This window comes from Pteronotus mesoamericanus, unplaced genomic scaffold, assembly GCF_021234165.1.
Source record: "Pteronotus mesoamericanus isolate MK-2021 breed Mesoamerican mustached bat unplaced genomic scaffold, CSHL_Meso_final scaffold_31, whole genome shotgun sequence".
Classification (NCBI taxonomy): domain Eukaryota; kingdom Metazoa; phylum Chordata; class Mammalia; order Chiroptera; family Mormoopidae; genus Pteronotus; species Pteronotus mesoamericanus.
Window position 1 is genome coordinate 19,357,477 of NW_026555312.1, and position 121,896 is coordinate 19,479,372.

General features: G+C 36.2%; 2 protein-coding genes, 1 non-coding gene and 1 pseudogene across 8 annotated transcripts; 2 read left to right on the forward strand and 2 right to left on the reverse strand.

Annotated features, from left to right (window-relative positions):
* Positions 1–9,399: 9,399 nt before the first annotated feature.
* LOC129085668 (S-phase kinase-associated protein 1-like) lies at positions 9,400–9,887 on the forward strand (annotated as a pseudogene).
* A 62,726-nt stretch (positions 9,888–72,613) lies between these two features.
* PRP4K (pre-mRNA processing factor kinase PRP4K) lies at positions 72,614–110,621 on the forward strand. 6 transcript variants are annotated; one of them, XR_008530729.1, is made up of 20 exons: positions 72,615–72,808; positions 79,088–80,287; positions 83,162–83,338; positions 86,777–86,932; positions 88,282–88,363; positions 89,703–89,913; positions 92,705–92,778; positions 94,478–94,568; positions 95,227–95,374; positions 98,830–98,967; positions 99,901–100,054; positions 102,701–102,815; positions 103,407–103,558; positions 104,861–104,947; positions 106,019–106,753; positions 107,259–107,304; positions 107,817–107,904; positions 108,163–108,234; positions 108,675–108,720; positions 110,450–110,621. XR_008530729.1 is itself a non-coding variant. In XM_054591904.1 (15 exons), the coding sequence occupies exons 1-15, from the start codon at positions 72,675–72,677 to the stop codon at positions 106,220–106,222; spliced, it is 3,123 nt and encodes a 1,040-aa protein (XP_054447879.1). In that variant the 5' UTR covers positions 72,615–72,674; the 3' UTR covers positions 106,223–107,673. The 6 variants fall into 6 exon arrangements, 1 of the variants encoding a protein (XP_054447879.1); XR_008530730.1 differs by lacking the exon at positions 108,163–108,234 and having other exon boundaries at positions 106,019–106,296; positions 106,621–106,753; XR_008530731.1 differs by lacking the exon at positions 108,163–108,234 and having other exon boundaries at positions 72,614–72,808; positions 86,777–86,928; positions 88,281–88,363.
* On the reverse strand, positions 82,608–82,713 carry LOC129085821 (U6 spliceosomal RNA). Its single transcript, XR_008530756.1, has one exon. It is a non-coding gene; the product is annotated as a U6 spliceosomal RNA (small nuclear RNA).
* A 4,195-nt stretch (positions 110,622–114,816) lies between the features above and the next one.
* Positions 114,817–121,596, reverse strand: FAM217A (family with sequence similarity 217 member A). Its single transcript, XM_054591995.1, has 6 exons — positions 121,483–121,596; positions 119,811–119,895; positions 119,628–119,641; positions 118,658–118,732; positions 118,494–118,561; positions 114,817–116,032 (listed from the first exon to the last, which is right to left on the reverse strand). The coding sequence occupies exons 1-6, from the start codon at positions 121,594–121,596 to the stop codon at positions 114,817–114,819; spliced, it is 1,572 nt and encodes a 523-aa protein (XP_054447970.1).
* Positions 121,597–121,896: the final 300 nt, after the last annotated feature.

Below are 121,896 nucleotides of genomic sequence, written 5' to 3' on the forward strand. Positions count from 1 at the left end.
ATTTTCAGGTACACATTATAATTTGACATCTGTATATTCTATTTCATGCTCACCACTTGAAATCTGGTTTCATTTTGTTACCATATATTTGTCCCCCTTTACCCACTTTGTCCTCTCCCCACCCCCTTTCCCTTCTGATAACCACCAGTCTGTTCTATCTATGGGTTTGCTTCTGTTTGTTTTGTTAGTTCACCTGTTACTTTTTGTTTTATATTCCACATATAAGTGAAAACATATGGTTTTTATTCTCTTCAATCTGACATATTTAACATAATACTCTTAAGATCCATCCATGTAGTTTCTAGCTACTTCAGTCTCAGGGTTGCAATATACAAGATAATTTTATTTTGTTTTTTGTTTCTATTTGTTTTTAGAAATCAAAAAATAAACAATATTTCATTGAAGGACCTAACAACACATAAGATAAGAAAAATAAATTGACTCAAAAGGATTAGCAAGGACTGGCAAGGACTGAAAATGATCTAATTAAGAGAATGATATGATCATTTTAACAGAAAATGACAAAGACTCTTCAGACATGAAGTTTAAAATAGTAAGAGAGTTTAACAAGGTATAAGATTGTTATATAAAAATCAACTGCACTTTTTTATACCAGAAGAGATTTCAGATATTGACTCAGATATGGGGTCTATAGTGCATGATAAAGGTTGAATCTCAAATTGTGAGGAAAAGATTATTCAGTGAAGGTGTTAGGGCAAATGGTTAGCCATTTCTGAAAAAAAAGACATATAAAATCTGAATTTTACATAAACTGTTTTCAGATATACTGAAGCCTTTTTTTTTCCTTACAGAAGGCCATTTAATCCATTATTTTACCATGATTGCATTACACATACAAAAGTTCCTCATTAGTCTTCTAAGACAGAATTTAATATATTGGCATTTTACTTTTGCCAAGCCGAGAAAAGTTTGATTCAGTCTTTGTAACAGGTCTTTTATGACAAGTTACCAATAGGTAGATTAGTCCTAAGAATTAATGGGATTCAGAAAGTGCAGATTATTCAGTTTCAGTCAATTCAATGAGTACCATTCATCAAAAATCCTTTCTTGTTTGGGTCATTAGCACACAAACTGGAAAGCTGGAAAGAACACGGTAGGAATGTTAGCAGAGAGAATAGGTTCTTATCTTGATAACTGTAATACATTTACTTGAAGACTAGCCATCAGGGAAGAGGTAGGAGTGCAACAGTGTGACCTCTATACTCAGATTCAACCTCCTGGCATCCTTACTCTCTTCCACAACTCTACAGAGTCTTACTTTTTCTGTCCCATTTTCCCAAACTTTCAAAATGCTTCTCTGAAAGTTGAGATTCCATTAGTTGTCACTTTGTTTTAACAACACAGCTGCTATTGTAACTGGACAGCAAGTGGGGTCCTGCTGCCCACCGCCATCCTCCAGGCAAAATTCCAGAGGCAAAGTTTTGTTAATAAAGGAAATGAGTCTTTGTTCCAAAGCTTCACAATTTTGGAGTAACAGCTCTCCACAGGCATTTGTCACTTAAGCCTATCAATTAAGGCTAAGCTCTTTAACATCTGAGTTTTCCTATCATTCCCTCTGTTAGTTTTAATTATTTCTATAGGGTCAGTTTACAAACCAAAACAACATAAGATACAAAACTACACAATTTTGGAAGAATGGCAGGCTTCTGCCTCAGAGCTCTTCCCCTGTAGAACACTCAAGGAATAAACCTGCCACCCTCTGCCAGGCCAGGCAGATCCTAGGCTGTGCCCAGAGTCCCTTCCCATCCAAAATACCATCTGTTGGAAAACACAGGCAGCAGCAGCACGATCATCCAGGCACGGTCAAGGAAGAGCCTGAGAGCTGGAGCCAGCCACCCAAGAGCCCTCCTTTTACTTCAAATCTTGTCCATAATTCTATACACTCTGGAGGCATTCAGTTTTCTCAGCCAATCCCATCCTAGACTATTTACCGTTGCCTCCTCCCTACTATCCCCAGTGATCTGATCAGATCTCTCTGTATCACTCTGTCTGATCCGTTTTCTCTCTTATTTTGTCGAATGCAATTAATCATCTCTTGCCTCTACCCCTGTTGAATGGATGAGGTAAACAAGACCTAGTACTTGAGTTCTAAGGATAGTTGACTCAATATTATAAAGATGTAATTTTATTCCTTATTCAAATGAAAATTTCACAAATATAGCATTTTATATCTCCTTCTACACTCATGTGGATCTTTGTCCATTTACTGACACCGTGGGCATGCATATATGGGATACACTGTGAAAAATGCTTCGATAAGTGATTTAATTGTTGTGCAAACATGATAGTGTGCGCTTACAAAAACCTAGATGGTATAGCCCACTACACACCTAGGCTGCATTGTACAGGCTATTGCTCCTAGTCTATAAGACTGTATATCATGCTACTGTACTAAATACTGTGGGCAATTGTAACACAATAGTATTTCTGTCTCTAAACATAGTAAAACTATAGTAAAAATATGGTATAAAATATTAAAAAATGTACACATGCACAGGGTGCTTTCCATGAATGCAGCTTGCAGGACTGGAGGTTACTCTGGGTGAGTCAGTGAAGGAGTGCTAAGTGAATGTGAAGGCCCAGGACATCACTGTGGATGACGGTAGACTTTATAAACACTGTACACTTAAGCTACACTAAATTTTTAAACAACAAAAGATTAAATCAAGCACAAGAGAAAATGATGCAATCAAGACACACAATAAACACAAGATAGATTAAGCTGCTGCTGGTGTAACATGGCATACTGTTTTACAGCAAACTTTTTTTTACAAGTACAAAGAGTACACTCTAAAGTAATGATAAAGTATAATAAATACATAAACCAGTAACATAGTCATTTGTTATCATTATCAGGTATTATGTACTATATCTAACTGCATGTGTTATACTTCATATGACTGTTCACGCAGGTTTGTTTACACCAGCATCACCATTGATACCCAGTCCATCATTGACCAAAACATCATTATGGGGCACATGACTGTAAAAATCTGGCCTATTTCACTCTCTTCCCAGTGGTGGCCTCTGTCCTGTGTGTGCAGCTGACTTCAGTGTTCTAAATTGAAAAGTACCCTCAGGATGCAAATAAATGATACCTTTTTCTTTGAAACTTAGAGACATCTTTTTTTTCTCTTAGAAGGTGGGTCAGAGTGCATCAAATTAATCTTGACAGTCACCTGACTTAAATTCTAGGCCTCTCTACTGATAATCTGCACTGAATAGATCTTATTAACAACATTGTAATCTATTGAAATATTATCATTATTTTTGATAGAAGAGCCATGGGAGAAAAATTGAGATAATGCTAGCCTGCTGTGGCCTTTGTTCCTTTGAACCAAATTTCTGTAACAGTAGTAATTTCTGTATTTTTAAAGAATTAGTGCTATTTATGCTGATTGCAAGTGTAAGGCACACAACTGGAGTGATAGCAAGTTTGCTTTGTGGAAAGCATCCTCAAAAAAGGGATTCCTGCCTAGAAATGTATAGGCTGTCCTCTAGTTCCTTTAAATCTACACGGAATCTAGGCTATGGGTTCTGGTGTCTGGCTGGGAGGAAGGTGCAGGAGCCTCATTGCCCCAGCGGCTTATTTTGTAACCAACTTGTCCTTGAATTCAACTTTGACTAAGGTTGATGTAGGTCATCATTCTCTTCTGTGACTACTATGCATCACCTGCTCCCCATCTATCAATCTGTCTTACCCAGTTTTTACTCTTGAGACTGTGTGTGACAAACTTTAAACCTGGATGCTTAGCTTTGCTATCCTTCCACAATCTTAAATGCTTTAATCAACTCAGGAGCTCAACTGGCTCCCTTTGTAAGATTTGCCCTTTTTCCTGCTGGCACATAAGGTATTTTCCAAGCACCCCGTATGTAGGATGTCAGCTTAAAACCTAAAGCCTGGCAGACGTAAGAGACCCTAAAATCAGAATTTTCTGTAGACCACAGGACAGCATTTTGTTTTCTGGCTTTTTTTTTTCCATATTGGGCACCACTGATGATGGTTCAGCATTTGTCATTCATTGGTGTCTATTAGGTGCCCATAGGAAGACTTTTAGAAACTTGAAATATAAAACAAGAAATAAACTGTTAAAATATTTTTATAATGTTGGAGTAGGGAAAGTTTTTATAAGCATGGCAGGAAACCCCAGAAGCCATGAGGGAATTTGACTACTTAATACTTTAAAATTAAGGCACAGAAAACAAAATCCTCTACAAAGTTAAAGATAAAGGACAATCTGGAATATGGTATGTCTTACCATAGCTTGTGAGGTGCCTTTAGTTGTCATTGAGGCCTGTTTAAATGCCAGCTCTAAAACTAGCTGTGTTAATTTAGTCAAATTCCTTACTCTCTCTGAACTCCAGTCTTCCTTGTGTGAAAAATGAGAATACCTATATTACACAAGATAGATGTGAGGATTAAATGAAATAATGTGTATAAAGTTAATAGCACAGGGCCTATTCAATAATGCAGGGGAAAAGATCACTATCTGACAAAAGTAGTTACTATAAATTAATAAGAAAAAGCAATGCATGTTTTCAAAAGGACAAAGTATATGAACAGCAAGCTTGAATAAGTCAAAATAACACTAGTTAATAATTATGTGAAAAAATGTATAACCTACTAATACACATACAAAATAAAAGAATAATAAGGTATTATTATACCTTATTATAATAGCATGTAGCATGTAGCAGGCATTCAATAATGCAGGGGAAAAGATCACTATCTGACAAAAGTAGTTACTATAAATTAATAAGAAAAAGCAATGCATGTTTTCAAAAGGACAAAGTATATGAACAGCAAGCTTGAATAAGTCAAAATAACACTAGTTAATAATTATGTGAAAAAATGTATAACCTACTAATACACATACAAAATAAAAGAATAATAAGGTATATGACTTTACTGTATGTAGGAGAGGAACAAGTTTTCCTTGGCTTCTTAGGGGTCCCTGGTTGGGTCTAGAAATTAAACTTTCAAAGACAGATTAACAGAGAAAAGCATATAAATTTACTTAATATAACATAATGTGACATACAAGACTCATAAGGAAATTAAGACCCGAAGAAATGGTTCAACCTGTATGTTTTTATGCTATGTTCAATGAAGAGTAGAAAGTTGTGGAAAGATAGTATAGGGAAAAGGCTACAAGTATAGTAAACTGGGGGAAACCCAGCAAGTCTGTTTCAGACTCTTCTTGGAGTCCCCTTGTCTTCAGAGTTAAGGATGTTCCTTTCAGAGTTAAGGATGTGGGTGTAGGGAGGGCAGCTCTCACAGGAGAGTTGTATGACTGCTTCAGGGGAGAAGGGGAGGGAGGAAGTCAGACCTTCATGCTTCTGCCATCTTCTCAGATTCCTTCAGCTTAAAATATCCAATATGCCAACGTGCCATATCTTGGGGTAGCGTATTCTCAACCCTATCAACATCTATCACACTGGCAAACACACACATTTTAAAAAATGGATAATACCCTGAGCTAGTAAGAATGTAGTAAAAATAAGTCACCATTTTACATTTTATTGGAGTTAAATTGGTGTACTTTTGAGGTAATTTATTGGTGCTTATTAAATTTAAATATTCATACCTGCTTGCCCTCACAGTCTCACTTCTAGGAACTTAACTACTGAATCAAGAAAGCAAAATTTGTATCTATAAGGATAGCAACAAATAAAACCAAAATTACAAATGGAGAATATCTATAAATATTATTATGAAAAGTCAAGATATGCACAAAAACAAGTTGTACAATAATTTGTATAGTATGATCCCCTGATGGCATATATGTAAATGCACTCATTAAAACATCTATCTCTAGAGGTTAATATTATGGAGTTTTTTTCCCTTTCGGTGTTATTTTTATGTTTAAGCCACAAACAATTATAAATTCACAGTAATTATTTATTAGTGATAATTTATCATTGAAACAAGGGGGAGGAGAAGAGATAACCAAAGTATAAGAGGTGGCCTTTCAAAAGGAAAAGAGATAAGATCTAAAACTAAAGCAAAATGAAGGCAGACGCCAGGTTGTAAAAGTCATTTTAAATACTTGAAAATAAACCTTCAGACAAGGTGCCTGCATACCAATAGTTAATATTCAAAGTAAAATTTTCATATGCTCATTGAGAAATGTAGTACAAATTAACCACTACTTTAACTCAAAAATAAAACCTGCACTACTTTTTGATAACTTAGACTTTACATTAATTCTGTGAAGGAGCTTCTTCTTTGGCCCCCTCATCTTACTTGAAATTCTCTCACAAATGTAAATTCAAACATGTCTGTGCAAATGTTTTACAATGCCCTGAAAAGGGCTAGATGTATTCATCATTAGGGTAGGCCTGAATGCCTTAGCAATAGACATACAAGTTGTTCCAAGGAAAAGTGAGTTTTAATGCTCCATGTTGGTAAAAGTACATATATTTATTACAATATATTGACATGACACTTTATATTTAAAAAACTGAACACTATTTTTTAAGCACAAGTCTTTATGAATACATTGATTCTTCACATGTGGGTGTGATTACTGCCCAAAGCTGCTATTTAGTTTTGCCCTGAAACAATCTCTCCCTTTATACACTGTCCTTTTAAATTAATCTTACATGGAGTTCAGACCATTAGTATAATATAGGTCATTCCCCTGTTTAATTTTCCAATCCAAGTCATTTATTCCTATACTTAAAACATGCTTAGTTTTAAAAAATTTTTTCAAGAAAATAACTGCATGGAAATGGAACTTGCCCAAGAGTTTCATATGTAGGTAGATATAAAAGACATCTGTGCAGTAATCCAGGAATCAGATTACTCTACTTGTCAAGGATGGCAGAAGGAATGGGTGTAACCATGGAAATGTCCCTTCTAAAAACACAAATTTTAAACAAAACCCCAAAGCCTAGGAACATCAAGGAAACCAAGAGCTCTAGCCTTCCAACAGAGAATCCAACATTCCCATGACACAGGGTAGCTAAAAAGAAATCCTTTCCAAAGCAGACAGAAAAGCACTACAAAGACATGGCCCTTTGCCTTTACTTCAGGCAAGATGGCTTCTAGACTGTAAAATAAAACACTTGTCAGCAACTACAGAAATAAAATACTTGTCTAAAATTTTCCTAATGACTATTATTCAGCCACTTTCCTTAGATAATTGTGGTGTGGCATTTTAATCCTAAAGCAAAGCTGATATTCCTCATCTACTGGTTGAAATGGGGTAGTCCTTTGGGGGACATGGATCTCTCTCAGTCTAAACTTAATAGAAAACAACTAAAACTTGGGAAAATTCATATAAAGACAATACTCTTTTCCTGAAGATGTTGGAGAATGGATTAACAAAACAAATTAATTAGTTGATTGATTAATATAATTCAACAAATATTTGTCATATGCCTACCATATGATAAACACTGTCAAGCATGTGGCAAACAGCTGCCAACAAAAACGGACAATATCACTAATTTTATAGAACTGGCATCTAATTTAGTAAACAATTACTAAATAAAGTAAAAAGAATAATTACACATAGTCTTAAGTAGTGGGAAGGAAATAAAATAGGGAAATGTGATGAAGATAACTTGTGAGTTAGGGGAGGGAGTTTTTGAGATTGAGAGGTCTTAGAAGATATGACCTTTGAAGTAAGACTTGAAAGGTAGGAAATATGAACCATGCATATGTGTAAAGGAAGAGTGCTTTAGACAGAAGAACAATACATACAATGGTTTTGAGGCAGGAATAATCTCAGAGAATTACAAGAAAATAAATGGGGATGTGCCTGGAGTTACAGACTACAACAGAGAATTTAGAGAGGGCCAGATCGTGAAGGGCCTTACAGGCTATAGTAAGGAGTTTGGGTTTTACTTAATGTATAATGAGAAAACATTGATGGATTTTTGCTCTGATTAATACCCTGAAACATCACTCTACTGCTTTGGGGAGAAAGGAATAAAAGCAAAGAGACCAGACAAGACAGTTTGATGGCTTAGACTAGGGTGACAGAAATAGAAGTGAAGATAAGACAAAATCTTGCGATAGATATTTATTTTATGGTAAAGTCAACAGGCAGGGCACTTGCCTTCCTCTCATTTAAATTAATTGAGGAAAAGAATGTCATTGTAGGTGCAGGAGTGGGCTGACCTCAGCATTTACAAACATTTAAAACTGTGATGGCAACAGACTTTATTTGAAGAAAAATTCTCCTCCTGTGGCCAAAAAGAGACAACATGGAAATTTGCAACAGAAAGTTCATAGCCATTTCATAAATACCTTTAAAAAAGTCAACAGCATATTCTGAAAATTTGGACAAATAAAATTTTGCCAGTTTTTTCTTTTTCTTTTTAATAAACCTTGTAAGAATATTACTTGTTTAAAAGAAATGAATGCCAGTACCTAGTATGCAGACACATGCAGAAGACCAGGTTTTTATAAATTGACCAAATAATGTGAGATGTGAAATTCCAATCAAGACAGAAAATATGAAAGACATATCTGAAAATACATATGGATGTTTTAGAAAAGGTTAAATGAGAAAAGAAAATAAAACAGTATTGGAGGGGGGTGAAGTATAATATACTATTATGGTAAAAGAAAATTTATACTCAAAAGAGAAATGCATTGAATGTCTGAGTTTAAAGTACCATAATAATGAATTCCACCCAAACACCATGGTTTTTGCTCTGTAGAGAAGAAAATCAAATCTAAGTTCAAAAATACTTTGTGTATAAATTGGACTTTTATGTGTCCAAACCACTGTTTCAGTTGTTACATATTATTACCTTAAACTGTGGTGATAATTTCAGAAACTAATTTCTCATTATAACTGATAGATTCCTCAAGAGATCATAAAATTTCAAAGGAACATGTCAGCAGACTTTTAAAAATATATGTAACAGGAAAATAGTTTTAATAAACATGTGAAATATTACCAACAGTATGGTAAGTTATGATACATTTAAGGATGCTATCCCAAACCCCTGGCATGGGCACGGACCACTCAGAAGGCAGGCCAGAGACAGTACCAAGGTAGGACCCAGGAGGCCCCTGAAGGGCCAGGGAATTGCACTCCAGCTGCCGGAGAGTGGAGATATTCAATGGAAATGCCCTTTGAGGGCTCAGGGCAGCACCATTTACCAACCAGTACGGAAGTCTTTTCATACTTTAACAACCAGCATGGCTGTACCAGCAGTGTGGACAGTACTAAGAGAGCATCAGTCCTGAGCATGCCTATACAATGCAATCTCCAGCAGCCACTATCCATATCAATGTTTCATGACATCAAGAGTCATTCCAAAGTAAGTGGCTTTCTTCTCCGCCTTTGTTGTGTTTGCTGGCACTGCCCTCCTCTCATCCGCCTCCGGCCCACTGTCTCCTTGAAACGGAGCACTATGCCTTCACGTAAGTTGCAGAGTTCTGATGGAGAGATTTGAGATTGATGTTGAAATTGACAAACAATCTGTGACTATCAAGACCATGTTAGAAGATTTGGGAAAAGATGATAAGGGTGATGATGACACAGTTCCACTACCAAATGTTAAAGCAGCGATATTTGGAAAAGGCCATTCAGTGGTGCACCCACCACAAGAATGACACTCCTCCCCCTGAGGGTGATGAAAGCAAAGAAAAGCAAACAGATGATATGCCTGTATGAGGACAAGAATTCCTGAAATTTGATCAAGGAACACTTTTGAACTTATCCTGGTTGCCAACTATTTAGACATCAAAGGTTTGCTTGATGTTACATGCAATATTGTTGTCAATATGATCAAGGGGAAAACTACTGAAGAGATCTGCAAGACCTTCAATATCAAAAATGACTTTCCCAAAGACAAGGAAGCCCAGGTCCAAAGAGAACCAGTGGTATGAAGAGAAGTGAAATGTGGTGCCTGACACTGTAACACTGTAAGTATTGTTCCAAATACTAGTTGCACTACCTGCTCATAATTGTTAAGAGACAAACAGTAGACAAATGCCACAGAAAATCAATTTTATTATCAGAATATTGTCCTCATTGCATGTGTAGTTTAGGTACAGATTATAAACCTGTGGCTGAGTTTCTTCTAGTATGATCCAAAAGTTTCTTTTCTCTTTGCTCTGAATAGAAATGAACAGTAGGTTCTCTATAGAAAGTGGCATTTTGGGCTTTCCCTTTTTTTGGTGAAGTGATTTCTGCCTAGTTTAAACAGGCAATCTTCCAAAATTGAACCAGGAGGAAGCAGAAAACCTGAATAGACCAATAACACCTAATAACATTGAAGTAGTAATCAATAAACTCCCAGAAAACAAAAGTCATGGACCAGATGGCTTCACAGGCAAAATTACTAATCATTCAAAAAAGAACTAACACCTACTTTTCTCAAACTATTTCAAAAATTCAAGACGAGGGAAGACTTTCAAGATCTTTCCACAAGGCCAGTATTATCCAAATTCCAAAATCAGTTAAAGATACAGCAAAGAAACTTATAGGTCAATATCCCTGTTGCTAAAATCTTCAACAAAATATTAGCAAACTGGACCCAGCAATACATATACCATGATCAAGTGGGATTTATCCCAGGGATGTAATGTTAGTACAATATTTGCAAATTAGTAACTGTGATAAATTATGTAAACAAAATAAAAGATAAAACTTACATGATCTTATCAATAGATGCAAAGAAGCATTCCATAAAATCCAGCACCCATTTATGACAAAAACTCTCAACAAAGTGGGAATAGAGGGATCATACTTCAACATAATTAAGGCCATATATGAAAAACCTACAGCCAACATTATACTCAATGGGCAAAAATTAAAAGTGTATTCTTTAAGATCAGGAAAAAGACAGGGATATCCACTTTCACCACTCTTATTTAACACAGTACTGGAAGTTCTAGCCACAGCAATCAGTGAAGAAAGAGAAATAAAAGCCATCCAAACTGGAAAGGAGGAAGTAAACCATCATTGTTCCCAAATAACATAATATTGTACACAGAAAGCCTTGAAGACTCCACCAAAAAACTACTAGACCTAATAAATGAATTTGGCAAAGTAGCAGGTTATAAAGTCAATAATCAGAAATCAATGGCATTTTTATACATCAGAAATAAACTATCAGGAAAAGAAACTAAGAAAGCAATCTCATTTGCTATTTCAACAACAAAAAAATAAGGTACCTAGGAATAAATTTAATAGTGCAGGTAAAAGACCTATACTCAGAAAACTATAGGATACTAAAGGAGAAATTGAGGAAGATACAAATAAGTGGATGCATACACCAGGTTCAGGGACTAGAAGAATTAACATCATTAAAATGTTCATACTACCCAAAGCAATCTATAGATCCAATGCAATTCCTATTAAAATACCAATGGCATATTTCACAGATCTAGAACAAATATTACAAAAATTTATATGGAAACAAAGAAGACCCTGAATAGCCTCAGCCATCTTGAGAAAGAAAAACAAAGTTGAAGGTATCACAATACCCAATATCAAACTATACTATATGGCCACTGTAATTAAAAGATCCTGGTACCAGCAGAAGAACAGGCATATAGATCAATGGAACAGATCAGAAAGCTTAGAAATAAACCTATTCCTTTATGGACAATCGATATTTGACAAAGGGGGAAAGAGCATACAGTGAAGCAAAGTCAGTCTCTTCAATAAAATGGTGTTGGGAAAACTGGTCTGGTACATGTGAGAAAAAAAAAAAAGAAACTAGACCACCACCTTACACCATACACAAGAATAAGTTCAAAATGCATAAAAGACTTAAATGTAAGTTTTGAAACCATAAAAATCCGAGAAGAAAACATAAGCAGTAAAATCTCAGATATCTCACATAGCAACAGTTTTGCCAATATATCTCCTAGGGCAAGGAAAACAAAGGAAAAAGTAAAAAATGGAACTACATCAAATTTAAAAAGCTTCTACACAGCTAAAGAAACTATCAGCAAGATAAAAAGGGATCCCACTGTGTGGGAGAACCAGTTCACCAATGATACATCTGATAAGGGTTTAATCTCCAAAATATACAAAGAACTAATTTAATCTAACACAAGAAAGACAATCCAATTTAAAAATGGGCAAAGGACCTGAATAGACACTCTTCAAAGGGGATATACAGATGACCCATAGACATATGAAAAAATTCTCAACATCACTAATCATCAGAGAGATGCAAATTAAAACCACAATGAGATATCACTTAACACCTATCAGATTGGCTATACCATGAATAGGTGAACAAACAAGTGTTGGCAAGGATGTAGAGAAAAGGGAACCCTTGTGCACTGTTGGTGACAATGCAGATTAGTGCAGCCACTATGGTTAACAGTGTGGACATTCCTCAAAAAATTAAAAATGGAACTTCCTTATGACCCCATGATTCTATTTTGAGTATATATTTAGAGAAATATAAAGCACTTATTCAAAAGAATATATGCACCCCTTTGTTCATTGCAGCATTATTTACAATGTTGAGGATATGGAAGCAATCCAAGTGCCCATCAATGGACAAGTGGATAAAAAAAGCTGTGGTACAGCTATACAATTAAGTATTACTCAGCCATAAAATAGAATGAAATCTTACCATTTGCAACCACAGGGGTGGAGCTAGAGGGTATCATGCTAAACAAAATAAGTCAGTCGGAGAAAGACGAATACCATAAGATTTCACTTACATGTGGAATCTAAAGAAAATATAAACAAACAAAACAAACAGATGATTGCTGGAAGGAAATAGTGTTGGGGGATTGGGTGAAAAAGGTAAAGGGATTGAAAAGTATAGATTGGTAGATGAAAGTAGTCATGGGGATGTGAAATACAGTCAATAATATTGTAATAACTATGTATGGTACCAGGTGGGTACTGTAAATATCAACAGAAACACTTTGTAAAGTATATGATGCTCTAACCACTATGCTGTACACCTGAAACTAACACAAAATAATATTGAATGTAAAATTTAAGTCAAAATAAAAATAATAATCTCAAACTAAAATTTTAGATTATTTCTCAAAATATAGTCAGGTCATAAGGGAGGGATGGAAAAAGAAATCTGGCTAAATATCTTACTATATTTGACAAGTGGAGTTAGATACTGATTAATTTTTACTCATTTTTTATTAGTTTTTTTATTTTTTTGCTTAATCTCTTCACCTTTTTCACCCAGTGACACTGATTAGTTTTCAAACATCAATAGAAAGATATATTTCAAATAAGTCAAGTAAAAGAGTAAATATAAAAAAAAACAACAAAAAACCAAAGACATAATCAATGAAGGTTATAGGCAAAAGGAAAAGAAACAAATAATCATGAAAGTTTTGCCCTGGTTGGTGTGGCTCAGTCAGTTGGGTGTCATCCTGCAAACCAAAAAGTCACATGTTCGACTTCAGGTCAGGGCACATGCTTGGGTTGCCAGCCAGGTCCCCAGTTGGTGCATGAGAGAGGCAACTAGTTGATGTTTCTCTCACATATCAGTGTTTCTCTCCCTCTCCTTCTCCCTCCCTTCCCTTCCTTGTAAAAATAAATACATAAATAAAATCTTTTTAAAAAGAAAGAAAGCTTAACAAATGAAAAACATGAAAAAAAATCTCAGAAGAAGGAACATAATTATCACAAGCTCAATGCCTCAAATATGACTTTATTGATTCATTTCCCCTCTACAAAAAAATACAAACTGGAGTGACCAAATTAAGATGTTTTGAGATAGCAAAGTATTTCAATATAGAGTTCACATGCATTCAGTTGGCTTTAGAAATAATATGAATAAATGATAATTGGTCGGTATATAAATATGTTAATTAATTTAAAAATTAATATGCAACTACCTCTGTAATGACCTATATTTTCCTTTATCAGGCCCTAACAGGATTTTCTTTAAGGAAACAGTACATTCAAAACTGATAGGCTATCAGGTTAGTTTTTTCTCCTAGCTCCATCTTTTAATCATTCGTAGCCTCTCCAGGGTATGAAAATTATGTTTATTAAAACCATGTAGATAGTCTTCAATATTCTCCCCTCCCCCAATCTTTGGTAAGTGAAGAAACTGAGGGTCAGAACAGAGCTCCCATCATAACATTCAATCACCAGGCTATTACTGGTAGCAGTGTCCATGTGAGATAATCTGCGCAGTACAAAAATCATACTAAGCCATATAAAAGAAAACCTAGAAACTAAGTAAAACTATAACCATGTCCTCTATTTTCCCTTATTCTTGCAAGATTTCTATTAAGTTTGCAATGGGAGCCAAACTCTGGTGTAAGGCTACAGGCATAAAAACAAAATCATGCTGGTCTTTTGCTGCCCTCTTATGGAAAATGTACATTAATACACAAAAATTCCAAGCCAATCACTGCAGTCTCACTTTGCTGCAACCTAACTATTACAGGTGTTTCCAGCTTTAAGTGATTAATGAGTTTCTAGAACAATGCAGCCAGTACTCAAAAGGTACTTGATGAATGCTCACAGAATTAAATGGAAAGTTTTAACCACTGAATCTCTGATATGTACTAGGAGCTTGATTTTTTAAGAATCATATGATAAATGATTCTTTAATTAAATAACTAAGTACCTTCCAATTTAATCTTTGTGGTATACAGATCGGTAAATATCATGCTTATTTAAAGTTATAAAACTGCATCATGTAGCAAATTTGTTCATAAGTAAAACTATAAAAATTATAAAATAAATAAAAGTCATAAACTAAAACTTCCAATTGAATCACTTGTTTCAAGCAACTTTGCTTCTTTTAAAAGCCCAAATCTAACAAATAGTTGAAGTGCATGGTTCATGTGTCTTCTCATTTTCTGCTCTTTGTTTAATCTTTATTGGTTGTGACCAGAAGCTATATCAAGAGAAAGTGTCTTCAACTCTGCAATAGACAAGACTGATCAATACTCAACAAAATGTGTAAATAACAGCATTGCTTGAAGTTTTAATGTAGGTAAATAATTATCTTCCTAGCTATTTCCTCAAACTTATAAGACTATTAATGATTATACTAAATATCTAAGCCCATAATCTTATGACTTCAAAACAGTGAGGGACTTTTGTAGCTCAGTGGTAAAACTAGTAATTGTTTCATTAATTCATGGATGAGTGGTCTTCCAAAGTCATGGATGATCTTATACAAGGGAAACTCTCCAGGATTTCTACCAGGATGAAGTGTTTGAATCCTTCAAATTAGACCTCAACTGGTCCTCTTCACCAGGACTGGGAAAAGGCTATTTATATCACTGAACTCTGTGATGTATGTCATTTCTACATGTTGGGTAGCTGCCACAAATATAAAAAAAAAACACCACACAAACAAACACGTAAAATAGTTGCTAGTGTACTCACCAAAAATATTTTCTGATCTCTCCAGTAACTATCACTACAACCCACTGCAAGTTCTTCAAGGCCTTTGTTATTCATATCTGCCTTCCTATTCTCAATGGTATAGTACTAGATCAGGCTTATATTCTTATATTCATTTATCAAGTAATGTGTTTCTTAAGCACTATATGCAAGCATTGTCTTAGGAGCTATATACAGAATGATAAACAAAAAAGACATGGTCTGATCTCATGTAACTTACAGTCTAAAAAGAGAAAACAGACACCAAACATATAAATAAATATACTTACCAATAGTTTGATAAGATTTGATAAGGGAAAGTAACAGGATGTTTTAAGAAAGAGTGGTAAGAAAGGTAGGTCCTAATTTATATTTGGACCAGAGGGAAGGCTGTCATTCAAAGTGTTCTCTCTGGAACTGACATTTATGTCAATACCTGAAGAATAACTTACAGTAATCAAGGCAGAAGAAATAGCAAAAACACTGAGCATTAAGATAAGAAAAAGCATGGCATATTTCAGGATTAACATAAGGCCAGTGTGGCTGAAAAATGAGACTGGGAAATGGAAACTAAATTATCAGGGTTTTACAGGCGATGTTAAGAAGTCTGATTTCATTCATTTGAAGTACTACAGTGGCATTAAATGGTGTTAAGCAGGAAAGTGATGTGATGTAATTCATGCTTAACTACAGCTTTTGGGTAGAGAAATCTTTGAGCACAGCAAAGGCAAAATTAGAGAAATCATAATGAAATCATAAAGGAGGCAACTGCAGAAGTTCCAACAAGATCAACAAGAGGCTTGGATTAAGGCGGTGACATGGGAATTAGAAAACAGGTAAATTTATAAACTTTGAAGGTAAAATTAACAAATACTGATGATGGATTAGATGTAGACTGATTCGAGCAACTAATGAATGGAGGTATCTCATACATTGAGATAATGAAGAAGGAGTCGATTTAGTCAAGTGTGGTGGGGGAGATGGGGAATTCAGTTTTAGGCATATTTCCTTTAAGAGTTCTGTGAGATATACAACTAAATATGTCAAATAGTCGTTACATAAATAAATAATGCAAATGGATGAGATCACTTAAAGAAATCATGGAGTAAGAAAAGAGACACAAGATTAAGCACCTCACATCTGTTAGAATGGCTTGGGTGAGGATTTTAAAAAGTGGGAAGGAAAAGAATGGCTATTATCAAAAAGACAAAACAAACAAACAAACAAACCCACGGGTGTCAGAAAGGATGTGTAGAGAGGATGCAAAGAAAAGGGAACACTTGTACACTGTTGGTGGGATTGTAAGCTGGTACAGCCACTGTGGAAAACAGTATGGAAGTTCCTTAAAAAGTTCAGAGAACTACCATATGATCCAGCAATTCCTCTTCTGAGTATTTATCTAAATAATGTGAAAACATTATTCAAACACTATTCACATATATCTGCAAAAAGATATATGCACCTCTATATTCACTGCAGCATTATGGTCAATATACAGAAACCACTAAGTGTTCATTGACATGTTGGCATGAAAACAGATAAAGATGTGGTATGCATATACAATAACATACTACTCAGCCATAACAAAGATAAAATAGTGCCATTTGCAACAACAAGGATAGATTATAGGGTATTATGCTAAGTGAAGAAAAAGGACGAAGAAACCGTATGATTTCACTCATTTGTGGAATATAAAACAAAAAAGTAACAGAGGAACTAACAAAACAAAACTCATGAAGACAACAGAAAGATGGTTATCAGAGGGGCAGGGGGTGAGGAGAGGACGAGTTAGGTAAATGCAGTGAAATATAGGGTAACAGAAGGAAGCCTGACTTTTGGTGGTTAGCACACAATAGAGTACACAGGTATTTAAATGATTATGTTGCACATCTAAACTTATATAATGTTATTAACAAATCTTACCTCAATAAATTTTTTTTAAAAAGACTAAGTAAGCCATAAGGGGAGTTAAGGAAGAGAGCCCCAAAGACCCAGATGGAAGGAAAGTCAGCAGAGTATTATGCCATGTAAATTCATATTTAGTAACTGGAGCTGCTAAATGAACATACGAATAGCAAGTTAGTCCATTTAACCAAATGCTTATAGAGAACCTATAGAAAAATTAAATGCACAAAACCAGCATGTGTTAAAAGTTTGTCTTCTAGCATTATTATAAGCTCATCATAAAATGAATTGTTTTCAGTGTGAACATAGCCTTCTTCCTGTCTTTTGAACACATCAAATGTATTCCCATCTCAGGGTTTGAAACACTCTTCCCCCTAATCATTCACCCTTCATATTATGCAAGTTTCAGTTCAAACGTCACTTCTTCAAAGAAGTTTTCGATGGCCATTCTCTGAGGCAGCTTCCCTTACCCCATCACTCTGCTTTATTTTTTCAAGTAGAATGTAAGCTACTTGAGAGCAAGGATCTTAATACACCTTGAGCTCGCCACCATTTTCCCAATGCCCAAAACAGTGATTAAAACAGAGTAGGGACTTCATTAAAGTGAGGAATAAATAAAAGAAATATAAAATAATTTTCCAATAAGTATTAGAAATCATTGATCTTTGTGCTTCCAAAAATATAATACTAAAGATAGACCTTCATTAGATAAAAATATGTACTCTAGAATTTCAAATTGGTTATTGCAGTCTTAGCTTTCTTCTAGTTATGAGGACTCCACTGAGCTTTCATACAGCACTCCTCCTACTTGCTTCCCTGAGGTCACACTTGGCAATAACACTTCCTCTCCTTATAGGTAAAAATAGCATTTCCAAAGGCCTAACCCTAGCCTACTTATGACACCTAAACATGAAACTAAGTCACTGATTCTTTATTTTGCCAAGGACACTTGGACTCTTTCCAATCCTTGCTATGCCAAGGGCCAACCAAAGGCTAATTTTCATCAAAGAGATTTTAAATAGATGATTTACAAATTGAGGTATCACTTAGGGATAAACAAATTGTTTCTCAGAGAAAATTCTACTAGATGTGAAATTTACAACTATGTGAATATTGTTAGCAACTGTGTGTGTGTACATATATATATAGTTCCAATTTTTAAAAATTGGTATACATTTATTCAGAAAACATTTCCTAAATGCATACTCCATCCTAGATAGTCAACTGTGTACTTTCAGAATGCAGAAATGCACAGTGGGAAATAAAGTTATTTTCTTTAAAAAAATGCAAGTAATATTAACACAAAATGGGCATATTACTGATATTTTAAGTTAATTAATAAACATTTTTAAATTTCTAAAATTTAGTATCTATTACAACAAATACCAATAGCTATAACCCACATAAATAAAAGCTTTTCAAAATTTGTTAAGACTATAAAGGGTTCCTCAGCCCAAAATGTTTGCAAACCATTGTCATAAGTTCAAACACAGACTAAAAACAAGAAAAAAGATCAGGAGGATAGTTTTGTGAGTATAAATGCCTGATTTAGTAGGATGACTAATAAGAGAAAGACTCAAATCTGAGATAATATGGATAAGAACATCAGCAGCCCTAAACCCTAAGGACAATGGTGCTTTCCCAACCATATACTAAAAATAAAACAATACTAAGCCATAGGAAAAAGTGTAAGGTGGCTGAACAAATTCTGAGATTTCCTCTTTTTTTTCAGATTTATTGAGATATGATTGACAAATACAAATGTTATATATTTAGGTTGTACAACATGACTTTTTAAAGGTATACAACATGATGAGTTAATGTATGAATACACTGTGAAATGATTACCACAATGAAGTTAATTAACACATTCAACACCTTACATAGTTATGGTGGTGAAAACAATTAAGATACATTGCCTTAGCAAATTTCAAATATACAATACAGTAGTATTAACTATAAACACCATATTATTCATTAGATTCCCCAGAAGTTATTCATCTTATAACTGAAAGTTTGTACCTTCGACCAGTATCTCTCCATTTTCCCCTCCCCTCATCCCCTGGGAACCACCGCTCTTTTCTGGTTCTATGAATATTACTTTTTAAAATTTCACATATAAGTAGACCATATAATATTTGCCTTTCTGCGTCTGACTTATTTCACTAAGCATAATGTCCTCCAGGTTCATCCAGATTGTCACAGATGGCAAGATTTTCTTCCTTTCATGGCTAAATAACATCCCACACTACAAACACACACACATGCATGTGCACTCACCCCCCCCCCTATTTTTTAAATCCATTCTTCTGTTGATGGTGAAAAGCCAGAAGTTTTACCTCTGAGACAGGGAACAAAACAGAGGTGCTCACTCTCACTACCTCTATTCAACATAGTACTAGAAGTCCTAGCTGAAGCAGTAAGGCAAGAAGAATAAATAAAGAGTATCCAAATTGGAAAAAAGAAGTAAAATTGTCTCTGTCTACAGACAACATGACCTTACACATAGAAAACCCTAGAGACTCCATAAAATAAACTGTTAGATCTAGCCCTGACCAGTGTGGCTCAGTTGGTTGGAGCATCTTCCCATAACCAAAAGTTTGCAGGTTTAATTTCTGATCAGGGCATATGCCTAGGTTGCAAGATTGGTGCTGGGTCTGGGTGCAGGTGCATGTGACCCCTGGTCTGGATGCATATAATCCCAGGTCTAGGCACATATGGGAGGCATCGATTGATGCTTCTCTATTGCACTGATGTTCCTCTCTCTCCTTCCCTTTCTCTCTCTTAAAAAAAAAGAGTTCTTGGGTTAGGATAAAATTTAAAAAAACAAACTGTTAGAACTAATAAATAAATTCAGTAAAATTTCAGAAAACAAAACTAATATACAAACAACAGTTGCATTTCTATATACTAACAACACACAATCCAAAAAAGTTTCATAATTTAAGAAACAATCTTACTTACAATATAATAAAAAAAATAAGATACATAGAAATAAATTTAACTTAGGAGAAGAATTACTTCTATACTGAAATCTAAAAAACTTTGATGAAAGAAATTAGACAAACAAATGGAAAAATACTATGTGTTCATGGTTTGAAAGAATTAATATTTCTAAATGTTCATACTATTAAGTGATATAGAGACTCAATGTGATAGACTATAGACTCAAGCAAAGTTCTAATGGCACTTTTCACAGAAAGAAAAAAAATCCTAATATTTTCATGGAACCACAAAAGACCCTGAATAGTCAAAGAAATCATAAGAAAGAGGAACAACACTGGAAGAGTCATATTTCCTGATTCAAAATATATCACAAAGATATAGTAATCAAAACAGTATGGTCCTGGCATAAAAACAGATGCACAAACATGAGGGTGTAGGCAGATATGGCTTGCCTCTTTTCAAAACCACATCAAAATTATAACCAAAATATAGAACAACCATCACTCAGAGCCATCAGAAATCAAGTTGAATGGAAGTCTGACAATTACAGAATTAAAGAAACCACATCCATCCAGACTGGTAGGAGGGGCACAGATGTAGAACAGGCTCTTCCCTCACCAATGTGCATGGTGGGTAAAAATACAGGAAGGACACCTGTGGAGTGAGGAGTCTCAGCCCCACAGCAAGCCTGCCAGCCAAGGGTTCTAGTGCCAGGAAGATAAGTCCCCACAACTTCTGGCTGCAAAAACTAGTAGCAAATGAGTCAGTGTAAGAAACTTCAGGAGCCCCAATCAGTTCCTCTTAAAAAAAACCCACACAGACACTCCTTCTAGACTCACTCTCCATGAGCTCCAGTGCCAGGATAGCAGCTTGAATGGCACCAGTGCCATAAAAGGTGATTGAAGTGTGTAGCATCAAGGTGACCAGAGGCCTTTGTCCCTTTTATAAACCCTCCCCCGACACAGCCAGCAACCTGAGCCATATATGAGGCTCCATCAACCTGGTTAACACTGTCTGATCTGCCTTGGAAATCCCCAGAGACTCTGCTCCACCCAATTTATGGGCCCACCCAAGCTGCTTTTCCATATGAATGGCTGGTCTTGGTTCATGCTTCATAACTTCCTAAATCCACTCAAACAGGCAAGAGATGGCCTCAGTGAGCCCCAGGTCTGGACACTAGCAGCAAGCTAGCCTGGATTTACAGCTTGGCCTCACCTGGGAATCTCCACGCCCAACACAAGTAGCAGCAATCGCAGACTGCTTTATAGCTCAGGAAGGGTAGCCTGGCAAAAAACACAGGTGGGGGCTGAACTTGGCCTGCACCACCTGGGAAATCCTAGGGCCAACTCACCCAGTTGACAGCTGTAGACCACATCAGAGCACCACCATCCTGCCCCTGCACAGCTGACCCTCGATGGAGGGCAGAGGTTACTGGTATATGGTCACGGCCAATCCTAGCAGCTGACTGGCCAGGCTAAATTGCCCCACATTGATCTGCCAACAGCAACCAAGGCTCAAATACAAAAGAAAGGTGTACTCAGACTACACAAAGAGTACACCTCAAGTACCCAGCATGGGGAATAGGAGAGGCTGTGCCACTGGACCCTACAGGACACCTACTATATTAGACCACACCACCAAGACACAGTGTCAAAGCAGCCCTACCTAATATATAGAAACAAGCACAGGAAGGCTGCCAAAATGAGGAGACAAAGAAACATGGCCAAATGAAAGAACAAATCAAAACTCCAGAAAAAGGGCTAAACAAAATGGAGATAAGCAATCTATCAGATGCAGAGTTCAAAACACTGGTTATAAGGATGCTCAGGGAACTTAGAGAGGACCTCAGCAGCATATAAAAAGACCCAGTCAGAAATGAAGGACACACTAATTGAAATAAAGAAAAATTTACAGGGTAACAACAGTAGAGTGGATGAAGCAAAGAACCATATCAATGATTTGGAACATAAGGAAGCAAAAAACAACTCATTAGAACAAAAAGAAGAAAATGAATCCAAAAAATTGAGAATAGTATGAGCAGCCCCTGGGACAACTTCAAGAGGTCCAACCTCTTCAAGAGATTCACATCAAATGGGTGCCAGAAGGAGAAAAGAAAGAGCAACAAATTGGAAATCTATTTGAAAAAATAATGAAAGAAAACTTCCCTAACTTGGTGAAGGAAACAGACATGGAAGTCTAGGAAGCACAGAGAGTCCCAAACAAGATGGATGCAAAGAGACCCACTCCAAAACACATCATAATTAAAATGCCAAAGGTTAAAGATAAAGAGAGAATCTTAAAAGCAGCAAGAGAAAAGCAGTTATTTACCTACAAAGGAGTTTCCATAACACTGAGAGGTGATGTCTTAAAAGAAACTGCAGGCTAGAATGGATCGGCAAGACGTATTAAAAGTCATGAGAAGCAGGTGCCAAGATTGCTCTACCCAGCAAAGATATCATTTATTATCAAAGGGCAGATAAAGAGCTTCCCAGAGAAGAAAAACCTAAAGGAGTTCATCATCACCAAACCATTATTATGTGAAATGTTAAAGGGGCTAACTTAAGGAAAAGGAGATCACAACTATGAACAATAAAATGGCAAAAAGAATACATACCTATTAACAATTGAATCTAGAAAACAAACTAAGCAACCAAGAAGGATAGAGATAAGAGTTATGGATACAGAGAGCATTTTGATGGTTACCAGATGGTAGGGGAATGTGGGAGAATGAGTGAAGAAATGAGAAGGTTAATAAGTACAAATTGGTAGTTACGGAATAGCCATGGGGATATAAAATATAGTATAGGAAATGGAGTAGCCAAAGAACTTGTATGCATAACTGATGGACATGAACAATGGTGGGGGACTGCCTAGGGGAGTAGGGGGTGCTTCATGGAGGTGGACAAAAGGGGAAAAATCAGGACACTGTAATAGCATAATCAATAAAATATTTAAAAATGCAGAAAAAATAAAGTAATTGTTGATTTAAGATAACATATGCACAGACCAATGAAACAGAATAGATATCCCCAAAAGAAACCATGCATAACACTCAGCTAATGGCTGACAAGGGTGCCAAGAATACACAACAGGGAAAGCATAGTCTCTCCTGTTATCTCAATGATCTTTTTGAAATATCAAATGACAAAATGTGTTCACCCTGTAAAATGGTGCCCTTGCTTTAATGATACCCTTAGTGTGTGTTTCTTCTATAATACTGGGAAAATAAACTCCTTGCTACTCTAAGAGGGGTCTATGGATCAATAGCACCAGCATCTCATGGGAGTGTTTTATAACTGCAGAAACTCAGACTTCAGCCAGACTTACTAAATCAGAGTCTACATTTTAACAACAATCTCCAGATGATGTTTACATACAGTAAAATTTAAGAAGCACTAGGCTAATTAACATAAATACTAAGGAATTAGTTATTGATAAATATTAGATTTGTAGAAAGACAAAGATGATAAAGTTAAGAAACGACATGTCTTTGATATAGAACTCAGTTATCTAGTATAGGTAGTAGGAGTTTTTTTGGGGGGGGTAATACACATAAGGAAATAAAACAAAGATTAAATATTGGTATATTTTTAGGATTTATACAAATTTTTAGAATCCATTATTACGGTATTAACTATGTTAAAAATTAATTAGAGGGTTTCAGTATCCTGATATATGGAATAACCGCAATTAGATTTACGTTCCTGCCTAAGAAACTAAAAACTGAACAAAATACAAAACCAACCATTTTTAGATGTTTGACAAGAAGCAAACTTCCAGTCAAGATAGAGGTGTAGGTAGATATGCTTCGTCTCCTTGGGCAACCACTGAAAGTAATTACAAATAAATCTCAAAACAAATACCCAGAACTGTCAGAAAATGGAACTGTATGGAAGTCTGACAGCCAAAGATTAAAAGAAGACATATTCTTCCAGAGAGGTAGGAGGGGCAGAGATGCAGAGATGCAGTGTGGCACAAGAGGTGATGACAGTGGTGGAAAGTGCATGCGTGGTCCCACATTCATGCTTGGTGGATAAGAATCAGGATACCCGGGGAGTGAGCAATCCCAACCCCAGGCCAGACCACACAGTCCAGGGTTTGAGCACCAGGCAGATAAATCCCCATAACTTCTGGCTATAAAAAAACAGTGGGGGTTGAGGCATCAGAAGAAAATGCCCGATTTTCAGGAAGCTTTGCTTAAAGGGCTCACACCGTCTTAAAACATACTCAAACCCAACCACTCTGGGATTCAATACCAGTGCAACAGCTAGAAGGGCACCATTCACATATGGGGAGTGAGTGAAGTGAGTAGAAATGGAGCAAGTGCCAGGCAAACCCCCAGAAGCCATGCAGCAGCACAGTTCCCTCTTCAAACCCTCCCCTGACACATAGCCATAAAGTGGTGAAGTGAGTTGCTCCACTCTGGCAATTACCTAAGGCTTCATCCCACACAATTTATAAGTGCCTTTTACAGGGAGTCAAAGCAGCTCCACCACAGAAACAAACACAGGGAGGTTGGCAAATTGAGGATACAAAGAAATTACAGCCCAAATGAAAGAATAAAACAAAACCCCAGAAAAAGAACTAAACAAAATGGAGATAGCCAACTAATCAGATGCAGTGTTCAGAACACTGGTGGTCAGGATGCTCAAAGAACTGAGTAAAAGCAGTAACATAAAGAAAGAAAGGAAGGTTACACTAAGTGAAATAAAGAAAAGTCTACAGGGAATCAATAGTGAGGGCAAGGAAGCCTGGATTCAAATCAATGATTTGGAATATAAGGAAGAAATAAACATTCAGCCAGAACAAGAAGAAACAAAAATTCAAAAAATTAGAATAGTATAAGAAGACTCTGGGACATCTCCAAACATGCCAAAACCTGCATCATAGGGATGCTAGAAGAAAAGGAAGAGCAAGAAATTGAAAACTGATTTGAAAAAAATAATGAAAGAAAACTTCCCTAATTTGGTGAAGGAAATAGACATGTAAGTCCAGGAACCACAGAGTCCCAAACAAGTTGGACCCAGAAAGGACCATACCAAGACACATCATAATTAAAATACCAAAGGTAAAAGATGAAGAGAGAATTTTAAAAGAAGCAAGAGAAAAACAGAGAGTTACCTACAAAGGAGTACCCTTAAGACTATCAGCTGATTTCTCAAAAGAAATTTTGCAGGCAAAAAGGAACTGGCAAAAACTATTCAAAGTGATGAAAAGCAAGGACCTACAACCTAGATTCCTCTATCCAGCAAAGCTATCATTTAAAATGGAAGAACAGATAAAGTGCTTCCCAGACAAGGTAAAGCTAAAGGAGTCCATCACCAAGTCATTATTACATGAACTGTTAAAGGGACTTATTTAAGAAAAAGAAGAAGATCAAAACTATAAATATTAAGAAGGCAATACATCCACAATGATCAACAACTGAATCTAAAAAAAAAATGAAGCCCCCCAAACAAGCAAACAACCAGAACAGGAACAGAATCATAGATGTGGAGTTCATTTGGAGGGTTATCAGCTGGGATGGGGAATGGGAAGAATGAGGGAAAAGATGCAGGGATTAAAAAATATAATTGGTAGGTACAAAATAGACAGGGGGATGTTAAAAACAATACAGGAAATGGAAAAGCCAAAGAACTTACTTGCAGGATCCATGGATATGAACTAAGGGGGGAATTGCTGGATGGAAGGGTGTACTGGAGGCGAATTGTAGGGGAAAAATTGGGACAGCTGTAATAACCCAATTAGTAAAAAATACTTTAAAAAAAATAAATAGCACGGAACTATGGCCCCTAAGAGAAGAGAATCAAATGAAGAGAGCCCTGACTGCCATAACTTTTGGCCTGAAGGCACATTACAGACTGCAGAAGAGGGAAGGGGATGTCACATACATTACGGTGGTACTGCTAAGTAAAGTTATCATAAGTTGGTGCTCTGGGAGGCTACAGTAGTTGGAAGTTGCAAGGCAGGGTCCTTGAAAGGAAGAATAAATGAAAGTAAAATAAAACCTTTCACTGTTCTTATTCTAAACTGATCTACCAAATAACTGTTTGTTCAAAGAAATAATGGTAACAATGTAGAGGTGATTATAACATAAGGATAATAAGTGATAGAAATGGGTGACAAAACAAGAGAGAGGAACTGGGAATACTCTGTTTTAAGGTACATGCACTACTTGTGAAGTCTTATACTGTTATTGACAGTGGACTTAGATCAGTTGTAAAATGTATATTGCAAACTAAAAAAAATCATTACAAAAACATTTTGAAGATGATTGACACATAAGAGGAAAGAAACACACCAAATCATATAAAATACTCAACTAAAAGCAGAGAAAGCAGGGCAGAATCAAGATGGCAGAGGAGAGGGGTGACTGACCTCCTCCCAAGACCAACCTGGAATTACAACTAAATTGTGGAGAAATCACCTGGAACAAACAACTGAATAATAGTGAGAGAGGAGCCTTATAACCTTAGAGACAGAAGAATTGGTTTTAGCACAACCTAACTGGTAAGGAGTGTGGTAGAAATCAAAAAGGCAGGCATGACACCCAAGGGCAGCAGCACCAGAAGGATGTTGCAAGAGCTAGTTGGATCCCCCTGAGAAGAGTAGGGTCTAAACCATAAGTGGGGATCTTCAGCCTACAGCACCAGGGCCCAAAAAGTACACAGATAACAACCAAATGTGAAAAGTGGCAGAGAGAGGTGGCTGGAGATGCAAAGAGCTGTTTAAAGGCCAATGCATAAATTTTTATTTGCAGCCACTTACCTTGGTCTCCAGCAAAGGCAGGGGCAGAGTGGGCTAGAGACACCTGAGGAGTACCTGGGGAAGGAGGCTTTGGGAAGAGAACTGAGAGGATAGCCAGCAGGATCTCAGTGGTGACTCTTTCCCCATGTGGCAGCAGCCAGCTTGATCAGGCAGAGACCACTCCCACTGAGTGACAGCAGCCTCAGAGGACTCAATAGCCCCACCCCGAGGAGGGCCATGTCCCAGCCCTGTGGTGTTTAAGCTGCCTGCTGAGTACAAAGTGGCAGACAGATAGTAGATCCCTGGCTAAAGTGGGCACAGAGTGGTCTAGAGACACTTGAGGAGAGACTGGAGAAAGAGGCTTTGGGGAGAGAATGGAGAGAGTGGCTGGAGGGATCCCAGTGCTGGCACCTCCCCGATATGGCTGCAGCCATCTGGTTCAGGCAAAGACCATGCCCCTGAGTGGCAGCAGCATGAGAGGGCCCAATAACCCCCCCACCAGGAGGGAATCTGCCCTTCCCTGAGCTGTCTAAGCTGGTTTGCTAAGTGACAAGATTAACAGCTGAAGGAGACAGCCACAGGCAGTAGATTACTGGAAGTCTCGAATAGGCTGCCTAAGGTCAGACAGGGACAACATGTGACATCATCAGAGGCAGATCCAGACAGAAAAAACAGCAGTCTCTTACCATAGAAGTTCACACCAAAAAGTCAGGCAATCAAGACAGATCAATTTAAGAAGCAGAAGCAAAAAACAGTCTCACAAATAGTAGGATGAAAAAGAAATACCTCACACTGGAAAGGAAAGGAGGAATCCCCAGAAAGACAACTAAACTAAATGAAATAGAGGCAAATAATCTATCAGATATCAAGTTCAAAACAACAGTTCTAAGGAAGCTCAATGAGCTCAGTGAGCTCAGAGAAACTTACAAAGAAATACAGAGAAACTTCGAGGAACTTACTACAAACTATATCAGCATGAAAAAGGACATAGAAACTATCAATAAAACACAAGAGGAAATGAAGAATACAATTTCTGAATTGAAGAACACAGTAGAAGGAATCCAAAGCAGGCTAGATGAAGCAGAGGATCGAATCAGCAAGCTGGAGGATAAGGTAGAAAAAAGCTTCCAGAAAGAGCAAGAAAAGGAAAAAAGACTCAGAAAGAATGGAGAGGCGTTTAGGGAAATGCAGGACAATCTGAAATGCAATAACATCTGTATAATAGGGATACCAGAAGGAGAAGAGGAACAAGGACTAGAGAACCTGTGTGAAAAAGTAATGAAGGAAAGCTTCCCTAATTGGAAGAGAGAAAAAGTCATACAAGTCCAGGAAGCACAGAGGGTTCCATTCAAGAGGAACACAATGAGGTCCACTCCAAGACACATCATCATTAAAATGGCAAATATCAAAGACAGAGAATCCTAAAGCAAGCAAGGGAGAAAGAGGTAGTAACATACAAGGGAGCCCCAATAAGGCTAGCAGCTGACTTCTCAACAGAATACTGCAAGCCAGAAGGGACTGGCAAGACATATTCCAAGTCATGAAAAGCAAAGGCCTGCAACCAAGACTGCTCTACCCAGCAAGGCTCTCAATTAAAATGGAAGGCAAAATAAGGAGTTTCCCAGACAAAGGAAGGGTAAAAGAATACACATCCACCAAACCAGCATTGCAAAATATGCTAAAGGGACTGCTTTAAAAAGATGAAGAAAAGGAGTCTGTGAATACCCAGTTCCTTTCACAGTCACCAATACTTGATATTACCAGTATTTTTAATACTTATTAATCTGATTGTGATGATGATGTGGTATTTTGTTACTTTATTATTTGTTGATACTAAACCTGTTTTTGTATATTTCTTACCTATTTCTATTACTTTTAGAAAGTTTTAAATGACTTTTTGGTATTCTTTATCCATTTTGTGATTAAATGTTTATAGAATATTTCCCCCCAACCCCCCAAAATTAAACCATTAACCTTTTTATAGATGTGATGCAAACACTTTCCTATTCTATTACTTGTCCTTTAACTTTTTTATATGTAAATTACTGTATACTCTTAAATGTTTAATACAGTCATATTGTCAATATTTTACTTTATAGCTTCTGGGTTTGAATATGTTACTTCAGGGTAAGAAAAATATTAGTTTGTATTTTCTCCTAAAACTCCTTAGATTACATATTGATTTTTTTAAATTAATTTATTTACTTTTTAAATACATTCGTCTCTGCCTTCCCCCCCCTCTTTCCCTTGCCCCCTCCCACCTTCCCTCCCTCAGCTCTTCCCCTTTGGTTTTGTCCATGAGTCCTTGCTATATGTTCCTTGACTTTCCCCTTCCCTTCCCTTTCCCTGCCCCCCCTTCCCTCTTGTCTCTGTTGATTTCTTTTCCTTTCAGTGTTGCTGGTCATATTTGCCTTGCTTCTTTGCATTGTTGGTTAGGTTCCGCTTATAGGTGAGATCATATGGTATTTGTCTTTCGCCCCCTGGCTTATTTCGCTTAGCATGATGCTCTCCAGTTCCATCCATGCTGTTGCGAAGTTTAGTACTTCTTTTTTCTTTCTGCTGCGTAGTATTCCATTGTGTATATGTACCATAATTTTTTGATCCAATCATCTACTGATGGGCATTTAGGTTGCTTCCAAGACTTGGCTATTGTAAATTGTGCTGCTATGAACATTGGGGTGCATAGGTTCTTTTATATTGGCGTTTTGGTGTTCTCAGGGTATAGTCCCAGCAGGGGAATCGCTGGATCAAAAGGCAGTTCCATTTTCAGCTTTCTGAGGAAATTCCACACTGCTTTCCATAGTGGCTGCACCAGTCTGCATTCCCACCAACAGTGGACTAGAGTTCCCTTTTCTCCACAGCCTCGCCAGCACCTGTTGTTTGTGGATCTGTTTATGATGGCCATTCTGACCGGTGTGAGGTGGTACCTCATGGTGGTTTTGATCTGCATTTCTCTAATGGCTAGTGATGCAGAGCATCCTTTCAAATGCCTCTGGGCCCTCTGTATCTCCTCCTTAGAAAAGCGTCTGCCCAGGTCCTTTGCCCATTTTTTGATTGGATCGTTTGTCTTCTTGGAGTAAAGTCGAGTGAGTTCTTTGTATATCTTGGAGATCAAACCTCTATCTGATGTATCATTAGCAAATATATTTTCCCAAATGGTTGGCTCCCTTTTCATTTTGCTGATGTTTTCTTTAGCCGTGCAGAAGCTTCTTATTTTGATGAGGTCCCACTTGTTTATTCTTTCCTTTATGTCCCTTGCTTTAGGAGACATATCAGTGAAAAAATTGCTGCGTGGGATATCTGAGAGTTTCCTGCCAATGTTCTCCTCTAGGACTTTGATGGTGTTGCGACTTATATTTAAGTCTTTTATCCATCTTGAGTTTATTTTTGTGTATGGTGTCAGCTGATGATCCAATTTCAATTTTTTGCATGTAGCCATCCAGCTCTCCCAACACCATTTGTTGAAGAGGCTGTTATTGCTCCATTTTATGCTTCTGCCCCCTTTGTCAAATATTAGATGTCCATAGAGACCTGGGCTTATTTCTGGGCTTTCTATTCTGTTCCACTGGTCTATGGGTCTGTTCTTGTGCCAGTACCAGATTGTTTTGAGTATAGTGGCTTTGTAGTAGAGTTTGATGTCCGGTATTGTGATCCCTCCTACTTTGTGTTTCTTTCTCAAAATTGCTGCAGCTATTCGAGGTCGTTTATGGTTCCATATAAATTTTTGAAATGTCTGTTCTATTTCTGTGAAATACGTCATTGGTATCTTAATAGGGATTGCGTTGAATCTATAGATTGCTTTTGGTAGTATGGACATTTTAAGGATATTAATTCTTCCAATCCATGTGCACGGTATATGCTTCCATTTATTTGTGTCTTCCTTAATTTCTTTTTTCAATGTTGTATAGTTTTCTGCATATAGGTCTTTTGTGTCTTTGGTTAAATTTATCCCTAGGTACTTTATCTTTTTTCGTGCTATATCGAATGGTATATTTTTCCTGATTTCTTCTTCTTCTATTGCATTGCTGGTGTACAAAAACGCCTTTGATTTCTGAATGTTGACTTTGTATCCTGCTGTTTTGCCAAATTCACTTATTAGGTTGAGGAGTTTTTTGGTAGAGTCTACAGGGTTCTCTATGTACACTATCATGTCATCTGCAAACAATGATAGTTTTACTTCCTCCTTTCCTATTTGGATGCCTTTTATCTCTTTCTCTTGTCTGACCGCTGTGGCTAGGACTTCCAATACGATGTTGAAAAGAAGCGGTGAGAGCGGACATCCTTGTCGTGTTCCCGATACATATTGATTTTTAACACACCTGAATATTTTTTGTATAATATATAAAAAAGGGTTCTATATTTGTTTTCTTTCAAGTAATAGTGGTCCATGCACCTTATTTGTTGAATAAGGCTTATTTTCCCCATTGACCTGAAATATCAATTAAATCATATATTACATTGTTACATTGAAATATCAATTTAATAATATATTACATTGTTACACAGATATATAAGTTTGTTTCTAGAATGCTCATTTTATTTCATTGATCTACTTGGTTAGTTCTGTGCTGGTGTCATGTTGCTTTAATTGCTGAGACTTTATAATGGATTTAAATTTTTTAATATTTTATAATGGATTTTGACATTAAAAAATAAAATCAATTTGCATAAAAAAAAGAGAGAGAGAAATAAGGGACTCCTGCCTTTTGTGACAACATAGATGGAACTGGAGAATATTATGCTAAGTGAAAGAAGCCAATCGTTGAAAGACAAATACCATATGATCCCATCTATGAGTAGAATCTATTCAACAAAATAAACTAACAAACAAAATAAACCACAGACATGGAAACATGGAGCAGACTGAAAGTGACTAGAGGGGATGGGGAAGAAGGACAGTGATGGAAATAAGGAGAAGGGACTAGACAAAGAACATGTGTGAATGACCCACGGACATGAACAACAGAGTGAGTATTGACTGTGGGAGAGGGGGGTGGGGCAGGATGGGTGGAGGAGAATAAGGGGGGAAAAACTGAGACAACTGTAATAGAATAAACATGATTTAAAAATTAAAAAATTTTAAAAAATGTATATGGGTTAAATGCTCCAATCAAAAGATATAAGGTAGCTGAATAGATAAGAAAACATGACCTGAATATTTACTGCCTACAAGAGGCCCAACTCAGAATAAAAGATCTACACAGGCTGAAAGTGAAGGGATGGAAAAAAAATTCCAACCAAACAAACATGAGAAAAAAGCTGGTGTAGCAGTACCTATATCAGACAAAACAGATTTCAAAACAAAAGCCAATAAAAGAGATAAAGAAGGACACTTGATAATACTTAAGGGAATAATCCATCAAGAAGATATAACCCTTGTAAAAATATATGGATACAGTACAGGAGCACACAAACATACAGGGTTCAGCAGAAGTAATGCCTGCTTAGGTGTGGTTGGTAGGGTAATAATATGGGTGTAATAATTTATAATTGTAATTTGAACATGTCACCTAAAATGTCATAGTGTGAGAATGTGATAATTATTTTACAAAGTTACATGATTATAATTTTGTAATAATAGATTTTGCAATAAAAAGTGGGCATTATTTGTTCCAGACTCTATATAAGGAAAATCTTGGAGGACTTCAAGAAAGATATCAACAATAACACACTCATAGTAGGGGAATTTAACACCCAATTATGAACAATGCATAGATCTTCCAAGAAAAGAATCAACAAGGATATTATGGCATTGAACAACACTCTAGATAAAATGGACTTAAATTATATATATATATATATAGAACCTTTCATTCCAAAGAAGCAATATAAAAATTCTTTTTCAAATGCACATGGAACAATTTTAAAGCTAGACCACTTGGAGGGCACAAAACACGCCTCAACAAATTAAAGAGAATTCAAATCATATTAAACATCTTCATGGATCACAATGGCTTGAAATTAGAAACCAACATCAAGGAAAAAACTCAAAAACAGTCAAAATCCTGGAGTCTGAATAACATGCTATTAAATAATGAATGGGTTAACAATGAGATCATGGAAGAACTCAAAAATTTCTGAAAACAAATGAAAATAAACACACAACAGCCCAAAACCTATGGGACACAGTGAAGGTAGTCCTGAGAGGGAAGTTCATAGCAATACAAGCCTACCTAAAAAAGATAAAAATTTAAAATAAACAACCTAACCCTACAACTACAAGAACTAGAAGAATAACAATAAACCAAGCCCAGAGAGAGAAGAAGGAAGGAAATAATCAAGATCAGACCAGTATTAAATGACACAGAGACTAAAAGAACAATTCAAAGGATCAATAAATCCAGGAGCTGATTCATTGAAAAGACAAACAAAATCAACAAGCCTTTGACCAGACTCATCAAGAGAAAAAGAGGACCCTAATAAATAAAATAGAATGAAAGAGAAGAAATTTCAACCAATACCACAGAAATACAAAGGATTGTAAGAAATTACTATGAACAAGTATATGCCAAGAAATATGAGAACTTGGACAAAATGGACAAATTTCTACAAACATATAATCTTCCCAAACTGAGTTAAGAAGAAGAAGACAGCCTGAATAGACTAATAACAACTAGTGAAATTGAAGCAGTAATCAAAAAACTCCTGGCACACAAAAGCCCGGGGCTAGATTGTTTCACAGGAAAGTTTTACCAAACATTTAAGGAAGAGCTAACCCCAATTCTTCTCAAACTATTCCAAAAAATCCAAGAAAAGGGAAGGCTCCCAAACATTTTTTTTTATGAGGCCAGTATTATCCTAATTCCAAAACCAGATATAGACCCAGCAGAGAAAGAAAACTACAGGCCAGTATGGCTTATGAACATAAATATCAAAATCCTCAGTAAAATATTGGCAAACCAGATCCAGCAACACATTAAAAGGATCATACACCCTGATCAAGTGGGATTCATCACAAGGATACAAGGATGGTATAACATCTACAAATCAATAAATGTAATACACCACATAAATAAAAAGAAAGACAAAATCACATGATCATACAAATAATTGCTGAAAAAGCATTTGGTAATATACAACACCCACTTATGATAACAACACTCAGCAAAGTGGCAATAGAGGGAGCATAGCTCAACAAAATAAAGGTCATATACGAAAAACCTACAGCCAACATTAAACTCAATGGGCAAAAACTAAAAGCTTTCCCCCTAACACAAGGAACAAGGCAAGGGTGTCCACTTTCACTACTTTTATTCAACATAGTTTTGGAAGTTCTAGTTACAGCAATCAGACAGGAGAAAGACATAAAAGTCATCCAAATTGGAAATGAAGAAGTAAAACTAACTGTTATTATTTCCAGATGACATGATAGTGTACATAGAAAACCCTATAATCTTCACCAAAAAACTACTTGACCTAATAAGTGAACTTAACAAAATAGTGGGATATCAAGTCAATATTCAGAAATTGAAGGCATTTTTGTACACCAACAATGAAACATCAGAAACAGAAACTAGGAAATAAATACTATTTACTATAGCAACAAGAAAAATAAAGTACCTAAGAATAAACTTAACCAAGGAGGTAAAAGACCTGTACTTGGAAAATTACAGAACACTGAAGAAAGAAATTTAGGATGATACAAATAAATGGAAGCATATACTGTGTTCATGGGTTGGAAGAATTAACATCATTAAAATGTCCATACTACCCAAAACAATTTATAGATTCAATGCAAATCCTATTAAAATACCAATGGCATATTTCACAGATATAGAACAAATATTTCAAAAATTTATAAGGAAACAAAAATGAACCTGAATAGCCTCAGCAATTTTGAAAATGAAGAACAACATAGAAAGGATCACAATACCTAATATCAAACTATATTACAAGGCCACTGTAATGAAAACAGTCTGGTACTGGCACAAGAACAAGATAGATAGGTCAGTGAAACAGAATAGAGAGCCCAGAAAGAAACCCATGTTTCTATGGTCAATTTAATATTTGACAAAGGGGGCAGGAGCATAAAATGGAGTAAAAATAGTCTCTTCAATAAATGGTGTTGGGTGATCTGGACAGGTACATGCAAAAAATTGAAACTAGATCATCAACTTACACCCTATACCAGAATAAACTCAAGATGGATAAGAGACTTAAATATAAGTCGTGATACCATAAAAGTCCTAGAGGAAAACATAGGCAATAAAATTGCAGATGTCGCACAGAGCAGTATTTTCTCCAACAGATCTCCTAGGGCAGGAGAAATAAAGGAAACAATAAACAAACGGGACTACATCAAATTAAAAAGCTTCTGCACAGCTAAAGACATTATCAGCAAAATGAAAAGGGAACCAATCATATAGGAAAACAATGTGCCAATGATACGTCAGGCAACGGTTTGATCTCCAAAATATATAAAGAACTCATATGACTCAACACCAGGAAGATAATCAATCCAATTAAAAAATGGGCAAAAGACCTGAACAGATACTTCTCCAAGGAGAACATACAGAGGGCCCACAGACATATAATAGGATGCTCAACATCACTTGCCATCAGAGAGATGCAAGTTAAAACCACAATGAGATACCACTTTATACCGGTCAGAATGGCAATCATTAAGAAATCAACAAACAAGTGTGGCAAGGGTGTGGAGAAAGGAAACTCTAGTGTATTGTTGGTGGGAATGCAGACTGGTGCAGCCAATGTGGAAAACAGTATGGAGTTTCCTCAAAAAAACTAAAAATGGAAATACCTTTTGACTCAGCGATTCTGCTGCTGGAAATGTACCCTAAGAACATGAAAACATCAATTCAAAAGAACTTATGCACCCCTATGTTCACAGTAGTGCTATTTACAACAATCAAGTGCTGGAAACAGTCTAAGAGCCCATCAGTAAGTGAGTGGATCAAAAATGTGGTACATTTACACAGTGGAATACTACACAGCAGAGATAAGGAACTCCTACCTTTTGTGACAACTTGGATGGAACTGGAGAGTATTATGCTAAGTGAAATACGCCAGGCAGTGAAAGACAAATACCATATGATCTCACCTGTAAGAGGAACCTAATAAACAAAACACACAAACGAGGAAAATAGAACCAGAGGCATGGAAACAAGGAACAGACTGACAGTGACCAGAGGGGAGGGGGAAGGGGGATAAGGGAGGTAAGAAGGGGAAGAGTCTAGTCAAGGAACTTGTATAAAGGACCCATGGACAAAGTCAAAGTGGGAAAGGATTTAGGGAGGGAGGTGGGCGAGGGAGGCAGGGGAAAGTGATGGCAGGAAGGTGGAGACAAATGTATTTGAACTGTATTTATTTATATATATATAAATATATTTATATATATTTATAAATATATTTATAAATAAATAAATATATATATATATATATAAATAAAAGATCACCACGCTGATCATCTCCAAGAAGGAGCGCATGCTGCAGAAGGGCTCGGGCTTCCACCCGAACCTGCTGCTCATCGTGGCCATGGGCGGCATCTGCGCCCTCTTCTGCCTGCCCTGGCTGGCCACCGCCACCATGCGCTCTGTCACCCACGCCAACGTGCTCACCGTCATGAGCAAGGCTGTGGCGCCCGGCGACAAGCCCAAAATCCAGGAGGTCAAAGAGCAGCGGGTGATGGGGCTGCTGGTCGCCCTGCTTGTGGGCCTCTCCATCGTCATCAGGGACCTGCTCCGGCGGATACCCCTGGCCGTGCTCTTCGGGATTTTCCTGTACATGGGAGTCACCTCCCTTAATGGGATCCAGTTCTACGAGCGGCTGCACCTGCTGCTCATGCCACCCAAACACCACCCGGACATCAACTATGTCAAGAAGGTCCGGACCCTCCGTCTGCACCTGTTCACGGCCCTGCAGCTGCTTCTGCCTGGCCCTGCTCTGGGCCGTCATGTCCACAGCCGCCTCCCTGGCCTTCCCCTTCATCCTCGTCCTCACCGTGCTGCTGCCCATGGTGGTGCTCACCCGCATCTTCACCGAGCAAGAGAGATGAAATGCCTGGATGCCAATGAGGCGGAGCCAGTGTTCGAGGAGCAGGAGGGTGTGGACGAGTACAATGAGATGCCCATGCCTGTGTAGCTGCTGCCGGACGGACAGCCGAGGGACGGATGGACAGAGGGAAGGGGCTGGGGCTGCCCTCCCATCCCCTTCCCTCCTCATTTTTATTTAAGTGAATCATTTAATGCCCCCTTGCCCCTACCCCCGCAGTAAAGTGCTTTGGCCCCCACCCCACCCCCAAAAAAATATAAATAAATATTTTAAATAAAATATAAAAATATTAGATATGTATTTACCTAAAAACTATTATATATTATCAACCACCTTTTTTAAAATCAGATATTATCTGAAATCACAGGGCTAAAGGTAACAAACTTCCCAATAATGGAAAGTTTTAATTACTGTCTAAATTCCCAAGAATTTCCCAAGAATTTAGACAGCAATTAGCTAAACATTTAAAATAACAGAAGGAGGATCATTAAGAGGATTAGTAACAAAATTACATCACAAAAAAGATAAAAAGATCATACAGTTTTTTTCTCCATAAATTACCAGCTCAAGGACAGTAAAAATTAATTAAAGAGGTGGACAATTACATTCCCTCTTTCATGTTTCCTGAAAATATAATTATATTTTTATAATTAAGAGATATACATAATAGCCTAACAGTGAAAAATGAACAAAATTATATCTCTGCTTAGTATGCTACTAAGTTTTTAAACTAAATAAGTAGAAATTCAGGTTTCCTTGGAAAAGCATTTCCTAGGACCCAAAGTTGCTCTAACTAGCACAGAAAAATTGGAAGTTATTCAAAATTCTGCATTATCCTTAAAACCCTTTTAATTACCATGGAATATTGGAGGCCACTGCAGAGCATCAGAAAGGAAAGAGTATTATGGGCAATATGTCTTAAAACTACCTGTCTTCAAACCTATCTCTGCCACTTACTAGCTATGCCAACTTGGGAAAATTACCTAACCTCTTTGTTCTGCAGATTTTTCATCTGTATAATGAAGACAATATCACCCACTGGACAGACTTATTATGAAGATTGAAAGAAGGTAGTGTGTGTAAAGCATGAATTACAGTGTCTAATGCATAGTAAGCTTAAGTGGAGTTATCATCATCATTACATTATTATTATTCTACTGGAAAGTGCAAGAGAAAAACAGATTTTTCAAAATATGTACAAAGCAGGTTAAGAAGGTATATTAGAGTTTGATTCCAATTTTGATGTTTGACTCCTGGCAGATTTCATGACCCCTCCACCCCCATTCTCTCATTATTCCTTGCCTCACACGTGAGCACACTAATAGGAAAGTCCAAATGCTCCCTAGTTTTGGTGCAAGTTCAAACCACTTAAGCAAAGCCAGGATATAGGAACTCTACCCCCTAACCACCAGAAAAACCCAAGTTAGTCTCCTCTGCCTGCCGCCTTAAGTCATTTGCAGACCAGCTTAGGAGCCAGTCTTGCTCTTCCCAGAAAGCCTCATTATGTGTGTAAATGTTCCAGACCCACTTGGTATATTTGTGATGTGATTTGTCTCAACATGGAACTGAATTCTGGGTGGAGTCCGTCTGCCTTCTTCACAAAGACTTCCAAAGAGAGAGGAATTAATCCAAACAAAAAATTAATTTTATAGAAAGGGTTGAAGAATGTTATAAGAAAGCCAAAAAGTCAAATGAAAGATTCTATAAGAGACACATATTATATGGTGTTAAATGTGTTTTAGTACCTGAAAAGCAATAAAGTAAAGAACAATTAAGAGGGTCTGACTTTCTGCATTTTCACATGTCTCGAGATACCAAATTATTCACAAAATATACTAATTGAAAAGCAGGAAAGTTTGTGGTTGGGGATGGGGGGTCCTGTACTCCTATTTCTAAATCCAAGTTCTATTTTAAAAATAATAATATGGCAGGCCAGAAGAGATTGGCACAAAATATTCAAAGTGATGGCAAGCAAGGACCTACAACCAAGATTACTCTACCCAGTAAGGCTATCATTTAGAATTGAAGGAGAGATAAAGAGCTTCCCAGACCAGAAAAAGCTAAAAAAAGTGAACCACCACTAAACTACAATTACAATAAATATTAAAGGGACTTTTTAAAAAGATTTTATTTATTTGTTTTTAGACAGAGGGGAAGGAAGAGAGAGAGGGAGGGAGGGAGAGAAACATCAATGTGTGGTTGCCTCTTGTGCACCCTCCACTGGGGACCTGGTCCAAAACCCAGACATGTGCCTTGACTGGAAATCAAACTGGAGACCTTTTGATTCGCAGGCTGGCACTCAATCCACTGAGTCATACCAGCCAGGGCAGGACTTATTTAAGAAGGAAAAAAAAACTAAATATATAAATAATAAAATGGCAATCATTAATTACCTATCCATAATTACATTAAATGGAAATGGATTAAATGATCCAATCAAAAGACAGAGTGTGGCTGAATGGATAAGAAAACAAGACTAATATATATGGTGCCTTCAAGAAACCCACTTTAGATCAAAAGACACAAACAGACTGAAAGTAAAGGGATGGAAAAAGATATTTCATGCAAATGGAAACAAAAAAGAAGCTGAGGTAGTAATACTTAGATCAGACAAAATAGACACTAAAACAAAGGCTATAATAAGGGACAAAAAAGGACCCAGCAATTGCACTTCTGGGTATTTATCCAAGGAGATCCAAAACACCAGTTCAAAAGATATATGCACCCCTATACTCACTGCAGCATTAATTGCAAAGGCCAAGATATGGAAGCAACCTAAGTATCCATTGATAAACAAATGAATAAATAAGATCTGGTACATGTATACAGTACACTATTATTCAGCCATTTAAAAAAAAAAAAAAAAAGGAAATCTGGCCATTTGCAACAACATAAATGGACCTAGAGGGTATTGTGCTAAGTGAAATAAGCCAGAGAGAGAAAGACAAATGTTGGGAAACGTCCTGCCTCGTTTCAGGAACTGTAACCACGCCAACAAGCAAGAGGGCCCCAAGGCTGGAAATAATCAAGGAAGCCTTAGGAAAACAGGCTTCTGAGAAGACATAACCTGGCTCCCCATGACAGGGGCATAGCCCCTGCCCCTCTGCTTTGCCCTGTGATAGTCGGTGATCCATGACGGGTAAGTTATCTCATGCAGAGATTACAACCTAAGACAGATATCAGCCAGTATGGGCAGCAGACAAGAAATTGGGGGACATGGAGAAAGGGCAAAAGGGCCCACACCCCTCAGTTCGGCTTGGACATGGCCAGAGTCCTGATTCTATCTGAAAGAAGTCTCCTTGTCTTTTGGTGGCTCCCTCCCCCAGCCTGGCTCAGGCTCAAAACAATACCAGAGACAGTCCTAAACCAGGTCTGGTGGTTCCCACGGAAATCAGGCCTAAAAGTAAATTTTTTAAAGTGTGCTTTTGTTCTTCCCTCAGAAGCTCTAGCCAGCTCATGCTGGGAAGGAAATTTACACTATTCACAAACCTTAATCCTATACCCTTAGGCACTCTTTTATGTTTACTACGCTCTCCTGTTTAGTTTTCTCTCTTGTTTACTAGTCTCCTCTCATGTAAATCGGTGTGTTCCTGCCATTTGTTTCCTTCAAAACGTCATCTGTTCTCTGTGAACATTAACATACTGATGCAATGAGATAACCTATGCATTCCCGTTACCCTGTCCCACGGACAACCTTTTCAATAAAAGCCTTTGGAAAAAGGGGCTGGGGGGTTTCTCCACTAAGAGGGAAGTGTCCCTGTCTCCACTCCTGGAAAACAGAGCATTTGCAACAACTTGTGTTTATTCCCCCATCCATGACAACCCCGGGACAGGCTCTGCAGGATTCAGAGCTCTGCTCCCATCTCAGGTGGCCCCGGATGGTAACCCTCAGATCCTGGAGCACCGTGCTCCCCACAATGCGCTCCGTCCCCCCATGCTACAGACAAATACCATATGATTTCACATATATGTGAAATCTAAAAAATAAAATAATCAAAACAGAAACTCACAGATACAAAGAACATTTTCATGGTTGAGATGGGAGGGGGGTTGAAAAAATAGTTATAAAAGGGAAAGGAATTAAGATGGAAAATTGATAGTTATGAAAACCGCCATAGTGTCATAAAATATAGCATGGAAATGGAATATAGTCAGTAATAGTGTAATAACTATATATGGCATCAGATTGGTACTAGACTTATTGGAGGATCACTTTGTAAGCCATATAAATGCCTAATCACTGTGAGGTACACCTGCAACTAATATAATACTGTATGTAAACTGTAATTGAAAAATTAAAAATTATTTTAGTCCAGGCTGGGTGGCTTGGTTGGGAATGTCATTCCATGCACTAAAGGGTTGTAGGTTTTATTCCTGGTCAGGGCACATACCTAGGTAGTGGGTTAGATCTCTGGTCAGGAAGAGTATGAGAAGCAACCAATCCATGTTTCTCTCAGACATCAATGTTGTTTTTTTTTCCTCTCTCCCCTTCTCTTCTTTTTCCCCTCCCTTCCTCTTTCTCTAAAACCAATAAACATATCCTTAGGTAGCAGTCTTTAAAAAAAAAATAAAAATATGCTCACCTATTGTGTAAAAAAATATTTTAAAAGAAGGAAAAAATAAAATAGTAATATGGAATGTTTTTAATTAAAAAAATTTTTAAACAGCTATTTAAATTTAATCCCAGTTTTGCCCTCCTTTACCATTTTACCTAAATTTTAAATGATTAAAAAAACCTATATAAGTGTCATATTAAATCAAAAAATATTTTTAAGATAAAATCCAGAAAAAAAAGGACTGGAAATACAAGGTCCAGCACAAGTAGTGCCCCTTTTTTATTACAAAATCTTTTATTACAAAATCATAAGCATGTAATTCTGTAACATAACAATGTCACAATCAAGCATACCATATGACATTTTAGGTGAACTGTTCAAATTAAAACTAAGTTATTGCACCTATATAATTACCCTACCAACCACACTCAAGCAGGTGTTACTTCTGCTGGACCCTGCATATCAAAATGTTAATAGCGACTCTTTCTTGATGTCAGGATTATATATAACTTATTTTTCATTTTATAGTGTTCCATGTTTCTTAGATTATCTGCTAATAACCAGTCACCTCCATATTGATGTAGTTTTGTTGCTGTTGCTATTTTTTTCTTCACATTCAGTGTTCAAATATGAACAGAAATTGTGAGCATGACATTGAGACTCTTGGGAATTTCAGGCAAATTTTTATCTGTCTAAAAAACCCACAAGAACATATATATTTACATGGCCTAGAGTATTCAAAATGATTACAAAGGCCATTCAGAAATAGTCTTTTTTAATTCTATGAATTATTACAGATATAATTCAAACCTGTATTTACAGATCAATGTACACTGACATTATGTCAGTGTATCATACTATCCTGTATGGATGAAAAAAAGCACAAGAGCAAAGTACAGTTTATAAAAAGGTGCAATACTGAAAGATGGAAATATTGTCTCATATAAAAAATCATCCTTGTATATTCATATTGTCACAGGACACAGACAGGGCCCTCCCACAAAGGGGATTTGTAATGGGGTCCAGAAATTGGGATGTCCAAGAAAAATATAAAATATTCTTACCTCCTCCACAGACCGGCTGCCACGGGGGATGGGAGACAGGGAGTAGGGCCATTGAGAGTAATTTTACATGTCAATAACAGGCCAAGGCCATTCAGCGTCATTTTGCATGTCAATAACAGGAGGATAGCTTCATAGTTCATATGCAAAGATGGACATTTTCCATACCAACAAGGCTAACCAGGAAGGTTTCCAAAACTTTAACCCGGGGGGAACTGGGAAGCAGCTCCCCCGACAGGGCCAGCAGGAGTCGGAGACAGGGTTGCAGGAGAGGATTCGAGCAGGGGTTTAAAACCCAGGCGCGGCAGCCATGCTAGAGGCTTTTTGACCGTGCAGCTTAGGAAGCAGGATGTAACTGGGAAGGGGAGACAGGGCCTGAGAGAGAGAGGAAGAGAGAGAGAAGCTGACTCTGGGGAACAATGTGAAGACCATGAAGGAAGGAAAGGGGAAAAAGGACTCTTGCAAGTGGGCCATAAGAAGGTACCCCATGGTTTGAATTAAGAACTGGAGATCGCGGCAACACAGCTGATGGTGCTGGAACTGCGAGAGAGGCCTGCCTAGCCCGGCTCCGGACTTCTGCTCTTTTGCTTCTGAACAGTACCCCTGACGGGCTTGACTGGCCTAAATGGGCAAAGACGGGAAGATAGGGCTGTGTGTGTTGGGGGGGTGTTCTAGAGGGATTTTGAGATTTTAACAGTGACGTTTAGCCATTATTAAAAACTTGTATAACTTTTGAATAAATAGTTCCTTTCCTTTTCACCAAACTCTCCCATTGAGAGCCATAATTTTTAAGGGCAGTAAGCAAAGGACTTAGAACCAAGAGACCCCAGGGAAAGGGAGGCGTTGTTCCGGTAATAGCATCTGGAGCTCCCCCTACAACGGGTCCATTATTCAGTAACAATATGGACCTCATATTTCTATTTTGGTTAGCCTCCTCTCTTTTGCAAGTGTTTTTTGTTTGTTTGTTTTTTCTACTCTTGCTCTCATCTCTTTTACTTTATTAACCCCTGGTAACTAATATTTGTACATACCCCTATAAATTACAAAGTACTTTTCATGTGTGATTGTATAATTAAGGACTCACATTATCCAAATAAGACTAGTAATGCAATAGTGTTGCCTAAGGTGTTTCAGTTAGTCTATAGATGATTCCTTGGAGCAATAGTATCAAACCTGACATCTCTAAGTTTTATTCCTGAAAAAATGAATGAATATATGTATTTAAAAATCAAGAGGCACCTGTACAGTGTATACCATTTCAGAGTTCACAGCCATTCTTATACTTTGGGACATTTAATCCAAAGCAATACCAATTTTCCTAAAAAGTACTACCTAGGACTTAAAACTTAGAGTGGTTTTAAGGAAAGCAAAGGAAATGTGTAGGTGACTTCCTTATAGCAGGGCACACCAAAGTTGCTCTCAAGAAAGAACATCCCTCCTTTCAGATAAAAAGGGTCAGGTAGCCATAATCTCATTCAAGAGACAAAAACAAACAAACCAAAAATACTTCCAATGTAGAAATGATATATAAATAATCCAATTCTGTAACAGATCTCTCTGCCTCTTACATTCTCTTGATAATATGTATAAGAAGTCATAGTTTAGTAAGCACCAAAGTAGGCACTATCCAGCATTATTTACTCCAAACAGTTCATGGACATGACAGAGGCCCTAAATAGGCACAAAATAACTTGAGGAAACAATGATTGAAACTAACAACAGAGTTCCCCAATGCATAAACATGGCACATGTCTTGCAAGTTTTGATTTTATCCTTTCTTTGGTCTTGAGGACATTTGTTATACATAGCTATCCAGCATTTATTTACTACTTTGGATTCACTGCTATTAGGTTATAATTTTTTAATTATGCCTAATTCCCTCCCCTATTAATTTTTAAAAGCAAACATCTATAAAATTAAATTTTATAACTTCAACAAGAAAACATTACACAGTACATTCGGGCAAAATAATTTAACAAAAATGAAAGTAAAGCATCTAAACTAGGTTAGCTAAAGAGAAGTGATAGGTAATACTGTAGTGGTAGCATATGTAATTGTCAGGAAAGGCAGCCTCATGCCAATAAGTCCTTCCATCCCACTCAGGCATGTAAGAATGGGTCTTGAGCCTGGAATGCCTCCTTCCCAAGGTAAAGAGCCCATGTGCTCTGTGTGAAGCTTATCATTATGTGTGGGAAAATATTTCTGTTTCAGGCTCAATATGTGCTCCTTTGGTCTGCTTAAGTGGGTGGCTCAGTGGCTCTCAGAAACATCCTCAGCATTCAGTATTTCAGACTCTATAGGGGGTCCTGCTGCAACGTAAGATAGGTGTGTGAAGGTCATTTGTCTTGCATCAGCTGCCCATTGAGCCTGGGGATGGGGGTGTTGGTGGCCCCATTGGCCACAGGGGACCATCATGAGTAAAAGCATTGTTCCATCCAATGCTTGACTATGTTATTTTTTTCTTGGTGACACTAATACCAGGATGCAGTGGCCAGAAGTATTTGAACTTTTACTCATGTTGGCTGGCATAGTGATGAGCTTTTCTCTCCTTCATGTGGTTAAACTCTTCCTCAATATTGCTAACAGGTGCATGTTTTTCCACTTAACAATAATGGCAAATGTAATCCTTATTTTGTCTATTTTACCTCATTATAGCAAACTGCCTGAAATTATGCAAACTCTAAGAGGCTAATCATAACCAGTGCACCAAAAATAAAAAAAATACCCAAAATATAATTTGTTGGATTTAAGATGAGTGAATAGGAAGAGCAACAATAACAAAAGAAATGCTCTAAACTTACCAGTATGTTCTAAGTCTTAATATGCAGAGATGTAAATAAGTTAATCTAACATAATAAGAAGTCTCCTGAGATTTTTTACATGTTCAGCTTCACAGAAAGCCAAACATTTTGGACAATAATAAAACACTATGATGACTGATTTCTTTCCTTAATGACTGGTCCTGTTCCCTGCCCCCAATCATTTTGTATCAAGAAAACTTTTCCTGTTATCAAGCAGTGATGATTACCTTCACTAGCATGGGAAATGTTAACTGTCTATTCTTTTAAGTTCTACAAGTCATATCTCAATTACAATAGAAACTTATTTATACAAAATATCTTTTTGGATATTTACAATGTATTTAAGTACAACTTGGTCTAAAATATCAGTCTACATAAAAGGCCTCTTTCATCACATCTTAAGAAGTGAGCTCTGCTATCATTTCTTCCTGTTTTTCTGCTTTTTATCAGTTCTCTATTTTGAAACTGCTTTGGGCACCTAATTCTACCAAGGTTCTGAGATTGTACACTAAAAATTTAACAACAGCTAAAAGTGCCCAGACTGGATCTATTTATCTTTCCTGCCTGATTTTAGCCCAGAGGACATTAGCCAAAAGAGAGGCTTTAGCAGGAATTGTCCAGCTTCTTCTAACAGTGTACTTGTTTCACGCATGTGAGGAACATGAATACTGTCACTATGGCACCTGTGGTTAGGATGTGCACACAGAATTTGGGTTTGGGAATATTCTATATATTGATAACAGAAAAGGCATCTTTTCTAGATTTTCTTTGTTTTCTGGCTAATCTGCATTCTAAAATTGTTGAAGTTTTCGTCAGAGTTAGTATTTATTTCTGGTCCAAAACTGTTAATGGCACTTATCCTTTAAAATGTGGTTCTTTGTGTTGCTGGTAAACTGGCAAAGCTCGTATCATAAATCTCTAAAGAAAGTATTGCTACCAAGCTTCCAATTTGCACTTCAAAGTCTTCCCCCAGGAAAGGAAAAGGACTGGACATTATGCTTTCCTTTGCTAAATGTCAGGATCACATAAAACTTACTGGGACTTACATTTAAGTTTATTAATATAATAATGCAGACCTAAAAATAAGGAAAAAACAGAAAATAACATATAAAAAGGCATTTTTAAGGGCTGAGGTTAAGTCCTTTTCTCCTTCCAGGTTTATTGAGATATAATTAACAACCAAAAGGGCTGATGCTAACTCTTCACTAAAAGGGATAAAAGCTTTTAAATAATCTATTGTGGATGTGGAAAAGTAATGTTACCGAAATGATATCTAGTTATCTGTGACTCCACTCACTAACACAGTTACTTCCTCCATATACTTACACCATATAGAGGTATACCTCACAAATCTGCTAGCTGAGGTTTTTTTTTAATAGACTTTATTTTTTAGAGCAGCTTAAGGTTTACAGAAAAGCTGAGCAGAAAGTACAGTTTTACCATATATTCCCTCCCACTCCACCCTGTTTCCCCTGTTATTAACATCCTACATCAGTCTGGTACATTTGTTTCAAAACCAATATTGATACATTATTATTAACTAATATTTTACATTAGGGTTCGCTCTTGGTGTTATATATTCAATAACTTTGAACAAATGTATAATGACATATCCATCATTCTAGCATCATACACACTAGTTTCACTGCCCTAAAAATCCCCTGTGTTCTGCCTGTTTATTCCTCCTTCCCCTGAACCCTAGCAACCACTGATTTTTTTACTATCTCCACATTTCGCCTTTTACAGAATATCATATAATTGAAATCATAAAGTATGCAGCCTTTTCAGCCTCCTTTCACTTAGCAATGTGCATTAAGATTCCTCCATGTCTTTTCATGGCTTCAAGTTCATTTCTTTCTATTACTGAATAGTATTCCATTGTATGGATGTACTGCACTTTGTTTATCCATTCACCTATGAAAGAATATAGCTGATTGAAGAGCACAGCAAGCTGAGGTTTACTTCACACACTGCTGCATTTTTAACTACAATTTAAAAAATTTCAATACAAAGTGCTTAAACTTCTTTGTAGAATAATTTTACCTGAAAAATTAAACTGTCTTTCCCTTAACTTCATAAAGCTTCTAAAAGTCAATGAGAAATGTTGTTACATTAAAATACTACTTCAACTGGTGATATAAAGACTTACAGTAAATATTAAAAATTCTGGAGTGTATCTGGTAGAGTACTTTGGAACAAAATGTAAAGTAGGGATATTCTTGAAAGAGGAATTACTGAGTCAAATGGCATTTACATTTATAAGGATCTTGAGGCACATTACTAAATTCATTCCTACCACCAGTGTATATGTAAAACCATTTTACTAAATTCTTACCAGCCCTGAATACAGGAATTACTATATAAATACCTGGACTTTGAGATAACAAAAATGTATAGTTACTTGATTTTAAAGGATCACTGGTTAGGGGGTGGAGGAGAAGCGTTGGTATTTACCTAGCTGATCCTTCATTTTAGTTGAGGACACTGAGATTAAATAACTCAAAGTCACATGCTATTATTTAGCTGCAGAACAGTTAAAGAAATTGTTAAATGTCTCCTAACTCTTGATGTAGATTTAATAGTTTTTCTCTAATAGCACACAAATAATGGTGCTTACTGCCAATCACCTTAAAATAAGCACAACTTTTAAAACTTTGTCTACACTCTTCTCCAACTACCTTCATTCAATCTCAGTAGTTAAAATGGCATGCACATACCATGTCTCCAAATTTTCTACCTCCAACCCTGTTTTCACTCCTAAATTCCAGGACTGTCTATCCAACGTCCCACTTGACATATGTAATTAGACATTTAACAGGCATTGCAGCGTGAGGAGTTCCACAAATACAGTCCCTAACAAAACTGGTAAAAAAAAAAAAAAAGTATTTAAGAAACAATCATTTATAGTTTCTGGAAATTATCCTAAGGACATGCAGCAAATAAACAATTCAAGAAAATTTGAATATTTGGTAAAGTCAGTGTGAGCCTGTGGTATTTGAATCAAGACTTGCTGCCTCCTTCCTACCCTCCCAACTCAGAGACAGAAACTCCACCCAAATTGGTGTACTCCCAAATTTCTCCCCTTGCTTCCAGTCAGAGGACCACCTTCCAGGGAAGTCTGCACTTCTATTTTTGCCATCAGCTCCCTGTTGCTCAGGCTAATTTCCAGGAGAATGAAGCCAAGAGATGGTATTCATCTGTAGTGGGGTTTACCATCTGGGCATGGCCAGCAAAAGAGAGAGGCAAAGAAAACCTTGCCAAAGCCTCTGTCATCACAGAATGACTGCAGAAGTACATTCCAAGGCTGCACTCCCTGAGGGACAATATCAGAAGATTTACGTTGCAGAGGGTGAAAGTCGGGGGTGGCATGGGAATAGATTCCACTAAAATAATTGAGACACTAAACAAACAAGCAAATAACAAGACTGGGGGAGGACGAGAACCAGTACCCAGAGTTGCTAAAACAAACTATTAAAATGTCCAGCTTGCAAAAATTATTTGAGCTTTCAGTTAAGATGGCAGAGTAGGTAATTTCAGTGTTCACCTCCTCCCATGACTACGTCAAAATTACAACTAAATTGAAGAACAATCAACCTACAGAACCATCTGAAAACTAGCTAAACAGAAGTCCTCTAACTGAGGAATAAAGGAGAAGCCATGTCAAGACTGATAGGATGGGCACAGACTTAAAATGGGCTGGTCCCACACTCACATGTCGCAGTTGAGTATTGGAAGAGATATACAGCGGCAGAGGTTTCCCCTGAAAAGTGAGAGGTCCTAGCCCCATACCAGGCTCCTCAGCCAGGAGTACCAGTACTGGAAAGAGGAGAGCCCACAGCATCTGGCTCTGAAAGTCAGCAGGGATTCCACATTCCAGGTGAGAAGGAGGGCTGCTGAAAGAGCAGCCATCCTCTTAAAGGGGCCACGCACAGACCTATTAACTCAAAGCCACTAATCTTAAAATGTCCAGGGAAAGGAGAGCAGATGAAAACGTGGCAAAGACATACAGGGACAAACAAAATTGTGTGCCTTCAGGGTGAGGGCAGCAGGGCCAGCCATCACTGACCCTGTGTGGAGCCCTTCTTCCAGTCCCCAGCAGGGAGACACAGCCTTTCCTTTGTTCAGCCCTCCCTCAGCATGGCTTGTAGGCATAGTTGTGCCCTGTGCCAAATCTGAATTAACCTGGTGAACACCACTTGCCCCACCTGGATGACTCCCAGAGACCCAGCCCCACCCAAATTGCATACCACCCAAGGTTCTTTCACTGGCAGGCAGACAGCCTTGGCCCCTGCTACATTTTTTTTTTTTTTTTTTTTTTTAATTCTTAAAGGTCCACGGATACCCTGGCCAGGTAGCTCATCATCTCAATGGCAAGGTTGCAGGTTTGATCCCTAGTCAGGGCACATACAAAAATCAATGAGTGCATAAATAAACTGGAACAACAAATAAATGTACTTTTCTCTCTCTTTCTCCTTCCCTTCCTCTCTCTCTCTCGTGTGTGTGTGTGTGTGTGTGTGTGTGTGTGTGTGTATTTTTTTTTTTTAAAAAAGAAACACAGGCTCCAGGCTGGCAGTAGCTGGTCTTGGAGTGTGCCCTGTGCCTCTGAGTGGCCACAGGCTGAGGACTGGCACCAAATCTGCATCAATTCAGTGACCACCACCTGTCCTACCCTGGTGACTACCTGAGACCCTGCCCTATCCAATTTGCACACCCACAGAGGAGGCTCTTTCAGGGACCAGAGGTCAGCCTTGTCCCACAGTGCAGTCTTTCCTAAAACCTCTCAAAAGTCCTGAGGCCAAAAGTCCCAGCCTCAGTTCAAGGTGACTGTCCCACAGGCCTCCAGGCCAAGCACAAGCAGGTACCAACAGTGGATTGCTTTGTAGCTCGTATCAGGTGATCACAGGCTGGTAACAGGCAGGACCTGAAATTAGCCTCCACCAGAGCCCCAACCTGGAGGCCCAGAACTACAAGGAACTAACCATATGAGAGCTACAAGGAACTGAGTGGGAACTATATCAGCATGAAAATGGACATAGAAACTATAAATAAGAACCAGGTGAAAATAATAATACACTAGAAGGAATTAAAAACAGGTTAGATGAAGCAGAGGACCAAATTAGTGAGTTGGGAGACAAGGTAGAAAAAAACCCACTCAGAACAACAAAAAAAGTCTCAAAAAGAATGAGGATAGGTTAAGGGAGCTTCAGGACAACATGAAACATAACAACACTCATATCATAGGGATACTAAAAGGAGAAGAAAAAGAGAAAGGGATAGAAAATCTGTTTGAAAAAAGGATGGAAAACTTCCCTAACTTGATAAGAGAAAAAGCCATGCAAGGAAGCACAGTGTCCCAATCAGGATGAACCCAAAAAGCCCCAGTCCAAGACACATCACAATTAAAATGGCAAAACTTAAAGACAAAGAGAGAATCTTAAAGGCAGCAAAGGAGAAACAGCTGGTAACATACAAGGGAGCTCTGACAAGGCTAGCAGCTGATTTCCCAACAGAAACACTACCAGGCAGAAGGAACTGGCATGAAATATTCAAAATAGTGAAAATCAAGGACCTACAATCAAGACTATTCTATCTAGCACAGCCCTCATTTAAAATGGAAAGATATATTGGAGAAAATATTGCTACATGGAATATCTGAAATTTTACTGCCTATATTTCCCTCTAGGACTTCTATAGTTTCACAGCTTATCTTTCAGTCTTTTATCAATTTTGAGTTTGTTCTGGTATAAGTTGGTGTAATAGTTTCATTGTTTTTGCATGTACCATTCTAGATCTCTCAGAATCATTTGTTGAAGAGGCTATTTTTTACTCCATTTTATGCTCCTATGTTTGGGCGCAATTAATGTTGAATATTAATTGACCATAGAGACACGGGTTTATTTCTGGGCTCTCCATTCTGTTCCATTGATCAACGTGTTTGTTCTTATGCTACTACCAGACTATTTTGATTACAGTGGCCTTGTAGTACAGTTTGATATCAGGTATTGTGATATCTCCTACTGTTATTCAGCTTTCTTAAGACTGGTGGGACTATTTGGAGTCATTTTGGCGCCATATAAATTTTTGAAGTATTTGTTCTAAATCTGAAATATGTCTTTGGTATTTTAATATGGATTGCATTGAATCTATAAATTGCTTTGGGTAGCATGGACATTTTAATGGTGTTAATTCTTCCAACCCATGAACATGGTATATGCTTCCATTTGTCTGTATCTTCCTTAATTTCTGTCTTCAGTGTTTTGTAGTTTTTTGAGTATAGGTCTTTTACCTCCTTGGTTAAGTTTATTCCTAGGTATTTTATTTTTCTTGTTGCAATGGTAAACAGAATTTTTTTTCTAGTTTCTGTTTCTGATATATTGTTGATATACAAAAATGCCTTTGATTTCTGAATATTGACTTTGTATCCCACTATTTGGCCAGATTCACTTATTAGGTTGAGTAGTTTTTTTGGTGAAGCCTACAGGGTTTTCTATGTACACTATCGTCTCATCTGCAATAATGACAGTGTTACTTCCTCCTTTCCAATTTGGATGCCTTTTATTTCTTTTTCTTGTCTATGAACAAAACAAATAAATGAGCAAAATAGAACCAGAGGCATGGGAACTAGAAACAAACTGACAGACCAGGGGACGTGAGGAAGGGAGATAAGGAAGGAAGGAATGGGAAGGGTCTAGTTAAAGAACAAGTATAAGTGATCCATGAACATGGACAACAGGGTGGGGATTTACTTTGGGAGCAATGGGTGTGTGGGGCAGGGGAGAGCAATGGGGGGAAACTGGGACAAATGTAATAGAACAACAATTAAAAAAATAAAGAAATAAAGTGGAAGGAGAATTGGATTTCCAGACCAAAAAAAAAAAAAAAAAAAAGGCTAAAAGAGTACAGTTCCACCAAATCAGCATTGTAAGAGATGATAAATGGACTGTTTTAAGAAGAAGAAATAGAGAGAGACTGAGAGAAACACAGGCACAAAGGGAAAAAATGGCAACGTATAAATACCTATCAATATTAACCTTAAATATAAATGGATTAAATGCTCAAATCAAAAGATGTAGGGTAGCTGAATGGATAAGAAAATAGGATCCACATATACGCTGTCTACAAGAGACCCACCTCTGAACAAAAAATCTGCAAGGCTTGAAACTGAAGGGATGGGAAAAAATATTCCAAGCAAGTGGACATGGAAAAAAAGCTGGAGTAGCAATACTTATATCTGACAAAATAGATGTCAAAAAAAAAAAAAGCCATAACAAGAGACAAAGGAGGTCACTACATAAAACTTAAGGGAGCAATCCAACAAGAGGATATAGCCGTGGTACACATGTATGCGCCCAAACATAGGGGCACCTAAATATATAAGAAAAAATTTGAAGGACTTTAACAAAGAGATCTACAGAACTACAGTCATTGCAGGGACTAGCACTGCAGTCATTGCGTTAACACCCCACTGTCAACAATGGAAAGATCTTCCAAGCAAAGAATCAACAAGAATATTGTGGCACTGAACAACACTCTACATCAAATGGTCTTAATTGATATTTACAGGACATTTCACCCCAAAGAAGCAAAAATGCATTATTTTCAAATGCACATGGAATGTTTTCAAAGACAGACCACATGATAGGATACAAAACAAGCCTCAACACATTAAGGAAAATTCAAATCATATCAAGCATCTTCTCAGATCACAATGACAAAACTAGAAATCAACCTCACGGAAAATACTCAAAAATCCAAACATCCAAATTCATGGAGACTGAATAACATGCTATTATATAATGAATGGGTTAACAATGAGATCAAGGAAGAATTCACAAAGTTCTGGAAACAAAAGAAAATGAACACACAACAGCACAAAACCTATGTGACACAGTGAAGGCTGACCTGAGAGAAGTTCATTGCACTACAGACCTATCTAATGAAGGTAGAACATAATCAAATAAACCACCTAACCTTACATCTGAAGGAACTAGAAAAACAACAATAAAGAAAGCCCAGAGCAGGAAGAAGGAAGGAAATAATCAAGATCAGAACAGAATTATATGACATAGAGACTAAAAAAAAAACAATCCAAGAGATTAATGAAACCAGCAGTTGGTTCTTTGAAAAGATAAACAAAACTGACAAACCTTTAACCAGACTCATCAAGAGAAAAAGAGAGGACTTCCAGACAAGATGGGGGGGTAGGTAGATATACTTTGCCTCCTCACACAACCAAAATAAGGACAACAAACTTAAAAATAAAAAATAACCAGAACTGCCAGAAAATCGAACTGTATGGAAGTCCAACAACCAAGCAGTTAAAGAAGAAACATTCACTCAGACCAGTAGAAGGGGTGGAGACAGGCAGCCGGAGAGGAGAGGACGTGTAGCAAGGCAGCAGCTGATAGATGGGGCCGTCCCACATTTGCATGTGGATAATCCATGAGGAACAGCTGGGGAGTGAGACAGCCCACACAATTGAGGGTTCCAGTGCAGGAAAAGAAAGCCTCAAAACCTCTGGAGGTAAAAACCTGTGGGGGTTGTGGCAGCAGGAGAAACTCCCAGCCTCACAGGAGAGTGCTATGGAGAGACCCATGGGGTCTTAGAAGGTACACAAACTCACCTACCCATGAATCAGCACTAGAAGGCTCCAATTTGCTTGTGGGTAGCAGGGGAAGTGACTGAAAGCTGGCTGAGAGCAGAGCAAGCGGCATTGTTCCCTCTCGGACCCCTCTCCCACACTCAGCATCACAACTCAGTGAATTGGGCTGCCCCACCCTGGTAAATACTTAAGGCTCTGCCCCTTACAATATAACAGGTGCTCTGAGAAAATGAAATACAGCCCAAGTGAAAGAACAGATCAAAGCTCCAAAAATAGAACTAAGCAATGAACAGATAGCCAACCTATCAGATGTACAGTTCAAAACACTGGTAATCTGGAGGCTCACTGAATTGGTTGAGTATGGTTGCAAAATGAAGGAAAAAGTGCAAAGTGAAATAAAGAAAAATATACAGGGAACCAAGAGTAAAGGGAAGGAAACCCAGGACTCAAATCAACAATTGGGAGCAGAAGGAAGAGATAAACATTCAACCAGAACAGAATGAAGAAACAAGAATTCAAAAAATGAGGAGAGGCTTAGGAACCTCTCGGACAACTTTAAACATTCCAACATCTGAATCATAGGGGTTGCCAGAAGGAGAAAAGGAAGAGCAAGAAATTGAAAACTTATTTGAAAAAATAATGAAGGAGAACTTCCCCAATCTGGCCAAGGAAATAGACTTCCAGGAGATTCAGGAAGCTCAGACAGTCCCAAAGAAGTTGGATCCAAGGAAGCACACACCAAGGCACATCATAATTACATTACCCGAGATTAAAGATTAAAGGAGAGAATCTTAAAAGCAGCATAAGAAAAGGAGACAGTTACCTACAAAAGACTTCCCATAAGACTTACCAGCTGATTTCTCCAAAGAAACCTTGCAGGCAAGAAGGGGCTGGCAAGAAGTATTTAAAGTCATGAAAGACAAGGACCTGCATCCAAGATTACTCTATTCAGCAAAGCTATTATTTAGAATGGAAGGGAGATAAAGTGCTTCCCAGATAAGGTCAAGTTAAAGGAGTTTGTCATCACCAAGCCCTTATTATATGAAATGTTAATGGGACTTATCTAAGAAGATCAAAAATGATGAACAGTAAAATGACAACAAACTCACAACTATCAACAACTGAACTTAAAAAGAAACCAAAAACAAAAACAAACTAAGCAAACAACTAGAACAGGAACAGAATCATAGAAATGAAGATCAGAGGGGAGAGAGAGGGGGAAGAATGGGGAAGAGGTACAGGGAATAAGCAGCATAAATAGTAGGTACAAAATAGGCAGGGGGAGGTTAAGAATAGTATAGGAAATGTAGAAACTAAAGAACTTAGATGTATAACCCATGAACATGAACAAAGGGGATGGGGAATGCTGGGGGAGGTGCACTGCCAGGGGGAGGGAAATAAAGAGAAAAAAATGGGACAACTATAATAGCATAATCAATAAAATATATTAAAAAATTTTTTTAAAAAGGAAATAAAAGGGAGTACCCCAAAAAATAAATAAATAAAATCTTAAACAAAAGAAATACACCAATGTTTCTATGGTCAACTAATATTTCACAAAGGGGTACAAGCATACAATACAGTAAAAACAGTGTTTTCAATAAATGATATTGGGAGAACTGAACTGGTATCTGCAAAAAAATAAAACTAGACCACCAACTTACACCATACACGACAATAAACTCAAAATGGATCAAAGCCTTAAATATAAGTCACGATGCCATAAAAGCCCTTGCAGAAAACATAGGCAGTAATATTTCAGATATCCCATGTGGCAAGAGTTGATACATCACCTCGAGCAAGGGAAATAAAGGAAAAATAAACAAATGGGACTATATCAATATGGAATTTCCTCAAAAATTAAAAATAGAACTCCCTTTTGGTCCAGTGATTCCACTGCTGGGAATGGACCTAAGAATTCCAAAACACTAAGTCAAAAAACTTATGCATCCCTATGTTCATAGCAGTGCCATTGACAATAGCCAAGAGATGGAAAGAGCCTAAGTGTCTATCAGTAGATGACTGATCTACAAAAGACTTCCCATAAGACAGGAATCTCATCAGTAGATGAGATTAAAAAACTATGGTACATTTACACAGTGGACTACTACACAACAGAAAAAAAGAAGGATTTCCTATATTTTGTGACAGCATGGATGGAACTGGAGAGAATTATGCTAAATGAAATAAGCCAGACGGTGAAAGACAAATACCATATGATCTCACTTATAACTGGAATCGAATGAACAAAATAAACTAGTGAGCAAAATAGAACCAGAGACATGGAAACGTGGAAGAGACTGACAGCTGTAAGACAGTAGGAGGAACAGGGAAATGGTGGAAGAGGAAGGGATTAGTCAAAGAATATGTATGAATGACCCATGGACATGGACAGCAGTGTGGTGACTGACTGAGGGAAGTGAGGGGTGGGCTGAGTGAAGGGATTCAAAGGGGAAAAAATTGGGACAACTGTAATAGAGTAAAGAATTTTTAAAAAACAATAGTTACATCATAGGAATACCAGGAAAAAAAAAAGAAAAGAGCAGAGAACTCAGAATCTGTTTAAAGAAATATTGTCTGAAAATTTTCCTAACCTGGCAAAGAAAACAGACATACAAATCAAGAAAGCGCAGAGAGTCCCAAACAAGATAGAACCAAAGAGGCCCACACCAAGACACATCATAACAAAAATGCCAAAGAATAAAGGCAAAGGCAGAAGCTTTTCTTTTTTAGTTTTTTTTTTAATTTTTGATTTTAGAGAGAGGGAAAGGAAGGAAGAAAGAGAGGGAGAGAAACATTAATGTGAGAAAGAAACATCAATTGGCTGCCTTCCCTAGGCATCCTGGCTGGGGACTGAACCTGCAACCCAGGCATGTGCCCTGACAGGGAATCAAACAAGCAACCTTTCAGTTTGTGGGACAAAGCCCAACCAACTGAGCCACAGCAGCTGGGGCCAAAGAGAGAATCTTAAAAGCAGCTAGAGAAAGGCGTTTAGTTACCTACAAGGAAGCTCCCATAAGACTGTCAACTGATTTCTCAACAGAATCTGCCTGCCAAAAGAGACGGGCATGAAATACTTAAAGTGTTGAAAAGGAAAGACTTACAACCAAGACTACTCTACTCAGCAAGGTTATTTTTTAAAGTTTAAGGAGAGACAAAGAGCCAAAGTAGTTCATCACCACCAAACAAGTACTACAAAAAAATATTAAATGGACTTATTTAAGAAGAAAATAAAAACATAAAAAATAAAAAGGCAATAACTATGAACCTATCATTAATCTCTTTAAATGTAAATGGATTATGTGATCCAATCAAAAGACAGGGTAATGAATGGGTAAGAAAACAATCTTATACATATTCTTTCTATAAGAGACCCACTTCTCATTAAAAGACACACAGAGACTGAAAGTAAACGGATGGGAAGGGATATTACATACAAATGGAAATGAAAAAAGAAAGCTGAAGTAGCAATACTTATATCAGACAAAAGACTTTAAAATAAAGACTATAAGAGACAAAAAAGACATTTTATAAGGACAAAGGGATCAATCCAACCAGAAAATATAACCCATGTAATTATTTATGCACCCCATAAAGGAACACCTAAATATATAAAGCAAAGATTGACAGGCATAAAGGTAGAGATCAATAGTAATACAGTCATAGTAGGGGACTTTAAAAACTTTGACACCAATGAATAAATATGCCAGATACAAGTCCGACAAGAAAACAATGGCATTAAATAACACATTAGGCCATTTCACCCTAAAGCAGAAAACTACACACATTCTTTTCAAGGGCACATGAAATATTCTGAAATAGACCAAATCTTAAGCCAACAAAACAGGTCTCATTAATATTTAAAAATTAAAATCACACCAAGTGTCTTTTCTGACCACAATGGTATGAAACTTGAAATCAATTGCAGGAAGAAAACTGAAAAGCACACAAACACATGGAGACTAAATGACATGTTAGATAACAATGAGATCAAGGAATAAATCAAAAGATACTTTGAGATAAAGAAAAGTGAAAACATGTGACTGAAAATCATTGGGGCACAGCAAAAGCCATCCTAAGAGGGAAATTCATAGCAATACAGGCTTCCCTCATAAAACAAGAAAAATCTCAAATAAACAAATTCCTAACAAAATAGAAAAAGAAGAAGAAACAAAGCCCAGAGTATAAAAAAGGAAATAAAAATCCTAGTGAAAATAAATGAAACAGAGTCTTAAATGCATATATATAAAAGATCAATGAAACCAAGAGCTGGTTCCTTGAAAAGATAAACAAAATTGGCAATCCTTTAACTGGGCTCATCAAGAAAAAGACAGACACCACTAAAATTAGAAATGAAAGAGAGGTGACAACTGACACCAGAGAAATACAAAGGAGTATTAAATATACTATGAACAACTATATGCCAACAAATTGAAATATGTGGTAGAAAAAGGTAAATTCCAAAAAATATGCAATCTTCAAAGACTGAATAAAGAAGAAACAGAAAATCTGAACAGACCAATGACTACTGATAAAATCAAATCAGTATTTAAATAGCTTTCAACAAATCAAAGTCTGGAACCACACAATTTTGCAGATGAATTTTACCAAATATTCAAAGAAGAATGAACACCTATCCTTCTCAAACTATTCCAAAAATTTCAAGTGGAGGAAAAGCCCCCACAATTATTTTATTTGGCCAGTATTACTGTTTCCAAAACTAAACAAAACATTGCAAAAAAGAAAATTATAGGCCAATATCCCCGGTGAACATAGAAGCCAAAATCTTCAACAAAATATTCACAAACTGAATTCAGCAGCACATTAAAAAGATCATAAATGATGAGGAAGTGGAATTTATTCCTGGGATACAAGGTTGGTTTAATATCCATACATCAATTAATGTGATACACCACATATCCAAAATGCAGGATGAAACACATATCATCACATCAGTAGACGCAAACAGAAAGCATTTAATAAAATCAAACATCAATTTATGATTTAAAAAACTCTAAGAAAACTGGGAACAGTGGGGACATACTCAACATAATAAAGTCATATATGACAAACCCACAGCTAACATAATACTCAACAGGAAAAAGCTAAAAGCATCTTCCTTAAAAATCAAGAACAAGAGAAGGATGTCCACTTTTACCAGTTTTATTCAACACAGAATTGGAAGCCCTAGCTACAGTATATCATATAAGAAAAATAAATAAAAGGCATGCAAATTGGATAAAATAAAAGAAGTGAAGCTGTCATTGTTTGCAGATTATGTAATACTACATCCAGAGAATCCTAAAGATTCCACTAAGAAACTATTAAAACTGATAAACAAATTCATTAAATTAGCAGAATACAAAATTAATATTCAGAAATTCATTTCATTTTAATACACTGATAACAACCTACCAGAAAAAGAAATGAACAAAACAATCCCATTTACAATTGCATCAAAAAAAGAAAAAAAAACACCTCAAAATGAATTTAACTATAGGGGACTAAAAACTTGTACTTGGAAAAGTATAAGACATTGAAAAAAGGAACTGAGGAAGATGTAAGTAAGTGGAAATATGTACTGTCCTCATGGATAAGAAGAATTAACATCATTAAAATGTCCATACTACTCAAAGCAACCTATAGCTTCAGTGCAATCCCCATCAAAATACCAATGACATTTTTCACAGAACTGTAACAAATAATCCTAAAATTTATATGGGGAACCACAAAAGTCCCCAAATAGACAACGCAATCTTGAGAAAGAAGAACAAAGTTGGAGGTATCATGCTACCTGATGCCAAACTATACTACAAGGCTATTATGGTCAAACAGCATGGTACTGGCTTTAAAGACAGATACATAGATCAATGGAACAGAATAAAGAGCCCTAAAATAAACCCACACCTATATGGCCAATTAATCTATGACATGGAAGCAAAGATATATAATGCTGTAAAGGTAGTCTCTTCAATACATGGTGTTGGAAAACTTGGACAGACACATGCAAAAAAGTGAAACTAAGACTGCACTCTCACACCATATACAAGAACAAACTTGAAATGATTTGAAAACTTACATATAAGGTTCAAAACCATAAAATTCCTAGAAGAAATCATAGGCAGCAAACTCTTTGACATTGCTATTAGTAAAATCTTTTTTTGGATATATCTCCTTGGGCAAAAGAAACAAAAGAAAAAAAATAAACAAATGGGATTGCATCAAACTAAAAAGGTTTTGCACAGCAAAGGAAACCAGAAACAAAATGAAAAGTCAGCCTACTAAATGGGAGAAGATATTCACCAATGAAAGATCTGATAAGGGGCTAATATATAAAATTTACAAAAAACTCATACATCTCAACACCCCAAAAAACAAACAAAAAAATGGGCAGAGGACCTAGATAAACATTTCTCCAAAGAGGACATATAGATGGCCAATGAGCATGTGATAAGATGCTCAACTTCATTAATCACCAGAGAAATGCAAATTAAAAGCACAATGAGAAATTACGTCACATCTGTCAGAATGGCTGTTATCAATAATCCAACAAATTACCAGTGTTGACAAACATCTGATGAAAAGGGAACCTCATGACTGGTGGTGAGATTGCAAACTGGTGCAGCCGCTTTGGAAAACAGTATGGAGATTCCTCAAAGAATTAAAAATATAACTACCTTATGAATCAGCAATTCCGCTTCTGGGTATATATCTGAAGAAACCTAAAACACTAATTCAAACAGATATACTCATCCCTATGACCACTGCAGCATTATTTACAAAAGCCAAGATATGGAAGCAACCTAAGTGTCTGCCAATAGAGGACGGCTTAAAGAAGACATGGTGCAGAAGAATCAAGATGGCAGAGGAAAGAGTGAAGTCACACTGACCTCCTCCCAGGACCAACCTGGAATTACAACTAAATTGTGGAGAAATCACCTGGAACAAACTACTGAACAAGAGCGAGAGAGGAGCCTCCTAACCTCAGAGACAGAAGAATCGGCTTTAGCGCAACATAACTGATAAGGAGTGCAGTACAGACTCCAGAAGGCGGGCGGGGCACCCACAGCTGGCAGCACCAGAAGGATATTGAAATGGCCAGTTGGATCCCCCTGAGAAGAGTGGGATCTAAGCCAAAAGTGGGGATCTCTGCCCATAGCACGAGAGCCCATAAAGTACACAGGAAACAGCCAGCTGCGAAAAGCGGCAGCGTTGCTCTTTGTCAGAGACAGGCGGCAGGAGACACAAAGAACTGTTTAAGGGGCCAATGCATACATTTTTATTTGTAGGCTCTTACCCTGGTCTCTGGCAAAGGCGGGGGGAGAGTGGGCTAGAGATGCCTGAGGAGAGACTGTGGAAGGCGGCTTTAGGGAGAGAACTGAGAGAGTAGCCGGTGGAATCCCACTGCTGACTCATCCCCCATGCGGCAGCAGCCATCTTGCTCAGGCAGAGGACACTCCCCCTGAGCAGCACCAGCGTCAAACGACCCCATAGCCCCGCCCCCAGGTGGGATTCCACCCTACCTTGTGCTGTCTAAGCTGCCTGCTGAGTGCAGAGTGGCAGCCACAGACAGTATATCCTTGGCTAAAGGGGGCACAGAGAAGTCTGGAGACACTTAAGGAGAGACTGGGGACAGAGGCTTTGGGGAGAGAATGGACAGAATAGCTGTCAGGATCCCAGTGCAGACTCCTCCCCATAAGGCAGCAGCGTGAGAGGACCCAATAACCCTACCCCTAGGAGGGAATCCGCCCTGCTCTGAGCTGTCTAAAGCTGCCTGCTGAGCAGAGTGACTAGATTAACAGCTGAAGGAGACAGCCACAAACAGTAATTTCGAAGTCTCGAAGAGACTGCCTAAGGTCATACAGGGATGACATCTGACATCATCAGAGGCAGATCCAAGAAGTAAAAACAGCAGTCTTCAAACATAGAAGTTCACATCACAAAGTCAGGAAATCAAGACAGATCAACCTAAGAAGCAGAAGCAAAAACAAGAGTCTCACAAGTAATGGGAAGACAAATACGCCCCAATCGAAGGGAAAGCAGGAATCTCCACAAAGACAACTAAAAGAAATAGAGGCAAGTAAACTATAGGATATAGAGTTCCAAACAACAGTTCTAAGGAAGCTCAGTGAGCTCAGAGACAATTACCAAAATTACAGGGAAACTTTGAGGAACTTACTACAAACTGTATCAGCATGAAAAAGGACATAGAAACTATCAATAAGGAACAAGAGGAAATGAAGAATTCAACTTCTGAATTGAAGAACACAGTAGAAGGAATCAAAAGCAGGCTAGATAAAGCAGAGGAATGAATCAGTGAGCTGGAGGACAAGGTAGGAAAAAGCTCCCAGAAAGAGCAAGAAAATGAAAAAAGACTCAAAAAGAATGAAGAGGCATTTAGGGAAATACAGGACAACCTGAAACGTAATGATATCCACATAATAGGGATATCAGAAGGAGAGGAGGATGAGGAAGGGATAGAGAACCTGTTTGAAAAAGTCATGATGGAAAACTTCCCTCATTGGAGGAGAGAAAAAGTCACCCAAGTCCAGGAAGCACCTAGGGTCCCCTTCAAGAGGAACCCAGAGGCCCACTCCAAGACATATCATCATTAAGGCAAATATCAAAGACAGAGAATCCTAAGGCAAGCAAGGGAGAAAGAGGTAGTAACATATAGGGAGCCCCAATACAGCTAGGAGCTGACTTCTCAACAGAAACCCTGCAAGCCAGAAGGGACTGGCAAGAAATATTCTAAGTAATGAAAAGCAAAGGTCTACAACCAAGACTGCTCTACTCAGCAAGGCTCTCATTAAAATGGAAGGTGAAATAAGGAGTTTCCCAGACAAAGGAAGGGTAAAACAATACACCTCCACCAAACCAGTACTGCAAAATATGCTAAAGGGACTGCTTTAAGATGAAGAAAAAGTTTCTATGAATACTTAGTTCCTTTCACAGTTGCCAATACTTGATATTACCAATATTTTTAATACTCATTAATCTGATTGTGACAATGATGTTATTTTAATTGTTCCTTTACTATTTGTTGAAACTAAACCTGTTTTCTATATTTTTTGCCTATTTCTGTTATTTTTAAAAAAGCTTTAAGTGAGTTTTTGGTATTCTTTATCCATTTATTGATTAAAGGTTTGTAGAACTTTTTTTCCTAAGAAAACAAAAACTATTAATGTTTTAGATGTGTTGCAAATACTCTCCTATTCTATTACTTGTCCTTTAACTTTTTTATATGTATATTACTATATAGTTAAATGTTTAATATAGTCATATTGTCAATATTTATAGCATTTGGGTTTGAATATTTTACTTCAGGTCATGGAAAATATTAGTTCTATTTTCCTCTAAAATTCCTTAGATTCTACATATTGATTTTTAACTCATCTGAATATTTCTTGTATAATGTGTGAAACAGGGCTTTATATTTGTTTTATTTCAAGTAATAGTGGTCCATGCACCTTATTTGCTGAATAAACCTTATTTTACCCATTGATTTGAAATATCAACTTAATCAAATATTATATTGTTAGATATATGTTTGTCTCTAGAATGCTCATTATATTTCATTGATCTACTTGATTATTTCTGTGCTGGTGTCATGTTGGTTTAATTGCTGAGACTTTATAATGTTTTTAATTTTTTTAAATATTTTATAATTAACTTTGACACTTGAAAAAAATAAAATCAATCTGCATTTAAGAAAGAGAGGGAGAGAGATGGAATTCCTTATTATTTGCTACAGCATGAAAATATTAAGCTAAGTGACATAAGCCAGTTGATGAAAGACAAATACCATATGATCTCACCTATAAGTGGACTCTATTCAACAAAATCAACTAATGAAGAAAATAAACCACAGGCACGGAAACATGGAGCAGACTGAAAGTGACCAGAAGGGATGGGGAAAGAGGACAATGTTGGAAAGAAGGGGCAGGGACTAGACAAAGAACATGTATGAATGACCCATGGACATGGACAACAGAGTGGGAATTGACTGTGGGAGTGGCGGGGGGCGGGGGTTGGATGGGTGGAGGGGAGTAAAGAGGGAGAAATGGAGACAACTGCAATAAAACAAATATGATTTATAAATTAAAAAAATAAAAATGAAAATAAAAAGAAGACATGGCACATGCATATACAATGTATAACTACTAGGCCATTAGAAGAATAAAATGTTACCATTTGTGGCAACATGGATAGACCTAGATGATATAACGGCTAAGTAAGCCAGTCAGAGAAAGACAAATAACATAAGATTTCACTTATATTTAGAATCTAAAAAAAATAAATGATCAAACAAAATAGAAACAAACTCATAGAGCAAACAAACTGATGGATCCCAGAGTAGAAGAAGGTTGGAGGTTGGGTGATAAAGGGGAAGGGATTCCCTTGCCAGATGGCTCAGTTGTTTGGAGTATCATCCTGTACACCAAAAGGCTGCAGGGTTCAATTCCCAGTCAGGGCACACACGTAGGCTATGGGTTCAATCCCCACTCATGGTGTGTACAGGAGGCAACCGATCAATGTTTCTCTCTCACATTGGTGTTTCTTTCTCCCTCTTCTCTTTCTCACTCTCTCTTCCTCCCTCTCTAAAATCATTAAATATATCCTCAGGTGAGGATTAAAAAAAAGTGACAGGATTAAGAAGTATACATTGGAAGTTACAAAATAAGATATGGGGCTGTAAAGTTCAGCTTAGGGAATATAGTCAATAATATTGCAAATACTATGTGTGTTGCCTGCTGGGTATTAGACTGATCAGGGGATCACTTAGTAACTTATATAAATGCCTAACCACTATGCTGTACACCTGAAACTAATATAATATTGAAAGTCAACTATAATGGAAGAAAGTAAAACTTTAAATTTAAAAAGAAATTTAAATAAATAAAATGTCCAGCTTCCAATGAAAGATTTCAAGACATTGAAAGAAACAGTCAAGTGTGACCCCATACACTGTAATGAAAGCAAGCAACAGAAACTGTCAGTGAGAGTAACTAGATATTGGATTTAATAAAACTTTCAAAGTACTCTTTGTAAATATGTTCAAAGAATTAAAGGAACCATAGTTAAAGTAAATGAAGGTACAAAGACAATGTCACAGCAAATAGTATGTCAATAATGAAAAACATTATTTTTAAAAAACAAATGGAAATTCTGGAGTTGAAAAGAAAACAACAAATAAAAAATTCACTACAATTTTTTATTTCAACAGTTGATTTGAATTGAGAGAAAAAAATTAACAAACTAGACAATAGAAGTTATGCAATTAGAAGAACTGAGCAAAAAAAGAAGGAAAATGAACAAAGCCTCAGAGAATTGTGGGACACTATTATGCACACTTACATACACATAATGAGATTACCAGAAAGAGAGACAAAGGGAGCAGGAAAACACTTGAAGAAATAATGGCGGAAAACCTCTCGAATTCATTGAAACATCTTCATCTACCCATACAGGTAACTCAAAGAACTCCAAGTAAAATAAATGCAAAAACATACACATATAAATATGTCATAGTAAAAATGCTGAAAACCTAAGATAAGAATAAAATCTTGAAAGTACCAAAGGAAAAACAATTCACACCATTTACAAGGGAACTCCAATAAGATTAACAGCTGATTTTTCAGCAGAAACAACAGAAGGTGGTAGGGTAACATATTCAAAATACTCAAACAAAAACCTGTTAACCAATCATAGTATAACCAACAAAGGTACCCTTCAAAAATTAAGAGGAAATAAAGATATTCCCAGATAAATACAACTGAGAAAATTTGCTGCTCGTCAACCTGCCTTACAAAAAATATTAGTTTTTCAGACTGAAAGTGGCCTTAGACAGTAATTTGAATTACACAAAAAAACAAACAGCACCAATAATTAATTACAAAAAACAGCATAATGCATATTTTCTTACTTTATTCTCTTACATGATTAAAAAATTATTTATAAACACACACACACAAAGGACTACTATTCAGCTATAAAAAGGAATGGAGTACCAAAACATACTATAATGCATAATGTGAATTAACCTCAAAACCATTATGTTAAGTGAAAGAAGCCAGATACAACAGGTCACATAATGTATTATTCCATTTATATGAAATATCCAATAGGTAAATCTATAGAGACAGGCTGCTGATTGGTGGTTGCCAGGGGCTGTATTGTTCGGGAGTGGGAAAAAACTGTTTTTTGAGTATACATTTTATTTTGGATTGATGGAAACATTTGGAAGTAGATAATAGGTAGTAAGTAATTGTACAACACTGCCAACATACTAAAAATAAAATTTACAGAACAGACTCATGATTGCCCAGATAAAACAAATCTATAGAGAAAAAAACTATACGTATGGTTTCCCAGGGGATAGAGGTAGGAATGGTGAGTGACTACAAATGGGGATGAGAAAATACTATTGGAGCGATAAACATGTTTTAAAACTGGATTATTATGATGGTTGACAAGTATGTAAATTTGCTAAAAATTATTTAAGTAACTCAATAAAGTTGTTTTAAAATGCACACATGAAACAAAGCAATTGTATAAAACAATATATATAATGTATTATTGAGCTTGTAAGATATAGAAACATAACAAACAGAAATACTTGATAATAAATTGCAGTGGACGTGGATAGGAGTATAGCTGTATTGAGCTAAAGAAATTACTCCAGACAGCAACTTGAATCTACAAGAACAAGAAATGAAGAGAACTAGAAATGATAAGAAGGTCAATTAAAGCAAAAGCTATAAATATGTACTTGTTCACCTTTCTTCTTCCAGCTTCTTTAAAAGATATAATCATTATAACAATATATTGTTGAGTTTATAACATTTATACATACTATATATATATAACAATTATATCACAAAAAAGAAACAGTAAAACTATATTGGAGTACTAATCTCATTGGAATTAAGTTGCTATAAATCTGAAGCTCATTGTAGTAAATTATGATGTATATGGTAAATCCTATAGCAACCACTAAGGCATTAACTTTTTAAAAGGTGGAAAAAAATCATTAAAAAACTTAAATTGCTACAGTAGAAAATACTCAATGCAAATGAAAGCAGTTAAGCAGAAATACAGGAACAAAAAGTATGTATGAGATATATAGAAAACAAAAAGTAAAATGGGAGACATAAATCTAACAACATCAATAAAATTGAACATAAATGGAGTAAACAAATCAAAAGGCAGATCATTAGACTAAAAAAATCAAGATACAACTAACGATATGCTGTCTACAGGAGACGCACTTTAGATTTTAATAGTACAAATTGTACAAGTAGCAACCATAAGAAAGCTGTAATGTCAAGCAAAATGAACTTCAAAAAGTTTTTAAATGTTACTAGAGAAAAGGACACTTTTTAGTAAGTGTCAATCCAACAAGAAGCTAAAAACATTTATAAACATGCACACACCTAATAACAGAGAACCAAAAAACACGTAGCAAAAACTCACAGAAATGAAGGTAGAAATGGAAAACTCAGCAATACACACATTGGATCTTTAAGACCTCACTTTCAATAGACATCTAATAGGTGTGAAATATGACTAAAACAAAACTCTTCATTTTCCCCCCTCTTAAAATCTGTTCCTCTTTGTAAGTTGCAATTACATCCATCCAATTACTCAAGCCAAAAACTTTGTCTCTCACACCCCACATTCAAGCAATCTGTGAATTCTAAGCTTGTTCTTTCAAGATACATCCAGAGTCCAACCACATTTTCTACTTCCACGGGGTTTAAACCACCACTGTCACTCACTGGGATTACTTAATTACACTAACTGGATTCTACCTTTTCATCCCTGCTATCTATCTCCATACTGCAAGAAAGTGAACCTTCTAAAACAAATTGCCATTCCTCTGTGCCCTAGGCTTACTGTCCAGTAAATTTTAAATAAAATCCAAATCCTACAAGATCCCTTTCTAGCTTCATTTCCTTACTTCTTTAACCACTGCACTCTCTTCACACTGACTGCTCTACTCACAAAGTAATTAAACTGAATTTACAATGCAATCCTGTTTTGAAAATATCATTAATACATGAATAAATGTATAAAAAGTGAGAAAGAATAAGCCCTATTATAAAATGTGAACAAAATTATCTACAAGAATTATAGATAATATTCATTTTTTCTTATTGCAAAAAGATTTCTAATTTACATATTATTTATGCTTTTATTTACTACTATGTAATAAAATATATAAAAAGCTGTGTATAATACCCCTTACATCCAGTGGTGATAGTATTTACCTATATATGAAATTTGGAAATAAACCATGTGGGTCACAAAAAAATCAGAAAAGAAACAAATGAAAACAACGTTGTTTATAGACAAAGCTAGTATTTACCAATATATGCTCCAGACACTGTCATTTATTATTTCATTTAAATCTTGTAATAAGCCCATGTGATCAGAGCGATTCTTCTTATGCTACTCATATAAAATGAGGCTCAAAAAGGCTAAACAATTTGTTTGAAGTTGCAGAGCAAGTGGTGAGGCCCAGGTCTCTCTGACTTGGTCATGTCCTAAATACTAATCTAGATATTGCCTCATGATACTCATACACAGCAGTGCAAAACTGAAAGGACTTAGACAACCAGCAACAAAGGAAAGGAACATCGTGTAGTTTTATAAGTATTTACTGAAACTAGAATTATGTAAAAACTGATGGGCATGTTACATGAAAAAGCAAACTATCACATTTTATACATGAGTACAAGAAAATTTAATATTACATATGGAAATAGGCCAACATTAAGCCAGTACGTTAATGTTGGTGCTGTTTGGGTAAGAGAACTCTGGGTGGTTTTTGCTTCCTTTTGTTTTGCCGTATTTTCTACATTTTCATGAACGCATCGAAACTGCTTTAAAACACCAACAAAAAAAACCTAAATTAATTTTCACGAAACAAAGGGAAAAGTTCTTCTTTTGTAATAGGGAAAGAAATCAGCCCAGTGTCTTCTCAAAGCGTACAAATTCCATCTTAGATTTAAATTGGAGTATTATCTAAAAGGCAATCTACAACGTTTTTATATCTGGGTACTCTCCGTGGACCAGTTCTTCAAACTATCTTATGGTGCTCTTCATTTGTATATAGCCTACGTTATAAAGAGTCTATTGAGAGCTTAACGCGATTGAGGATGACAATGTTGCTTAGTTTAATAATCCTTTTCCAAGGGAGGAACATAACTACAATAGTATCTTGCACGGAAGTAATAATACTTAAAAGGAAGCAAAGATGGCAAGAAAAAGTCGAAATGTTCAAAAATACGTGCTTGTCCCCAAAACCTCATCTGCCTCCGAGCCAATAAACTTGGTCGGTACTGTTTGGGGGCCGGCGTCTAACGCTTAGCTTTCAACGTCTCTTCTGTAAGACAGCCAACCTCTGCTTTATTGAATGCGGCCTCCGTGGGGTTCAGCAAAGTGTGCCAGGCACGCGGGGCCTGGCAGGTCTGGGCTCTCTACCCGCTTGGCAGGCAGGAGGGTCGGCAAGCTTGTCGGCTCCAGGAAACCGCCTCGCCTGTACCGTCAGCAGTAGTGCCGAGGATCACAGATGCTGAAGAGAACTTGTTCGGCCCGACTGAGCAGACGCCTCAGCGGGGCGGCGCGAGCGCGAGCGCGAAGGAAGTAACCAAAAGCCGCGGGCTCAGCCTAGATCCACAGCTTCAGGTCAGGAAATGCCAAGGCCAGCAGCAATTCTCAGATCCGCCCATCCCTTCCTCGGACGCACGCACTTACGCACGGACGCAACTGCCTTGGTGGTGCGCAAGCCCAGCGCCCGCCCACCGGGAAGCGCGCGACTGCTCGCTGAGGCCCCGCCCGTCCAGGAATTAACTAGAGGCCAGTTCAAGTCCTTACGTTCCTCTCTGCCGGGTTTTCTACGAAATGACAAACTGCCAGGGCAGGTTCCCGTTGCAAACGTTGCTGAACTGGAGGAGGAAGAGCAACAAAAATGAAAAGTTGGGATTAAAGTTTGAAAATGAAAAGTTGAGCTTAAGTTTGTCGCTTAATAAATGCTTGCTGAATGATTAAAGTAGTAAGATGTCTGCTTTAATTTTAACGCTATCATCAAAAATCCCATTCTTCCAAAACCACAACAGCAACATAGGTATGTGTGTTACGTGCAGTGACTACTGGCAACTCTGAGTGATGTTCACAAATGTCCTATCCTCTATAGTCCTCCTCTGAGCCTGTATATTCGTGCCTGTGGCTGTATGGAGCCAATCCATCTCACATTTCCTCTTTTCCTGCTGCATTCTATTTTACCAGCAATATTGTCTTTTCCAAAGGACCCTAACTTCTCAAGTACAATAGCTTCTATTTTGTCATTTTTGCCTCCTGTGATGTTTCAGACTTAATTTACTCTAGGACCCACCTGTTCGTTTTTTTGGCCATCCAGGATGTCCACAGTTTTTGGTGAGTCCTTGACAGATCCCCTTCCCAGTGTACACTCCGTACTGGTAGTACATTGCACACTAATTTGATGAGAAGATTTTGAAAGAAGTATTTTGCCAGCATAATTTTCTGAAACTTATTTTTTACTATGCGCCAACCCCCCCCCACCAAAACAAACAAAAAACCCCACAAACCTTGAGTATTTTGTCCAAATCTAAATTTTTGCCAGTCATAATCTGGCTTCAACCTGAAAATCCTTAGGGCCTACTGTCCATCTATCCTTCCCAGTACTCGGTGTGTTTAATCTTCACACTAAGCATACTGCAAAGAATCGTAGAGCTGAAGGTGACCAGGGAAGATAATACTATGGTTGAGGAAGCTGAGATAGGCCTATGAACTCTCCACTAATCAGTGAGAAGAGACTACAGCCCCTGGATCTTGAGAAAAGAAGGTATTTCTGGATATCAATCCAGTGATCTTTTCATTCCTTTTACTCAAAAAACATTTGAATATAAAAGAGCTGTGTGGGTGGGTGCTCAAAAAATAGATGCTAAACAAATGACATTTCTGTGAAAAGCTGCATGGTTAGAAGGAAAAAGGGCAGACTTGGGAGTTAGCTTTCAGTTCACATCCTGGCTTGACACTTAGGAACTGACTCATCACAAGCAAGTTACCTTCACACCAGTTGGCTAGGCTTCTTTCGCCTTAAAGTATATTATTCTACTTTATATCCAAGATGAGATCCCTTACAGGTTTGCACTTATAAGAAGAGATCTGTAATAAGTTTGTACTCCATACACTATGGTTAATTTTAAAATTATTTTAAAGTAATTTACTATTTTGTGTTACTTTTAATAACATTTGAGCTATTCCAGACAAAATAACACATGGTCTTGCCTTCATGAGGGCAGGGAGCATATAATGCAAGGAACTGTACAAACAAGGCTGAATTCATAATACTTTTAAAAATAGGTATAGAGATGAGGATCTGGGGGAGAGGAACAGTTAAAACTCTGAAATCCTAACATACACAACTATTAATACATAAATATATGGTTGAAATATAAACTATTCTAAGCATATCTCTGAAAACTTCCTTTGAATGAAGTCTTGTAAGTTATACCTGAACCTGATTGTTAAGGAGAAAAAGAAATCCTTCATGAAGAAAACAATACAATTAAGGACTATGTAAAGAAATGCTATAATGGGGGTGGGGAATCCACAAAAAAATGAATAATTACCCAAAGATTAATTTAGTATTCTATAGAGTCCATGAGGGGAAAACACTTCACATTTTAATGTTTGGGAATCAGCTACCCAGGTACATTTTTTGTAAGAATAGCTAGCTGTAACTCTTCCCCTCTGAAAATCACGATACATACCTAAGAAGCCTAGATATTCCATGCTCAAATTTCCAGGACAATCCCAAACTCAATGATTACAAGACTGAAAGTGATGGTCATCCAGCTTTAAGGTTCCAGATTATTGAGAATGATACTTTTCTCTTTCTTTCTTTCTTTCTTTTTTTTTTTTTGAGAGCACGAGAGCGCGAGCGAGCAATATCAAATCCTACAAGGTGCTGAAAGCTTTCCAAGAATCCGTAAACGTTTTCTCATAGTGTTTCATTTAGTCCCATACTGTAATCCATTATTATAGAGAACCATAGAGTAGATAATTTGAACCAAAAAACTACTACTTAAAAATTCAGTTTACAGAACCAGTGAACCTAACAACTACTGTGTTACTCCTGGATTTCGCAAAAATGGAAACTTCAAGTTTCAAATAACTGTATCAATAACGGTTACATATTAAAATATATTACGTTTTAAGTGCAGCTCTAACTTTCCAGTATTCTCAATATGCCTTTACAGAAACTTTCCCTTAATGCGACTTCTAATTATCTAGCCAGTAAATAGGCATTCGTTGTGCCTCCAATGCAACCCAGAGGCAAAATCATCGTCTTCTTTGCCCTAGCTTGAAAATTTTAATTCAATTTCTGGACCCCACAGTAAAACCAGTTCTCAGGACCGCACACAGGATACTGATATCCCACTCTCTTTGCACCCACCGCCAGCAAGCCCCGAGAAGTAAATGCTCAGTTCTAACACGACTAGAATACAAGCCTAAATTACTTGGCCTTAAACCCTTTGCAGGCACCGCTTAGAGCTCCTCACGCCCCCTTGTCCGGGAAGTTGCGTCATCACGCTGGTTCGCCCTGTCCCCGGATGCACTTTTATTTCCGGATTCTTAGAGCGGACTCAGAGCTCCACGGTTCCCTACGCGCTTAGCACATGCGCGACAGCTCCGCTCTCTCTTCCACTTCCAGTAGCCTCCACCGTCCGGGCAGCCGCCGCCACCGCCGCCGAGGAGTCAGGAAGTTCAAGATGGCCGCCGCAGAGGCTCAGTCTCTGCGGGAACAGCCAGAGTAAGTAGTCTCTTTTAGTGGTACGAAAGGCTGGAGCCCCGGGGACTGCCCAATGGCAAACGGTGGAGATTTGCACAGGCGGGCGGGAAAGTTCAGGCCTAACGGCGAGAGCCAAACTTTGCCTTTCTCCGCTCAATACGTTGTGGGGCGGGAAGCGTGGGGCGCGGACGGAGGGCCTGCGAGCTTCACTCTTTCGGAGGCCGCGTCTGTTGGGTCCTAGGCGGCTGCGGCCTGCGGCGCGTCGTTGCCCTGGGAGGCACAGGCGCGAGCGGCCTCTACAGGTCCCGTGCGCTAGGCGGCTGCCGCGACAGTGCAGTCGCACCTTCCTCTTCCTCCCAAGGGGACCGAGCGGAGCTCCTTGGCCGCAGCACTCAGCAGCATCGGTATTGGTTATTCAAGGAGCAGTGCGGCACCGGGGGAAGCCCTAAGATTGTCTTCCTTCCGCCTGCAGTACCTTCGTCGTCCTGCTACTGATGTCAGCTTTAGAACCAGAAAGCGGAGAGGAGAAGGGGTGGTAGGGTCACCCTCTTTGACCATCTCAGAGCTATAGTTGTGTACCTCATCTCCTCACCCCTGTACTCTTTATTACCCCAGTATCCACCCGCTATTTTCACCCCCGCCTTTTGGTAGCTAATTTGCTAACTTGTAAACGTAAGACAAAGTAAGATCAAATCCTTGGTTTTGAGGCCTGGCATTTTGGCCTGAGTTTATAACGCTTCTTTGGGAACATGAGTGGAAAAAGTAGTGCAGATCGTTGGCTCCTTCCAAATCCAAGCACTCTGTCTATAATTAAGCTAATGTAACAATCGATGCGGCCAAGTGAAAACATACTTGAATGTATTGTAGAGGCTAACCGTTGCTTAACTGAAATCAGTATTTTGTTTTTCGTGTTTATGCTAGAGAAGTTCAAACAAGAACGTGAAAGAGAATGGGTTTAAAAACTGTATTCCAGTTTCGACCGTTTTTTGCATCAGCATTGACCGATTTGTTTTCAACCATTTTAGGAAAGAGGTAGATATTGTCTCCCAGCAACTTGGCATTGAGAGATAGGAGAAATCTTTGCCACCAAACAGCCCCACACTTCATTGCCGTGCAGCCAGTTGGCCTCCTCAATCGTTTGCTTTACTTGGCTAGACAGTAAAGTTTTTCATTAAAGACTTATGGAAGCTACTCTATTATCTTCATAATTTGACTTAGAGCAAGTGGATTCTAAAGTTTTAACTAGACTTTGTCTTCTTGTTTCTCATCGAGTTCACAGCGTGGCACAGTTACAGTATTTATGACAGGACAGTACAAATCTTATGCTATGCAGTTGATTGTTTTAGTAATCTGTTTCGAGTTCTATAATGTGCTCGTTTGATTTCAGGGACAGTACAGACTCATTTTGAAGAGTCTTTCAGCCATATTTTACTTAACATATTCAAATGCTACATTTAATAATAATAAATAATTTTATTTAGGCCTCTGCAATATGTGTGACACTGAGATACTCTTTAATTCTACCTCCCATCCCCCACAGAACACTTGGTATAAATGGAATATTTGGTCTATATGTGTTCCACTTTCAATTATTAGAAAACGTTTATCAAAGAAAGTAACAGTTTGATATGAAAGCAAGCACTGTGTATGGTGCTCATAGTGAATACTGGATATACTTTAGTGTCTGAATGGTTCTTTAGAGGATACTGAGTAGTTTATAAGGAACCTATTCAAAGTAAAACATTTAGAAAAAAGCAGTTTTAAGCTTCCTGAGTGCTTTTTACTGCTTTTACAGTTGTAGGTCTAATGAGCTAGCTCAGCCTTTTGGATAGTTTTAAACATTTACATTTTAATATGCATTGACTTACTCGTACTTATCAAGTACCAGGTACTGTTCAAAGCACTGAACAAGTACGAATTTATTTAATCTTTATAACAACCCTGTGGCAGTAGACACTGTTATTTCCTGTGTTTTTTAGATGATATTGAAGCACAGAAAAATTAAGTTAACTTGCCCAAAGTTGTACTAAGCAACAGACCCAAAATTTAAACCCAGGCAGTCTGGCTCCAGAACTCTGCTCCTACCTATTGTATGGTCTGGTCTACCACATTGTGGCTGCTTTTAAAAATAACTAAGATTTGAAATCATTTCTGATTTTTTCCAGCATCCCAGAAGGATCTACTTTTTGATGTGATAGTTCCACTTCTTTGAAACATAATCCCAAACCTGATTTGGAAAATGTGTGGGTCAAGGAGTTCGTTTTAATAATAGTTGCTCTTTTGGATTCATTCTTATTTTTATGTCTCCTCTGTATTAAAGTAGTTAACTTGTTAGAGAAATAGGCCTACTTACTTTCCTTGTAAAGAAGCAGTGGCATTCATTTTGCTCACTATTCTGTCTCCAAAGCATAAATTGAATGCCTTCCAAATAAGATGTAAAAACCGATATTCTTTTGGGGAAGAAAAAAATGTGAAAAAGGAAGTTAAAATTAACATTTGTGGTTGGTAACTGGTCACTTTATTTTAAAATTGTTCATGGCTATTTTCACTTGGCCAGGTGCCCCAAGTCCTAGGCTGTTTGGAGGGTGAAACTGATACATTGCATTTGACAAAACAAAGGAATAAATACTGTTAAACACTCCCATATTGCCTGCACTTTAAACTCAGCTTTGTTTCCAAGTAATGTGATTTGAAGGATGTTAATCAGCTCTCCGTATTGTTTTTTGCCAAACCTCTAGTACAACAGGTTGGTATAGACATGCGCCAAATGTGTAGTATTAAATTCCAAAAATAAATTTATGTCCATGGAATTTATATACGGTAGTCCCCTTTTTTCACGGGGATCCATTCCAAGACCCCCAGTAGATTCCTGAAAACGCGACTAGTACCAACTTCTGTATACACAAGCATACCTTGTTCTACTGCGCTTCACAGATACTGCATTTTACAAGTTGAAGATTAGTGCTAACCCTGCCCTGAACAAATCTGTGGGAACCATTTTTCCAACAATATTTGCTCATTTCATGTTCTTTTGTCACATTATGGTAATTTTCACACTTTCAAACTTCAGTGTTATTATGGTGATATGTGATCAGTGATCTTTGATGTTAGTATTGTAAAGCTCAGCTGATGGTTAGCATTTTTAGCAATAAAAGTATTTTTTAATTGAGAAATGTACTTTGTCTTTAAACCATGCTATCGTGCACTAAATAGACTATAAACTATAGTGTAAACATAACTTTATATGCACTGGGAAACCAAAAATTTTTGTCACTCATGTTATTGCAATATGTACTCTAGTTCGGTGGGGTAGAATTAAACACTGCACTAGCTCCAAGGTATACCATTACTATTTTTTCCTATACATACATGAAAGTTGAAATGGGCAATAATAAAGTAGAACAATTATAGCAATATATCATAATAAAAGTAACATGAGTATGGTCTCTAGCTCTCAGAATATCATACTGTACTTACCCTTCTTTCTGTGATACTATGTTTCTTAACAAGAAACTTTTTCTCTAAAGCTTTAGAAGAAAGTTAATAATGAAACTAAAGTAGCTGCATTAGCACAGACTCATTATATGTAATATGTTATGCCATTGATTCATTGAGTTCAAGTTTTCCTGATTTACCTACTCAGACTTCAATTGTTATTTTCTATAAAATCTATTGTAGAGATCAGTTGAGGGTAAAGTTCTGCTTTATGCCTTTCTCCAGTGTAGGAGAACTCTAGGATCTGTAAAGTTAACCCAGCTGTCCCTAAAATGTTGATAGCATTTTTATCAGTAACCAGGGATTTCCTGAGATAACATTCATTAAATTACAATAGAAACTGGGGTCACTCATGTGAATGACTCTCAGATAACACTGAACATCATGAGGTAAATCCTAATTCTCGGAAGTTTTAGGAGTTAGATAATCTGTTGGTAAACTCTGAAGCATTTTGAATGAAACTTCTTGGAAGACTTGTAAATTATACAGAAATTTAGAAAAATGTTCAAAGAGCAGATTTTTCTTGAAGAGGAAGGTTATCAAATCATTTGGGGTATTGTGGGATGGAAGATTTCTGGAGAAGGATTGCCCATATGTGGGTATCGCCTGTACAGAGAACAAAGTTGAAATGTCTTTGTATCTTCTACCTAAATCTGTGATTTTTCCCTCCTCCACAATTGAGCCATGTTGGATTGGTTTGTTTTTTTAAATACAAAGATATTACACTTTCTTTTTCCAAGTCTTTTGAAAATGATTGATAGTCCAGAATGCTACTGTATTTGTCCTGTTTTCTCTTGCCCTGTTAGAAACAAGTAAGCTCAAACTAAAACCTTTACTTTTAATACTTTTTTCTTTCCCACAGTACCAGAAATGGAGATTGGCAGTCTGACACCTAAAAAATTCAAAGTACTTGCCATGTGGTAGTTATTGTCTCCATATTCTCCATACCCCCTCATTGTCAACTGAAAACTTTTCAAGTATACCTCCAGTATGTCCTTTATTGAACAGAGTCTTGGCTGAAGGACCAGACTTTTCTTAAACCCCTGCCATAATAGCAGTGTCATTACAGACAACCCATCCAACAGCCTTACCTTGTAGTTCCTGGGTCTCTGATTCCAGTGACCCTGTGACTGTATCTTAACCACTCATTCCTGAAATCTCATACTGTATCTCATCAATCTCCTGGAATTGGCCCATTGAGATCTTAACCTTCATTAGACCAGTTTCTTCCACAAACTTGACACCCTGACAGCAATAATCAGCTTACAGTTTGTTATATATAACTGCATTTTGTTTTTTGTTTTTATCATTTCCCCCCTTACACTATCCCTTTCCCCTTCTGATTAATTTTTTTACCCATTCTCTAGGGCAGTGTTTCAACTGATGTACCTTTTCAATAAACATTTCTTATTTCCAAAGTTCATGCTTAACAAATAGCTTGGGTTTCTCTGTAGTCGCATGCAAGGTACTTCCCTTAATCATTTTCAAAATGATTTTAGGTGATCCTTCAGTGTTCCTATAATGCCCTTATTCATGTCATTATCATTACACTTTCTTTTCCACTGGACTGTAGTTTTCTTCAGGGAGGCCAGTATTGGCCTTACACATCTTTGTTTTCCTGCTACCTGGCTTAATGTGTGTATTCAAATACAGATGACTTTTTAAAATGTTAAAACAGATTGATTGAATGAATAGAATTATTAATTCTTAACTTGCACGGAGCTAATTGTAGTATATAGCAAAAAAATAAATAAAAGTACAGGAGTGTTTAAGTTGAAGGACTTTGACTAAATAATTCATATTTTCCTCCAAAAATATTAGTGTGATGGCCTGAATTCAAATAAACTTAAGTGTGGGTTTTTCTGGTCTCATATTCTAGGGTGTGATGATTTAGTATGGTGTGTTTTTAAAGGGTAAAATTAGAATACTGCTGTTGTAGTCTTTGTTTAACCTGGGAATACTGAATATCAAGCATTTAGCAAAATAATTTAGAATCATAAACTCAGGATAGCCCGAACAGTTAAGCACAAAAGCCACGTATTAATATGAACATATTTTGAGAAACTAATCTCTTCATTTGAAACTTAGATTAAATAGCCCACTGAGCAAATACTGTGTTGGACCATGTGAAATTGCTGATTTTGGACTACTGTTGACTTGCAGAAGACCCTTTAATGTGGTTCAACCACAGGATTGCTCAGTGGCTGCTACAGGCCAAGAGTACTAACCCCTGGTCAGTTTACTTTGAAGTTTTAACCCTTAGACGGGTACTGTAAACATCAGCCACCAGTGTACATGATGGAGTGCTTATTTTGGATATGGCTCAATATTGGCCCCAGAGATTTAAAAAAAAATTGTGCTTCTGAATTTCAAGTGGAGAAATAAATTAGTCTCCCAATATATGTCTTTCTGTTTTATGGGAAAAAAGAAAAGAATATGGAGTATTCTTTTGCTGGTAAGTCTGTGTGGGAAATGCTGGTTTAAAAATCAAGTTACTGAGTGACTGTTTAAATAGATACTAACATTTTATCTGATTTGGGTTCCCTTTTTCTATTAAGTGTAATTATTTTAACCTCTTCACTTTGTATTTCCTCTAATACTTTTGGTATTTGAGTTCAATCATTAGAAACATATTAAAAGTTAAGTCACTATTCAGCTCACTTCTTGCCACATGCTGTTGGAATAAATGTCTGAAGCTGTTATGAAAATATTTTACATATTAAATTGAGATGTATTTTATTGTTATTTTGTTATGATCCCGAATGCTTGATAAATGATTTTAAAATGTGTCTGATAAATTTATAGGATGGAAGATGCTGATAATTCTGAAAAAAGTGTAAATGAAGAAAATGGAGAAGTATCAGAAGACCAATCTCAAAATAAGCACAGTCGTCACAAAAAAAAGAAGCATAAACACAGAAGTAAACATAAGAAACATAAACATTCATCAGAAGAAGACAAGGATAAAAAACATAAACATAAGCATAAGCATAAGAAACACAAGAGAAAAGAAGTTATTGATGCTTCTGACAAAGAAGGTATGTCTCCAGCAAAAAGAACTAAACTTGATGATTTAGCTTTGCTGGAAGACTTGGAAAAACAGAGAGCCTTGATTAAAGCTGAACTTGATAATGAGTTAATGGAAGGAAAGGTCCAGTCGGGGATGGGGCTCATATTACAAGGTTATGAATCTGGCTCTGAAGAAGAGGGGGAAATTCATGAAAAGGCAAGAAATGGAAATAGGCCTAGTACTAGATCTTCAACTACAAAGGGGAAACTTGAACTTATGGACAATAAAAATAGTACAAAAAAACGAAGCAAAAGCAGATCCAAAGAACGGACTAGACATAGGTCTGACAAAAAGAAAGGTAAGGGAGGTGTTGAAATAATTAAAGACAAGACAACTAGGAGCAAATCAAAGGAGAGGAAGAAATCCAAAAGTCCATCCAAAAGAAGTAAGTCTCAAGATCAAGCAAGAAAATCAAAATCTCCTACCCTTAGAAGGCGATCTCAAGAGAAAATTGGGAAGGCCAGATCTCCTGCTGAAGACAAGATTAAAATTGAAGATAAAAGTAAGTCAAAAGACAGAAAAAAATCCCCAATTATAAATGAGAGCAGAAGTCGGGATCGAGGCAAAAAATCCAGATCCCCAGTTGACTTAAGAGGTAAATCCAAAGACAGAAGGTCACGGTCCAAAGAGAGAAAATCAAAACGGTCTGAAACTGATAAAGAAAAGAAGCCAATTAAATCTCCCTCTAAAGATGCTTCTTCTGGGAAAGAAAATAGGTCACCCAGTAGAAGGCCTGGTCGTAGTCCTAAAAGAAGAAGTTTGTCTCCAAAACAACGTGATAAGTCAAGAAGAAGTAGATCTCCACTTATAAATGATAGGAGGTCTAAACAGAGCAAATCACCTTCTCGAACTCTGTCTCCTGGTAGAAGAGCCAAGAGCCGATCTTTGGAAAGAAAACGAAGAGAACCAGAAAGGAGACGACTTTCTTCCCCAAGGTAACTTGTTTTTAAAATACTACTGCTTTTGACCAATGCACCAGATTTTAGAGGAGAAATTAGAACTTGTGGACATGAAAGATGAAATTATAATGAGTTTTATATTTTTAAATATCCATTCCAGTGACTACATTAATATTTGCAGTTTTGTCATTGTGTATCTTAATTATGGGCAATTTGCAAATATTCAACTTGGTGACAAATAGCTTTGTTTTCAGGTTCTTAATTTAGTATCTAATTTGCAGACCCATTCCTTTAAATCCAAGTAATTTGGCAGATAAAGCTCTGTATACCTATTTATGGGAAGTGGGTATAGTTCCTAGAGAAGGATATTCATTTAACAGTATAGTCTGAAATTTTTAACTTTGAAAAGGGACGTGTCAGTTTTAAGGATTGTGATATGTCTCTTCTTGAATTGGTATGATTTTGAATTCTAACAGTATAATTTGGAACTATAATTTCTTTTTAGACCCATAATACAATGAAATTCAAAGTGGAAATTTTTTTTTGTTACTAATTCATATACTTATCAATTGTTGCAAAAAAACCCCTCTTAAGTTTAGGTAGACTAGTATAAGAGATGATTTTATTTTTACCAATAATAAAATAACCATATTTGTATAATATATTTAGTCCATTACTTTTTTTCTCAAATTCTTGTGATTCTCTCCTCATGAGGTAGAGTAACAGTTGTACTTCGTTTGTAAATGAAAAAATCAGATTGCCTATGTACTAGGATGGTGGAAGTAATAAATAATTAAGGCACAGAAAGGATTTTGGTAGGGAGGAGTGGGAAGCTGTTTAAACCAGCTAAACTAATCTAGAAACAGATTTTTTAATATCTTTATATTCAGTGATTAGGTATGTGAAATTAACAGCCAAGTTTCACTTAAAAGAACATTGGCTTATTCTGTGTAAGGATATGAATTCATAGCCATTTATTATTGCATATTAATATTGTCTGTGTGTGGGTATAAATACAAGCTAGAGTTGTCATTTTTCAAGAAATATCAAGAATACTGTTTTCAGAGAGCTTTATTTTAAGAGATACTCTTGAATCTTATAAGTTATATTGTAATGGCCCCTTTTCTATAGCTTTCCTGCACTGAGGTAGTTGTTAATGTTACTGATTATGTTATCTGAAGTGTTTCTTCTTTTTCTCTTCTCTTGTCCTTTTCTTAATTATTGAGTTTAGAGAAAGGGGCGGGGGGAGAGAGAGAGAGAGAGAAGCATTTATTCGTTGTTCCACTTATTTATGCATTCATTGGTTGCTGCTTGTATGTGCACTGACTAGGTATCAGACCTGCCTGCAACCTTGGTGTATTGGGATGATGCTCTAACAAACTGAACTAAACCGCCCAGGTCCTAAAGTGTTAAGGATCCTGGTTTCTTTCAATTTGCATTCAGTTGTGATATTTTAAAGAGTTTATTAAAGATTAGAGTTCATTTTTTGAAGAAAAAAGTTTTGAATTCCAGAAGAAATACTAATTAAAGAGAAATTTAAATAATGCAGAAAAAGCATGGAAATCTTCTCCCTCTCTATTCTTCTACTGTCTTGGGAATCTGTCTTTCAACCCTTTTACATCAAATACTTCTCTTACAATACATAAAGACACTTGAAAATTCTTTATGTAACATTACTAGGCTTCACAACGCAGATATGACATAATGTATTTAATCATTCTCTTGTTGAAACTGATAAAAATAAGGTTGATTCTATTTTTTCATGATTGTATGCAAAGATATCCATGGGTCATGTGTGAGGTTTCTTTGTAGAATAGATTCACAGAAATGAAATTGCAAAGTCTAACATTATGTACATTTATATTTTAAAAAGTTATCGCCGAATTTCCTTCTGGGAAATTTATGCCAGTATGTATTTCCATGACTAGATGAACTGTCCTTTTCCCTAAATCCTTATTTAATATTTTCTCTGTTGTAAGGTTATGTTGATTGTAAGATGCTATTATATGTAATTGATATTTTAAAAATAAGACTCAATTGCAAAAATGTCAAATTTAGAAATAAAAGTCTTTAAACTTAGGAAATCGAATATTATCACTCGGGAAAGTTTTTGAGTTGTTTAACCAGGATAAGAATCAGTGACTTTAACCATAAGAATAATCTCTAACAATTCTTTAAATTTTGAGACTAGAGTAAATAAGCTCTTTGTGTGTGTGCCTGCCATAACACCAAAACATCATTGTGATCATTTGAATTTAAGTTTTGTTACACTATGTTAATTTGTTTATAATCTTTAGTTTAGCATACCCTTTCTTTTTCTTTTTAGCATTGTGAACATTTTTATGTATGTATTTTTAAAAATATGGAATGCTTTATGAATTTGCTCATCATTTTTGCACAAAGCCATGTTAATCGTCTCTGTGTCATTCCAATTTTAGTATATGTGCTGCCAAAGCGAACACTCTATTTATTTTTAAAGGTGTCTTCTTTCTAACAAACATTTTGGAAAGACAGAATTTTTTCCCTAACATTTCTGCATGATTCCAAAAGTTATAAACATTAATGATAGAAGATAAGAATAATACCTAAAAGCACAACAAAAGGATTTTTATAAATCACTGCAATTGCATGCCCTTTCCTAAGATGTTCATTACAGCTCTGGCTGGGTAGCCCACTTGGTTAGAACATCGTCCTGCTGCACCAAGGTTGCAAGTTGGATCCCCAGTCAGGGCATAAAATAAGTGGAACAAAACACCAATCTTTCTCACTCTCTTTCTCTTTCTTTCTCTCTCTCTCTCTCTCTCTCTCTCAAAAGTCCATTAAAAAAATAAAAAGATGTTTATTACGTGTAGAAGAAATTTATTTTGATTGAACTTATTTTTCTATTAACTTGTATTTGGTCTCCATAAGAACACGACCTCGAGACGATATCCTCAGTAGACGTGAGAGATCAAAAGATGCCAGTCCAATCAGCAGGTGGTCTCCAACCCGAAGAAGAGCCAGTAGATCTCCCATTAGAAGGAGATCTCGCTCCCAACTCAGGCGTAGCAGGTCTCCCAGAAGAAGAAGCAGGTCTCCTCGGAGAAGGTAAAGATTCATTAAACTCTGAATGTTTAGTAGAGCTTCCCTTCAAATTTAAATAAATCAGTGTTCACCAAAAACTTAAAAGTAGGACATTTTTTTCTCTACTTTTGAGAGAAATACTAAATGAGCTAGGCTTAGGATTTTTTTTTTTTAACTTAGATCATAGCAGCCCAGTTTCCTGTCTTATAGTTCCATACTAACTTAAGAACACAGCCTCAAGATGACATCCTCAGTAGGAGAGAGAGACTCTAGGCAAAGACCTAATTCACAGTAGTAGAAACCATTTTATGTGAAGCACATGCAGTCTGTAGTTAGTTGGTTAATCAAAAAGATTGGCTTTAAAATAACATATACATTAAATATTTTCACCTAAAACATAAATAGATGTTCATTTGCCAATCTTTAAACATTTTTAATTGAACTAATACAGGCATGTAGTTTAAGGAGACGGTACACGAAAGGCTTACATTACAGCCACTGGATATATCTTTACATATTTCTGAGTATTTTGTATCCCAGATTCCTAAAGTATGTGTTTGTTTAAATTTTTTAAAGTTATTGCCAGGTTATCTATTGATACTCTGTTTTGGACAATTAGTTTTTACTATTACCCCTCAACATGTTTCTCTTCTGCCTGATTTTATCACCTTTCTCTATGCTTCCAGATACATAATTACTATTATGATCATATGCATATTATTCCTTACTGAACAGTTAAAGGGCCTTTATTCTAATGCTTCTAGCCTTCTGGCTTCAAACTGACTGATAGCCCTGCTTATACAGTTATTGTAGAATTTGTTTTCCTATTCTCTTGGTTTTCCCTTGTTTTTCTTTTTCTTGTGATTCCGTTTTCTGTATCCAGTGCCTCCTTGCTTTGGTAGTGAATCTCCAATAGCTTCCTGAAGGAAGTATGTGGGTTTGGGATTTAAGTCTCTAAAAAATGCCTTTTATTCTCATTGCTGATATGTCAAGGAATAGAATTCTAGGTTGACATCATTTTTTCTTAAGAATTTTGAAATTGTCATTTATTATTCTAAAAAAAAAATAATTTTGAAGTTGTTATTCCACTGTTTTCTAGTTTCCCATATTGCTATTGAGAAGTCCTATTCTGGTGTCATTTTTTACAGGACTTGCTCTATTCCCCCAGTCCCTCTCTTTTTAATAAATGTCCTGCGTTCTGAAATTTCACTGTAATGTGGCTTCTTTTTTCCATTTATTTTGCTGGGCACTAGATAGGTCCTTTATAGCAGGATGATTGTGCTATTCGGGGAAATTCACTCTCTCTGTTTTAGTTTGCTTTCTTTTCCATTGTTTTCTGTTTTCTCCCCATTGGACTGTCTATGTAATTCCATTGATTTTTTTTTCTTTTTCACTTATCTTTTATGTTTGTTTTATTCTACTTTCAGTCTTTTATGTTTGTTCTTATTCTACTTTCTTACCCTTTTACTGATTTTTTCCCCCTTAAGCTTTATATATACATATATATAAAAATATGTAAATATATATAAAATATAAATATATTTTCAGGACCTCTTGGCTGTAAATTTTTTATAAGATTTTACTTTTGTTTTATGGAACTAGCGCCTCTTATTTCAAATATAATGAATTTTTTTGTGGGATTTTTGTTCTTTATAGCTTTCTCTTACCTATACAGTTGACCCTTGAACAACATGGGGTTAGGGGCACTGAAAATTCACCTATACATTTTGATTCTCCAAGAAGTTAACTAATAATAGCCCACTGTTGACTGGAAGCCTTACCAATAACATAAACAGTTGATTAAAACCAGTTTTGTATGTTATATACTCTATTTTATAATAAAGTAAGCTAGAGAAAAGAAAATGTTCTTAAGAAAATGAAGAAGAGAAAATACTGTAGTTATTGAAAAAAAAATCCACGTATAAGTGATCCACCCAGTTCAGATCTATGTCGTTCAGGGGTCAACTGTACTTTGTTTTTTCCCGTGTTTCTTTTGCTGCTTATTTACCTTTTCATTTATTTGAAGACTTTTCTCAGATAGCTAGCTGGGTCCTTCCTTGCTGCTTTTTCTGATTTAAAAGTTAGGAACTGCCGATAGAAGCTTTCTTCCATTCTGACAATGTGAAACTTGTGGATTAGTATCGCATCGCTTCAGGGTGATTAAGTAGAGACTTTAGCAATCCACAACACTATATCTTTTCTTTTGGACTTGTGAGTTTTCCAGAATCCTCTCATCTCCTGCTGCAGAGTCTAGACATGACTGGCACTAGAGTTTTGGTCTTTTCATTATGTGAACTTCCCCTGAATCCTACTTTCAGTGAAGTGCCTTCCTGGCACCTTGGTCCAGTTTTTACAACCAGTACCTCTCTATTAAAAAAATCTCAAGTATTCTGCCAGAATGTGAAGGGGGATGTTTGGCATTTTCTGCTGAGTCAGGAAGGGGAATATATGTAGAGTGAAGCTGTTCCTAAAGGATTTCAACCAATTCTTTTTAGCTTTTATCTCATGCTTTATCCTTCAGAGGACATAGTATCTCCAGTTCTTGAGGCTTTCTGGGGTTTTGTGGCATGCACTGACTTGTTTCTTTTTTACCTTGTCTCTTCCTATTGGACTAATACTTAGATTTGATCTGTCACTATTCTTTCTGGTTTGCATATTTCAAGATTTTGTTAGCAACTCAGCTGTCATGACTCTTCACATTTTATTTGCATGAAGATTTTTCTTTTTAATTGTTCCTTTTGCTGTCCTTTAGTAAGGTTTCAGAAGAAATCTGAGATGAACATCATTGTCAGATGTGATTAACAGGGAGTTTGTCAATCCTTTCTAGACTCATAGCCTGTGTGTTTGGAGTTCTACATCCTTCTAACATAAACTTTACTGTTAGTGCTTGAAATATAAGAACACTTTCTATTTGTTTAACATGAAGCATTTAACCTTTAGGCATTTATAAAAATGCCTGAGGGCCGTATCAGTTAAACTTGGGATTTTTGTCACATTTGTCCTTCCCATACTTTATCAACAAAGATCTTTTTTAAAATCAGATTTATTGAAACATCATTTACATAAAATAAATTCACCCTTTTTGGTGTAAAGTAATATAAGTTTTGATAAACAGAGCTGTATAACTACCACAGTCAAGATATAGAACGTTTTTATTACCCCCAGAATTCTCTGTGCTCTTTAGTAGTCAGTAAGTAGAGTTGCCTCGTTTTAGTTATTTTCAGTTAAGCTAATCATGTCCAGTCTTTCTGATAATACATTACTTTATTTTAAAATTTTAATTGGCTTTTTAATACTTTTACGACAGTTTTAAGTTCAGCAAAATTGAGCTTTTGAAGAGTACAGAGTTCCTGTATACCCTTGCTCCCAACACAGCACAGCCTCCCCAACTTTAACTTTAAAAAAAAATATCGTGTGTGTGTGGGGGGGGGGATATGTATGTAATCTTTTCTCCTCAAATAGGGACAGAGGTCGGAGGAGCAGATCACGCATGAGAAGACGGTCTCGATCACGGTGTGGTGGTCGACGTAGGAGCAGAAGCAAAGTAAAGGAAGATAAATTTAAAGGAAGTCTTTCTGAAGGAATGAAAGTTGAGCAAGAATCTTCTTCTGAAGATAAGTAAGAGTGACATTTTCCCATAATGTTTTTTTTTTTTTTTTGCCTAGTTAAGGGAAACACTGTTTGCCGTAAACCTTTATTTTCCATCTGATTATTGTAAGTGAGCCCAATTGTTCGGTTCTGAATTTAAAAGTTAATCTTTGTGCATATTTTATAGGATATACAGCAGAGGTCATGGTTTTCTGAATTTAGATGTTTCTGTTTTGGCTAGAGTAAATATTAGGCCATTACCTTATCATGAGCCTTCTCTTCTTTATTTTTATTAGAAACAGTAGATATATTAGATAATCTTGCCAGTTAATACTGGTTTTGTAGGGGGAAAATTTTAAATTAAGTTCAGACTTTTTAGTTTGTAAAATGATACATACTTAGCAGCTGATGCTATCTGGTGGCAGGTATGCATGTTAAAATGTTGAAAATGGAGAAACATTTCAGTTTCTAATAGTACGGCAGGGAAGTTTTTTTAATGCAAACTTAGTTGTCTAAGTAAAACATCTCAAAAATAAGTAAGACTTATTTAAAGCAGTGGTCCCCACTTGGCAATGTCTGAAGACATTTTAGGTCATCCAGTGGCTAGAGGCCAGGGATATTGTTAAATATCCTCCAGTGCACAAGACAGCCCCAATAATAAACTGTCTAAATGTCAATAGTGCTGAGGACAAGAAACGCTGATTAGAACTAAGTGATGAGAAAATTGAATTGGGGAAAGGTGTTATACTTAGAGCCTAACCCCTTTGGAGTCCAGTGGACATTCAGCAGACCACAGAAAAGATTGCACTGGGAGGAATCATGAAAATTGTGGAGGAATTCTTTAGTGGGCAGTTAGGACCAGTCTGGGTCAGTGTTAGGAGGTAGAGTCATGTTTCTCTTCACAGTGTATGCTAATGTTTACATGTGCATTTTTGATGGAAAAATCTATAGCTTTCAAAGGGTTCTGTGACCAGGAAAAGGTAACTTATTTATCTATCCTGGTCTTCTTGTTTTATACGTGTGGAAACTGAAGAGAGAGAGGTGAAATGACTTTATTAATACTAAGGTCATGACAGAGCCAGTGATGACATTTTTTTAAATTTAAGGATCTTACTTTAGTTCCTCATTTTGGTGCCATGAAACAAATAAGGGTAAAAATGAGACACAGAAGGTTAAATTACATGCCAGAATTTCAAACCAGACCCTGAGACAGTTTTAAAAACAAAGATAAAAAGAGTAAGATAGCTTAACACTTCTGCTTAAACTTACTGATGACCTGAATTTTCCAGCTTTTATTTTTAAAGCATAAAATTATGATTTTGGAACATCTAAGAATGTTTATAATTAATTATATGTATATATGTGTTAATTTTTTTAAGCCTTGAAGACTTTGATGTAGAGGAAGAAGATGAAGAGGCATTAATAGAACAGAGAAGAATACAAAGGCAAGCAATTGTTCAGGTATGAGATTTTAGTAAAATTTTGATCAGCCCTCCTTAAATAATCAATATTTTAGTAACATAAAGGTTTTTTACTTTAACAAACAAGTAATAGTAGTAGCAATTCACAGATCTTGAAAAAATTACTGTTTCTTAATAAAATTGAAACAGTTACCCTTTCTATTATACATAGGATTGATATAAACCTCTTTTGTAAGACATAATATTTGAAATTTGCTTTTTTAAGTTAATGAACAGGAAAACCCTTGTAAGTGAGTATAGAATGAATTAGAGGAACTTTATTTACCAAAAAATTATGCCTGTTACTATTGAAGGAAAACAAACTTCTTAATATCTAACTGTTTAAATGGAACATCTCAAAAATAATTTTAAGGCTAGTTTAGAGCTAGGTGATTAAAATATTGTGTGGGGAAAGGGTTATGCAAAGTCTTTATATAGTACTTAGTGATAAGGTGAGCTGCCTCGGAAGATTGTCAGTTCCTCCTTGGCAATCCTGAACATAAAGCCATCACCACTAGACCCTTTATGGGTGGCAGTCCCTGTAAAGTTCATTCTGACATCATCATTAGGAGAATTTTCTGCTAATGATGGGAAGGTTGAGTGTGATGGAATTGAGAAGAACTCTGAAAGACATGAAAATGATTAGACACTGTAAGAAGGACAGCAGACAAAAGGAAAAAATAGTCATGGCAGCTCATGTAAACATGCATAACAAACCATAAAACAGGTAATGAATGATGTGTCAGAGTGAAGGAATGGACTTAAATCACCAGAGGCTGGCTGTAGAGCAAAACTGGAACTTCAGAGGAAACTTAACTTTTCTGGGACACTGATGAAATTATTATTATTGAATTGATATTCCTAAAGGCTTGGTTGAAATGTTTTCTGTCCTTGCCAAGGTCCACAATCCCTTATCTCCAGCCCTTGGGGGCAGATGTGCTTCAGAACTCAGAAATATTTGAATTTTAGAAAGGTAATAATAATGGTGTGTCTGTGTATATTAGCCCCATCAGTGGGGTCTTAGAACAGTACCCCATCATCAAATACATGCATATTTCTGTAGCGAGACATATTATGTTCATGTTGGGGGACATAAATAAGACTATAAAATAGTGTTCTGTTTTGGTCAGTTTTGCCACTTAATGAATGTGTATCCCAAATAGAAAACTAAGAGTTTTGTGGATTTTGGGATTATGTAAGGGATTGTGGATCTGATTCAATCAAGGCATCAATACCATTTTAAAAGTTTTAGCATTATTTGACTCTCTATAAAGCACTTCTTAGATATATTTAGATAGCATCAGATTTTATTAAAATAATGTATTACATTGTTATTACAGAAATATAAATATCTTGCCGAAGATAGCAATATGTCTGTGCCATCTGAACCCAGCAGCCCTCAGAGCAGTACTCGTACACGGTCACCTTCTCCAGATGACATTCTGGAAAGGGTAGCTGCTGATGTTAAAGAGTATGAACGGGAAAATGTTGATACATTTGAGGCCTCAGTAAAAGCCAAGCATAATCTAATGACAGTTGAACAAAACAATGGTAAGTTAGATTTTTGTTGTAACCATGCTTTTCTCTGAATACTTAGCTCTGTAACTTCATGAGATTGTTTTGGAATAGGGAAAGTGAAAGAGATTAGGAATGTTAGTAACTTACAGTAATACAGTATTTATTAAATGTATCCTAGTGAATGTTTTCTATGTTTACTAGTTCACATAAACAGAATGGTATATTGAATTCCTGCTCATAACCTTTTCTTTTGATTGCTAGAGTATTTTAAAGCAAGTCCTAGCCATGATTTCATTTCATCTGTAAATATTTCAGTTTGTATCTTTATTAAAGACTTAATGGTTGGTTTGAATCAAAATCCAGATAAGATGCACTTACTATATTTGAGGTATATAAGTTGATTTTTAATGTCTTAAGTTTTTTCAGTCTTAATAGTTTTTTTCCTCCTACCCCCCACCTTACCACCATTTACTAACGAAGATACTAGGGTCATGTACACTATAAACATTTCCATTTTGATTTTGTCTGGCCACATTCTTGCGTCCTTCATCTTATTTCCTCTATCCACAGTATTTCTTGAAAACTAGCAGTTAGTGTTAGAGACTTAGGAGTTAGGTTTACTTTTTTTGGCAAAAATATTTCATAAGTGGTGGTGTGTACGTGCATCATTACATCAGGTGGTGTGTGGTTGTCTTAAGTGTTCCATTTGTTGCTTATCCCAAAGTGTAGTTTATACAGGAAATGCAGGATAAATGCTTATTTTCCTTCATTGACCAATTTTTTAGCATAGAATAGAGTGAGTGCTCTAGCAGCCGCCACAGATGACCAATGAGATTTTTAATGGATTTTTGGTTTTACCATTTAGTACTTGTATTCCAATCCATTGCTCTCATTTTTCTTTTTGAAGCTCAGATTATTCTCTCTTCAACTGAGGTGGGGAAGGAGCCCCTTTAAGTTGGTTTCTAATGTCTTTTGACCCAAATCCTTCAATATTTAATATAGCCTTTTTACTTCCTAGGTCAGGTCAGCAAACTTTCTGTAAAAGGTCAGATAGTAAATATTTCAGGTGTTGGTAATTATTTTAGACTTTTTTTCTCTGTTCCAACTACTGAGCTCTGCTGTTGTAGTGCAGAAGCAGCGACAGCCAGTATGGATGAATGAGCATGGCTGTGCTCCTGAAAAAACTGTACGGACACCGAACTTTGAATTTTATAAAACTTTCATGTGTCAAAATATTCTTGATGCTTTTCCCCAAACCTTTAAAAATGTACAAAGGACCTTAAAAAAATAAGCCAGAGGCCAAATTTGGCCTACTCTTCAGTTTCCTGACTCCTGTTCTACCATAGTAAGAGATCCCAGGCTCACCTCATGCATGTCTTGCTCCAGAACAGAATCAGCTGTTGCTCCAAGGAACCCTGGTTCCATTTAGTGGGGAAATAGTCATTGAGAAGGGGCACTTTGAAGTGTCCATTACTCCTGGGCCTTTTTTGTAGACAAAACTAAGAAATATGTATGTTTTTGGAAAGGAGGAATTCACACTGATATTGCCAATTAAAATTTGAGATTATAGGGGTTATATTAACTAATTTGGTTTTATATTTCTATCTCTTTTACAGTAAATAATTTGGTTCCAATTACATGATAACTCAGATTATTATTTTAAAACTTTCATACATACATGGAGTTGTCATTATGATTATCAGTATTAAAGGTACTGAATGCAATTTGAAATTTAATGTTACTTTTTGTCCATAGGATGCATTCCAAGGTATATAGTCACAAATCTCTTTTCAAGTCATTTGAAATAATTCTCGGTATTATTATACCACCAATTTGATAGGTTTATGTTTATTTGCTTTTGATTTTTAATAATTTTCTGGGTTTTTAAAAATTATTAAAATACCTTTCATGTGTAAGCATTTGTGCTCTTCTTACACAGGCACAAAAAAGCATATTGTAAATACTCAGCTGTATGAAAATACCTTTACTTCTTTTTATAGTTGCATATTATTCCAACATAATGAATGTGCCATTGTTTAATCTGTCTTAAATGATGGATATATAGTGTGTGTTCAGTTATTGGCTATTCATTGGAGCATTAGTTATAATAGTGTTGTGCATTAAGGCATATTTTTATGCTTGCCACTGTACCTTTGAGGTGATTTCCTAGACATAGAATAGCTGGGTCAGAAGCGTGAATGAGTAGTACGTGGTTTTGCTGTGTATTTCCAAATTCACTTCTATAATGGCCATACACAAGCAATGTCTGAATGCTTGTTTATCCAGTGCCTCGTTAATAGAATGTTGTCATGCTTGGGATTTTTAGCCAGTCTCGTAAGAAAGAGATGGTGTTTCATTGTAGTTTTAATTTACATTCTTTTTTCCAGGAACTCTTTAATTTTTTCCCTGTTTTGTTTTTTTTTAGTGGGGTTATTGGACTTTTTAGTAGAGAAATATATATATATATAGATCTGTATTTTTAGTGGGGATATTAACCTTTTTGAGATTTAAGTTGCAATTTAGAAATACAATTTTTAAAGAGGAGCTTTCATTTTAATACATAATCATTGTTTAGCTATTAGCATATTAATTCAACATTTGTGAAAGAATCGGTATTAGATCTTTAAACTTTATGAAATATACCCTTTTAGGAAAAAGTGGATGGCTTTGTGTATCTTAAGTGTTAAAAGTGATTTTAAGTTGATTATTAATGAAAAACTGATGTGCAAGAGGAAAAAAGTATGAATTGCTATTAATGGTTTTCCATTACTTGCATTTTAATTTGTATCTTATTTTTCAAATATTAATGCTAATTTTTACAAAGGGTCATCTCAGAAGAAGCTTTTGGCACCTGATATGTTTACAGAATCTGATGATATGTTTGCAGCATATTTTGATGTAAGTAATTTTAAGTCATAAAAATACCAACTATTAACCAAAAAAATATGGATAACAAATATGTCTGCGTGTGTGTGTGTGTGTGTGTGTGTGTGTAAATGGAGGGAGGCGGGGGGAGAGATTGATAAAGCAAATTAATAAATGTTAACATTCAGACAACTGGGTGAAGGGTATCTGGAAATTACTAGTTTTGCAGCTTTTCTTTAAGTCTGAAAGTAAGTCAGAATTTTGAAATAGGTACAACAGAACAGTTTGAGAGCTTCATAAAAGAAGTTACTGGGTTGGCCAAAAAGCCCATGTGGTTTTTTTTCCATAAAATAAAAGATACATCTTTAATTTTACCAACAATTATTGCTTTGGATATTTTGAGTATGTCAGCTATTTCCTGCTTGGTATAATGTTGATTGATCTCAGTTAATGTCTTGGTTTGGTTGCTGTCAATTTCAGTTAGTCTACCTTACTGGAGTATTGTGTAGCAAGAAATCTCCAGCATGAAACTTCACAAGCCACTTTTGACACATTCGATCAGTCACAGCACCTCCTTCACATGCTACACAAATCTTTTTTTGCATTTCAGTTGTGTTTTTACCTTTCTTGAAATAAAAAAGCATAACATACTGAAAATGTGTATTTTATTCCATCTTCAGTATTAAAATCGCTACACAGAAATTCATCAATTCTGGTTTTTTTTTTAAATGCACACTGATATGACAGCTGTCACAATACAGTACCAGAAAATTGTTTCAAATGAAGTTAAAGACAATTAAGCACTGCTAAAGCTTATCTTAGGGAAAAAGGCAAATGAACTTTTGGCCAACCCAGTAAGTACCAAGTGACTTAAAGGTGTAGTTCACTTTGGGCTTTTATATTGTAGGTGATAAGAAAACTTAAGGATTTGGAGCCTAATAGAAATCATTGAATTGTTGAAAATCCAAGGGGTGGGTTAAGAGATTTTGTTCCTTTAGTCATTTTTATGAGTGCCTTTTCTTGAAAAAGTTTTAAAACTAATATTCGAAATAAGAGAACATGAGAAATAGGAAGCCTTGGTAAGAGGAGGTAGGAAGGATAAAGATGTAACAGGGAAATTAAAAACAGAATAGGCTAAGCATTCAGTGCCCAGAACCCAGCAGACTTTGGTAATTGGCTTAAGTAATGTGTCATATACATATTTTGCCAGGGGGCGGGGGCATGATATGTGATAAAGATTCTTCAGAAGTGCCAGATAACTTAATTTCCTTCACAGGCTTAACTAGTACAGCCAGTGACATTTCATGCATATGTAGGAAGAGAAGCAAGGGGCTGGTGTTAAATGGACAAGGCAATAAAAGAAATGTGAGAATTGGTAGAAGAGAGTTGTACACTGATTGTTAACTAAGTGCCCATCTGTAATTTTTGTCCTCTATTAATAGCTATGGAAAATCAGATCCGGTTTGAATTTTTATTTTCATTTATATCCTGGTTGTATTCCCAAAAGTTTTTAAAGGTACTTTGTTAATTTTTTTCCTAAACACTGTGATAACAGGAACTCTGGTAATCACATTTCATCTATGTCACATATTACATGAGTAATAGAGTTTAATTGGCATGGAATATTTTTATTAAATTATAGTTGGTTTCACTCATATTTGTCTTAAAGGAAGTGCTTTAAATGTCCACCTGATTAGTGGGTACAAAGCTCACGTTGCCTCCTTAATTTCAGAGTGCTCGTCTTCGGGCTGCTGGCATTGGAAAAGATTTCAAAGAGAATCCTAACCTCAGGGATAACTGGACTGATGCAGAGGGCTATTATCGTAAGTTCACAATTCGTATTAATTTTAGAGTTCATTGTAACATTTTGTAAAAGTATGTGGCTGATGCAGTCACACATTGGAGAACCCTAATAGTCACATCATAGCACCATCACCTAAAAAGTGTGGCTCATCTAGCAGCTGCTGAATCCATGTTTATTTCAGTAAGCAGCCCAGAAGCATCACAAATTGAAGTGAGGTAAAGACTTGATGTACAATTTGATTGTTTTCACAGTTATTTTCAGCCATGAGATAATCCTCCAAAAGGAAGGGATCCATCACTTGCTCATCTTGATCTGGAACCGAGAGAAATAGCATGGAAGGAATTTGTATTTTTCATGCAGGACTGCAGTTAGAAACACTTCAGCCAGCACATTTCTGTATTCAGTGTTAAAATCATCAGCTTTTGATAGGATAGCAGAAACTCTTCTTGTAATGCTTGGAAGTGGGCTTGCAATTTTAAACACATTATGAAAGACAGTGACCACTGGAGGCCCTGCCTTGATTCTCCGTGGTGTCTAGGAAACCAAGCACGCAGTAGAATTTGACACGTTTTAAGTGACTGCACTGTTTCCTACTTTTTAATTTATTTTGTACATCTCATAGTTTTGTTTGGTAATCTGTTTGGTCAAAATTCTAATTTTTTACTTTACTCCTTTAGGTGTGAACATAGGTGAAGTACTAGATAAGCGCTACAATGTGTATGGCTACACTGGTCAAGGTGTGTTCAGTAATGTTGTACGAGCAAGAGATAATGCAAGAGCCAACCAAGAAGTGGCTGTAAAGATCATCAGAAACAATGAGCTCATGTAAGTTCAGAAAAAATATATAAGGAAACCTTTAACAACACAGGTATTCACAAATGAAAATATTTTTAAGTGCCATTAAGAAAACTCTTAACAATCTGAAACAATTATTGCAATTATAAAATGACAGAAGCAGTACTTTTGACTGGATTTTTAACTTACATCCACATGTTGCATGTGAAGTACTAGAACTGTAGGCTGATATATATTTCAGTACTTATTATGTGCACTAATATCAATTTAGACTCCTACTGCTTGTCCAATGTCCACCTTTTATTTTTTTATCACCTTTTTAAAAAAATTTTATATATTTATTTTTTAATTTATAAATCATGTTTATTACAGTTGTCTCAATTTTTCCCCCTTTACTCCCCTCCACCCATCCCATCCCCACCCCCGACTTCCACAGTCAGTTCCCACTCTTGTCCATGTCCATGGGTCATTCATACATGTTCTTTGTCTAGTCCCTTCCCCTTCTTTCCACCATTGTCCTCCTTCCCCTTCCCCTCTGATCACTTTCAGTCTGCTCCATGTTTCCGTGCCTGTGGTTTATTTTGTTCATTAGTTGATTTTGTTGAATAGAGTCCACTTATAGGTGAGATCATATGGTATTTGTCTTTCATCAACTGGCTTATTTCACTCTTAATATTCTCCAGTTTCATCCATGTTGTCACAAAACGTAGGAGTTCCATATCGCTCTCTCCCTTTCTTAAATACAGATTGATTTTATTTTTTTAAATGTCAAAGTTAATTATATTAAAAAAATTTAAAGCCCTTATAAAATCTCAGCAATTAAACCAACATGACATCAGCACAGAAATAATCAAATAGATCAATGAAATATAATGAGCATTCTAGAGACAAACTTACATATCTGTCTAACAATATAATATTTGATTAAGTTGATATTTCAAATCAATGGGTAAAATAAGGCTTATTCAGCAAATAAGGTGCATGGACCACTATTACTTGAAATAAAACAAATATAGAGCCCTGTTTCACACATTATACAAAAAATATTCAGGTGAGTTAAAAATCAATATGTAGAATCTGAAGAGTTTTTGGAGAGAATACAAACTAATATTTTTCATGACCTGAAGTAAAATATTCAAACCCAGAAGCTCTAAAGTAAATATTGACAATATGACTATATTAAACATTTAACTATATAGTAATAAACATAAAAAAAGTTAAAGGACAAGGAATAGAGTAGAAAAGTATTTGCAACACATCTAAAACATGGTTAATAGGTTTAAAAAAAAAAAAACAGTTCTACAAACCTTTAATCAATAAATGGATAAAGAATACCAAAAACTCATTTAAAGCTTTTTTTAAAAAATAATAGAAATAGGCAAGAAATATACTAAAACAGGTTTAGTTTCAACAAATGAACAATTAAAATAACATCATTGTCACAATCAGATTAATGAGCATTAAAAATACTGGTAATATCAAATATTGGCAACTGTGAAAGGAACTGGGTATTCATAGAAACTTTCTTCATCTTAAAGCAGTCCCTTTAGCATATTTTGCAGTGCTGGTTTGGTGGAGGTGTATTCTTTTAGCCTTCTTTTGTCTGGAAAACTCCTTATTTCGCCTTCCATTTTAATTGAGAGCCTTGCTGGGTAGAGCTGTCTTGGTTGCAGACCTTTGCATTTCATGACTTGGAATATCTCTTGCCACTCCCTTCTGGCTTGCAGGGTTTCTGTTGAGAAGTCAGCTACCAGCCGTATTGGGGCTCCCTATATGTTACTACCTCTTTCTCCCTTGCTTGCTTTAGGATTCTCTGTTTGTCTTTGATATTTGCCATTTTAATGATGATGTGTCTTGGAGTGGGCCTCATTGGGTTCCTCTTGAATGGGACCCTAGGTGCTTCCTGGACTTGTGTGATTTTTTCTGTCCTCCAATGAGGGAAGTTCTCCATCATGACTTTTTCAAACAGATTCTCTATCCCTTCCTCATCTTCTTCTCCTTCTGATATCCCTATTATATGGATATCATTACGTTTCAGGTTGTCCTGTATTTCCCTAAATGCCTCTTCATTCTTTTTGAGTTTTTTTTCATTTTCTTGCTCTTTCTGGGAGCTTTTTTCTACCTTGTCCTCCAGCTCACTGATTCATTCCTCTGCTTTATCTAGCCTGCTTTTGATTCCTTCTACTGTGTTCTTCAATTCAAAAACTGCATTCTTCATTTCCCCTTGTGTCTTATTGATAGTTTCTATGTCCTTTTTCATGCTGATATAGTTTGCAGTAAGTTCCTCGCAGTTTCCCTGTAATTTTGGTAATTCTCTCTGTTCTCACTGAGCTTCCTTAGAACCGTTGTTTGGAACTCAATATCCGATAGTTTACTTGCCTCTATTTCATTTATTTCTCTTTGTGGTGATTCCTCCTTTCCCTTTGGGTGGGAGGTATTTCTTTGTCTTCCCATTATTTGTGAGACTCTTCTCTTTCGTTTCTCCTTCTTAAATTGATCTGTCTTGATTTCCTGACTTCATAGTGTGAACTTCTATGGTTGGAGACCACTCTTTTTACTTTCTGGATCTGCCTCTGATGATGTCAGCTGTTGAGTCTGTTCGAACTTCCACTAATATACTGTTTGTGGCTGTCTCCTTCAGCTGTTAATATAGTCTCCTAATGTCTATCTTTTACATATGAATATCTTAAATTCAAGTACAGAGGTGAGAAATAAAAGGATTACATTGATTAGGTGTCACTAATTAGCATATGGTGGCAAAAAGGGAAAGCTGATTTATCAGATAATTCTGAGAATTATTTGTATATTTTATCTTTTGCCTTTTTCCTTTAATAGAATAGTTACATAATTGCCATACGCATGTTTTAATACATAATCTGTACCACACACTGAGCTGGTTAAAGTCAATTTACTCGCAATTTTGAAACACTTGAAGGAAATAGTGTAGATTTATACTACAGTCTTAAGCCACTCAACGTTTAAAAAGTTGTTTTGTTTTGATGGTTATCCCAACCCCTGTATTATAAACACTAACTTTTTAAAATGTAGCTTATTGTCAGATTATAACGAGAATTTCAGAGCATAACCAAATATTAATATTTAGTGAGACATCCCTTAATTAGACTCCTAAGGAACCATTGTGGTTCCTTTTGTTGAACATAATATTTCTATACAATATTTATAATATTTATACTTCAGAAGGTGCAAGATGGACTTCTTTTAAGCAAGGTGGGTTTATTCTTCACTGTTTCTGTTTTGTTGATTGGTTATTTTGGAAATTTACTTAATGAAAACAGTATTTGATTCAGTATAAAGTATTGTGGAAGTGATACTCTTATTACTCCTCAACAGATTTATTATTACTGCTGTAAAAATAATACAAGCTAATTAATGCACCACCTATGGTCTGTCAGACCATAGCAAATATTTATTTTCCTAAATTCTGGATGTATTTAATTTTGACCAAATTTTCTTTTTTATTTCAGGCAAAAAACTGGTTTAAAAGAACTGGAATTCTTGAAAAAACTTAATGATGCTGATCCTGATGACAAATTTCATTGTTTGCGGCTCTTCAGACATTTTTATCACAAACAGCATCTCTGTCTCGTATTTGAGCCTCTCAGGTACAGTGTCAAAACTTATATGCTACATTGAAAATTAAGATTCTTAATCTCTACCAACCTTACTTTGGATTCAGCGATTTTCAACCAGTACAACTGCAAGAATTCTTAAAACATGCAATACCTGACTATTTAGTCAGGGGCACTGACCTCTTTTCCCCTAGATTGCCACATAAAGATATGACTACAGCCAGCACAACAAGAGCTGTCTGGTGTGAATGAACCAAAAGTATACCTACTTTTTTTGTTAGATCAGCAAAAAGTATGTTTTTTGGTATGCTGCAGAATTTTAGTAATTAGTTTATGTTTGCCATGAAATGAAGGTTGAAAATTGCTGATTGAGATAAGTGCCATGACAGATTTTCTGGGTATTTGATTTTTTTTCTTTTTTTTTTGAAAAATCTTGCTCTAGTTTTTGTTGTTTAACTTTTAAGAGCTGGCTTTTTGACAATCATTAATGCATAAACATTAATCGATTGCACATTATGTGCCACTTACTAATTGCTTATAGCCTTAAGCTCAACAAGAGAAATTCTCTGAAAATTAAGTACTTCACAAAAGGATTAAGTTAGAATGAAAAGAAATGGGAATAGCGGAATTAGAAATATGATTTTGATCTTCAAAAGCATGACTTCGTTGTTAGGCTTTCAAATATAAATCCATGCTAAAATCAATATGAATTTTATCATTGCCTATCTTTCCTTCTAAGCATTTTGGAAATTCAGTTTTACTTGAAAATTGTGCTGTGGCACACCATTTCATATATTCTAGGTTCAGTGTGGAATAATTTATCAAAAGTTTTGGGGTGGGGTTCTTGAACAGAATATTTTCATTGTAATCCATATTTGGGGTTTAATTTTACTGTATGCTTAAATGTTTTTGCTTTTTAAATGTCCATTTTGCATTTTAACCCCTAATCTTTTTTTCTCCTAAAAGTATGAATTTACGAGAGGTGTTAAAAAAATATGGTAAAGATGTTGGTCTTCATATTAAAGCTGTAAGATCCTATAGTCAGCAGTTGTTCTTGGCATTGAAACTCCTTAAACGATGCAATATTCTACATGCAGATATCAAGCCAGATAATATCCTGGTAAGTCCAGTGTTTAGGTTGCTTTGTATATCTGTATACCTCCTTACCCAGTAATGTGAGATTACAACTTTGTTATTCTACAAATAACATCTGCGAATAATAATGTTCTATATTTATTGCCCATTACAAATGACTTTACCAATTTTTACTTTTTTGGTAATTGAGCTATGAAATTTTAAAGTATGAAGATGAGATAGGCCACTGTCCCCTTTTTGTCCTCTTGATTGTGGATTCAGAGTACACACAAATCCCAAGAGTGCTTTAATAATAGTAATGATGGGCTTCCTCTAGTATCGGGGGGGAAAAAGAATGCTGCACATGTTGCTGTTTTGAAATAAGGTATGTCTATACTTCTTTGTTCTTTAATTTTATAGACTGATGGAGTTAAGGTCATTCAAGTGAATTGCCTTCTCTTAAGCAGAGTTTAAAGGTGCCCAGGAGTAATTCTTTTTCTTCCCATATTCCTTATTGCTTTAGAAGCTGTGTCTTCTGGGAGCCCACAGTTAAAGCTCAGTCATGGTTAGGTATTAGATTGAAAAGCATCTTTTATGCTCTTGACCCCTTTTAAGTAATGACTTCCAATGCGGTAGCTTGGCGATTCACAGTGTGTGTTTTTGAAATTTAGAAATACGTATCATCGAAATACAGCAATTAATGCACAAACACAGTATTTTGTTTTACACTACCACATTAATAATGAGGCATTCCATTTTGGTATGTTTGGCCTGAATTTATAAGGTATTACATATCTAATATAACTTGATTAGAGGTGCTAATTACAGTGAAATGGTAGGTACATTGTGAATGAATCGTGGACTTGCCTAGTCAACTTAATAGTTGATATTTACCTCAGTTCTTTTTCTTCTTTAAAACTATGAAATGTACCAACAGTTTAAAGAGAATTACACAGTGAACATCTGTGTAACCACCATGGAGGTTAAAGGACAAGACGTTTGCCAATATCTTAGAAGCTCTTTGTTTTTAAAACTTCAGTTTTCTTTGAGTTAATGTTAAACTAGTACAGATTTTTGCAAAGATTCAGACCCCTGAATATTTTCCCTTCTTCCGTGAAGAAGGAAAAATTGATATCAGAGACCACATGGAGCTGTTTAATGAAAATCCAAAGCTTTTAGCTGATGACTTTAGCCATCAGTGTGGTAGAAGTACCATATCCCTCAGGAGAGGGTAGATAATTGTGTAGCCAAACTAAAGTGCACCTACACATAGATAACCCTGCTATTATTTAAGGCATTTTAGCCAGCTGAAGAGTTCATTAGTAGATTCTGGCTTTAAAACAGTCCTGGGTTTTTTTCTTGATAATTGCAACTGCATTTTTTGTTTTATCCTCACCCAAGGATATGTTAATTGATTTGAGAAGGGGAGCGGGGAGAGACAGAAAGACATTGATGTGAGAGAGAAACATGGGTCAGTTACCTCCTATATCTTTGCCTACCACGGATCAAATATGCAACCCAAGTATGTGCCCTGACCAGGGATTGAACTGACAACCTTTTGTGTGTACAGACAAACCAACAGAGCTACCCAGCCAGGGCACGGCTGCATTGTTAAGTAACTAAATGCAGTTGATACTAACAAGCTTTGAAAGTACTTTTCCTTTTGAAGATACCTGTCTTATTGAATCCCCCAGGTGAAGACAATGCTTATTGATGTGTCAGTTAAAAAAAAATCATTTCTATCATTAGCTTAATCCTGTGTATATCTGAAATGGACCAGTCTGTAACACTGACCAAGCTTAGGACATCCCAGTAGAGAGTGCCTAGGGTTATTTATTTAAAGTGTTGTATTTCTTTTGGGTGGGAACAGTAGGCCAAGTTCAAGTCCCAACTCGGAATTTGTGTGTGTCTCTTTTGAAGGGGGGAAGGGACTCTGGAATATGAATTATCTGCACTTGTTAATCCTGAACATGCTTCTGACTCATGAGTGGCAGCAGTCATGGGAGCAGCTCCAGCCTTTCTCAGCAGATGTCACTGTTACTGTGTATGTTGAAGTATTTACAAAGGAAAAAAGAAAGAAATGACTAATATAGAGTTCATGTTTATCAGTTTTGCCAAGTATATTTAACACTTTCTTAACTAATACATTCTTTATATTTAAGGGATTTAATAATTTTTAGACTCGAAGTGACTGCTAAATTTGGGATGGTCTAGCAGCTTCCGATGAACGTTTTCCATTTTTGTCCAAATTTATCCTGAGTCATCCTGCTTATGTTGCCATCATAATTTTCTGGCAACTGAAAGTTAATCTAAGTCTGATCCCTTATTAATGAACATCTTTGTGCTCCTTAAATAGTAACTTGACTTTATTCAGGTGTTCTGGGGATTTTTAGAAGATGCTTTGCGTCATTGATATTTTTCTCTTACTACTCCATCTTATTCTAAATAGCATTGGTTAAAATTAATTTTAATTTCCATTATCCCATATTCACTGAGAAAAGTTCTTTTACTAATTATAATTAAATGTTTGGTAGCTTTTAATTTTTAATAATTAGGAAGTTATAAAATGGAATTTTAAACTGAGTGACTTTGTTCTCAGTATTGGAAATAACTTCTCAAAGCCAATTATTTTTATCTGATTGTCTTAATTATTCTTGACATGAATTAAACTTCATTATAAAATGTTTTGCAGGTTAATGAATCAAAAACTATTTTAAAGCTCTGTGATTTTGGGTCGGCTTCACACGTTGCGGATAATGACATAACTCCTTATCTTGTCAGTAGATTTTATCGTGCTCCTGAAATCAGTAAGTTTCTTTAAATCTTCTTTGACCTGGGCCGTATCATATGTGGTGGAAACCGCATATTTAATGTCTGAGTACTGTTTTCATTGCACTTCAGCAGCTGCACAAGGTCATTCATGAGTAAGGGAACCATAGCAAGTTCTTCCTCAGGTGGAATGATGGTAGTTGAGACAGGAATCTTGATCATGTCTGGCAAGAGTAGCAAAAACAGTTGTGGAAAGTCCTTGACTTTAGAAGACTGTTCTTGATTACTCAAGGTCCGATTATCAAATTTATGAATGGTATGGGACCTTTGTGTTTTCCTCTTGCCTTGGTTGAGGCTGATTAGCACCTCTACCAAAGGTGAAATAAAAAAAGAGAAGAAATACACATTTTTCTCTGCCCTTTCAATTCCTTCCCCACTCCCTCATTTTTTAAGGTTTTAAGTTTGAGCTTGTGTTAAGAATTAATGGGAAAGAATATGAAACTAATCCCAGAGCAAGGTATTAAGGCTGTGGTTATATAGTTCAAGTTAAATTAATACTCCATTAATGGAAATAAATAGTAGTTGAGTGTTTTTATTATCATATATTTAAACCTGAATTTTCCTTCCAGTTATAGGTAAAAGCTATGACTATGGTATAGATATGTGGTCTGTAGGTTGCACCTTATATGAACTCTATACTGGAAAAATTTTATTTCCTGGCAAAACCAATAACCATATGTTGAAGCTCGCTATGGACCTCAAAGGAAAGATGCCAAATAAGGTAGGATGTTAATGTATGCTTGTATTTTTTTAAGGTCTTAGCATTAGTTCCCTGGAGACTGACTGATAGATTGCTGATGCTCATCACTAATGGCTATAAAACAGTGGCAGAGTGGCACGTATGTATGTGGCTACTGTGATTCCCTTAGCTCTTTCTTATTTCTGGTCTTCAAATTAGTGGTTCTAATCAGCCAGAAGCTATCAAAAGAGAATAGAACACTGTTTTCCTTTCCCCTCTAAAGTCTGTCTTTGTGCTGTTCTTTACCCTCTTGAATTAAGGAGACTACTGGTAAGGTAGAATTGGAATTGAGAAAAAGGGAATTGGTGAACATAACTTCATATGTGTGTGTACATATATAACATGTTCACATATATATGTATGCACACATAACATGTGTATAAATATATACGTGTGTGTGCGTGTGTGTGACTGTTTCATGTGTCTGTTCTTTCAGCAGCAGCAATGTTCTTGGGAGCACACCCTTATTGGTGACAGCATAAACATGCTTGAGAGTTGACATGAAAAAAGATGCAGGCCAGGTTAGTTAGATGTAAGAAAGGGCTTGGTCATCAGAGGAGCAATGGGTAAACATTGAAAGAGGAACTTAATGGCAGTCAGTTTATTAAAGTTTGGAAGTTATTTGGGAAAGGAAAGTACCAAGAAAATTTACTTGAAATGATACCTTTCTAACATAAAACTCATCCTTAATGCTTCAGCTGTAATATCAATTTCCATTTGATTAATACAAAGCAAGAACTTCAGGAATTTATAAAAATATGTGAGAGCCATATCTTAGACTTTTATAATTTCAGCTTATGTTATGTTGGACTTGTTAGAATTACATAGAAATTAACTGTTGGTATTTATTTTAATGAAGTCTAACCTGTATCATTTTAGAGTTATTTGAGCATAATTTGTAAAATGTCTTTAGATTTCTTAGCTATTGAAAGAAAAGGCCCAATTGTGTAATACTTTTACTGTCTAAGAACAAATGATTTTAAGTATTTGTTAAAACCTCAATTTGGCATCGTGAAAGCACAACGTGGTGTCATAATTGATTTAAGTTACTGCCTGGGGAAATATAATTTCATGTTATTAAATTGTTTCAGATAGGGTACTTGTAATAGCTTTTAAGAGATGTTAAACTCTAGAGAGCAAAAAAATCTGAGATCATTTTCAAATGAGAAAACAAACCCAGAGAGACTAAAATACTGTTATGTATTAAATTGTTAGTAAGCAAGACTGTTTCATAATGGTTCAAATACTAAGTTTTTCTTAAAAATTTGGGTTTTTTTCCCCCAGATGATTCGGAAAGGCGTATTCAAAGACCAACATTTTGATCAAAACCTCAACTTCATGTACATAGAAGTTGATAAAGTAACAGAGAGGGTAAGTCTCTCTTCAGTGTGCGAGATTAAATGATTAAATTATTGTTAACAAATAAGCTGGGTCATACCAGGAGCTGTGAATATTTTAGAACATTAAAAATAATTTCTTCTTGGTATTGGCCAATTCCTGAACAAAATACATCAAGTTATGAAAAAGATGAAGAGGTTTTTAAAATGTGTAGTATGAGTTTATTTTTATTATAGGTCATTATTAGGCACTTCTCATCTCTTCCTTTAGATCACTTCTTGGTCTGGCCTCCCATCTACCTTCATAATGACCTTTTTGGAAACAAATTTGATCGTGTTATTCTCTCTCTCCTTAAAAACCCCTCACCAGATTTTGCTACCTAGATTAACGTATTTAAATTTCTCAGGATGACAGGCTAAGTCCTCTGTGATACGAACTCTGCCATCTTCAACAGTTTCCTCTTTCTTCACTGTAAACCCTACCATTTCACACTTGGCAGATAGCTGAAGGGCATACTGTTTCAGACCTCTCTGCCTTTATTCATGACCATCCTGACCTTATCTGCTTCCTGTACTTCCTTGTCCCCTAAAAAAATTAATATTCAACTCCAAGCCTCAGGTGAAATACATTTTGTATGAGCCTTTCTAAAAACCTCCAGGTTGAAGAAAGGACTTCTTTATTTTGGCCCCATTATATCGTGTGTCCCAAACTTTGTCAGAGCTCTTAGCACATCATGGGGTCACCTCGTTTACATGCTTTTTCCCCACTTCAGACTGGGAAAAGTACAGTTCACACAGCAAGTATGTACTGTTATTTTTAATTACCTAATATTTTTGAATTCTCAAGTTTTAGTTACTTAATTTTTAGAGGTCTATTACTATTTTTACAAAATTATATTAGAATGATTTTTTTAAAAAAAGCTCATAGATTAACCTTTTTCATTTTTCTTATTGCTTCTTGAAAAGACATAGGATAGAGGCAGCCACATAAAATTTCCAAATGAATAGATGATTAATTAATATTTTGGGTAGACAAAACAGTCTGATATGTTACATGTTTTTAGTAACTTAATTTAGAGATACGCATTTTAAAAATTATTTTTAGGAGAAAGTTACTGTCATGAGCACCATTAATCCAACTAAGGACCTGTTGGCTGACTTGATTGGGTGCCAGCGACTTCCTGAAGACCAACGTAAAAAAGTACACCAACTAAAGGACTTGTTGGACCAGATTCTAATGTTGGACCCAGCCAAACGAATTAGCATCAACCAGGCCCTACAGCATGCCTTTATCCAGGAAAAAATTTAAACGAGATGAAGAAGCTCCAATGGTTTGAGTAATTAAATACAAAGACTGAAGAAATTTCACAGCAGTTTATTAATGTATATAAACTTATAAATATTTCTCCAGCAAATTTGAGGAAGCATGATATATTTGAATTAACACCAAGGGTGATATTTCTTTTAGAAATGTTAGTTAATCTGTTTTGTGTCTTATGTGAAATTTCACTGTAGAACTGTTTTAACTGCCAAGACTGCACAAAATTACAGTGCTAATGTATATGGTTGCAGTTCACATAAAAGACAAAAGCATCTGTTATAAGTAGTAATACTGGGTGGTTGATTTATTTTTAGCAGACTTGGCTTCATTTTGGTCTTCAGGTAAAATGGCCAGCATAAATGCTGTTTATATTCACATTTTCCTAGGTGTGTGTGTGCAGGCCACAGCAGCATGCCCTTGGTGTAGTCATTGCCGAAGGGGTCTGTTCCTTCTTGAGCCTGCCTGCAGGGACGGTCTCCTCTTTTAAGCAGGTTGTGTACAACATTCAGTACACTGAAGGTAAGCTAAACCATCAACATCACTGGTGTTTTAAGATGTTATTTTATTGGAACAATTGACAAATGAGGATATTAGCTTTGTGGCAGAATTCCCTGCATGTGTGATAACTGATCTTGTTTTATTTTTTGGCATTGCAACTGTGGCATAGTTACAATTTCTGTTCTATTCATCACATTTAAAATTTGGAGAGTATGCGCTTGATGGATAGAGCGCCTTCAGTGTACTGTTTCTTAACTTTAATTTTTTTAAATCAACTTGCTATAGACTTTATACATTTTGTTAAATACAGTTCCTAGTGACATAGAAACAATGCATAGTTTTCATTTACTAAATTACAAATGTTGAGGCATAATTGAAAGTCCTCATATTTAAAAGTTAGATAGACAACATAATGAAATTTTTAACTATTTGTATGTCATTTTGAAAGTGTACTGCTTTACGGTAAAAGTGTTTTTCATTTGTTCATTGTTTTCATTATTTGTGATCATGTTGTCTTTCAATACAGGCATAAACCTTCCACTCTTGAACAAAGCAGCTGCTTTTTAAAAGCGGTAATTGCTTCTTTACCTTTTATTTCTTTTGTAAATGAAGCTTTTCTTTAAGAATGTGACTTTAAAGTGTTGTCTATTGCATAAAACAGTTGACACTCACTTATTGTAAAGTGAAGATTGTTCTACTGCATGTGAAGTGGACCATGCAGATTTCTGTATGTTCTCAGTATGCATCACTAGATAATAAAGTCTTTTGTGAACAAGGCATTTGTAGCCATTTTTAAAAATTTTTGTCTTCAGTGCTGGTAAGTCAGGTAAACCATAAATAGTTAATAGCAACCTTTCATTTCTTCCTTAAAGTCTTAAACAGAATTATTTGCTAAAGATGTAAACCTAGCCAAAAGTTTATTATTTTATTAATAATTAGGATCCTAATTATTTCATCAGAAAGTTCTACAAATATTGTCAGCTTTCAGTGTAGTGAGATAATTCCTGTAGGTTTTGGGGTATAAATCAGGATTTAACTAATGTTTCTGCTATTTTCTCACTTTTCCTTTTGATGGTGCGGAAAGAGAAAAAAGGAAAACGGGGCACAGGCCATTCAACGCCTTCTCCAAGGGGTCTGATTTGCTGAGACACCAGCTCCACCTTCTTAACAAGGTTATTTCTGACAGCATGTGTAGATAAACATTTAGCAACAGTTTAAAACAAAAAATCATGTAAATCAGCTTGGTTTTGCAACACAAAGGAATTGTATTTTTAACATGGTGGAAGAGAATTTTCAGAAATTTATATAATCTTTTCTGTTTTGGGTTGTAAGATTAATTCTTGTCTCCCTGAGGAATTTGGAAAGTAATCAGATTTTAGGGGCTTAAATAATATTTTTAAATTGTAAATGGGATTTTTTTATTCACCCAGGCACTAATTACAACAAGCATGCACATTTTGGTGCATTCAAGAATGGAAAATCAGAATAGCAGCATTCTTCTGGTGGGTTTTGCTCCATTTAAAGACATGAAATGAACTACAGCCAGGAAGGTGATAGATGATATAATAAGCCAACTTTGAATCTACACCCCATCTCTTCACGGTTTAGACTTAAATAAATACAAGGTGGTGACCTTCAGGTAGAGTGAAGCCTTGTAGATGAGGCATCACAGGTGCAGCTTTCTACCTACATGAAATGGGTAGAGATTGTCCCACCATTATTTACTTTATTTTGGTGATATATGCTGCATATTCAAATCTTTTGTAGTTATTTTCACTCAAAATAGTTAATGTTTGATGCTTCTGGTGATTTTTATAGCTTCATTTTATATACTTATTTAAGTAAGTTAACTTCCACTAGAAACAGTTCATCTTATGCCTTCAAAACTGTTACATATTCTTTAAAAAACAAAGTTGCTTGTTACTTGTTCTTTGTGTTTTAGGTGCAGCTCAGTGGAAGATGATGACAACCAGAAGACATGAGCTAAGGTTTCTGTTCCATAAAAGATTTAAAAAAAAAAAAAAAAAGAATCCTTCATTTAAGTTTTGTCTAATTTTTTAGTTTCCAGCATTATGATTTGGGTTTCATTAATGTTTGGTACTTAGAATAGTAGTGCTATTGTGTTCATTTGTAAAGTGCTTGTTTGATCATGCTCCTGCCTTTTCCCCGTCTTCCCTTCCCTAAAATAAAAATAGTGGTCAAATTTAGTGGTGTAAAAGGGTCTTGAATGGTGAGATTGCTTATATAACACGTAAGGTTTTCAAATTTGGTTCCTATGGATTATTAGGGAAACAGCAAACATCAAAGTAGCACACCTCAAAACATCTTTATTTAGCTTTAGGTATCTTATCTCCTTGGCAGATGTAAGAGAATAGGAACCGAAATTTTGAGAATACTATTCAGTTCCTTTAATACTCTATACTCCAACTTGCCCTTCAGTAATTTTGTTTTTAACTATTGGTCCAGTTATGGTCTTAAAGGAAGCAAAATACTTGGAACCATTGTCAGTTTTTCTTCCTAAGGGAGACGAGTGGTGATACACTGTAGATCTTTTATATTCTCAAATTAAGCATTCTTAGATTAATATATAAACAGTCTTTACATACATGATAATACAGTTTGTAATTTTGCAGAGGACGAGATTTGGAACTCTACAAGACCTCTGTTAGATTGAGGTCATTTAGTGAATAATCCTTTAAAAACATACATTTGTTTCATAGTAGCTATGTAGTTTTCAAATACAATTATCTCATGAAGTTTTTGCTTTGTTACACTTTATAGCAAAAAAAATGATAGCAAGTATGTCAAGTCATTGCCAGACTTCATGGTTCGTAAGTGTTAGGTCATAGTTTCATAGTTCTTTCTGTAGTTGGGGGAATAGTTGAAATTTTGGAAGGCCTATACATTTTAGTCGCAATTCTCTAGGTAGCCCTTATTCTTGAAGGTTGTCAGAAATTAAGTTGGAATTTTAAGGCTTTGAAGGTATGGAACATCTCATAAATCTTAATAAGCCCTTTCCAGTATTTGTATTCACCCCTAAATCTTCCATAGCATCTTGTTTGTTTTTTTTCCCAATGCCTATCTCATTCCACTCCTTTTCCTTAAAATAATTTGTTTTTTAAAAGAATTTTTACTTATTACCATTATAATTGTCACTTTTTCCCTAATTAAAACAAATATGCAGGACATTTTTACAATGCAAAAAATTTATGTTTTGTGGTACATGCTAGAGGCAGTGAAATGTAATGTTCTCAGATTTGTTCCATGTCTGAGAAAAATACTTTACTTGGACTTACTCTATCACTTTGTGGCAGAACCCTAGCTAGCCAAGTAGTAATAAAACCGCTGAAATGAAACAGGAATCCCATATCTGAAAACAGACCAACTAGTTAAGGAATGCCCTTTTAAATGTTGGAGATAAGAAAGAAGTCAGATATTCAAATATGTAGCTTCATTCCCTTAGTTGTAATGACATCATTAGAAATTGGGCTTCATAAGGTGTTTCTTTTCTTCATAGTGTCCTAATGCAAGCATATATTCAACATGAATTTTATCATGCTTCTCCTAGATGGAATGTCTTTATAGAAATATTCAATACAAATTCATCTGTGTTTTTCATGTTAATAATGTAACTAAATTTAATTTTAAGATGTTTTCCAGTTATTTTGATAGATATCATCATGGCATCTTTAATTGTTCTTTTCCTTTTGTATGTAGGGTAAGGGACTGTTCTTCTGAAGAATCTTTCCATTTAGTGATCAAGATATGGAAGCTGAAATCTGAAAATACTATGTGTTCTGTTAGCGATATCATTTGAATTGTAACTTGCATTTTAGCAGCAACGTTCCCAATCGACTTACTGGGAAAACGCAATAAAATATGCCACTTGTCAACGTACTGTCTCCTGATTTTTCCTTTGTGTGGTGGTTATTTTGAGTTTTAAATTAAAGACACCATTTCTTACCTGATGTTTCTTAGGTGCTATTTCACTGATGTTCAGAGATGTGCTTCAAAAAATATTCTGTGCTAAAATATGATTGGGAACTGCTATGCTAAATTAAAGTTAAATATTTAAAAGTTCTCAGAAGATACCTGATGTGCTCTGTGAATCTCCGTGAAGAGTAAAGGTGTGGAGGGAAGCTTAACAAACTGCTGAGCAGAATCTGCCCTTTCACAGAACTGCAGCTTGGGAACAGCCCATTTAGTGTGATTATCCAATCAAACATCAAAACATTTTCTCTGCAACTAAGTGCAAAATATACACCAAAGAGTAATGTATTCACGATCTTTTTACGTGTTTTTTGTTTTCCCAGTAATAGAAGCATAATAAGCAATGATATAACTCTGTGTACTGTAATAACTTAAATACATGGCTTTATTGCAGATGGGTTAGCCTAACACTTATCCTCAATCTTCCCACTCTTTATTCTCTCATCCTAAGAAAATGTCTTCAGCTTTTTAAAACACTGAATAAAATACTTAGGACATCATGTGAATCTTTAGCACATGCAAAGCAGGATTGGAGGATGGAGGGCCAGAGTGTCTGGCTTTGTAGAATATTCTCCACCCAGCTGGAGCTACCTGCCACTCAAAGGCTAGTTGGACTAGTTTGGTCAGATCCTGAATGTTATAAGACATAGGCCAAAAGGCAGTGGCTCTGGATGGCCTTGTCAAGGCCCCAATTTTAGTTTTCTACTTGGGCTGGCAGAGGATTATGAGCTATATAGTCAGAAGTGGCTGACAAGGGTCATGAGATCCATTTTTATTAGGGAAAGTAGTATGCACAGTGTAGGGGACGATGTTGCAAACTTTCAAGAGAAAAACTTACATGTGCTTTTTTTAATCGAGAAAATTAGAATTTAGCTGTTATCCAAAAAGCTAAGAAAAAGTCAATAGTGGAGAGCTAATAAGCATGGGAATCCAAGAGCAAACCAAGTTGAAAATTTCCTGAACAGAATTACTTTATTTTCTTTAAAGATTTTATTTATTTTTAGAGAGAGGTGAGGGGAGGAAGAAAGGGAAACATCAATGTGTGGTTGCCTCCCATGCGCCGTCCACTGAGGACCTGGCCAGCAACCCAGGCATGTGCCCTGACTGGGAACCAAACGAACTGGCAACCTTTTGGTTTGTAGGTGGGCACTCATCCACTGAGCCACACCAATCAGGGCTATTTTCATTTATTATATGTACTAAAGCCTGCCAAATATTTCTTCAAAAATGGTTTCAACAGGTCTGATAGATATATTTGTTTATAACTACATTCCACCCCCCATTGCCCACAGTGAATTTTTCTTCACCAAATTCATGCATATTGCCTTTTTGAACCAAGTGTTTTGCCCATTCTACAAAGTGAGATGGCTACATCTGTTTCCTACACACCACTTCCTGGCCTCATTTTAAGGTTCAATTTAAACAACAAAGATTCCCAATAACTATATTCTTACTAAGTAAGCATGACATTAAAAATTATTAGTCTCTGCTTCATAATTGAAGTCAGCTAATGTATTTTTTACATAACTATAGGGCAATTTTGGACTCAATTGAAAATGATCTGGTAGGTGTTACAATAGCTTCTTTTTGTTTAGGTCTAATGGCATCCTAAATAAAGATAAAGTAGCCTGGTTGTTTCCAGTAAGAAATCTACCCTTCCCTATCAGTACTGCCCTACCCCCCTCCCACACACACACCACTCAAAAGAACAAAAGCTATCCATAGTGCATTATCAACTCCATGGAACCTCTGACAGACTGATCCCTCTTCTACTTCTAAAATGCTCCTCCCTACCTCCAGTTTCCCATCTCCCATGCTTACTGCCACTCCTGCTTGGTCTTACTAACATCCAGGGTTTATGCTTGCTACTCTACACCGTACCCGGTGCCTAGCATGTGCCTTGTGAGAAGTAGGACATCAAAACAGTGAGTTAATTCAGTGCTGAGGCAGCTCATTCCATTCAGTCCTGTGTCATTCCTACTTTATATGATTTTTACTTTGCCAATTTATCACCACGTCATTATATTAGATAAAAGATATTCTATCCACCTTACAAGTGAGAAAAGTGAAGAACTGATTAAGGACCCTGCCTGAGGAGTTAGAGCTCTTAATTGGCAGAGCCTGGGTTTGAATTTAGCAGCCTAGCTATGGAGTCAATGCTTGTAAATGCTATGTCATGCATAAAAATCTTCAGTGATGGAGAAGGTCTATTCCTTAATCAGATAATTTGAAGGGTATGTATCTACTATGATTATTAGGGATACAGTGGTGAACAGAACAGTCATGTCTTGAGGTTTTACAAATAATCGCATCACGACCCTAAAGGGATAAAATTCAAACAGTTGAAGAAGGTAGAAATGAGAATGGGTACAAAGGACTGGTAAATAAGGATCAGAACTCGAGTTAGAACTTGAATGAAATCTAAAGAGAGTTGATAGGAGAAAGAAGATCAGTGTCAATTGGAAGTGAGTGAAAATATGTTTATAATTGTATTATAACCCCGTGAAAGGGATGTTACACCACTTTGGATAATGGCATTACTTGTATAGGATTTACATAAAATTCTATTATATAGCAAGGTATTCTGAACAGTTAAATTTGCCCTCTATTGCTCTGTTGATATGGTTCCAGAAAATTATTGAAAATTAACCTAAAAACTAAGCACATGTTCTTTGATCCCTGCCTCCAAGAAAGCTAATTGAGCCTTACTCTTTTACTAAAGATAGGATAGAATACATAAACTACAATTGCTCTCCTCAACATTCATTTGAATTATCCTTTAATTCATTCCATTCCTCCCTAATACAAATATTTCATCTTATTTGGGGGGGATGATACACAAAAAGTCCCTGACTACCTTTGTGTGTGGGGTTGGGGATAGGGAGAAGCCTTTTACTTTTCATGTTTACCTTTGGGTAACACTTGAAGTTTTAATCGTGTGGCTTTATTTTAATGTTTAATAAAAACTAAATTGACCAACCATTCACTAAAACCAAAGCACGCTACCTACCAACCCACCAAATATCCAAACTCTGATATGTGTGTTACATTAAGTTTTTCCTTTACAGTGTGTTTCCAAGTGTGATCTGAGAACCACCTGCATTAAAATTATCTGGGATGTGTGTTTATATTTTAGGTACCCGGGCCCTAGTCCCAAAGATTCTGTTTCTGTAAGCCTGCAATAGAACCCAGGACTCTACCTTTTTGTTTCCCTGATTCTTAGGTGCAGTAAGTGTTAATCAGTAGTTTCCCTTTTCACAAGTTAATGAGTTAACTTTTAGCTTTGTTTGAGTTTCACTAACCAGGGTTAAGAATTCCAGCAACAAAGAATCTTGTGGGGTGAAGGCAGGAGTGCCATTAACCTGATAATCTGGCTATTCTATGGACAGTGACTTTTCCCATTTTTCCTTGGACACTTAAAGACTATTAGATCTTAGTAAAGAAGGTTGTTTCATGCCTAAACCTACAGTTAGGCCCCAAAGAGATTTGATCTTATTTTCAAGTGACAAAGGGCCTGGGAAATGGAAAGTTTTTAAGAATTCATAGGAAAACCTCAAGGATCTTACATATTAATTTAACAAAAACAGGAACTTATTTAGCTTTTAATGGCCAAATACTCAAAGATAGGTCAAAATAATAGATGAAAGAGATTGTGGAAATGAGAAGGGAAAGAAAAAAGGTAACAGTGGGAAAATTTTTTTTAAATCACTGACAGAGCTAACTGCAACTCTTATGTGTGTATAATTGAACACAGGAATAACTATAGCAGCTATAAGTCAATTATACCATTTATTGATGATGGAATTATACTGGGAAACAATCACCACAAAAGAACAATCTTTTGAGTGGAACAGTTTACTAAGGGAAATGTTTTGAAACATAACATGCAACAGATTGTCTAACATGTTACCTTCAGTTGATATAGAGACTGATTTCAGCAGTGGTTTCCACAAGTTCCACTCCATGGTCACATCAAGTAATTAGTTTGTGTGCCATGTGTGTGTGTTTAATACCTGCATCTTGAAACGATGAAGCATTTTTAGCTGGGCTTCTTGGGATAGATTTGCTCATATTGAGATGTATGGGGGAGAATGTTATATTTGCTCAATGGATGAGCACTTACCCTTAGTTATAAATGAAGGTGATAAACAGTTTAGCTTTTGAATATAGAATGGTCTGTTTAATTCTATGTATTTTTGGTAAAGTTTCTTTTTGGTCCTTGGTGCCCTAATTTCTTCTGTCTGATTTTCAGGAAAAGATAGAGTTATGGATGAAACTGGTATTAGAGACCTTGTTGGCAGACAAGGTCTTGCTGAAACCAGCTTAACCAGTGACTGAGTTGTTTGGGCAGTAGTTGGATTGGCTGAGGGTTCTTGGCATGGACTTAAAGTTGAGCTTTTGGGATTCTTAAAGTCATCGTAAGTTGTCATCAGTTGTTTTGTTGTGGATGAACCTTTTAGAGATGGTGGTCTACAATCCCATTTATATTTGCCAACATTGCTCCAATTCCATTTTGAAGCAGTTTGTTCAAGCTTGAAAGTACCAGAATTATTTTTTCTTTTTTCTCTAGTTTTGTCTATACAAGTTGTCTGAAGACTTACAGACTCAGAAAGTTTTGGCTGTCTCATTTTTGGTATAGTTTTGGAGGAAGAGGGTCTTTCAGTAACAGCTGGCGTACAGAAGGTAGTTTGTAATCTTGGTTTCTCTTTTTGTATAGTCATATGTTGTAATCGTTCTAGTTCCAATAAACGAGTTATCAAATGTTCAATACGACTTTCTGGGGATTCCACTGTTGCTTTCCAATTTTCAGATTTTGAGAAGGCTAATTTGTGCAAGTCCAGAGTATTGAAAGGAGGAGGGAGAAAATCAGGATATGGAAATACTTCACTCGGTTCTTCTGTGAAAGATTCTTCAACATTTTCTATTGTTTCTGGCTTTAAGTTCAGGTCCATCTTTTTAAAATAGCTGAGTAGAGCATCATTTGCCTTTTCATTTTCTGATAAATCACTTTCATCTGTTAAATTTTCTTCTACACTGCTGTTTCCATATTTCAAATTCCAATTTGGAGCAGATAAAGTTTCACCATTATTTTCTATAGTTGAACATAAATTAACATGAGCCTCATTTCTGTCTTTAAAAAAGTCTCCATCGGCATAGGACCAGCAGAGACCTGCTGATGTCGGCAGTTCAGAGTAAGAACCAACTTGCTTATCAACTGGAGCGCTTGGTAGTGAGTGGTTCAGAGTGAAGAACTTTATGGGACTGTTGATTGTATTAAAGCCAATTTCCATAGAAGGTTTTTTGAAATCCCTTAAAAATGATTTAATTAATGAATGGCTTGATGACTAAAATTAAAATGCTATTAAATAATAATGAATATGTAACGTTTATTAAAGACTGGTTAATATTTAGCTCCCAATGGCATATGTGTATCTGTCTATCTAAACAGAAATATGTTAATTTTCAAATATGCTTTGATTATATACAACTATATACATTTTTAAACTATCAATTAAAATATTAACTGGGCATCCCTTGTTCATGCAGATAATGAGATCATTATAACTACAGCTGTCTAACTGTGGCTATGAATGGCCAATAGATTAAAAGTGGTTAATTATATCTATTTGCCTATAAATATTTTGTACATGGAATTATGCTGTCTGAAAAGGAGGCTATCCAACTCAAACTGAAATTATAGTAAAATATTTATTGACCCAGAATTAGATAAAAGAAAACTCTTAAAGAACATAGTTAGGTTACTTACTTGATAAAGCATTCTACTTTAGTCATTGTGGTTTTAAAAAATTATTCAAACAAAAAAGGAATCAAAACAATGTATATCAAACAAAAATCACCCCAGATAGTCCATACTAATTTTTATTTGATGGTGCTCTTTTGCTTTAGGAGTAAATACTTCTGAGTATTATTTAAAGTGAAACTGCAAAAAAAAGGCAGGCCACAGAATACTCAGTTTATTGTTAGTTTTTTAAATAGAACTACTGATACTGAAAGATTTCATCCATTAATTGGATCAAATTAATCCTGATATGACAATAATATATTTATGTATAAAATATGTGTGTGTGTATAATGGAATTAATATTTACACATATATATACATATATGTATATATTAATATAAATTAATATTTACATATATATACATATATACATATATATACATATATAAATATATATATACATATATATATATTTGCTTCTTTTAAAGCCAGTTTACCATTTCTACAAAAAATGGTAAAAATTTATTTATTTAAATATTAGGTATATTGACTTGCCTTTGAAAAAACCACAGGAAAATTACTTTAAACCTACAATTGGTAGTAGGCACAATCCATGTCATGCAGTAAAAAAAGCAGGGATCTGGAGACAAAAGATCTATGTTTGACCCCTTTGCCACCAGTGAGCATAATAGGAAATGAGAATGCCTAAGAAACAAGATGATTAAATTAACAGACTTTGCAAAAATGTTAAACACTGAATGAAAATTACCATTACTTCGATTCTCTTTACTTGTTGATGGTGTATTGAGGAGAAAAATCTCTGTAATAAAATATTTCGCTGATACCAAGTTTCCAACTCTGCAAATATTATTAGGCCTTCCCAGTATCAACAGGAAATGCCTATCAAACACATTATTCTATTTAGTCCTGACAACTCCATGAAATAGGCACTTTTATTTTCTACTTTTTATGGATAAGGAAACTGAGGAAAGGCTGGTTAAGGCCACATATCTAGTAAGCCCACGTGGTGGGATACCATGTCTGTGATCTAGGCTGCACTCTGCTGTTTGCTCTTCTGCTAGTTAGTATGATAGAATTCATTTCATTTGACCTTTACCTTGAAGTCCTTGTTCCCAGCTGAGTTCTTTCTAGTAAAACTAGCCTTGCCTATCCCTATCAGCACCAACATTCATTCCCTTAGGACATTAATCAGTACAATCCCTTTAGCACTTTCTGGTTTTACCCTTCAAAGTTTGGTAGGTAAGTTTATAATGAGCCTCTGATAGTTGCTATCCAATGAACCACCCTATTGTCAAAAGTGGATACAAAAAAGAGGAATAGAAGTCAAGTCCATTAAATAATACACTGTATGAAAAACTGACACAATGGTGTTCAATAAATAATACTTTCCAAATAACAGTAACCTGAATTTTTAAGAATTGTTATAGCTGATTCTTATGCACACTAAAGTTTAACAACCAAAAAATAAGAATTCAAATTCTGCAAGTTCTCAGAAGCAATATACTATTGTGGTTATTAGCAAGAATCAAGCTACTTTTATATTCTGGTTCTTCATTAATTGTATGACTTTGAGCAAGTTACTTAACTTGTCATCTGGCCTCAATTTCTTCATCTATAAAACAGGGATGATGATAACAGTACCTACCTTATAGGATTGTTGTGAGGATTATATGGGTTAATACATATAAGAAATTGTTCCTAGCACATGGAATATCACAATACTTTCTTATTACAAGTCCTTTTTCCTTCAGTCAGAAGTCCACACTCTATCCATCTAAGCCCTCATTGAAACAACATAGTAAACTCTCAATGACCATGAATGAGTATCTCTGTAGTGTCTGCCAGCCACTATTTCAGGGAGAGTTACTATAATTTCCCATTACTTACACACAATACTTTTTTTTCCTGTTTTTTTTTTTTTTGTCCTAGTACTTCTGATAAGTAGTTAAGTTATCTGTATTTAAATTTATTTTATTAATTTATGGGTTTACAAAAATATCCTCTCACCTGTTGTTCATGGTACTTCCTTCGTCAACAGGATAACTCCATAACTGAAATATCCCTTCTTTACTTTTCTGATAATGGAAAAGCCATGGACAACATTTTAGCAACTCCATGCATTTTTTTAAAAATAATACTTTAGGAAAGGAGTATGATGAATAGAATCCCACCTGTGTTCTTTTGTGAGCAGTCTCTGACAAATTGAGTTCTAGCATCAGTTGCTCTACTGGAATTTCCAAATGGTTCTATAAAGCAACAGAAGACTTTTAAACACAACGTATCTTTGTTCCCTATACCTGTTCTAAGACTGTATAGTTGTTGTAACTAAGGAATATACAGTTCCATCCAAGAAATATATAGTAAAATCCTATAATACTCTCATCTTTTGTTTTTACTGACATCAGCAGGAATTAGTATACTCTTTTAAGTACCAACTACACAGTGTTAACTAGAGCCTTGATTATCTGTATTTTACTAAAAGTTAAGTGTTTTATATCTTTATCAAAAGAAGGTAAATGAAAAATGAATTTTCTCAGTACTTCAAAACAAAATATTAACCATTTCAACTGCTTTCAGATAACTTAAGGGCTGAGACCATTTCCCTTTTGGCAATGACTAGAAAGCACTATATTCACTACAAAGTTAATTTCGATTTATAGAATTGTATATTGAAAAAAACTTAACATAGCCCTGGCTGGTGTAGCTCAGTTTGTTGAAGCACTGTCCCATACACCAAAACGTTGCCAGTTTGATTCCTGCTCACGGCACACCCAGGTTTCGGGTTTGATCCCAGTTGGGGCACATACAAGAAGGCAACCAACTGATGTTTCTCTCTCACATTGTTGTTTCTCTCTCTCTCTCTTTCTCTCTCTCTCCTCTCTCTCCCCCTTCCTTTTTTAGAAAGCAATGAAAAAAATGTCCTCAGGTGAAGATTAAAAAAAAAGAAAAAAACATAATAAAATATTAATTTAATGACCAATTTGCAGTATTGTAAAAAACTAATGGCTTTGACTTGATTAAAGAACTCTACAGAAATGAAATACAAAGTTTAACTTTGAGGAAATAATATTTTTAAAGAACATACACATACTTTTAAAATAATGTTTCATGAATTATTTAAAGCCAAACATTTATCCTTACCTTGTTACTTTTGCCTGAAAGAATGTATATAAAAATAACAATTAATAGTTACATAAAACTAGTTATACCAAAACCAAACCCCCTTTAACATGAATCGATATTATACGAATGAATATAAATTTTTCATATATTTATAAATATAAGTATACATATTTATAAATATACACATCTAGGATTTCTTACCACCTGCTGCACTATCCCTTCCAAGTGGGAGGTTTTTATTTTCAGGAACAGGTACTTCTGAATCCAAATTCCAGTGAGATAAATTCTAAAACAATATTTGTTTTAGGATAAATTCCATGTTAAGAAAATTTTAAAACCTCAAGTACATAATTTTACATGTCCTTTGGGTAAAGTGTAAAAAAAGGCCCAAAACTTCATGACCCCCTCCTTCCTATAAGGGTACTAACAGCTATTATGAGCTTGATTACAATTATTAGCCAGGAAATGGAAAGGCTTTTATAATAATTTATGATTTCCCTCTCATTTTGACTTTGTTAAAAATAATGGCACATCGGTTTTCAAAATTGAGTTAAAAAATATAATAAAATGCCCACTTCATTGTGTCTCTGGTACACAATGTCAAATTCTCCAAATCTTCTATATCTGAGTACCATATCTGAAAGCCTATAAAATCTTTCCATCAAAGAAAATTCTCTAATCCTCACATGATACTCGACAATGAACAGCCCACTACTCATTATGGGCTACAGTTGTTGAAGGACACTCAGGAAATACTCAAAAGTCAAAAAATGAGTAAGAAAATGTACTAACAGTGATTGAGTATTTATGTCCCAGACATTGTGCTGGGTGCTATGGGGAAAAAAATGTGGGATGTGTAGGAGAGGGTTGTAATAATTTATCCTAGAAAAGGAAATGTGAAGAGGTGATTAATTTTTTAAAAAGTAAATTTTTTAAGGAATGAACTCAGTTATATTCTATCTCAAATGAGGAAATCCTTTGTAAGTTATACTCTAAGCAATATACAAATAAAATGTTAGGTAGCATTAGGTGTCATCTCCTAATGGAGGAACAGAGAGAAAATAAGCCCAAATACAGCATGAAGATTTAACTGATCCACAGGGATCATCTCCTGATAGGAAGGAGAGTTGAATCTTGAAAGGAAGGCTAGATTCTCCTTTTCTGGTAGTGTCTGAAAGATAAAATTTGTAAGTTATTCTCTGTTCTCTGAAATAGTATGTTTTAGATCTAGTCTCTATGTGAGAATTACCTGGGGAGCTTTTTAAAAATAATACTCTGAATTCTGATTCAGTAGGATGAAGATACAGTCTAGTTATTTGTATTTTTAAAATGTCCCTGACATTCTCAAGCTCCTTTCAGCTATGTCTGTAACCCTGGTACACTAATGTGCAAAATAACATGTGAGAGAGTTATCCTTAAACTTGCATGGTAAAGAGAGCTGGTGAACTGTGCTGTTGAGGTCATGCAATCAAATTAATGTAACTAAGTTTGTCAACTGGTAAAGAAGGCCATCATCCACACATGAAGCCAACTAGATTGCAAACTCCTTACAGGCTGGGAATTGGTTATTCTTTTTGATATCCCACCTACTTTACCATTATTTTCCACAAAATATGTGTGAGAAAATAAAATGAAATTCAATTGTAATTAGAAATGTCCCTAGATTTGGAGAGAAACTGGCTAGCTCTGTCTTTGTCACAAGAAGTAAAATTTTTCCATTTGATATTCCAAATGTGCCAAGAGGAAAACTCAGGACAAACTGCTCATGGAGAGACAGCAACGAGGGATCTCAGCAGGAAGATTCAGTGGGATTTAGGTCTTAACCAGTGGGAGCTGCTGCCCAGACACCCAAGGTCAGTAGCATTTGCCATACCTCATGAGAGATGTTTGACACACGCAGGTTGGTGCCACAGTTCTCACCATTTCTTCTCCCCATTTTGCTTCTTTGTTTCCTTAAAATCCTATACAGGTTGTGGAACAGGCGCATTTATGGGTAAGGTACAACATTGATTTTAAAAAAGCATGAGCTTTGGCTTCCCATCTAAAGGGGGTATAAAAAATATTTAGAAAACAGAAGGAAGGGGCTATGAGAGTAGGGTGTGGGTAACAATAGAAAATCAACCAAAAAAGCAAGGGGGCAATCCAGGCCAAAAAAGAGTGGGGTGGGGCAGAGACGACAGCAAATTGTTAGATCTGACAGAAGATTAGGAAATTAAGATCTGAGGTGAGAGAGGAGATATTATCAGATAGGAAAATGAAATACAAATTAGAAAAATATGGTGAATTA

Bases quoted from the DNA above. Each gene is read 5' to 3' on its own strand.
- PRP4K (XM_054591904.1), top strand. From the start codon at position 72,675: ATGCGCGACAGCTCCGCTCTCTCTTCCACTTCCAGTAGCCTCCACCGT. The intron at 92,779-94,477 runs GTAAGTAATTTT...CCTTAATTTCAG, and splicing joins TGTTTGCAGCATATTTTGAT to AGTGCTCGTCTTCGGGCTGC. The intron at 102,816-103,406 runs GTAAGTTTCTTT...TTTTCCTTCCAG, and splicing joins TTATCGTGCTCCTGAAATCA to TTATAGGTAAAAGCTATGAC.
- FAM217A (XM_054591995.1), bottom strand. From the start codon at position 121,596: ATGCGCCTGTTCCACAACCTGTATAGGATTTTAAGGAAACAAAGAAGC. The intron at 119,896-121,482 runs GTATGGCAAATG...ATATTGTTTTAG, and splicing joins TGTCAAACATCTCTCATGAG to AATTTATCTCACTGGAATTT. The intron at 118,562-118,657 runs GTGGGATTCTAT...TTCCATTATCAG, and splicing joins CTGCTCACAAAAGAACACAG to AAAAGTAAAGAAGGGATATT.